The sequence below is a fragment of the Chrysemys picta genome, chromosome 7 (genome assembly GCF_011386835.1).
Source record: "Chrysemys picta bellii isolate R12L10 chromosome 7, ASM1138683v2, whole genome shotgun sequence".
Lineage (NCBI taxonomy): Eukaryota > Metazoa > Chordata > Testudines > Emydidae > Chrysemys > Chrysemys picta.
Window position 1 is genome coordinate 17,383,161 of NC_088797.1, and position 144,179 is coordinate 17,527,339.

Here is a 144,179-nt window from a genome sequence, read left to right on the forward strand (position 1 = left end):
TGAAAGTTTCAGCATTGACTTCAGTGGGAACAGAGTTAAAAATTCCACCCTACAAATACGTACAATTAAATAAACAATTCCACTTTGACCTGCCCCAGGCCCAGTGTCCTTCACCTCCTCTCCAGCTGCCAAGAACATCACACACAATGTACAGGGTGCCTGAAAATGCTATTTATTCTTATCTGATCCTTTCCATACAAGTATTATCACATCAGGCAAACTCCAGTTGGTATTTTAAAATAAAATAGATTTAATAATTTAATATAGAGAGAAATATGTTATCTGTTACTATGGGTTATATGTAGTAGCTCGGGGAAATCCTAACAAAGAAAAGAATAGAGACGAGAACACATCACTCGTAAGTGGCATAACCTTGAATGTAAAAAAAGACTTAAAAATATGTAACATTTAATGGTGAATCATTACAGCAATAAGCAAACAAAACATCCTCAGGTGGAAATACTTTTCTGAAGGCCTGATCTTTCCATTGGCTCTAATGAGGCTGAATCAGGCTTTGAGCTGCTAATAGCATTGGTGAGTATGTGAGTTGTGTTCCTTATTCTCTCTCCTGGTGAGGTTTATTTTCTTCTTTCATTGACTTCATCTAGACTGGAAATTTTAGGTCCATGCAGTTCCATGGGTAGTAGCACTAGATAAAGCTGCAGAGTAAACAGGACTCAGGAGTTATTACCATCATGTCTTCCAACTGTACCCTGAGTGGGACCAGATGACACAGTGATGAAAATACCCAAGTCCTGCCATGCTGTTTCTCCCTCTGGTGCTGACCCTGCTGGGGGTGCATCCACGGAACGTTAATATTGCCATTATAAGTGCGGCCATTGTCTGTTTCACACTGAAGAACTCTGGAAGCATTCCACTGCCATCATATGATGGTGCAGCCACAGCAGTACCTCTCTGGGTAGTCCAGTGCATACACCTTGTTTTCTAGTCCATAGACATAGTACAGGTACGTCTTCCCTGCATACAGATAATGAACTTCTGTGATGGGGATCAGCTCAATAGTCTGTCGCTGAGAAAAGAAAAAAAAGCAAGTGAAAAGCCTTAATTAAGTACGGCTGACTCCTCATGTTTTGCTACATCTGGAGAGGAAGAAAGAAACGCTTGACATCCCATAGAGAGAGATGCCTTCAGCCACCACATCAGTTGTCAAATGCTCTCCCCCTTCTTCAACAGACTATCCTGTGTGTTTGGAGCTTTCAGTCTTGTGCACACTAGAACACTGGCAGTGAGTTTATAACCACTTTGTGACAGGCTTGATTTGTTCACAAACAAGACATGGTTAATCCTGGGAGCTAACTGTGTACTTAGGCCAGGCTACCATGTCTTCCTGTAACCGTGTTATGACAGTGTTATTTTGCTGCGTAAATGTGACCCTTTCACTATGTAAACAGGTTAGCCAGCCCTGTATTGTCACAGCTCTGTGTGTGGTAACACAGCCCAGAAAGCATTGCCTCATCTATTGCTGGTACATCTCCTGTAGATGCAATTCCCCCTCTCTGCCCCCGCAAGGCATTATGGGATAGCTACATGGTACAGCAGCTTTGTATGAGTAGATGTGTAAACAGTGGACATATGGTTTTCTGGTTAAAAGCCATGAGGGTACAAGTCATCTGTGCTTGCTGTAACCAGGGCAGATAAGCATGTCAATCATGACCTTGTTACAAAAGTATTTGAGTACTTGTAGATGGATGAGTCTTTAGCTTCCAGGAAAGTTTCAGATTAAAGGAAATTAAAGACATGTTTATTGCTTCAGAAACTAGGTCTGCATCAAAGCCAGCAATCAGGGAGTTAATGTCTAAACTGGGTCCCGCACCCTGAAGGATACTGACAGAGCTAATTAGAGCTCTTCATTGGTCAATCAGGGCCCAGGTGTGAGTCCCTTATTAACCTACCAACCAGATTCATTTATAAAGAGATCCCTTGGGTCAATAATCAGGAAGGCTGAGGGGGAGGGTAACAGCAAGGCCTGTATTCTAAAAAGGTGACATCTATAGAGTTAGTTTAGTTTGGGGTGAGCAGGGCTCTCTGTTTGGATTTCTGTGAAGGGTTTACTCTATATAAAACCTTTGCTGGGTTCTTTTGGTTATCTAGGAGTTGAGGCTATATGTTTTAATAGGCCTGATGCACGAACAAATACAGAGAGTCATTTCCTGGTTTGGGCGGTGGGGGGTTGTTGATAGTGGTTGGTTTTGGTGGGGGGGAGATTAGGCTTCTGTACTCTTACCCTAATCTCCAGCACACAGTGTGAATATCCTCAGACAGTCTCTACTCAGGTCTAACAGAAAAAATGTCTGCAGAACTTCCCATGTGGGAAGAGTACTAAGACTTTTTTTTTAAAGTGAAGTATATAGATAATAAGCCGCAGCATGATCAGAGCCACAGATTACAAGCTTTTAGACAATGAGATTGCCTAGAGAAGGCATAGTTTGGTCCATTAAATTACAGTTGCAGAGTCTTTTCAGCCCCCATTCCATGTAGCCCCATCCCCCTGCTCTCAAATAAAGATTGTTAGGAGCATTTCTACCATGGCATGTGGGAAGAAAGCTGCTAAACTTTTTAAACCTTCACTTTTAATATAGCTACCCTTGTTCTTTCTATAAAATATTCTACAGTAGATAACACTAAAAAATCAGCCATTACTACACAGTTGTCCTAGATAGCGCCTAATCTGAATGGGGGAGGAGAACATTATACTATAGGATCAGCCTTTTGGCTAAGAGAAACTGGTATGTTTTACTATGTGGCATGTCTCTTATTGGAATATGTTTTCCCCTTGTAGGGCGGAGAGGCTTTTAGGGTTCAATAGGTCTTGACCCTTTCTAATGTGAACCAAACCCTGGAAAAGTTTGGACCCGTGGCTGTTTCTTCTTTCAGCAATGTACCAAATCAAGATCTCCAATCCAGGAGCCCATGAATGTTGGGGAGGTTCAGATTTAGAGCCAAAGATTGTTGCTCAGGCCTTCTCTAACCTACAGTGCTCCTACAGCATAAAGAAAATTAAATGGGTGGTTTCAAAATACACAGTAAACTTTGTGTAGAAAGAGACTATCTTGCAATCTACCTGCTTTTCAGTTATATACAGTTTATGCTATCTGGTTATAGTTCTCTTTTTGATTTAGTTTGTCTGTAATCAATTTCCAACTGAATTGTAGAATATCAGGGTTGGAAGGGACCTCATCTAGTCCAACCCCCTGCTCAAAGCAGGACCAATCACCAGACAGATTTATGTCCCAGATCCCTAAATGGCCTCCTCAAGGATTGAATTCACAACTGTGGGTTTAGTAGGCCAATGCTCAAACCACTGAGTTAGCTCTCCCCTTTGGTTCCTAGTTCATCTTTTTTCTTTTCTCAGCCAAATACCAGTACTATCTAAAGTTTTTCAGATGCTCAGGGAACTAGACACATTTTTGCAAAGTGAATAAGGATTATTCTTGTTCTTATTCTTCCGACCCAACATTTAATGGAGCTCTTAGACCTGTTTCTTCCTTGTATTATTGCTCATCCTCCATTATTTAGATTCAGTTTTACTATAGTGAACTTACACTATATACTGTTAAAGTTTATGCCTATAATGCCTGAGTAGCATATGTGTGAACACACACTTCTTTGGTAATCTTTTTCTGTAGTGACTTACTGTTTATTAATAAAACTAGTTCATTAGATGTGTTTTTATACAGGAAGCTCATAGTGATCCCTTTATAGTCAGAGCAGGGCATCCTTCTATATATTATACAATATTTATCTCACCATCCTGCCCTTAGTGGCAGATTTTCTTTTCTCATATCTTTTATAAAAGAAAGAATCAGGATGGGCCAATGGTTAGTGCATTCGCCTGGAACTCAGGAGACCTGGGTTAAATTCTGTGCTCTGCTACAGACCTTAGGCAAGCCAGAGTCTACCCGTGCCTCAGTTTCCCATCTGTACAATGGGGATAATAGCACTGTCTTACAGGGATGTTGTAAGGATAAATCCATTAAAGACTGTGAGGTGCTCAGACCCTATGGAGATGGGGCCTATATAAGTACTCAAGATAGCCACAAGATCATCCTTCTGAGTTAAGGTCCTGGGCTAAGGGACTCAGGAGATTTGGCTTCACAGCCTGGCTCTGCTACAGACTTCCTATGTGACCTACCAAGTCACGCAATCTGTGCCTCGGTTCCTTGACATGGAGATAATACTTCCTTTCTCTTGTCTGGGCTATATAGACTGTAAGTGGGAGGTGTTTGCAGGATCCTTACCCTCGTGGCTTGGAAGGAGGAAGTATGTCTTAGTAGCACTGTTCTCTCTTTCTCTTACTCAAAAGACACAAGGGCTCTGCGTGCTTCCAGATATGTGGATGGGGAGGATGCAAACAAGGGACATGCTGCACAGACGGTATCCTATTTCCCAACCCTACATACAACCCAGCATAATACTTACCAAGGTACAACCCAGCAGAGTTCTTGTGAAGTTTAATGCTGACCTTGTTAGCATTAATCCACCCACCTTTCCCTCTTTGCAACCTGATTTTTTTGGAGGGTGGATTCTTGGTGTACTGGCCCATGAGAGCCCCTTCTAGCAAGAAGAGGCACACAGAACCACAGAACTGCCATAAATTCCATGCCACTCTCTTCCCCTAATGGAAGAATTCTTAGGAAACTTGCAAAATTCTTGCACCCAGTATAAGGGCCTCAAGAATATGTTTGGGTACATTTTACTTCTGCTGGAACTCAAGAAGATTGTGAATCACAGAAACAACCATCTTCTAGGAGTTTGGTGCCTTTTATAGCATAAAGTGTCACTAATGCAGATTGGTTGTGTCCCCTTCAAATGTTGGCCTCACAAAACATTTCAGCAGTAGTTCAAAGAAATGACCGCAAATACTTGGTCTTCCTCTTGAAGGATCAGCATCTTCCTGGGGAGTTAGCATGTTAGTAAAGAAGTAGTATTGAGAAAGGCAAAGATGAGCACATTAGTTGTCTTTGGAGCATATAGAAATCTGGGTCTAGGGGTGAGTTGTCGCAAAGAGTGGAAGAGGTTTAGGAGACAGTGTGGTCCAGTGGCTAGAACAGAGAGCTGGGACTCCAGGATTCTATTCATGGCTCAGTCAGTAACTGTGTGAATGTCGGTCTTTCGGGGCGTCATGGTACCAAACCTCAGCTAAGGCAGTCCCTGGTAGGACACCAGTTGTACCACAGCTGAGATAAGCACTGTAGGTACTTCAGCTGCTAAGACTCTATCACTAGTGGGTTCCCTGTTGCATCCCAATGCCTTCAATGCCACTCTTTTCCCTGGGCCAAAGACACCCTGACTCTGCCCCACACTCTGCCCAACTGCATCTTCTGATGGCCCTATCACTCACTTCTGCTGGGGTGTGAGGGAGGGAAAGAGCAGTCACAGAATCACCATTAGCAGATTTGCCACGCTGGCCTCTGCAGACTCATCACTGCTGAGCTGATTCATCCCAACTAGCTGCATGGCCTTGGGCAGTTCACTCAACAATTCTGTGCATCAGTTCGCACATCTGTGAAATGGTGTGAGTGGGTTGGGATCACTATACCCATGTAAAACATTTTGAGGATCTGTGCTGAAAGCTGCAGATAAATCACACGTGCCAATTAGGGAGTTACCTGGGACAAAATCTTGTTGGAGACATTTTGGCGAATATGTTTCAACAGCTAGAAATAACTAATCAAGTCCAAATATTTCAATGAGGGGCCATGCCAGAAAAAAGTCTGCACAGGAAGCTAACGCTCGGGTTAAATGCCTGTTTGCTAACACCTTGAGCTAAATGCCTGTTCACTAGTCTGTAGTGTTTTGAAAGCATGCATTCAGTCAAACCATTTGACTACATAATTCTTTTTCTTTATTCCATTCAGCCTTGCAAAGGTATACATCTCCACTGGTAACATTTGTTATGAAAAGACACTGCCATCCAGTGCTGAAGCTAAGATAATGCAACTGGGATCTAGTTTAGTACAAATTAAAAAGGCAGAGGAGAAGAATGCAATAGCTGTGGTAGATTAAGTAGTAATCTCCTGCTCTCAGTAAGTAATGATCCTCAGTTGTCCACCCTGATGTGTTACACACAAAGTCAGTGTTCTAAACACAACTAAATGAAGCAAGCAAAAACTGCCAGACTGTTGTCATGCTGAGCCTACGGAATGTTTATGGGCACAATATTTATCTCCATCATATGGCCGACTTCATAAAAAGCTGGAATGCCAGCAGCCAAGCAAATATGCAGTAAAAGGTGTTTCTCCTCTTCTCTTCCAAAGGATGCTGATTATTAAGTGGTAGAACTTTAGCCAAGAGCAAGTGGAGGGTGCAAAGAATTAAGTAATGAGGAATGGGCCGGCAGGATGCAGCCCAGACCTAAGTAAACAACACATGGTCTGGGAGATTTGGCACTGAAAGAGCTTCTCAACACCTGCTTTCCCAGGCAGCTAGAGGAGGCATTTGGATGGTGTGTCCCAATCTAGTGAACAAACTGCTTTTGATAGTGAGAAGTGGAGATTATCGCCTGGAATTAATTTGGAAAGCACGAGCTTGCCAAAGAGCTGATTTTAGATTGACAGACCATATGGAAAATCAAACCATTGCCCCTTTAGCTTATTTTGGTCTCTTAATTTACTTTTCTTTTTTAAGGTGGCATTTTTCTCTTTCCAGAGGGAAAAGGCAGTATGTACCAGCTATAATTTAGCATTTGCAAACTAATGAAGGCAATAGATGTGACTTGATGGAACATAATGGTTATGCAAAATTAGCTGCTAGGATATTAATCCGGGAGAATAAAGAATTTATTTGCCATGACTTTGTTTGGAAAGGGGGAAAGAAGTTTCTCTTGTCTTTAGAACCAAGAGCTGTTATTTCCCCTGGGATTTAACTCTGATTTTTAAAGAAATCGTGCTTTACATCTGCTCAAAAATGATATTGCTCTTAAATGACTAACCTAGTAATTAACATCTACCATCCTCCCCCAACATCACTGGTTTAAATCAATTCCACGAATAAATCTAATGAAATAAACACAGTCCAAAATTATCAGGAGGTAATACCACATACCTATTTGATTTTCCCCAGCTTATACATCCACAGATCACATTTCCCCTCTTAGTTACAGCATCACACTGGGAGCTTATGTTCAATTGGTTCAATTGGTTATGTACTGTTACCCCTAAGTCCTTTTCAGCGTCTCTGCATTTCAGGATACAGACTCCAATCTTGTAAGTGTGACCTACAATATGTGTTACTGGCTAAGAACCTGATTCTTTGACTTCAACTGCTGTCAGTGCGTACTGGATCAGGCATTAAATTCCACAACCTTGGCTTGCTTGAATCAGATCCCCACACCTTTTACCCTTGGTCTTACTATCTGGCTTACCTGCTGTAGAATGCGTGATGATGTAGCAAATGCTGCATTATGCTCTGTGATGGCTCTCTGTGAAGCTAGGGAAATCTCTGGTTTAGGGAAGTCAACGATGGGATACACCTGAAATTTAAAAAGAAAAGGAATACAAACCCAACCTGCGTGGCACGAACTATCTGGTTTGCCATTCTGTCAACACACGCAAGGAGCCAGCTACAGCACAATGAAAACATATTGCATGTCCTTAAATAGTGAAATCAGGGATACAGATTTATATTCATTTTACCATAACATTACAGACCTCAGAATGTAATTGTGGCTGGAAAAGTGACTGTATAAAGATGGCATCTTCCGACTTAGAGGCTAGCCCTCTTCTCATGCAGTACCACAGCAGCTGAGAGCAGCCGATGTTCTCTAATTGATAAGCCCCAGATTCCAGTGCCAAGGTGGTAATTCCATAGAAAGGATTTCCATTATGGAACTCACTCCCGTCTTGTTCCAACAGACTCCCACCAGTCTTCTGGACTTTGAAGGCTTGTTGCAAAGCCTCATTCTCTTACCAAGGCTTTGTCTCAGTGTGTTGATGATTTATGGAAGAAGTCCTGGTTTTGTACATTGGGAAGGATCACTGACCTGGTCAATCAGCCAAATGGAAATCTGAATGGTTTTTTTTTTCTCAGAACGATTTATTCATGTCCCTTGAGCTTTGGAGAGACACATTTTAAAATCTCTCTCTCTCTGTATGTGTGTGTATATATATATATATATCATGAACATAAATGTTTCCTATATACCTGTGAGTGATGTATGCTTAGGACTGCAGAGACAATACAGCTCTGAGATAGTGACCTGGATTCTATTCTGCCTCATACACTCCTGAACTAAATTCTGATTGCAGGATCTTTACTACCGACATGACAGGGTTAGTTAAACTGTAAGCATTTAGGGACAGGGACTCTGTTCAGATAGGTGTTTGAACTGTGCCTAGCACAATGGAGCCCTGCGGCATGGCTGACGCAATACAAATAAATAATATAAAGAATTCATCTAATTCACAGTTGGTTAATGGTTTGCGGAGCTGGTAGTTATTTTAACTCAAGTCCACTATGCACTAAAGCTGACTTGTGGTAAAGTGGAAGAAAGTCCAGAAATGGGTGTGAGGTAGGAACAACCACTAATTTCCTCCAGCCCTAAGATTTACTCACCAGAACATTTTCATCTTTAAATACATTCTCTCCATTGACTTTACAGAGCAGCTCTTCTGGAAAGTTCAGCTGGTGCTCAGAAACAAATTCAAACACTTTGTTCTTCCTGGGAGAGAGAAAGCATTTTAGGTTATTTATATTGCTCTAAACTATTCTAAACACTTGAGTAAGGCTCTACTGCTTCCTGATTTGAGGACAATATTCATTCTTCACAACCTTTGTGCTCTTCTGCAACAACCTCTTTTCTTAACAACCTCAAATGCTTTTATGGCATGGATGACTCTTGCATTAAAAGATCCTGAAACTAGGGCTTCATGGTTAACAGGCTACCTTACAGTTTTCAAGATGACTTATAAACCTATTATTTTACTATTGCAGCTTCAGCCGTATATCCTCCTTCAGAAGCCATGGTTTCTATTATAATTAATTATTTTGCACTATGGCTTGGAAGATAAAGGCTTGGTTACTAACTAAGGAAGACTTCAAAAGGAAGTTATACAATGCTATTGGATATACTGTATATCAGTAGTGGGCAACCTGCGGCCGGGAACGGCAAACCGCGGCCACTGGGAGCTGCGGGCGGCTGTGCCTGCAGATGGTCAATGTAACTGTCTCGCCAGTGGATTATCCTGATGGGCCACGTGCGGCCCGTGGGCCGCAGGTTTCCCACCACTGCTGTATATGGATCTCTCTACACATGGAGCTAGGGGTGTGATTCCCAGCTTGCATGGACATACTTGTGCTAGCTCTCATCAAACTAGAACATTAAAAATAGTCGTATGGCTGGGTAGCAAGGCAACAGCGAGCAGCAGGCTAGCCGTGCTGAGTATACACCCACCTGAACCCCATGGGTACTTACATGGACACAGCTAGCCCAAGCTGCCACTCGCTGTTGCCCATGAGACCCCAGGCTACACTATTATTTTCAGCTCACTAGCTCAGCACAAGTTCGTCTACGTGAGCTGGGAATCACATCCCCAGCTCCAAGAGTAGACATATGTATATCTCATGTGTATACAATAGTACCACATGACATGCCTTACTATGTCACTCAATTGCCTGAAGGACTACATGTGTTGAGGATTTAGTGATGAGAAAATAGAGCTTCCCATCTCAGGATCACTGCCAAGAATGGTAGTGTGATCCAAATTTATTTCCATCTGTTGGCTATGTTGCATCCTGTGCCAAATAAATGTGTAGTGCCAGTCCTTTTCTTTAGTAGCCTGGTGTGCATTTCATAAAAACCATCGGCACCACTTGGTGGCAATTCCTGATTTAAAGGTTGTTCCACGGATGAATTGAAATTAATTTTTGAGAAGCAAAGTTCTTAAAACGGTGGAGCTTGGGCTTCCATTAGAAAGTATTTTGGGGTGTAGGTCAACAGGCAATGTGTGGCTTTTAACCAAAGCTCACAACCTGAGATGCTGTTAGACCCTTCTGTTACCTCTGGCTCCAAAGCTCCCAAATTAGAAGTGTGAATACTGGAGCCACAACAGAGGGAACCAGCTTTTTTCTGTAGCATAAACCCTGGTACGTGGGGTTCAGCTGCTAGACTCAGATGTCACTACTGGCACTGAACCACTCAGATAACAAGTGTTAATAGCAAAGTGCTAATGTCATCCATTCTGCTCTGGCTGCTAACCTAACATTAACTTAGACTCGATAATTCATTTCACTCTACACAGAAGAGATGCTTCCAACTGTGAGATGCCTCTGATTACAGGAAGGAAAGCTGATCTTTTGGTTCAAGTGCTGGACAGGAACTCCAGAGTTCCTCGGTTCCATTTCTGATTCTGCCACAGACTTCCTTTGAGACCTTGGGTAAGTCATTTATCTCTCTGGACCCAATCCATCTCCCACAAAAATCAATGGAAAGAAGACTCCCACTAACTTTAATGAGAGTTGGAGCTGGGCCTGTGCACCTCAGTTCCCTATCTATAAAATGGTAATAAATACTTTTTTTATCTGTGTCTAACTCTTATTACCTATCGTACAAAATGGGGCACCAATCTTGGTTGGAAAGTCAAGGTGTTGCTGTACTACATATAATAACTACAACATTCTACCCACTCTACTTACCAGGTTATTATCAGCTGTATGAAATGTAAGAGCTTTTTCTCTCCCTGGCATGTCATACAGGTTTTGTTGCCCCGCCCAGAACAGGTGCTGCACCTTTTAGAGGCAAAAATAAAGGTTTGTTTCAAGAGCAGTTAAATGGTTCAAGTTTAACGTTTGAGGGATCTGGAGGCTCAGCCCCTACAATGTTTTCAATGTTCTTTGGTTTGTTTCTTTTTTGAGCCCATCTCTGTAAGACAGTAAAGAGGTTAACAAAATTATATGCAGTGGGTGTACTTCTTTCATTACTCTGTGATGCAAGGGATTTGTATTTATTGTATAAACTGAATGACTAATACCACCACAAAGACTGTTTGTAAATGTGGAATTAGTCAAAGAAATTATTTGTGCATCTAATTAAGGATAATAACAGTTTCCCTACACAACTGTAGAAGGCTGAGTGTCCCTTTCCAGACACTGATATCTCTGCCTCTAACAGATGCAGGAGGCATATGCTTATGCATGGAACATTTTGATTGCTTCAACACAGCTCGGATTAGCAGCAGTTAATAATTGATTTATTGAAGCTCTTTAAGCCTTCATTAGCCTCAGTGGATTCATGCTTTATAATTATTGCCATGATTATCCACAATACCATCTCTGTTATTTTAAACCTAAGAACGAACTAGGGGCCATGCTCCTCTTGATCTGCTCCTCACAAACAGGGAAGAATTGGTAGGGGAAGTAGAAGTGGGTGGCAACCTGGGCAGCAGTGACCATGAGATGGTCGAGTTCATTAGATGGTCCACTTGCTCCAGGAAGTTATCCCCAACACTCTCCAAAAACATCCTGGATTATCCGTGCACTGCTGTATTGCTCCCACAGCAGATATCAGGGTGATTGAAGTCCCCATGAGAACCAGGGCCTGTGATCTGGAAAATTTTGTTAGTTGTCCGAAGAAAGCCTTGTCTACCTCCTTCTCCAGGTCTTGTGGTCTATAGCAGACGCCCACCATGACACCTTGTTGCTCTCACCTCTAAACTTGGGGGGAGGGATAGCTCAGTGGTTTGAGCATTGGCCTACTAAACCCAGGGTTGTGAGTTCAATCCTTGAGGGGGCCACTTGGGGATCTGGGGCAAAATCAGTACTTGGTCCTGCTAGTGAAGGCAGGGGGCTGGACTCAATGACCTTTCAAGGTCCCTTCCAGTTCTAGGAGATGGGATATCTCCATTAATTTATTTATTTAACCCAAAGACTCTTTACAGGCTTTTCTCCAGTTTCATACCGGAGCTCTGAGCAATCATACTACTCTCTTACATACAGTACAACTCATCCACATAGAGGATCTGCTTCTCTGTGCACAAATGAGGATTTGATTTTTTTTCTTAATAAATCAAATTATTCTAGAAAATAATCCAAATGGAGCCATGGTGGCAAAATGCCCATGAGCCCACCTTACCTTTTACGTCCAGTACCTGAACGCATCTTGCACCGCTTCTGCTGCTTTTTCCTGTGTCTGGCCCCACTGCACGTAACACATCTCATCTAAAAGTGCACCAGAGAAATAAAATAGGCCCTCCCTATACTAGAAACAACCATGTTTCAGATTTGTAAAAGCCAGATTTGTCTTGCACACTATCGTTATGCTTTCTAACCACAACCCTGCTCAGTCAGGTGTCAGCAAAAAAGAAGTTGTTAGGTATGTGCTTTGCACAATTGTGATAAATCAGAGGGGGGATAGCTCCCTTTTGTGGACACCTAGCCAGCCAGTTGGCTATGGAATCCCTCTTGATGGTAGTTCCCTACTTGCTTTACCTGTAAAGGATTAACAAGCCCACAGGTAAAAGGAAAGGAGCAGGCACCTGACCAAAAGAGCCAATGGGAGGGTTAGAACTTTTTAAAATTGGGAAAAAACTTCCCTGTGTCTGTGTGTTTTTGTTCTCCAGGAAAGAGGGGAACAGGGAGCAGTTATGCTCTGAGAAGCTTTAAGCCAGGTATGAAAAACCATATTTATAAGTACAGTAGCACTGCATTATGTGCTAGATAAGATATCTGTGAAATGAAGCACCTAAATGAAAAGTAGGGAATTGGGGACTGTCTTGAAGAAGTCATAACTGCTACTTACCCTGCCTGCACCATGGCAAGCGCTGCATTTGTGTCGGCCACGACCCTGGCATTTGTGGCATGCCTGAAATCAAAATATTGCTCATGTATAAAGCTACCAAGATATTTCAGAAACATTAACATAGGATTACACAATCATTTTACATCGAAAATACTTCAGTGATGGTATTTTACTCCCAATCGAAGAGCATCAAATAGAGTAAAACCTGTTTTAAAAGACTACTAAAGGAACCATCAATAGTATATTATTTAACGGAGGAGAATTTCTAATTAGACCTACCAGAGAAATGGAAAATATTTTCTGTGCATACTTTTGCTGAAATTTCTTTTTTTTAATCAAAATTTTACTTAAAAAAAATAATTAAACTACCCATGGAGGAGATCAAAAGAGGAGGGAGATGTCATGAAAAAATATTGGAAAAGCTTCTGCCAATTTTTGTCATTATTTAAAAAAAAAAGAGGAAAAAAATCACCTTGCACCACTTCTTATAATGCTTAGAGCAAAATTTGTACCCAAACAGCTAAACAAAAAAGAGTAGTAAAAAATAAATTATACCTATTTGCCCATATATTTATAGTGTGTTTGTGTGCGCACACATACAGACCCTATTTTCATATGAAGATTCATAAGATAAAATTACAAAACTAACACTAAAATGTATTGAGAACTCTGCCCTCCACAACCATAAATAACCCATTTGAGCTTTGGAAGGCTTATCTAAATGAATGTGTCCTAATTAATAACACACTTTGCCCTTGATTTTAATTGATCCATAGACTGAATTACCTTGACTAATGAAGAGTGAGGTACTCGGAACTTCTTTGTATCATCCTGAAACATTGGCGGCGCCTGGACCTTAATATCCCATGGCCGAGGAGAAGCGCCATTTTGTGGTCCATCTACGAAATTATCTGCATCAGGAAGAAAACCTTATATAAATCTTGGTCGAACTTTGCCCTGCTGTATATGTTATTGGAAATGAGTCTGGGGTTCTCCAGCCACTTCCCAATGGAACACCAACAAGCCCCACAAATGGCAGTGCACTACAGGGTGCTCTTGTTGGCATTCTCAGCAAAGGATGAAGACTGAATTGCCTACTCTTTCTCTGGTGTAGACTTTCTTACTGACTCCTTCAACTGCCTCTCACGGATCCCCAAGGCCCATCCTAGTCAGGGTTCAGGCACATTGTTCAAGGAGTGTAAGGGACTGTTATCTCTGCTGTTCCTAAAGCTGTACCTTTCTTCTGGATAAATAAAAGAACTTCACTCTCTAGGGCTGTCAATCTGAAATCTTTCACAAGCAACGCGGTATATCACACTTTGCAGGAAGTTATTATTATAGAGGCAATCTGCTTTTTCTAATGGAAATAATGTCATCGGCTTCCAAGACCCTTAACAAAAACCTCACAAAATGGGAATAAAATGAACCTAAGTCTATAAAGGAAAGTCTTGCATCCACAATGCTCTCTTCAAAGTCCCTCAGCTGCTTCATATAATAGGTCATGCCAATCACTTCAGCCAGAGTGTATTACTTCTCTTAGAAACCCATCACACCTCACCTTTGCAAGACAGACCTCATTGTGTCCTTGACTTCTCACAACCGGATCTCTTTTTAGTCATTGAGTAAATCTTAGGGCTGGAGGAAATTAGTGATTGTTCCTACCTCACACCCATTTTTTATTTATTTATTTTTATCACTCATACTGTAATCTGACAAAAAGTAGTCAGGTAAAGCTTATTTTCTTGGTTTAAAGTCCCAAGTCATTAAGTACCGTAGACAGTTGATCAAGAGAACCCGTGCAAAAAAAAAATGAATTAAATCTGACTTTAAATTGAAATAAAATTGTTTTAAATGTTAAAATTAAGTTAATGATTTAAGCACTGAATAGCAGAGCTGAGACAGCTTCTTATCCACCTGCTACAATATTCAGGCATTACATGGGGTCTCTGAACAGAGTATGATTTTTCAATGTGTACAATATGTACCCTATTATAGATGGGTGCAAAACAAAATCCCAGGTCTGACTATCCTTCCCCTAAGCTTGGAGAGAGATCTGATCCATTTCCTCATCCAAACTTTTCATCTTAGGTCCATATCTTACAGGTACTAGCAGAGGTACTGTGTGAGATGGTTTAGTGTAAGAGGAAGAATGTTCTAGTCATGTGGACACCATAGACTTCATCTGTGACCTTGACTAAATCACATATTCTCTCTTAGACCACATGGGTACTTATTCGGGGCGGCTAGCACGTCAGCTCTCTCTGCTGCCCATGCCACCTTGGCTACGCTATTACTTTCAGTGCGGAGGTCAATGAGAGCTAACATGAGTATGAGCTGGGAATCACACCCCTAGCTCCAAGTATACACACAGCCTCAGTTATTCAAGCATGTCCTGTTTGTGTCATTTCAAATTGGTTATGTGGCAGTTACTCACTAGTAAAAGGTTGAAAAGTCCATTCACTTAGCCTTGATTCATGATAGGTCTCCAGTCGATACTAGAAAAGAGAAATAATCATGGAATCAATTACCGTTAAGAGAAATTGTATTAAGCCACAATAGTATCATAGAATATTAGGGTTGGACGAAATCTCCGGAGGTCATCTAGTCCAATCTCCTGGTCAAAGCAGGACCAACACCAACTAAATCATACTGGAGAACTTTTCCATTTCAAGTTTTCACAATAAGTTGCTGGGAAAAGTCAGCAAGGACATTCACTGAATCATTTGATTCAAAGATAGAGCTCCATCAACTTTTTATTTATTTATTTAAAGAATTGGACTAGCAAATACAAACGGAAAGTCTTTTATTCATGGGATTCTGTTGCTTGTTTACTCAGGAATGTTCAGATAACAGCTAGAAAGTTTGTGAATCCCAAAAGTTGAACAACCTAGTATAAATGGTTATTTGTCTGGAATTTCCTACAAAAGGTGCAGTATTTATGATTTCCTATTCATCAGTTGTCATTTATAGTCTAGTCTGAAAGGCTTCAGAAAACCCACTGGGGAACAGAAACAATACCATGTGACTTGGATGAACTATCACTCAACACAAATGATGTTGTGTTCACAAATGAAGAACTAACAGGCCATAGGCTAGAAACTCTTGATTCTGAATATTTAGTGAATACTTCCAAATTACTAATGACCTCGCACCTCATAAGTCTTGTGTGAACAGAAAAAAGGGCTAGACTGGCAATAAATATTATTTTAGTGAGTTGTTCAATGAACTCCATTGAGAACACAAAGAGTTTTGTCTATTGTGATATTTGGTGTCTTGTATTTCTCTTTTTAAAAGCTTTGAAAAGAGAAGTGCTCAATTATATATTAGAACTTGCTACAGCATAACATTTTTTTTTCTATTTAACAGCGATGCTCATCCCATTGTATATGTATTAGAAAGTTGAGTGATTCATTGTGTATAATAATAGGGGGCGTCTGCATTCTGAAACTCATTAATGCTCAGTTCAATGGCAAACTGGCATTTTTGGAACAGCACAAAATATTTTAAAAAAACCTAAAAGAACATACACAAAAGAACTTTGCTACAGAATGGAGAAAGGAGAGAAAGCAAGAGGGAGAGCTCCTCTTGAGCTCACTTTAATAAATTTGTGAAGGGGATGACATAAAGAACCTAGATCAGTCAATTTTCAGCTGAATTATATATTACAGTGAATAACTGTGGTAGAGTACATTTAGGATTACAATTTGTTCCCTGTGTTTGTGTAAGTAAACCAAGTGCAGGTTAGCATATACCTCCAGTTTTGCCCGGGGAAAGGCAGCAATTTTAGGGGTCTGATGCCGCAGACAAATTCCATAGATCAGAAGGGAGGAGAAAATCTTTCAGAAATTTTGTAGCGTTTAGGTATTGCAGATGCTCATACTATAGAGAAAGATGGACTTTTTCACTCGTAGAAGACTGCAAATAATTGTAAGGTGTTTTCTCCTTGGAAAATATTTATTTGAGCAATAGAATTCCATTTCAAGACAAATTAATTAAAGCCATTTTATTTAATAAATAGATGATTCTTCATGGACCAGTATCACTTGACAACTGGAAAATTATCCAAGCAACTTGGCCAAACATGGCCCAAGCACCATTTTTTCAGTTTCAGATCTGAATATACTCACTCTGTATACAGTCATCTGTCTCAAATTCTGAATGACCAGTTCTCCAGCAGCTTTATTGCCATAGCAGCATTTGGAATTGACAAAGCTGAGGAAGGCAATCCTGGCCATGTCTTCTGTCATTGTGGGAATCCTAAGGATTAACATTAAAATGATAAACTCTCAATTTTTAACCTTTTAAAGAAACAGCCATGTCTATTTAGCATGTTTAACTCACTACAGGGGAGAGAAGCCCATTTGAGAGAAGCCCAGTCTTTGACACTAATCACTGCTGGCCTCAGCATCTTTTTAATTACAAACAAATAAAAGACAAATGTATTTTTAAATTACCTGCAAAACGAAAAAGATCTCACTTTGCTCATTAGTAGAAAAATGGGTCTAATGCAAAAGTTTGAACCCCCACCTTAAACTCTGCTGGTTGGGATAAGAAAGATGCCAGATCTAAAACACCATGGGTGGCTTTTGCAAAATCAAAACCCAACCTGTGATTTCGCCAGATCCACACCAAAATACAAACATCTTTCCTGTCCGATCTCTATACACACTTAGAAACTATATATAATTTTATACATGAAGAGCAACCATATCTTGAGTCTGGATTTTTTTTTATTTCAGGTTAATCGAAACGGCAACAACAAAAAGACTAATGTGCACATGAAGAGAGCATAATATGTGTCCTCTGTAACATGCTGCAATAGCTCTGCTCTGAGTGGCAACTGCCTCTGCAGACAGCAGCCTCCTAGAACTGTAGTGATGCAATACACAATATAACTCGCCTACCTACATATACAGCTGAAATCAAATATGAATGACATGCTAGCAGTCGCAATGGTAATAACTGATTTTAAAGCCCTGCTCCTACTGCCTTTGGTAGTCAATGGTAATACTCTCACTGACTGCGAAGGTGGAGGACTGGGACCTCCATGCCCCCATTGTAATACTGTATGTTCTCCTTTTATATATTTGTTACATTTCTCTAATGTAAAAATGCTCTTGCAAAGATGTATTGAAATACTGTAGAGTGGATGCTAACAGAGGGGATCATCTCAGCGTTTGCTGTTTGGGGAATGCTTAAGTAAGCAATTCTTTTCTTAGGAGGCGATGATGACTGAATCCTCCCAGGTAAAGTAAGTTTTGCTAAGGATTTGTTATGACCCTAGACAATATCCTTTAAGAATCTTTGCTGTCAGGATTGTGGCAACTTATATTAAGAAGCCCCTTTTCAATAAAAAGGAAGATCTAATATCACAAATCCTACAAATAATATGATGCTACAGGCAGTTATCAGAGAGCGCAAACGACCATTTTATAGGCTATTAGCCAGATCATTCTTGACAGGATAAATCACCCCTGCAGGCCTTCCGATCAATAACATGGATGTCTGAAACATCCATGACACTCTGATTAGAGACTGGGGGCTAATCAATCATCCTTGTGTTCAGGCTATCCAAAGGAAATTTAAAACACATCTGCTCTTAGCAAATATTCCTGAGCCTCTAGATCCCTTTTTATTTGGCTCAGATGTTTGATTTAATGAGTGTTTAGCAGATAACTATCAACTCACAGCTCCTATGTTTCTTTATTACTTTTCTGTCATTTCCAGGTTGTATTTAAAAAGACATTCAGGCAGGTCCTAATGCCCATCCCTCTCATAAAGACTGAGAAACTTAATCCCACTGTACACCTAGTCTAAATCTTTTTTGAGGCTCCCTCCAATCATTACACTAAACCACAGTTCATTACAATGGCGCTTTATCATTTGTGCTTTGCTTTTCTACTTTACTGGCAAATGGAAGATTGTTTTAAAAGGGTGAGGGCAGAGGCAAAGATGGAAGGTGCTAAGTTCAATACCTGGGGCTGCACGTTAAAGGTGAAATTCACCCCTGAGCAGAGGGCTAGCCCAAAGTGCCACTTAAGTCGCACAAAAAAATGTTGACAGGTTTCAGTGGTAGCCGTGTGAGTCTGTATCAGCAAAAAAAAATGAGGAGTCCTTGTGGCACCTTAGATACAAACAAATTTATTTGGGCATAAGCTTTCATGGGCTAGAACCCACTTCATCAGATGTATGAAGTAAAAGATACAAGAGCAGGTATAAATACATGAAAGGATGGGGGTTGCTTTACCAAGTGTTAGATCAGTCTAACAAGACAAATCAATTAACAGCAGGATACCAAGGGAGGAGAAATAACTTTTGAAGTGGTAAGAGAGTGGCACATTACAGACAGTTGACAAAAAGGTGTGTGTGAATAACAGTAGGGAGACATTAGTATTGGGGAAATTTAAGTTTAGGTTTTGTAATGACCCAACCACTCCCAGTCTTTATTCAGGCCTAATCTGATGGTATCTAGTTTGCAAATTAATTCCAGTTCTGCAGCTTCACGTTGGAGTCTGGTTTTGAAGTTTTTTTTTGTTGAAGAATTGCCACTTTGAGGTCTGTTACTGAGTGACCAGAGAGATTGAAGTGTTCTCCTACTGGTTTTTGAATGTTATGATTCCCGATGTCAGATTTGTGTCCATTTATTCTTTTGCATAGAGACTGTCCGGTTTGGCCAATGTACATGGCAGAGGGGCATTGCTGGCACATGATGGCATATATTGTACATCCCCCACTCACATGAGTTGATCCATTCACATGTGAGTAGTCCCAATGAAGTTAATAGATCTGCTAGAGAGGAGGAATGGCCTTGTGACTAAGGCATCAGTGGGGACTCAGGTCAGTGCCTGGCTCTGCTTCCTGTCTGGCCTTAGGCAAATCATTTCATTTTTCTGTAAAGCGAGGAGAAGAATGCTTTCCCCTTGTCCGACTTGTCTATAGAGATTGGAAGGTCATGGACTCTCTTTCACTGTGTCTTTGCTCAGCACCTAGCACAATGGGGCCTTGATCTTGGTTGTGATCTAGGTGCCATTGTAATATTAATAATCATCAAAATAATACTCCTGGGGCAGCAGGCTAGGGCCCTAGGTCATGTTAAGCAAATACAGCAGGAAAGGCAAGGATCTCACCTGTGTTCTAGAAATATGGGCCTGTTTCTCTCTTCACTGAGCTTTCTCAGTAAGTCTGCAGGTGGTGGCAGGTTTTTTCCTCCTAAGGGAAACAATCAAAATATGGAATTAGTCTAAAATTTGACAGTAAAATCTTTTACTTTACAGAGGTTGTCTGTTGCTATGAATTAGTAATGGTGGAACCTCCAAAAAGACAGGAATTTAGATAAGGTCTCAAGAGTCTGGAGACTTATCCAAAGTCTGCAAAGTCGGGTGGCTGGACTATATCCTCAGATGGTGTCAATCATCAAATCTCCAGTGGAATGACACTAACTTATGCCAGCTGAGGATCTGGCCCAGAATCTCCTGAATAGACTTTCTCATGAGGTTTCTAATCCTTTCTATTTTCCGGCAGACCGGAGTTTGGGCATTTTCTTTTGGAGCTTTGACAATTCTGGCTTTGGATCTGGCCAAAACCCAGCAGGGCAGAGGAATCAAAAATGAAAATAATTGAGGAGAAGGATGAATGTTGATCACTTTAAAAAAAAAAAGTTTCAGTTTGAGTTTTGTCAAAGGCTTTTTCTCTTTGGTTTTTGAGAGTTGATGTAGCGATTGAACTGTATCCACGCCAGCAAACTCCATTCATTCCAGTAGAGTTCCCTTAGCCTAATAATCCAGAAATATTGGATACATTGTAATAGATTTACTAGTTCATTACTAGGCACTGTTAACCCCTAGCTCAACATCCAGCAGAGGGCTCCATAACCTACCAAGCCAGAGAAAGAGAGTACAACCGGAGGTGAAATGGCCTAGGCTCAGGAGGGAGATGAAGGCAGTCGTCAGTAGGAGCAGCAGCAGGCCAAACACAGTAGCCTGGGAGCTGGCAGTGGATGGAGGTAGCCTGGGAGGTGGAACTAGATGGCCTGAGAGCTGGACAGAGATGCAGAGGACCAGCAGGAGGATACAGGGCCGTAGCTTGCAGGGAAGACAGTGTGCAGGGTTTTCGTGGGGTCCTTATTACCTTTTATTCAGCTGTGCTGCGTTTATCTTTTTGTTGTTGTTGTAATACTGAAAGCAATTGTGTCTAGGGTGTTTGCACATCTTTCTGCTGACAGGCCTAGTAAAGAAATATTCAGGGCATGCAAACGTTTTGAGGAACCCACTGAGCTTAAAGAACCTAATCCTTGAAGCCTTGGAGACACCCAGCATGCTACCAAGTGTTTATGGGACTGGTGCACCCCAGCACTCACAGCAACATCTTGTAGTGGGACCCGGTACAGTATTTAACCACAATCCAGAAATATTTAACACTGTGGCATAGATAGGTATCAGAGTGTGTTCTTGCACCTTTCTCTAGGGATTTCCAACCCAACCCTGATTAGGTCCTAAGTGAACATTAGTGCACTGATCTCATCCAAGCCCCACTCACATACTTGACAAAGCTGCCTCACATGTTGGCATGAATAGCTGCCTCTGTTCAAGAGTGGCGTGGGACCACAATAGCAAAAGTTTTCACACCATAACAGAGACTTATGGGAAAGAGTCATGAGGAAGCTTGCATGGCTCTTGCTTGGGTAAAGCAGGGGCAATTAACCCCTCACTTTCACAGAACCAAATTCATTTACAGATTGTAATAAAAGAGAAACTCAGTGTTGCACATATACCCCCATCTCGCAGAGTCCATTCATATCCGTCCAGTTGTTCCAGAAGATCTGCAGGGGGTGCTAGTGGACTTTCAGGCTCCGATTCCAGATCCAGGATAGCTAGTGTAGAAATAAGTAACACGGAGTGATCAATTCAATGGAATAATCACTTACTATGCTATAATTTTACTGGGCAGGGAGATAGGGCAAAGGGAGATGATAAAGGTAAAAATGGAGAGATCACAGCAAACCTTGCCTCCTGGGAGCTCAACCTCCAGGCTGGGGATGGTGCAACTCTCAGTACATTTACAGAAATGTAATTGATGTAGCCTAATTGTTAGATCTGGGGTTGGAATCCTTGGTTCTATTCCAATGAATCTTTGACTTTGGGCAAGTGGTTTAATTGTGCCTTAATTCCCGCACTTGTAAATGGGGTACAATCATGCCTGCCTTCTCAGCATTGATATCAATATAAATACTTTCAGATCCTCAGATGACAGATATTGAATACAAACAAAATCATTTCTACTCATAAAGTATTTGTCCTGTTGGTTATAATGAAAAAGATGAACATACTACTGATGTGATTTAAGAATAATATTTTGTCGTAATTTAAACATTTCCCAAACTAAAGGATCATATTAATTTTCAGCAGTACTTTTTTAGGGAAATGTCTGCTGACTTAGCTTTTTAAGCAAAAAAAAAAAAAAAAAAAAAAAAAAACTTGTACCTGATATCAGATATTAGAATTTAGGTTCTGATTCTGCAGATACTTATGCACATGCTTAGCTTTATACACACATTACTTTAATGGGACTATTCATACTTGTGATGTTAAACATGAGCATGCAGAATTAGGGCCTTACGGAAGTATTACTGTAAATAACGTTTTTCCAGAGATTGGACTTCTCTATTTAATAACTGGATAAGAAAACATGAATGAGAATTTCAAATTGCCTAAGGGATTTAGGCCCATTAAAGCTAATGAAAGCTGGGTGTCCAAACCTCCTAGCTATCTTAGAAATCTCACCCTTTTTTTTTAGTAATAGTAACGCTGGTAACTAGCAGTTGCTTCTATAAAATTTTGCCACACTTTTAACTATTTTAATCCTAATCTTGGGACACCAGTTGTTTGTTTCTTTATGTGCTGCTCTAAAAATACTCCCCTTACAGAGCTATAACAATTGGTACTCCTGATTCTTCATCCAGAAACAATCTCTCTTGTTAACTAGCCCTCCATCCAGTGACCTTTCCCATCGTATTAGAGTGGTTTGCATCATGAAGCAAATTCAGTTAATAAAAAAAAACAAAGAAACACGTGGAAGAGCCAGGAAACGTCATCTGCTAACAATGTACAATTCAAACGACACAAAGAATGGCTCAGTGCAGTCATCCATCAATTTGATTTACTTGACTTTTCTTCTGAGACCATTCTCAATTCTTCAGAGAGCCTAAATTAACCTCTTCATTATTTTACCTATGAAAATAAGAAACTATATGCTTCAGTAGAAATGTCACCTTTCCTGTGCAGGAGAAGACAAGGTTGTCCTTGTACTGAAGGAGTGAAGATATCAGCCTAATGTTGAGTGATAAACACTACAGGACACTTTCTTTTTAAAAAATAATCCATATGTTGCTTTCAGTATAATTATTTTGCTCATGTCCAGAGCAAATTCAAAGTGATTTTATTTAAGGCAATGAGCAAAGCATCTCTAGAGTAGACTAGTAGATTAGATCACAGATTACGGTATATTAGTCTATTATGCATTTCTAAAATCTCTTGAGTCAGAGTTTGGTTTTGCAAATTTAAAATCAAGGGATAGTTCGGTAGTTCTGATCTAGGTCCCATTTTATCTGCACTTCCAATGTCCAGGGATAGGGAAAGGTGTTGGATAAATACTTCCAGTTTTGCCCCATCTCTGTGTTCAAAAGAAATTATCTGCTGAAAAAAGAGATCTGGAGAACCTACACCTATCTATGACTCACGACCTGGAGGGTTCACTTCTGGATGATATGAGAATTATTAAAGTTACAGTAGTGACTAGAGACCCAATGGATTTTGAAGGCTCATTGTGCTAGATTCCACACAAATAGATACTTACAGACAATACTTGCCCCAAAGAGCTTTCCAGCTACAAGACAGACAAAGGATGAGTATGGAAACAGAGGCTCTGAGAGGCTGAAATGACTTTCCAGAGGCAACACAGTAGGTCGGTGACGGAGCCAGGAATTAGGGCCCATATTAGTTGATGCCTACTCACTCACAGCCTCTCTAGAAGTTCCATTTCCATGATATTTCTGCTGAGATTCCCACTAACGAGCTGAACAGCCATTCACTATGGACTAAACTATGACAACCAACCCAATTCACCAACTCCTATGACGTAGCAATGGAACTCACTTAGGTCATGATGCCCACAAGAAATCAGTCAATTTTATAAATTTGTCTCATTCAGAGAACTAAAAATCTTTTATAAATATTAATTAAGACTGACCTCACCCTTGTGTGGTGGGTGTGCATTATGTATATTTTATAGAAGCGTAAACTGAGAATCAGTGGTTTACCCATGGGCACTGTCAGTGCAGACACAAGAACATAAGTGTCCTTACTCCCAGAACCATTACTCTCTGTTAACCATTACACCACAATCTCTGCCAACATTTTTGATTTCTAAATCACATTGTACTTATAAAAAAATCTAGCTCTGCATGTTCCCAAGAGTACCCAAACATTTATTTTTAATGGACTAAAGTTAAAAATAACCCAGCATTTTTAAGTAACTTATTTACAACAAAAATTGAGCTGAGAATGTGTTCCAAATTCCAGCCCCATGCAAATGTTTTAAATGGCTGAGTTATAAATATCCTGAATTTGGAGCATATAAATCACCATCAGACTTGTTCCTGTTGCTGGATATCACAATAATCTATAAACGCATGTATTGCTGTACTTTAGAATAACAATGAGACTGAGAAGCACTTTGACCAAAGCCAGGAAATTGAGAGTGTAGGTTGTTACTCATCAGTTGTGCCTTAGGTATTTCAGTTTGCAGCATGTTCTTGTATTGTACGTTAGAGAACTAATCCTGCACCCATTGAAGTCAGTGGCAAAATTCCCATTGACTTCAGCAATGCATGGAAGCACCTGGTGACACCAATTTGGAAGTGCCCATGCCCCAGAATTCCATCCACAGACTGTATGTGTGCATGGATAGACTTCCAGAATGTAGAGCTCCTCTTTGGGTAGGTGCTTTCCAATGTGGCCACCCCAAATTCAAAAGCAGGTTTGTCTGAGCTGTCATCAAAATAGAATGATTTCTCAATGGAAACACCATAATTTTATGATGAAACTAAGGTTACAGGAGTGTGATTTCCCCCCACCCCACCCCCACCCCCACAAACTCCAACAGGGCAGGTCCAGTTTGGGTTTGTGGTTCTGGCTAATCAAAACTATTGTATGCCCTATTCTATACTGTTGAATTCTTATACTTTCTGTGATATCTCGGTCATTTGGTTTTCAGACTTTGGGGGTCTATAACAAGACTGCAAAACCAATGCCCCTTCCCTTCCATTGAGCAATATGGAAGCTCAGAGTGATTGAGACTGCCTGGTTAAGAATCCACAATGTAGATATGAGTGGATGAGTGATGGGCACATATAAACTGAATTGCCAAATACATTTTTCCCTTATCATAAAATAAACTGAACTTTGTCATCTCTTATTTCCCCACCTTTCTCTTATGCCATTTAGCACATGAAAAACATTTATATATTTTTACTGGAAACAGAGAAAGTGATATTTGGACCAAACTTAAAAATGGTTTGAGAGAGTTCTGGCATTACAGCTGGTTTAAATCTGTCATCCTTTCCCTACATGTAAAGGAATATTTATGGGAAAGTTTATCAATAGTTGGCAGGAATTAAGTATTGAGAAATTATTTTTTTCCTTTGGATGAAAAGGGAAGGTTTAAAGCTAGAAGTAAATGGTGTCAATGCATTTATCTGACTCTCATAATATATTGGGATGATCATTTTCTTTTTTTAAATTACAATCTGCTTATAATGATGCCCATTTGCTGGAGGTGCAATTGTTTTAATGGATACGTGTAATAGTATATGTTATTGCAGGGTCTGATCTAAAGCCCTTTGAAGTCAATGGAAAGACTCCCATTGTTTTCAATGACTTTGGATCAGCCCTTTCTGAACAACATCTAGCCAATCTCATTCATTAGAAAAATATAGCCTTCAAATAGAATTATTTCTCACAACACCCAGGAAAAGCATCACTGAAACCCAGTTCGCTCTGTATCCTTTCACCTATTTCTTAGCTCTTTGGCGGTTAGTCAGACCTGGAGTTCAGTGGTTTGCATAGAGATTAATATCTCCTTTTTATCTTGATTTAACAATACTTCGTGTAGCATCGTTATTTCTCCCTACAATAATCAAGACTTTCATCATTCACGAATTAAACATCAGAACTCAATGACATTTCAGCAGTATTAATGACGGCAATGTATCACTGGGGCCCCTTGAAATGGGTGTCTCTTCTGGGACTGTATTATAATCTCTTTAAAAAGGTGCAGACAAAGATTTAAGATAAAAGATCCTTTATCATAGATGTCTTAATTGCACAGCATTTGATTAGAAGATATAAATGTCCCTGTTCAATTCTTGCCATGTAGCTTTGTAGTAGAATTCAAAAGTCCTCTGTTTATTAAAAACAAAACTGTGATGCAAAATTACTATGGAATTCTAGTCATGGAAGATGATTTTAAGGGCCTGAGCCATTGAAGGAAATTGGAGTTTTCCACTGATTTCAGTGGACTTTGGATCGGACCCTAAGTTTGCATTGAGCACCTTCAGCTGTCCAGAGAGGTGTATTTAAGGAATGCATTGACAGCGGCCACATTTTCACAGACAATGGGAGGAAGCATGCATGTATTTACCGTGGGCCTTTTCAGTGCTGGAAACATACTGTTGTTCAGTGGGTGGCCTGAAAGAAAAGCCTATAACTATTTTTAAACATGCATTATAATGAAATAGGAAAACAAACTATTAGAGAAACGGTCCTCTCTGGGCTATATTTCCTTTAGTTTTACTTACTGTCATCTTCATTCTGTTCATGGTCCATTTTCAAGGGTCAGGAGGCAAAGAGGATTTTCTAATCCCAATTTCCACCATGGAATGCATTGTTTCCTGAGCATTCTGTGTTCATAGTCGCTAAAGCCCATCCCCTCCAGCCACTCCCACCTCACAAACAATTCAAAGGTCAGAATTAAAGTCAAAGCTGACACAAAAGTGAGTGACGAAAATAAAAGCCAAACAAACTTATGAGTTTCACGTTCCCCTCCCAAAGCAAAACCCATCAGAGGGGACAAAATGTCTAGAAAGACTAACACACAGGGTCAGATTACTCAATGAGCCCTTCAGGCCAGCTAGCCTGATATAAAGGGGCTGTAGAGTAGGTGTAAGTCCCCCTGCACATCGTATTCCCATCTGTCCCTCTTCTCCATCCAGTAATATGAGAAAGGTAGTTCTTTCACTATGGGTTTAATGTGATCATGGGCTTTATTCATTTTACTCATCACCCAAAATACAGATGTACTGTTATGGGACTTTGTCTTTTTTTCCCCCCTTTTCACCTATTTTGCTTTCACTAGAAGTCTTTGTATCTGATGTTAGGTATTATCTGCTGTCATGTATGATTATGATGGCTAAATACATGCCAGCTAGACACCAGGGCTTTTGGCCGACTTAAGCCATGATCAGAATCCTCCATTCATTGCTCTTCATTTAGCCAGACTTGTATATATGTGAATCCTGTACATTACTACAACTCAAATTAGGATTTTTGTGGTCCCTAGTGAATACTGTAGCTATACCAAATGAGCTAATAAATATTCTGTGCCAAGCTATGCTAAGATTTCCCCACTCCCTCTTGTGTACCTTACATCCCTTTTCTTCTTGTTCTCTGATTCCACAAACATACTTCCTTTTTGAACTTCAACCTTCATCCACAAAACCTAAGTTTACTGTACTATATGCAGACAGCATTTCTTTGGTAATATGTGTGCTCTTTAATGTTATCCATCATCTCTGTGAGCTGAAATATTAGGAACAGATTGATACAGTTAAGGACAATAAGCTATTGCCTGTCTGGGGAAACAGTTAACGAGATACTTTGGCCAGGTAGCTGATGATTATCATAAACAAACCTGTTCTTGAATTTTCTTATTTATATGTTATTTCCATCATTTATATATGTTTATATATGTTTTGTTTCATTATTGTTTATATTTTATAGAATAACAAAAAATGTGAAGTTTAAAAAAAATTAATGGAGGATATGTTGTTACTAGCCAATTTTTCAGTACCTTACTTATTAGTTCATGTGGCCAAAAGGTTAATATCCAATGATATTCAAATATTTGATTAATTAGGGGCCTGATTCTGTGTCATCCTCATAGACTCATAGACTTTAAGGTCAGAAAGGACCATCATGATCTTCTAGTCTGATCTCCTGCACAACACAAGCCACAGAATTTCACCCACCCACTCCTGTAACAAACTCCTGACCTATGTCTGAGCTATTAAAGTCCTCAACTTGTGGTTTAAAGACTTCAAGGTGCAGAGAATCCTCCAGCAAGTGACCCATGTCCCACGCTGCAGAGAAAGACAAAAAAAACCCAGGGCCTCTGCCAATCTGCCCTGGAGGAAAATTCCTTCCTGTCCCTAAATATGACAATCAGCTAATCCCTGAGCATGTGGGCAAGAATCACCAGCCAGACACCCAGGAAAGAATTCTCTGTAGTAACTCAAATCCCACCCTCTCTAGTATCCCATCACAGCCCACTGGACATATTTACCACTAATAGTCAAAGATCAATTAATTGCCAAAATTAGGCTATCCCATCACACATCCTTATGTAGGTATGAAGCATGTCTGAGAGAGAGAGAGGCTGTAGGAGCCTTTCTCTAGAGCTGATCAAATTTTGGATTTTTGTTTTCACTTTAATCCATCACCATGTCAACATGTCTTTGGGCAAAAAGTTCCTTCCATCCCTTTTTTCAACTGCTATAGACCTGGTCAAAATTTTCTAAATGGCAACATTTCACTGAACATTTTTGACAGAAAAAAAAAGGACATGAATTTTTCATGAAAATATCCTTTTGCATGGACTGCATAATGGACACGCAAAATTGCAGGCATGATGCTTATACTTAGATTGGGTGATCTCTGGGGTAAGGTTTGTCTTTTTGTTTTGTGTTTGTACAGTGCCCAGCACAATGCGGCCCTGATCCACGATTGCGGCTCCTAGGTGCTGCTGCAAAACAAATACATCAGCAGCAGCAATGGGGAATCAGTAAGGACCTTATAAACCAGGGGTTCTCAAACTGGGGGTTGGGACCCCTCAGGGGGTCACAAGGTTATTACTTGAGGGTTCGCAAACTGTCAGCCTCCACCCCAAACCCCGCTTTGCCTCCAGCATTTATAATGGTGTTAAATATGAAAAAAAAGTGTTTTTAATTTATAAGGGACGGGGGGGGGGGGGGGAAGTCGCACACAGAGGCTTGCTATGTGAAAGGGGTCACCAGTACAAAAGTTTGAGAACCACTGTTCTAAACTGTGAGAAGTGGAGAATACCTGTAGTGTAGTGTTCCCTGGCCACACCACTGGCATGCCCTGATCTATGCCTTATGTCTGGACTGGGTGCACAGCTGGTGTATAACTTTTACTCCAGTACTTCACCAGCCAGAAAGGCTCCCTACATAAGAGATATTTGGGGGAGCTGCCTACACATACTTTAAGGCCGGTTTATGCTGTCAGAGTTGTATAAACTGACCTGAATGTAACTCAGAATGAGGCCCTATTATAGCTCCAAAACCTTTATACATTTCGGTCCATCTCAGGTCATCAAGGAAGAGAGTTTACATTCTGCTGCTAGCTGCAGTCAGCAGGAGCACGTGAGCTGAATCCCCCACTTTCCAACAGCGAGGGGGTGGCTAGCAGAGTGTTCTGAAGGAGGGCACCAGGACTCTGGAACTTGCTCCCCTTCTTAGTCCAAAATAGTCTGAATTTGTTAACCAATGACATCTCTTTGATAGGGCTTTTGGAGAGGGCTGAGACTATGGGTCCCTCAACAACTGAGGGGTGGAAAGGAGTCTCTTTAAGTGTCTGGCTGGCTGAGTTCCTGTCTGAATTGATCATTTTACGCTGTTGAGATGTAATTGTGCTGTTAATGGAGTTTTTAGAGCACTTACAGCCTTGGCTAGGAATCTTTTTAGCTATTATTTAAATCAGATTTTTTTTTTAAATATCTAAAAATACTAACCAGCATGGGATAGTGCTGATAAACATTGAGCTAAATTGTGGCATAGAGCCACACCTCTGAGAGGGATAAATTAATAGCATGTATTAATAGCAATGAATAGATCCATTAGCCCCAGTGCTAAGCATTATTACTGCCAGCGACAGTTGTTGGTGTTCATTAAATGCTGTCAGTGTGCTAGGTGTAGTTGTTATTACACTCGCATTTCAACTTGAGAAGCTGTGATTCATTAAATACCATCAAGATTAAAATAAATGGCTCTTAATGATCAAGCTAGACTTCATGTTTCTGTTAACTTCTACTCTTTAACTAAAAGCTTCAAGCATCCTGAATAGACTCTAAGGCCCTAAACTTGCAATGATAGTTGCATGGGTGGACCCCCACTGAAATAACTGGGGCTCTTGGGTCTGTAATTTGCATGATTGGGACCTAAATGTGCTGCTTAAAAACCTGTTTTTTTTCTTTCCTCTGTCCCTTCCATTTTATGTGAAAAGACCTGAAGGCTGTCCTGATGTGTTGACCATAACGGTTCACTTTCCATCTAAGTCATACCCGTCTTAATAAAAGTCTAATAATAAAACTTAAGAGAACTTGATGGTCACATCTTTTCTGGGGTCTCTGATCTTTTCCACCACTGTGTCTGTGCTATATCACATTGAGGCATAGTCAGATTACAATGTTTTGCTGACAAGGTGCTGCATTTCATCATCCAACTGAAAGCCAGAGAGTCTAAGGATTTCTTTGGTGAAGTTCATCTTTTAAGACTATGAATCAGTCTGATATAAGCGGGACAAGGCATGGAGGCACCGAGTCCTCCTAAAGGTTATTATAATTTGTGAGTGAATTTACTCCCCATGAAAGTGGAGGTTTTTATAGCAATGATTATACATTGTGTAACACCCTTCGCCACATATTGCAGTGTCAGATAGAGTAGGCTGGTAGTATGGTTTGGAAATATGGTTAATACAGATAGGTCCCATCTATACTGCAAACCCAACTGTGTTGTTTAACTGGGTCGGGATCACCAGTTTGTAACTGGAGCCTCCAGCACTGTTACTTTTGTAGAGTAAATGGAGCCAAAGAGAGAGAGAAAAATTCCATCCAACTCAATGGGACATTGGTGCTGAATCCTCAAAAAAGCATTTAAATGTCCCTGTTTTACTGCTGGTCACTTTACTAGAAACTATCAAAAACTCTGGGATTGTTGGCAGAAATTAAGTTTTTGGTGGGACTTGAGTAGAATCCCATTACAATGTATTTGTTCCAGAACCCTTCGGGGACTAGAAGACCTAAGGTCTGGTGGAAAAGATAGCAAGACCAAGTGAAGAGAAACCAAAATGAATGAACTGACGTGGTTGGAGATACTCATTGAGTTTGTGCTATTTTGCTAAATTCACACCCATTACAGCTCTCACCTCCCTTTACTAGTGAGTAGGACAGGCTGAGTTTTTCAAATTTTGTAATTGAAATTTTAAAAAAAGCAAAAGCAAAAATAAAAATAAAAATAAATGCTGAATTTTTTCTACATTTTTTGACTACCCTTGGTAAAAATAGCAAGTGAGCTAGTCACAGTCTCATTTCAGGCTAACAGGCCATATGTGAAAAGTGACCTTTCCCTTACTCTTAAGATGCTTATTTTACAATTATATGTATTAGTGGTATCAGTAAAATTGTCTACACCGGTGTGAATATATTTTGTACTGGGTCTTCCGTCCCAATCTAGGAACTCTGGAACTAGCATGTTATTTCTCTTTGTTAGGGATACATGCAAAAGACACCCTTATAGCTATAGTAGCTGCATGGCATTGGCTATTTCCAGCTGCATAGCTGATATTATTTTCTGTTAGCTAGTCATATTTTTAGAGGCATTATAGGTTTTCTGGTGTTGGATTTGGGGGTGGGGAATGAATGCACTTTTATAACTGCCCTTTTTATTTTAAGACATTGTTGATTAAACTCTGGTTTGGGCCTTACGCGTTTTGTCAGTTGTCGGCTGTAGAATTAGGGCTCATAGTTTCACGGCCCATCCAAAACCTGACTACTGAGAAATGCTCACACCCTTCATTGCATGTGAATTGTATAATGTAAATAAAACAAAACAACTCCTGCCTGTTAAATTGTGATAACATTGTTATCGACTTATCAACTCTCCCTGAAAACAACGAATTACAGCGTAAATATTAGCAAGGGAAAACCCTAGCTTCCATTTAGTAGGATAATCTGGTGTAAATAAAACACAATCTATGAAATAGCAATGATTCCAGGAAGCATTAAATACAATACCTTATGAAATGTGTTTGCATCATCTCTGATTGGAACAAGTTGATGTCTCTCCCAGAACTTTTGGAGTGGAAAAGATCTTCCTGGATGTATATTTAAATAATACTTTTAAATAAATACTTCATGTGGGGATCTCATAGGCCAACACGCCAAGTACAGAAGAGTGAATTAAGGTGCAGAAAGATAAAATGACTTGTTCAAGCTCACTCAGCAAATCACTGGCAAAGCTAGGAAATCAAGAGTCCTGGCTTTAAGTCCTATGCTCTACCCAATGGACACACTTCCTCCTATTTTAGAGGTTTTGTGCAGGATTTAAGTCAGTAAAATCAATGGGAGACATATAGCTATAAAACCTCTGTGTGATGTTTTGAAAACCTACCCTCAATTGTTAACAACCCTTTGGAATTTTCTTTATAAAAAGACATACATGTTTGCTTGGCCCGTGGAAAATTTGACTAAGGCAGAAAATGAAACACACGGATGGTGGCGGAGTTCTATGCCACTCCCAGGGGGACTATAGCATTCTGTGCTGCGCTCAAAAGATAAATGTGACAGGTTTTGGATGCCTGCTATACTATGATTAAAGAAGATTGAACATACAGACGTCAGTCGGGAACAAATACATTTATCTTTGATGCTAGGAGTCATCTGTTTTTCTAGTTAAATGGGTCTATTTTAACTTCGACAGTTCTAAGCCGCGAGCAACCCATCTTTCTGGTTGCCATGGAGTAACAGGGAAACCTCAGTGTCCTAAAGCTGCTGTGTAAAGAGTTTCATAAATGCAAGTATGGCGCAGGAATGATTGAATGAGAGACTCAGATACTATGGCAAGGTTGCCAACACTTGGATTTTATTCCAAGTCTTGTCATATTTGATGTTTTACGTAAAGCCCCACTCCTGGAGACATGCATTTAGGTGCAATTCTCAGCTTTCTTCTTATTTTTTTTTATGAAAATTTCTGCCCCTGATGGTTGTAGAGAAAAGCTTGGAAACATGACCCAGGTGCCCCCGAAAGGTTCAAAAACCTGAAGGCAAATTAAAAAAAAAAAAAAGCAACATTATTTATTCAAATTTCTTTATGCGGGAGGGACTCATGAATTTTGAATGTTTGGGTTTGGCAGGAATTGTGATGGATATGGCACAAATACTTAGATAAATAATTCACGTCAGAAAGGAAAGAACCTCTGCCAGATATTTCCCACGTGTGTTTTATTCCTTACAGAGTTTGGGTGTTCAGCCATTTAAAATGTAGTGTCTACTCTTTCCGGTGCTAAGCAAATCACATAATCAGGAAGATTTTGCCATTGCTTACATTAGGGCTGTGAGGTAGAGGTGGTCTGAAATTTTTTTCCCACTGAAATTTTAGATGAAAATGAAAAAAATTCCATTTCCATCTACATTTTCCATGAAATTGTCGAGTTTTGGCTGAAAATGGGAGTTGGATTTGTAGTTTGCTCTTTGTGTCCCCATTCTCCCCGTGTACCAGGCTCTGCAGCTGGACACCGTCTCCCACAGTGCACTATTGCCAGGATTCCATGTTACCCAGGAGTCACCTTATTGGTAGGGGAGACTGTGATACATTATGGGAGATGTAGTCCTGCTGGGAACCCTAGCATGTAGAATGAGGACATGAGATGGAAACTATCACTTGCTATGAAGCACTACAGCTCCCATTTTTGGCCCAAACCTTTTGGGTTTTGACCAAAATATTTTAGCGAAAAACAAAAATTTCCATGGAAAACAGACACTCTCTGCAAAAAAAAAAAAATAGTCAAAAACCCAATCTTCTGTCAAAAACCAATTTGATAGGAAAATATTGACCAGCTTACTGGGAGGGGTATGTAGGTCTTCATGTTGCCCCCTTGAAGGGACCCCAAGTCCAAAGCCATACCCCACCCCAATGGTGTCACTAGAAGAAGATCCTGCCAAACCAGACTGGTCTGGGGTGTTAAAGTTTAATTTCCAGCCTGGGTTCAGGGGTCGCTCAGAGAGGGACCCTTGGGGGGGGGGGGAGGGATAGCTCAGTGGTTTGAGCATTGGCCTGCTAAACCTAGGGTTGTAAGTTCAATCCTTGAGGGGGGCCATTTAGGGATCTGCAGCAAAAATCTGTCAGGGATGGTACTTGGTCCTGCTGTGAAGGCAGGGGACTGGACTCAATGACCTTTCAAGGTCCCTTCCAGTTCTATGCAATAGGTATATCTCCATATTAAAGAGGTACTATGAGCTGGAGTCATTTAGATACTGCTGAGACTGTTTAGGCGCAAGACCTTAACAGAAGGGTGCTACTGTCAATGGAGGGAGACATGAGAGGCTTATGTTGACCAGTTTGGGTTAAATCTGAATCCCCTGCAATAGTACCCCAAAACAGAGAGAATAATTTGTATCCGAACCTAACCTTGCAATGTTAGGTTTGGATACAAATTATTCTTTCCATACTCGTCCTGCTACACGGGCTATAATCACTTGGCTAAATGTTTGACCCTTGTTTTGACTGTGGTATAATTGCATGTAAAGACAAGGTGGTGAAGTCATATCATTTATTGGCCCAACTGCTGTTGGTGAGAGAGACAAGCTTTCGAGTTTACATAGAGCTTTTCTTCAGATCTGGGACGAAAAGATATGACCTCACCCACCTTGTCCTATAATATCCTGAGATTAACACAGCTACAACAACACTGCATATTATAATTGCTTGTGTCAGATAGCTTGCGCTAGTAACTGTACCCAGTTACACAACAACACAGATTACAGTGGCTTTGGAGTGCTATCATGCTTACTAATCTGGTGACCTTTAGTGTTGACATTTACTTTTCCTACTCCCCGCCCCTCTTTCTCTCTCTACCCCGGACATAGTCTATGACAAAGATCTTGGGTCTGAAAAGGATGACGTTTAACTACACACGAGTTGGTTTCAAAGACAAATCATTTGTTGTGCTGCTCTAGGGCCTGAGTCTGATGTCACTTACCAGGACTGGAGTTACTCTTGCTATACTCCTTGGTCAATGACAACAATGCAGGCAATGACAACAGTAACTATATGATTTGCACCTCAGCGGGAGGTAGCCAGCAGTCTCATTGGCTGCTTGGAGGTAACATCTAATATAAAATATGAAGGCAAGGGAGAACGGTCTGATTATAACCAGTCTGTGAAGTGCTTGAAGACAGTGTTGCTATTCCACCACTCATTTAGAACAGCCCAGGTGGGGTGGGGGGAGGTTCATCAGCCTCAAGCGAGAAAGCTCAGCTCCAGTGTTTATTTTATTAATTAAGTGTCTGTCGCGTGCTTGGTGCTGTCCACGACACAGAGGAGTTCATGTTCCCTGCTGCGAGGAGCTCCCACTTTAAATAGATGGACAACAGAAACCTTCCGGGTCTCCCAGTGTAAGGGTCTGTCCTAAATCCTAATTTTTTAACAGACCACCTTAGTGAGGAGCCTCCTGCGATCTTCTGTAATTGACCCTGCTTGTGCTGACCGTGTGGTTTGAGCCCAAGTCCTACGGAGCTGAAAGCATGAGATGCTATCGGTAGAGCTAGAGGAGTAGCTACTGCAGTTCAAAGCAGTCTCGTGGCTGTTGTGTGGCTCAGTCACAATGAGGGAGACAAAGACCCACCTTCCCCTTGTGTATGTTACACATGGACATGTGCTAACATCACTACCTATCCCTCTCTGAACCAATCTCTTCCCCCACTTTCTTGTGAAGGTCCTTATCAATGGATAAGGAACACATACCTGTGGATCCTGACCCTGAGAGCTATTGCAGAGTGAGAGTGTATTTGCAAAATGACAGATCACATTCCTTCATTTCAAACTCTGTAAGAAAGCTACCTGACGCTGCTACATTTCCATCATTTAGAATATGCATTTCACACATAGGAATTTAAAGGATACATTTAGCAAGCTAAATATCTCAATGCAAAGCTATGGAGATCAAAACCAAAAGCTCTGAATTCAAATCTGTCATACAATACGCTAGCAATGTTCAGTTTTCATGATCACGATTTATTCGTCTCCATAAACATAGAGCGAATGGCGAGAGGTGCACGAGAGAGGTGTTCTGCTGTTTAATTTAAGCACGGTGTGACCTGCATAAATCGTTACTGCACCGATAAAGAGACACCCATCACCCTCTGTGATCATGCTGGGAGTGAAGATCTTTAGATCTGCTGTCCAGTGAAAGTTGGAAAGGAAGGAGTTGCTCAGTTTATTAAAGAGAATAAATAATTCCAGCTGCGCTGTGCTGCCTGATGGTGTGTTTCTTAGCAGACCTTATGACCTATCTGTGAATCACATGACTGAACAGCAGCACTTTGCTGGGTAGTCCTCTGTATACACTTTATTCTCATTTCCAAAGACATAGAAGGAATAGACTTTTCCTCTCCATTCATATTCCACCTTGGTGAGTGGAATCAGCTCAATGGTTTGTTTCTGGAAAAGACAAAGGAAATATATGATTATATCTGATAATAATCCAGAGTTTGGGAGTCAGATCCTGCTGCCCTGGCTTATGTTGAGGTGCACCTTCCTCACAAATAGCCCCTTTCACTTCCCGGGTAAAACGCTACTCAACATGAGCAAGTGGATCACAACCGGGCTCTTCTTTGGTTTAAGGAGCCTGATCCGAAGCCCGTAGAAGATCTTAGGAACCGGCGCTAGTCCAAGGATCAGTGGTTGAGAAACACTGGTGTAGCCTATCTGTGCTTAGTGTTTCACTCATCTCAGAATTCCTATGGTGACGATGAATGGTTTCAGTTCCTTTCCCAAGTATCCTTTGACCGCAACATATTTACACCTTTCTTGCACACCAGGATATTTAGAAGTAGTGGACTTCATTGTACAGGTTTACACCACTTAAATTATTCCATCCCCAAGTGGCTGTAAAACAAGCTTCTTCAAACTTACTGTCCCCCATCTAACTCTCCTTTTATAAAAAAATCTTGGGGACTGACTATGTCATTTACATTGATTTTACATGATGGATCTTCATTTGATTTTGATAGATTTACTCCCAGTGAAAGTCAGGTTAAAATTGTGCAACAGAGATCTGGTAAACACGTGACAAGATGCAACCTCCCGGGCAGATGGTAAATTAGTAGCAACTTGCGCTCGCATAGGTGCTGCAGGGAGGTGCAGTAAAACAGCTCCAGGAACAGGAAGGGAAAGCCTGGCTGGCTGAAGGCTGATCTCTGAATGTGGGGCTGTAGATCTAAGTTAAGATTCCTCGAACCGGGAGAATATTTTGCATATTGATGTTTTTGGAGTGTTTTTTATTTCCTGTGATTACAGTGCACAGTTCTCCTTGAGTAAAGGGAACTGACTGGCTGACCTTGTGTGATTTTGCTGTGTTGTTTCACCAGTTTACAACTGTAAGTTACATATTCTGGAGATTAGCAGTAGAAGGATAATATTCTCCCCCAGTTGCCTCCCATTTATTAGGGCAATGAGTTCACATTTGTTTGGTGCATCTTACCTACCTGTCTCAATATATGACTATTGGAGGCAAACTGCATTTGGTGTTGTGCAATGCATGATTCTGAACCCCTATCAATGGTTGGCTCGGGGAAATTCACTATAGGATACACCTGTGAAAATAAAGACAGAGTTATGAAGGACATATTTATACAACTTCCAAAATGCAGTTTTATCATGTTAAGGATAATTAGTAAAGAACTGTAGTCCCTTGGGTATATTTTAATTTTATCCCATTGTACAGACCGCACGTACAATGCCGACGCCCTCCTAAGCATGAATTTAACTGGCAGCTGGCAAAATGTCAGTGCTTCAAGGGATATATCAGTTTTAATCTAATTTTAAATACAGATCCTGGACTATCCTTCAGCACCTCACATCCCCAGCACAAAGCAGACCTGCAGTTGGCTAAATCAGCACAGGAGGATGACTGCAGGATAGTGAGATTCTCAGATGGCACAATAACCACTCTGGAGAACTCCTTTCCCTGTCTTGTGCTGTGACAAAAAAGGGCCCGAGATGCAAAGTCCCTCTATGGATGCAAACTTTCTCCAAATTCCTAGTAGTTCAGATCCAGGGTTCTGATTCAGGCCTGTCTCTCTTATTGCTCATCCACAAGTATTGATAGCTATCACCAGTGTTTAACTGGACTGTAGCATGTTGCCCGTGTTGTAACATGATGATATAGCAATGGCTGCTACTGTGTTGTTCTGTCATTGGAAAATTGCTGTTGCATTTTTTACTAATATGCAGTGAAATCTTCCTATAGAAATTATACATTTATCATAAAATGTATGGCTATTAATTTTACTTCTTTGTCCCTTTAAAATTACTTGGTACTGAGAGAGCTAGTTCATAAACATGGCAGTGTGCTCTGCAGTTTCAGTGGATTCCAGATACAAGAATTTTAACACAATAGCGTCATTATTTACCACTTGATTTTCATCACTAAATATTTCCTTCCCAGTGACTTCCTGCAGGTGATAAATAGGAAACCCCAAATTCTTGTCAACAACATATTCAGCCACGCTGTTCTTCCTGTTGGGAAAATGGGGGGAGCATGTTGGTTTCTATTTCTCTTCTTTAAAAGTTAGGATTGCTATGATTAGCTCTATACAACAAAACCCCATAGTGTTCAACGTGTTTTACAAGCCCTGGGACAAAATCATGCCTTGGGAAGCACACAGGATTATGGCGGAAAAGCCACAGCTGGGAGGGGAACCATCAGGGGTAACTTTTGTGCCCTGCTCTTATCTCCCACAAAATCTGTCAAGTTCAAGCCTTTGTAGCTAGAGGGCATTTTGGGCTGGGCTTTGGTTATGTGCTTCACATGTTTTAGCTTCTATGTCTCAGATCCTACCACCCCCTGCAGATTACTTCTTTCCTTGGCCTGAATAAACTATGTGAGAAGAGATTTCCAGGGCCACAGCCAGTCCCAGGTCTACCTTAATTCTGCCCTTGCATTGATTAATGTGTGCCACAGTGCAAGCTACAAACAATGAGGGTTTCCATTTGGCCTAAGATATGTACAGATGGTTTCTTCCATGACTGAAATTCAACCACTTGTGGGGTATGAGACACACCCTTCAAGCAAGGCACAGCAACATTAAACAGATCAGAATTTAAAGGGAAGATGATGGGTCTGTCTGACTCTCATTTACACAAAAATTCCTTTATACCTTAGGGGCAGTGCTAGAGCAAGGTAAAGGGATCAGAACGTAAACAAGAATTAGGCCCACTACAAGCAAATGTTAGTGAGGTGAAATGTAGTTTACTCAGAATTCTATCTGGGCATTGAGCTAAGGTGCTCTAGCTAACCATACCGAGGGCGTTTTAATAGGCACTAATGCTCGGGACCTTGGTTTTCTATTTGATCCACAAGTTCTAGTAATCTAGTTGAACACTCCAGGTCTTTGAATATTTGTGTGTCAGATGCATTCAGCATGGACTGTGATAATGTCATTTCTCATACTGCTTAACTAAAATTAGATAATCAAGTGACTTCTGAAACTTACAAAATTATACGTCCAAGAGGTGAAAGCTGGATTTCAATGCCACTCTTTCTTTCAAATCTACATGTAAAATATCAATTTCTAAGGATTTTAACACTTCTCTTAAATGACATCACTATCACCAGGAGCACTGATCTCATGTTTGAGCCATATACTTTAAAATGTTGGGCCACATAACTGGCAGATGTAAATCAGCCTGGTTCCATTGAAGTCAGTACTCCAAACCATGGCACAGCATTTAACAGGAATGACCTCAGCGGATCTACCCTCATTTACAACAGTTGAGGATCTGTCTCAGTAACATCAGCATGCTTGAGAATGGCCAACAACTGTATATACCCTCCTGTCTAACAACAAACCCCTGTGTTTGTTTGATTTCAACTTACCAAGTGATTGTAAGTTCAGAATGATATAGCAAGAGGCCTTTTCCAGAGCAACGGATGCATTTCTGCCAACCGCCACCATGACAGTCTGAGCAACTATGGAAGAAATACAACATTTATGCACTCGCTTTACACACACAAGCCTCCTTTATAGCACTCTCATTTTCATCCAGAAAAGTGGATCGGTTCAGTAGGCCGTCTGATGTCAATGGGTTCATTAAATCGGACATCACCAGTCTGCATGTGTGTGTTCTAATGTGACACCAAGGAGTGGGAAAACCCGTCATCTGACTTGACTTTTTAAATTATAAGGTTTTCAGCACAGGGATCTTCTCTTACGATGTGTTTCTACAGTGTGAGTGAGGCACAATGGGTCTCCAGAGCTCGGTGGGGTCCCCTGGGTGCTAAAACGATATAATACATGAATAACAACCTGAAGAAAGTGGGTATAGAATCCATTTTAAGAACATAAGAACATAAGAAAGGCCGTACCGGGTCAGACCAAAGGTCCATTTAGCCCAGTATCCTGTCTACCGACAGTGGCCAATGCCAGGTGCCCCAGAGGGAGTGAACCTAACAGGCAATGATCAAGTGATCTCTCTCCTGCCATCCATCTCCATCCTCTGACAGACAGAGGCTAGGGACACCATTCCTTACCCATCCTGGCTAATAGCCATTAATGGACTTAACCACCATGAATTTATCCAGTTCTACACCCACTTTGTATTCATTTTCCACTAGTTTAAATGATGCACGGTAGTGAAGGACGAGGCCCACTGCCTCTCTGTGTCTTAGTCTCTCCAGCATAAAATGGGGTTAATAACACCTACAGCACCTTCCAGGAGGCTTAGTAAATGTTTGCAAATTGCTTTGCAAGCTTTGAATGTAAGGTGCAAATGTTTGTTATTATAAATGGAAAGATTCCCATTGACTCCAGTGGGCACTGAATTGGATCTGTAGTTTGGTTAAGTTCTTATTCAGCTGGCACCATTTCACCCATTCCCATATTCAAAGAGCGCGGAGGAAATGATATCCTAATAAAGAGCCATCTGGTCAACGAAAGCTGTGAAAGAAATACAAATTGCCATCTGGTATTTTAGCATTTTCTTACCGTCTCTTTCCTGAACCTGAGCAAAATAAACAACTCTGATTGGATGTGTCTTGCCAGCCAGTCCCATTACAAGCCGTACATCTTCTCTACATTTAAAAGGGCGAAAAGAAAAAGATATTTTTTTTCTGACTAGAATTTGATCTTCTCACTTTTCATTTTGTGAGGTCCACATTCTCAACCACAAAAGTACATACACGTATCTGGAGCTCAGAACGGGGTAACCTAAGTGGACCTATTTCATCCCATGCACCATGCGGCAAAGGCACCTACGATGAAATTCATCCCTGTGCAAAGAACCCACACAAGGTCCATGCGCCACGCTAGTCCCACTCAAATCCTAGTTTTGAGGATTTAAATGGAAGGAAAGTAATGCATAGGCCTCATGCTGGATTTCTATACAGGGATGAATTTATCCCTTAATGCAGAATATTCCAGTAAGGATTCCATATCCAGCAGAGAATTTAATTGCAGACAACTTAATACTGCTGCCTATGTAAGTGACGTCACTCCATTTATATTACTGTTAAAATGAGGTAGGCACATCCTTGGATCCATTCTATAGTCTGTACGAGCTGATATTTTAGCAAGAAACTTTTCATAACACATTTTCCGTGTCTGAAGATGGCAGTAGAGTCTGTTCAGTTTCAAATTTTGCAATGCTCACCTGAACATTATTGAGTAGCACCTGCAGATTCCAGAATTAGGACTACAAATTAAAGGCAAGAGATTTCAGCAATACCTGTTCTTCCTTCCTTGTTATCGATAAAGGTTTGTTAGTCTCTAAGGTGCCACAAGGACTCCTCGTTTTTTGGGTTTTTTTTTTAGTGCTCATGCAGTTATCTAGTCTCGCTGATACTCATAAAAGTAGCCCTTACCACCTGCAGGACCTGTTTTTCTCCTATAATTTGCATCCTCTGGAGATTCAAGTCCTTTGTCTACAGGTACTGCATGCTTAGAAGTACTGCCATATTACTCACATTGACTGACCTATGAGAGTCAGCAGTTACCGAGTCGCCATTCTTAAAAGCAGTCCTTTAGCCTCTTTGATGAAACTGCCAGGCAGGATGAGAGTTGGTGCTAGATCAGATGTGAACAGCCATCGTATCACAATGAATTCTGATTACTAATGAACCGGGCCAGAACAAACTGATGAAAAGCTCAGCATCCTATTACCTGTTCCCTGAGTCATCCAACCAGTTCCTCCGATAAAAACCCTGCATGTTTCTGACAGTGACAATGGTTTAGCTATTGGAGAAGGGTAATTCTCTGCCAACAACTGCTGTGACAGCTATATACCACAGAACGGAAGTTCTATTAAATTTTTTTACCAATTTCTCATCCTAAATTTGTATAGGAGAGCCTGGAAAAACTTTTGAGGGGACTTGTGCTAAACGATTAATATTGACATCTATAGTGGCTACAGAGGGGCAGTCCTTCTTTTTGTGGTTGGTTAAATACTGAGATGATATTTACAAAGGAAGCACCTCAGTTGAGGATCTCTTTATTAACTGCTACCAAAATCTCAGCATCATTAATGATCTGGATGATGGGATAGATTGCATCCTCAGCAAGTTCACAGATGACACTAAGCTGCGGGGAGAGGTAGATACGCTGGAGAGTAGAGAGAGAGTCCAAAGTGATCTAGACAAATTAGAGGATTGGGCCAAAAAAAACCTGATGAGGTTCAACAAGGACAAGTGCAGAGTCCTGCACTTAGGACGGAAGAATCCCATGCACTGCTACAGACTAGGGACCGAATGGCTAGGTAGCAGTTCTGCTGAAAAGGACCTCGGGGTCACAGTGGACGAGAAGCTGGATATGAGTCAACAGTGTGCTCTTGTTGCCAAGAAGGCTAACGGCATTTTGGGCTGTATAAGTAGGGGCATTGCCAGCAGATCGAGGAACGTGATCGTTCCCCTTTATTCGACATTGGTGAGGCCTCATCTGGAATACTGTGTCCAGTTTTGGGCCCCACACTACAAGAAGGATGTGGAAAAATTGGAAAGAGTCCAGCGGAGGGCAACAAAAATGATTAGGGGTCTGGAGCACATGACTTATGAGGAGAGGCTGAGGGAACTGGGATTGTTTAGTCTCCAGAAGAGAAGAATGAGGGGGGATTTGATAGCAGCCTTCAACTACCTGAAGGGGGGTTCCAAAGAGGATGGAGCTCGGCTGTTCTCAGTGGTGGCAGATGACAGAACAAGGAGCAATGGTCTCAAGTTGCAGTGGGGGAGGTCCAGGTTGGATATCAGGAAAAACTATTTCACTAGGAGGGTGGTGAAACACTGGAATGCATTACCTAGGGAGGTGGTGGAGTCTCCTTCCTTGGAGGTTTTAAGGCCCGGCTTGACAAAGCCCTGGCTGGGATGATTTAGCTGGGAATTGGTCCTGCTTGAGCAGGGGGTTGGACTAGATGACCTCTTGAGGTCCCTTCCAACTCTGATATTCTATGATTCTATGATTCTATGATTCTACACTGCTACCGGCTGAGGATTGACTAAGTGGCAGTTTTGCAGAAAAGGACCTGAGGATTACAGTGGGCGAGAAGATGAATATGAAACAACAGTGTGCCCTTGTTGCCAAGAAGGCTAACGGCATATTGGGCTGCATTGATAGGAACATTGCCAGCAGATCGAGGGAAGTGATTATTCCCCTTTATTCAGCACTGGTGATGGCACATCTGGAGCATTGCGTCCAGTTTTGGGCCCCCCACTACAGAAAGGATGTGGACAAATTGTAGAGAATCCAGCGGAAGACAAAATGATTAGGGGGCTGGGGCACACGACTTATGAGGAGAGGCTGAGACTAGGGCTTATTTAGTCTGCAGAAGAGAAGAGTGAGGGGGGATTTGATAGCTGCCTTCAACTAACTGAAGGGGGGTTCCAAAGAGGATGGAGCTAGGCTGTTCTCAGAGGTGGCAGGTGACAGAACAAGGAGCAATGGTCTCAAGTTGCAGTAGGGGAGGTCTAGGTTGGATATTTGGAAAATCTATTTCACTAGGAGGGTGGCGAAGCACTGGAATGGGTTGCCTAGAGAGGTGGTGGAATCTCCATCCTTAGAGGTTTTAAGGCCTGGCTTGACAAAGCCCTGGCTGGGATGATTTAGTTGGGGTTGGTCCTGCTTAGAGCAGGGGGTTGGACTAGACCTCCTGAGGTCTCTTCCAACCCTACTCTTCTATGATTCTGTGATTCTATCATAGTAGTGTACAGGCATAAGGATGCCTTCTAATGTCATCTTATTCTTTACTCTAGTCACTCACCAACTGTGATATTTGCATTTCTGTTTCCCCCTTTCATTATATTTGGCCAGACAAAACACAGTGAAACTAGCATAAGAAGCCACTCTTAGCAGTTAACCTTCTGTCTTGAAACTTCCTTAAATATTCTGGGTACAAATCTGCTCCAACTTGATTAGGATGTCATTTCTGTTAAGCCTCCCAATTTCTGTCATTCCCTTCACTCTTCACCTAAAACAGGTTAGATTAAATCACTCCTTTATTAAGGGAGAGCCTTTGATTCAAAGAGAGGTCAGACTCGTTTGTCAATATAAATTGGGATCAAGTTTTTCTCAAATAACAAAAGGCCATGGTCAACTCCCACTAATAGAAAGATTCCCACTAAACATCAATGATCTTTGGATCAGGCCCGTAACCTTCCATTCTTTAGCTGTCACACAACCATTTACATCTCCTTCCTGACTTTGTCATTTCTCTTTGAGAGATTTGTCAAAGACTGGGAACAGCTGCCCCTTTTTTGAAAGCTGAAGACATATGTTCCCTCAGTATTTATTAAAGACCTAACTTTATCTATTCCATCTATTTGGAAGAAAGAATGTGAATTGAATGTCCAACAGACACATAGGTGGGACCAGTTCCTACTAGTGACTGTTGTTCTCAGATGACTTGATGTAATTTGCTTGTCAAAAGCTCAGAAAGAGAAAAGTTTGGGCCAAGTGGTTTTTATATACTTTTCCAAGTATTTTTGAAGGGAAATTTAAGTGTTTTCTTCCTTCCCTGTAGAATTGTACTGCACAGGAAATGGTGACACATGAAAGAGAACTTGCCATAGTTGCATTATAACATACCTTTCCAGATCCACTACACAAGTGGCACTGATTCTTACCACGTCCTTGGCAATTAGGACAATCCTGAAAGCAAAGCAAAAAAGGTATAACAGAGCAGTGGGTTGAAAGAGAAATACAGCAGCGTGAGGCTTCTGGCATTAGATCCCAAGGGCAATTACTTTTAACCCCAAGGAGTCATCATTCTCACTTAAACCTCATCCTCTCTCTCTATTATACCTGTAGATAAGGGGAGCCTTGCTTGAAACCCATTGGCAAAGAAACCTAAAATTACTAGTGCAGACAGGGATTCCATTGTGAAATTAAATGATCATATCACGGGGAGCAGAAAGTATAAAAAGACTGTCATCCCTACATTGAAATACATGCTCAAAGGTCTTCTGTCCCCTTCCTAGTGGAAACATCAGGAAGCAGGATATATATTTTCTTACCTAGGTTACTGAGTTCATACATAAAACCAGTTGGGTTGGCTTTTCTGTCTGGTTTTGTTTGTTTTACTCCAGAAATAGCCTTGCTTTGTTTTGTTGGGTGGATACAAATCCTTTTTCATGGCAGCCTGCCCACGTGAAATGCACACTTCAGACTATCTGGAGCAGTAAAATCAACTCCTTGCCAAAAACAAGGACTAATCCTTTATCTAAAGCTATTAAAAAGAATATCTCATTATTTAAAGCAACAAAAAGAATGCTACCCTGCCAGAAACCTGAGTTATCTTTTCTTATCCTAAATCAGGAGGGGAAGAAGCAATAAATATAATTATACCCCAGAAGAGCTATTGCAATCAGTAAAAATAATTGTGTCAAAATAGGTATATGTGCTAGATATTTAACCAAAACTATAGAACTGAAATATGATGGCACAGTGATTTTAAAATTAATATGTAATCTGCATTTCGGATAACATGATGCCTTGGGTCCAGAATCCTGCTCCACTGAAGCCAATGGGAGTTTTGCCATTGCTTTCAATGAGAGTAGGATCAAGCTCTTGAAGAAGAGCAGACTTTGAGTTACATGCTGCCGGATTTAAAATTAGAAATATTTTCGATTAGCATAGGTACTAAGGCACTGAAGTGGGACTTAAAAAACCTGGGCTCAGTCCTGGCTCTGCCACAGACTTCCTGTGGGATCTTAGGCAAAATACTTAACCTCTTTTTGTGCCTTGGTTGCCCCTCCGTACAATGGGATAATAATATTTTCCTTCTCCCACCTTTTGTCTGTCTTGTCTAGTTAGATTGTCAGCTCTTTGGGGACAGGACAGTCACTTAGCACAATAGGGACCTGATTTCAAATGGGGCACTCCTGTCACCCAATTAATGATCCTTTAAAAGTCGGAATGTTTGTGGGGGTTTTACCTGTACTGAATATGTGTGCGGCACTGGAATGTGCATTTCACAATCCGTAAACAGAGGAGGTGCATCCACTACTATTGCCCACGGGGCAGGTGCTGGTGCAACATCAGAAGAGTCCACAAATCCACCTAGAGCAAAGGACTACAGATCAGTCAGAAAAGACAGTGGTATATTAGGGAGGCTAGCATGGAATGGACAAAAACATCACCAGGCACCTCCTTTCACACGTGCGCTTCAGTGCTAGTGGAAGGTGCCAGGTTGATGGCAGTGGAGGAAATTGAGGGAGCTGCTTATTCACAAAACAAATACAATTTAGACAGTGGCAGTTCAGATCTTATCCATTACAGCCCCACCTTCCTATGGGTGAGAGGTGCCAATTAGTACTGACTGGTGTCATGGTTCCTCTGATGCCAGCCTCTGCTTACTGGGTGGAGACCAAGAAAGATTACTGAATCCATCAGCTGGGAAGGACTTTAGGTCTCTGCTAATCTGTGCTACACTCAAGTCCAAAACACACCAGAGTCACTGCACCCCAGAGTATCAGAGGGGTAGCCGTGTTAGTCTGGATCTGTAAAAAGCAGCAAAGAGTCCTGTGGCACCTTATAGACTAACAGACATATCAGAGCATAAGCTTTCGTGGGTGAATACCCACTTCATCAGATGAATGCACCCCAGAGGGAACCACAGGAGGAGTTGTGCCTTAGAAGGCATAAACCCTCCCTCAGGTCTCCAGTGCTCAGAAGGAACATGGAAGCTGTGTCCTCTTTAAACATGTTGCCACCTCTTCCCTTCTCCTCCAGTAGCTTGTTCTCTAAGGCTGGAGCGGTGCCTGGCTTCATCCCATTTGGAATCATTTTCCTACAATTGTCGCTTGCCCTTTCGCAAGGGGATGGAGGGAAGCTCCTTGAACTTACCCCTCCCAAGCCAACCCTTTACAGAGGCCAATCTGTTTTAATTAGATGAGAAAATGTACCCAAGAAAGCTTATATTTGTAACCATATAAGGTTGTATAACCTCAGCGTATTCAATTCTCTTCTCTTTCCCCTTGTACACCCATACCCCTGGTCTCTAGACAGTCCCCCTCCCCCCTTCTCTCTGAAGGCAGGAGATGTTACAATCCATTTTACTCTGAGGTCAAAGTAAACCGGCCTCACTGTGCTTGAGCTAATGTGGAAGTTAATTGTATATCAGGAACTATGACTCCAATGAGCAACTTCTGGTATGTTAACAAACCTGCATCTGTCAGTGGAAATTGAAGCAAAGGAACACGCTGTTTCCTGAACTGGACTTTTTTTTTAATTATAAAAGACAATTACAGTACACGGTGGGAAAGGTTCTAAATGAATCTATTGCCCCAGCTTAAATTTAGCTTGTGTGAATAACCCTGGGGCTTGATCCACAGCCCACTGAAGTCAATGTAAATACTCCCATTCATTTACTGGGATTTGGATCAGGCCCAGAGCAAACCAGCTTAGAAGAATGAAAAATATTAGTGGCCACATACAATGGACTGCCAGGAAAAACCGGTTACTCACCTTTGTAACTGTTGTTCTTCGAGATGTGTTGCTCATATCCATTCCAATTAGGTGTGTGCGCGCCGCGTGCACAATCGTCGGAGAAATTTTCTACCTTAGCATCACCCGGTTGGTTGGCTGTGGAGCCCCCTGGAGTGGCGCCTTCATGGCGCTGGATATATACCCCAGCCGACCCAGCACCCCCTCAGTTCCTTCTTGCCGGCTACTCCGACAGTGGGGAAGGGGGGTGGGTTTGGAATGGATATGAGCAACACATCTCGAAGAACAACAGTTACAAAGGTGAGTAACCGTTTTTTCTTCTTCGAGTGCTTGCTCATATCGATTCCAATTAGGTGACTACCAAGCCTTACCTAGGCGGTGTGGTCGGAGTGAGACATCGCTGTGTGCAAAACCGCTGAACCAAATGCAGCATCGTCTCTGGACTGCTGTAACAGCGCATAGTGAGCGGCGAAGGTGTGGAACGATGACCAAACTGCAGCTCTACAAATGTCCTGGATCGGGACTTGAGCCAGGAAGGCAGTCGAGGAGGCTTGGGCCCTCGTGGAGTGGGCGGTGAGGCGTGGCGTTGGGACACCAGCCAGGTCGTAGCAAGCACGAATGCAGGACATGATCCAAGAGGAGAGACGTTGGGAGGAGACCGGTAGGCCTTTCAGCCAGTGGGCTACTGCAACGAAGAGTTGCGTCGTCTTTCGAAATGGCTTCGTACGCTCAATATAGAAAGCAAGGGCCCTGCGCACGTCCAAGGAGTGCATACGCTGGTCTTGGCGCGTGGCGTGTGGCTTAGGATGGAAGACCGGGAGGAATATATCCTGGTTCACATGAAAAGCTGATACAACCTTGGGAAGGAAGGCAGGGTGGGGGCGAAGCTGCACCTTGTCTTTATGGAAGACTGTGTACGGAGGCTCAGATGTGAGGGCCTTGAGTTCAGAAACACGCCTTGCTGAAATGATGGCTACAAGGAAGACTGTCTTCCAAGATAGGTAAAGGAGCGAGCAGGTAGCCAATGGCTCGAATGGGGGTCCTGTGAGCTTGGAGAGAACCAGGTTAAGATCCCATGCCGGAACGGGTTGGCGTTGCTGTGGGTAAAGGCGGTCTTAGCCCTTGAGGAATCTGACAACCATCAGGTTAGAGAAGACCGAGGAAGCGTGTTCTCCTGGCTGGAACGCCGATATAGCGGCCAGGTGAACCCTGACTGAAGATATTGCCAAGCCCTGCTGTCTCAAGGACAGGAGATACTCGAGTATAAGAGGAATAGACGCCTGCAAGGGGGGCGTGGCCAGCTGGTCACACCAACAGGAGAACCGCTTCAACTTGGCTAAGTAAGTGGTCCGTGTAGAGGGCTTTCTACTTCCCATTAGAATCTGTTGCATGGGATGTGCGCATTGTAGCTCTGTCCGATTCAGCCATGGAGCATCCACGCTGTAAGGTGGAGCGATTGCAGGTCGGGGTGACACAATCGGCCGTGGTCCTGGGAGATCAAGTCTGGGCACAAGGGAAGCGTGATTGGAGTTTGAACCGATAGCTCCAGAAGCGTGGTGTACCAGTGCTGTCTTGGCCAAGCTGGAGCGACTAGAATCACACGTGCCTGGTCTCTGCGTAGTTTGAGCAGTACCCTGTGGACCAGTGGGAATGGAGGGAAAGCACAGAACAGCTGGTCTTTCCACGTTAGAAGGAAAGCGTCCGACAGGGAGCCCGGAGATCGCCCTTGTAGGGAGCAGAACACGTGGCACTTCCTGTTGGCTCGTGATGCGAACAGGTCTACCTGGGGAAATCCCCACCTCTGGAAGATGGAATAGATGATGTCCGGGCAAATCGACCACTCGTATGTCTGGAAGGATCTGCTGAGACGGTCCGCCAGAGTGTTCTGGACTTCAGGGAGGAACGATGCCATGAGATGTATCGAGTGGGCAATGCAGAACTCCCACAGGCGAATGGCCTCTTGGCATAGGGGAGACGACCGGGCTCCTCCTTGCTTGTTGATGTAGAACATGGCCGTGGTGTTGTCTGTGAAGACTAACACGCAGCGGCCATGCAGGAGACCAAAAAATGCCTGACAGGCTAGGCGCACCGCCATCAGTTCTCGAACATTGATGTGCAGAGCTAGTTGGCATGCGGTCCAGAGGCCTTGGGTATGGCGCTCCCCAAGGTGAGCGCCCCAACCTAGAGATGAGGCATCCGTGACCAGGTGCAGGGAGGGTTGTGGGGCGTGAAACGGCACTCCTGCACAAACCGCCTTGTGATCCAGCCACCAGGTGAGAGAGGTCAAGACCAAGTTCGGAATCGTGACCACCATGTTCAGGCTGTCCCGAGAAGGGCGGTACACCGAGGACACCCAGGCCTGAAGTTGACGAAGCCGAAGTCTGGCATGCCTGGTTACGTAAGTACAAGAGGCCATGTGACCCAACAGACCGAGGCACGTCCTTACAGTGGTAATCGGGAAGGCCTGGAGTCTGTGGATGATGTTCGCGATGGTGCGAAACCGAGTGCCTGGCAGAAGAGCTCGGGCGAGTGTGGAGTCTGAGACTGCCCCGATAAACTCTATTCTCTGGGTCGGCTCCAGAGTGGACTTCTCTTTGTTGAGTAGAATGCCTAAGTCGTGGAATGTTTGTAGTATTATCTGTACGTGCGCCTGAACCTGCTCTCTGGTGTGGCCGTGGACCAGCCAGTCGTCTAGATACGGGAAGACCTGTATCCTTTGTCGCCGAAGGTATGCTGCCACGACGGCCATACATTTGGTGAACACTCTCGGAGCCATGGACAGTCCGAAGGGAAGGACGGCAAATTGGTAGTGTACCTTGTTTACTACAAAACGAAGGAAGCGCCTGTGAGGGGGGTAGATCGCTATATGAAAATATGCACCCTTCATGTCGAGGGCGGCGTACCAGTCCCCAGGATCCAGGGAAGGGATGATGGTCCCCAAGGAGACCATGCGGAACTTCAACTTTACTATGAATTTGTTGAGTCTGCGTAAGTCTAAAATGGGTCGCAGACCCCCTTTTGCTTTGGGGATCAGGAAGTAGAGGGAGTAAAACCCCTTGCCCCTTAACTCTGGGGGAACCTCCTCTATGGCCCCCATAGAGAGGAGCCCAAAAACCTCCTGTATAAGGAGATGCTCGTGAGAAGGGTCCCTGAAGAGTGACGGGGAGGAGGGGTGGGAGGGGGGGAACAAAGAAAACTGGAGGGCGTATCCCCTCTCCACCGTGCGAAGGACCCAACAGTCCGAAGTTATAAGGGACCAAGCACGGTGGAAACGGGAGAGGCGATCCTGAAATAAATGAGATGGATCCTGGGTAGTGGCTGGTGCGCCGACCTCGGGCGCAGCTTCAAAAGTTTTGCCTAGGTCCTGAAGGTGGCCTAGGGGGGCCCTGGTTCTGACCGGGTTGAGGTCCAGTCGGCCTCCGTCTACCACCTCGTCCCCGCCTTCTGGGGAAGTCCTGTCTCAGACGAGGAGGAGGAGGGTAGAACCTTTGTGGCTATGGCCAAAAGGGCCTGCGTTGAGGCCCTGGGACATGCATCCCCAGGGAGCGCATGATGGTTCTCGAGTCTTTGAGGCTCTGTAAGCTAGAGTCCGTCTTGTCCGAGAACAAGCCTTGGACCTCAAACGGCAGATCCTGCAGGGTCTGCTGCAGTTCTGGTGGTAACCCCGAAACCAGGAGCCAGGAGACACGTCACATGGCTATCCCCGACGCTAGAGTCCTGGCGGCCGAGTCCGCAATGTCGAGGGAGGCCTGTAAGGAGGTTCTAGCCACCTTTTTGCCCTCCTCCACCAGGGCCCCGAACTCCTCCCTTGAGTCCTGGGGAACCAACTCTTTGAATTTACCCATGGAATCCCATGAGTTATAATTGTACCGACTTAACAGCGCCTGTTGGTTTGCGGCCCTGAGCTGCAGACCCCCCGCCGAATAAACCTTGCGTCCAAACAAATCAAAGCGCTTAGCGTCCTTTGATTTGGGCGCTGCCGCCTGCTGGCCATGGCGCTCTCTGGCGTTCACTGATGAGACTACCAGTGATCATGGTGGGGGATGCGTGTAGAGGTACTCATAGTCTTTAGAGGGCACAAAGTACTTCCTCTCTACCCCTCTGGCAGTTGGAGGGATGGAGGCCGGGGTTTGCCATAGGGCCGTAGTGTTAGCCTGAATTGTTCGGATAATGGGCAGTGCCACCCGGGTTGGGGCATCAGATGAAAGGATGCTCACCACCGGGTCCTCCACCTCCGCTATCTCCTTGGCCTGTAGGTCCATATTTCTTGCCACCCTACATAACAAGTCTTGGTGGGCACGAAGATCTATAGGAGGTGGGCCTGAGGGTGTTGTACCCGCCACTGCCTCATCTGGGGAAGATGAGGAGGACGCCTCAGGGGGTAAGGGATCTCTGTGAGCGTCCGGCTCCAAGGGACTTGGAGGTGCAGGATCCCCTGCACCAGGGTCTGGTTCCTGCATGGGCGTCGGGGCCGGAGCCTCCATACCCCCTGGGGGAGGACGGGAGATGGTGGCCTCAGGAACCCTGGGCTCAGATTCAGCCGAGCAAGAGGCCGCTAGTGGAGCCCCTTGAGCCTGGTGATACGCCCAAGGGGTCCAGAAAGACCAATGCATAGGGTCTTGTCGAAGGTTGTCTGCCCCCTCCTGCCAATGACCCAAGTCGTCTGCAGCTTGACCTTGAGCAGGGTACGTTGAACGGGGAGCCCCTTCAGAAGAGTGAGATGCCAATCTCGAGGGCCAGGGCGGTGCCGAGCGTGGGTGCAGGGAAACGTCCTGGTACGGTGCCGAGCGGTGCCGATCAATCGGCGAGCGGTCTCTGCGTGGTGCCGATGAACGGTACCAGGATCGAGAATGGTGCCAATATGCATGTCGGTACCGGGATCCGGATCTGGATCTGGATGACGAAGACCATCTGTAACCTCGGTGCCGGGAGCGGCCTCGGGAATGGGAGCGGCGCTCATACCGGTGCCGAGAGCTGCGCCTTGACTCCGACTGGTACCGATGCTCGGGTCGGTGCCGAGAAGAAGACCGGTGCCGGGAGGTAGATCTGTGCCGCGAGTGGAGATCAGTGCCGGGACTGCGAGTGGCGTCGAGACCTGCTCCGAGACCGGGAGCGGTGCTGCGAGTCCACGCCCGGAGAAGGCGGCCGTATCAAGGTAGGCTTGCCCCTGGACTGTACCGTACGAAGGGCATGCGGTGCCGCGGGTTGAGAAGGCGCCGGCTCCATAAGGGCGATGAGGTCTCTCACCGTGGCAAACGTCTCCGGTGTAGATGGGACACAGGGCTCCACCACCTGACGAGGCGGTGAGCCAGTCCGCACCGGACTCAACGGCTGTACACCCGGCGCCGGAGTCAACGGTGCTGATAATACTTGCACCCTCTGGCGTTCGGAAGCCGGGCGCGGCTCTACCACTGGTGCGGGGGGAGCCGGTGCCTGTTGGACGGCAGCGTCCTGAGTTTTACGGGGGCCTTTTATGTCCCGGAGACAGGGACCGGCGCCGAGGGGCTTGCAGCAGACGCGGTGCTGAGGGGGGACGGTGCCGTAGTGCCTTTTCCGCGTCTGCCCGCGGTGCAGTACCGGAAGGAGCCGTTGGGGCACTACGCTCCGAGGCGCTCGGTGCCGGAACCTGACACGCTGAAGGAGGAACCAGGCTAAGTGCCGCTTCCATGAGGAGCTGCTTAAGCCTGAAGTCCCGCTCCTTTTTTGTCCTTGGCCTGAAAACCTTGCAAATCTTGTACTTGTCCGTTTGGTGAGACTCCCCTAAGCACTTCAGACAAGAGTCATGGGGGTCTCCCGTTGGCATAGTCCTAGCACATGTCGCGCACGGCTTAAAGCCGGGAGCCTTGGGCATGAGCCCGGCTGTGCGCCGGGGGGGGAAAAGGGGGGAATAAAGGCCCCCTTAACCCCTGCTAACTGCGAAAAACTATTTATAACTATTAACAACAACTACTAATCTAAAAAACACAATTAATAACTATCTACAAGAAGCAACGGGTAAAGCTAGGGAGAGTGGAGAACAGCTATGCCACGCTCCACAGTTCCAACGACCGTCACGGGCGGTAAGAAGGAACTGAGGGGGCGCTGGGTCGGCTGGGGTATATATCCAGCGCCATGAAGGCGCCACTCCAGGGGGCTCCACAGCCGACCCACTGGGTGTTGCTAGGGTAGAAAATTTCTCCGATGATCGAGCACGTGGTGCGCACACACCTAATTGGAATCGATATGAGCAAGCACTCGAAGAAGAAGTTAGCTTTCACTTAGCTGGCCCCCATGATAACATTCACCTTCCACTTCCAATTTTCCTCACTTTTTCCTCCCCTCTTCACCTTCCACTCTCCTCCATCTCTCTTCTTCCACTCTTGTCTTCTCCTACCTCTGTTTCTTCCCCACTTCCTCTCCCTCTTTCTCCTATCTGTACTTTTCCTTTCCTCTCTTCCCACCCTTCACCTGGCATGTTTATCTGATCTTCCTTCCCCATCGTCTACCTCTTCGCTTCTCTCTCCCTAAAACATTACATGAACAGAAATATTTTCCAATGGTTTTTCATTTAGGGAGAACCGGATGGAGGTGGGGATTGGACTAAAATGCCAGAATGCGATGCCAAACACATCATCACTGAGTTACTGCAGGAGCACTAGTCTAAACAGACTCGCCTTGTTTCACTGTCCAAAAGCCAAAGAGAAAACAAATGTCACAAAAGGTGACAGGCAAAGAAAGTTTGAAAAATAAATTATAGTGTTTAAACCTTTTGGTCTCCACCAATTTGGGCTGGATTTAAACTTGACACCTAAACAGGTGAAAGGCTTAGTTATCAATCCGGTTCTCCATGCCTCTGAAATCAGGCCCTAGGAGACCTCAAGGTGGATTCCAAAATTGAGGCATTCAGAATCAGTAGCCATTTTTGAAAATATTGTCCCTTATGATTCTGCTAGTCTCTGTGCAGTTAAGGAGCATGTGGTCACTCGTTAAATCCATAAGTCTACTGAGATAGTCATTCCCTGCCACAGTACATTCTACAGTGTTCACTCTCTGCTAAGTAAGAGCGCTGATTTGCTTACCATTATAAGGCTCGCTGATCGGGAATGTTTCTCTGGTTTCAGTGAAGGTTTGCAGACGATACTGATAAGACCAAACAAAAGTCAACTTTAATGTAAAGCTGCTTCTTATTTTCTGCTAGGAGGTGAAGCAATTCTGGGCTTAATCCTGCTCCCATTAAAACCAATGGCACAACTTCTATTGACTTCAAGGAGAATAGACTTGGTTCCTGCGCTAGGGTAATAAGAGCTGTTCTGATTTCAAAAGTAAGAGCTAGACAGAGCAATAAAATAGTTAAATTAATAAACGATGTCATTCTCCATGCTATTACTCCACAGTGCAGTGTCTGGCTGAGACATAAGTAGTCTTGATATCACAGAGACATGCTAGCATAAGGCTGAGTGGGAGTGACCTGTGCTACAATGCTAAAAGTCATTGGTGAAACTTGGTGAAGATGCACACTGGGGGGGGTCATTGCACTAGCATAAGTCACGTCAGTGTTTGTTTTCTTTGCTGCTGCCTAACCACAATACTGAGGGCAACACTCATGTCTTCCAGTCCACAGTGGAGAAATCTATGAGATCGAGAACTTTTCTGACCAATTTTACATTTAGGGAAAAATTCTCTTCTCTGGGATGTACTTTAGATTCTCTCTCTCTCTCTCTCTCTCTCTCTCTCACACACACACACACACACACACACACACACACAGTCTCCCTAGTATAAACAGAGAAAGCACCACATTTTGGAGCAAAGAAAAATGTAATGGGCCTATCTTAGCTGAAAATGGCCAATTTTAGTGTGTGTGTGTGTCCGGAGGGGGAGATTATGAAATGGGACCACTTTCAAATTGGTAACATGACAAAAGCTGATTTTTTGAGATTTCAGATTTCATTGAAATATCTTGCCCACCTTCCTGTAACAGAGGGGGAATCGATCTAAGTTACGCAACTTCAGCTACGTGAATAACGTAGCTGAAGTCGACATACTTAGATCGACTTACCGAGGTGTCTTCACCACGGTGAGTCGACTGCTGCCGCTCCCCCGTCGACTCCGCCTGCACCTCTCGTGGCGCTGGAGTACAGGAGTCGACGGGAGAGCGTTCGGGGGTCGATTTATCGCGTCATCCCCTGAAACCGTAGATCTTTGCAGTTGGTATAGGAATAAGCCTATCAACTAAGCCTGCCATGCAATGCTAAATTTGGTCAGCTCTTTTCAATACTATATGTACTTACTCTGAATGTGTTGAGCGGAGTCAGGTTCTGGACCACCATATGTTTTGCAGGGGCAATCCGATAGCAGCACTTATCGGCTGTGTACTGTACTAAGGCTTCTCTGGCTACTTGCTCAGAAATAGACAGAATGCTGGAAAATCAACGAAAAAATGTTTTGTTAAAAACTGGACAATCCACTTTGCTTCCTGAGATTGAGGAAGAAACTTCTTTATACAGTGAGGAAAAAATGTAAAACCATCAGCCACCATTTTCTTAAGTGGCTAGCAATATGGCATGTTTCACTTTTAGGTGCCTTGCTAAAGACACATTTGGAAAGGGTCTGATTTCTGAGGGTGCTGAGCCCCTCTGAAAAATCAAGTTGCTTTAAAATATCTTGTTGAGCACGCAAAATTTGGGGTGCTCTAACTCACAAGTTACTTATGAAAATCATGCCCGTCATCCTAGATTACAGTTGTATGTAAAGTCTGGACTAATTTGACGGTAGGTTGACATTTCTGATGGCAAATAAAGGTCAGGAAAGGTCCAGATCAAATCCCTGAATCCAAAAACTCCTGAACATTGGGGCCGTAAAAAAATTCAGATCTGATCAGACTCAGAGCCAAATTCCCAAATGTTCAGAATCAGTGTTTGAATTCAATAGAGCATAGAGATCAGTTCAAGCTGTTACTCTAATGCAAGGTTTGGACCCAGGATTCTGGTTCAGTGTCACCTCTTTTCTCTATTCTCTTTCTCTGGGCTAGATGGACTTCTGGTCTGACCCAGTATGGCTGTTCTTATGTTCTAATTTTCTTTACCAAGGTAAGGTGAAAATGCATTGTTCTGTTTTAGAAGATGTTTCTCTTCATAATGCTGCTGTTTTAAAGCAATGTGCACAAGGCTGTAGGAAAAGACAGGCAAAGGACAATTCTATTAGCTGCTAGTCAAAGGTACTTAATGGGCTAAGCTCCCATTGACTTCAGTGGGATTAGAATCAGGTCCAAACTCAGATAACAGCAATCAGCATCCAAGCAATATGATAGATGGTATCCAGCATTAACTTATCTAGCTAAATACATCAATAAAACATGGAAATTCAGGCTATGAATTTTACACTGTGATTCCACCATGTTCCATAGACAATAATGTAAATGTGAGTTCAAAAAGGGTTTGCACTCCCACACTGGAAACAGCACCTAAAAGGCATCTTACCTCCACTCTGTCTGAGGTGGAATGGAATCATTGGGCTCTCCTTCGGGCACCTGATCAGCTGGGGGAGGTAAACCTTTATTTCCTACAGTGAAATAACAGCAAGAAGAGGTGCTCGCATTTAGTAACTTGCATTGGCACAGTTCAATTTTCCGCTAGTTTGGAAAGATGCAGATGATGAGTTCAGAACTCTGCTTCTTATAATATAACTTGCTGGCTTTACTGTTACCTCATCCTCCTGTGTCTTTTATTAGTCTCATTTACCTGTAGTATTGTATCATAACCTAGATTTTTGGCTGTCTTTTTATTGTGTATCTCTTCAATAAAGACAATAAAGACCAGTTCCTTGATTACTTTAACACTATCTGCAATAGGTGGTTATTTAAAAGTGACAGACATTGCCCTGGACAAACAGCCCTAATGCACATGTGGGAGACTGTACCAACCACAGTCTCCTGAATCTTCCCCTTCATCTTCAGTGGCACCGTCCATCAGCTCCAAGGGGGGCGCAGAGGGTCGTTCATGGGGTGAGGAATAAGGAGCAGGGGCATCTGCAACACATGAATTTAAGAGAAGTGAATTCTGGTAGGGATCTAAAAGTACATACAGTAGACTGAAAGTGCTTTGCAAGGAAACAGCCATTAACAATACAATAAAAACATCAAGAGGAGAGAACATATGAAGTCATTAATACCAGTTTGAAGTAATGATGGGAAACCTTCAGCAGAATGTTCCAAGACATGTGCTGTATTGATTAGACCTGGATTGGAAGTGATGTCTTCACAACAATGGTGTGATGTTTGCAGGTCAGTATACTGCACGTTCCCAATCAGTTTGTCCTACCACTATGGTACTTGTGGGTCACCAAGAACCAAGTGTTTCTGCAAAATGATTAGTCCATATCTGAATTAGTTACCATTCCAGAATTGAATCTTTGGCTTCACTAGTCCTTCTATGGTGCATTAACCTTAGATCCCATAGACTGGGATACAAATGCCACAGAAGTAGATGGCCATGGTATTGTGATGATTCAGAAGATGTGGGTTAAGGGGCAGTCTCAAAATTTCTGACTTTTAGGTTAATGGAGATCAGCTATATTGCAAAAATAACAGGATTGGTCTTTGAATTACAAGATCTCTCCTTTCTGGACCACATAAAACCATATTATTCAAGCATTCCCTTCTAGTCAGTCTATGAAGTGTTAGATCGTGGCCACAAGTAAGAATGTGCATTCTGGCACATTCTCGAGGGTGGGAATCTCAAGGCAGTGAATGGGATCAAGCAAAACGAGGCAAAAGGCAGCACTGGAGCTGTCTGTCTAGCTAATCTATCTCTCTAGTAGTCAAGGGAGGAAGGCAAAAATCTTTCATAGGAATCCACTCTGGCAGATCTGCCCAGCCAAAAGTGCTTAACAACCCAGAGAGTTTATAAAGTCAATTGCTAAACTAACCTATTTCAGTAGCAAACAAATCTGCTCATCGGATTCAGAGTAAATTGACTCAGAGAGAAAAGTCCAAAGAGAATAAAAAACAGTCACTGTTAATTTGTTTCAGAAACATCTCTGCCATGTTTCTGAGTACAAGAAGCAGACGTCAAGTTTGTTCTTCGAACTCAGGAAGATGTGGCAATGAGCAACACAGAATGCCACAGGACTCTTTCTCCTCTAATGGGAACTTTTGGGTTACTGCAGGTCAGAAACGTGAAAATATTGTTCTCAGAAATATGCAGGCAGTGTGCTGTATATTTGTACAGTTTGTACAGTATCTGCAACACATGCTTGGCATATTATTTGTTTTGTTACCCTTTACTATTGGTCAGCTTTATGCTACGTGGTTAGCCACAATGCTAGGGAAGGAAAGGCCATTTTGTCTTTAAGGAACATGACTGTGAACATCCAGATTTTATTCTTTGCAACAGGTTTGTTTTCCATGTGCCCTTGGGAAAACTCCTTAACTCTTCCATGCCTCAGTCTCCTCATCTGTAAAAATGGACAGAATTATATTTACCTGCCCACATCCACATTAGTGTAAGATCATTGCAAAATCACCATACCATTTAGCACAGTTTAACAGCCTCTGCTCAAGATAGCTTCAGGACTGGACTAGTAGGAATGCTGCAAGCTAAGGACATAGGTGCACTGGCAGAGCTGTGTGAGAGAAAGTTCCACAGCATCTGCCTTGTAACATGCCTGCCTCCGTCTGATGCTATTAGTCACTCACTTTCAGAAGCATTAAATTTACTCACAAACTTTAAGTTAACTCAGGGCCCTGTTTGCACTGGTTACAGCCCCATGAAACCTTCCTGACGTCAGTGGAGTTCTGCAGTGTGTAATTCAGTGCAGAATTTGACCCAGAATAAGTAACTAAAATAAGAGAATGGAATGCATGAATTTTTGCTTGTCTCACTTACCTGGTGCGCTGCATATGTGACAGTGGTCTCTATCTTGCATCCTCTGCTGTATGGTGAAGACTCCTAACCTATTGTGACTCCAAATGAGTCAAGTCGACCGTGCTAGATAATATAACTAGGTCTGTTGTTTCTGTTGTTAGTATAACTGGATCTGTTGTTGCTCTTGTAAAACGTATTTTCACGTCATCAAAGAATGGGTAAATATTTGAATATGACTCCACCTTCTTTGAAAGTGCAGCTCAAGCGTGGTAAAGGACTGGGGACTTTTTAGAGGGGAACAAGCATAACCATGTGGAGTTTCACAATGTGAGCTGAAATCGTGATGATCAGCATGCCTGACTGCAAAAGAAAAGCACTGACCGTCATGTGCTTTATGTGTCTCTCAAAAGAGAGCCTCAAACCTTCCTTCAGGTACACAGCATTTATCATTCAGGGGAGACTCAAAGCCCTAAGTATTTGCAACATATTAGTGTCTTCATGTACTATGAACTGTTATACGCTTGGGTTATTCTTTTTCTGACATACCAGCATGATGTCATTAAGAATGCTTCCAAAGACACACACAAAATCAAAACCTGGTCTATTTTAATTGTTACCGTTATTGCATAAGTTATTTGAAGCCCAACGTTGTTCTTATTGAAGTCAACAAGGTGGGACAATGGTCTTTTCTTTTGTTTTCCTCCTTTTTTAGACAGGACAACAAACAAAACTAAGGATTGTGGGTAGTTTAGCTCCTGGCCAATCTTGCTTGAAAACAGCCTGCTCAGTAGTTTAGATCTTATCTCAGGTAAACAGCTGCTAATTTACAAATACCATTGTCCATACCTTGTGCAACAGAGGGAGAAAGGAGACATTCACTTCCATAATTCAGACGGCTTTCATTTCTGTTTGGAAGAATGCAAACAAAGAATATAATGAAACAAGCCCTCTGCTAGGAGAAGGGGGATGCACAGCAAGGTCATGATTCATTATGACGCAGGATTAGTGGTATTTATTACCCGCTCGCCCCTGGAGGCGGCCCCAACAGGACGAAAGTTGAGACACATTGGCAGCGCAATTTAGGAGAAACTCATCCTGCTATTGCCTGTGCTGTGCTGTGCTGTTGGGTGTGTTACTTTGAGTAGTGAGAATGTGGCAAAAAAAAAAAAAGCCCTGTGAATAGTCCATCACATTTTTAAACCAATATGAATGTGTTTGCACCCCTTTTGCAAATACCTCTGGGAATCAGATCAGTGGTTGGCCGGAATGCTCATGGAAACCGAGTTGGGTTTTTACTTAATATAAAAGTAAACACAAGCCAGCTTCACCTCCTTAAAATGTTTCTTAACTGTGATTACCATAGCAAGTGCTTGCATAATATTGAATTTTTTTTCTCCTGCTAGCAATCTCACTACAAAACTGTCATTAATCATTCATCAGAAGCCAGTTCTGTTTTCAAGCCCTTAATCGCTGGATTTTTCCATACTAACTTAACTGGTTGCACACTACCCTGTACAATGAGTGGATGGATGGAACAGCACTCTCCAGCCGAGGCCTCTCCTAGTCCTGGCATGCCCCCAACGCTGTGGGGCAATGGGATAGAATGGCACAGAACTGGCTAGCCACCAACCGCACAAGCCAAAGATTCCCCCATTCCAGAGTAATCACCAGTTGCCTGATAAAGCAGTTTTACAGTCTCCCTGCCTTGGCAAAGTGGTACAGAGACTGTATTGTGGGCAATGGTCTAGTCTAATGTGAATTAAAAACCCAATCGTCAATCAGGTGGTCACCTGTGCAAGTCTTTAACCTGCTTTTTATCCCCTCTATAATTGTTTTGCTTTGTCCAGATACAAAGAGATTTCTAGCCTATTTGTGGGCCTTAAACCCCATCCCTCCTGTACGCTTTGCTGGAAGTTGTGCAGGTCTATGTGAGCTGAGAATATGCTTCCTAAATTAAAATGCTTCTCTCCGATATTTTGGTTGGTGTCCTGGTTCTCACTTGGGCTGAATCGTTTTATAGCGGCTGCGAGCAACTATTTTAAGTTTCTGCTTTGCACGGTTTTCTTGGGGAAGTTTTCTAAAACAGAGACTGAGGGCTAGGAGTGTTGTATGTGAAGGCCACGTCAGAACAAACTCATACCATCTGATGGATGAAAAATGAGCGATGGGGATCTGGATAGCAAAGGTGGTTTTTAATGATGTATGGGGCCTTTCACTAGTAATTCAAATGCAGTCTGGGCCACAAGTGACAGCCATCAGTTGACTGATGATCTGTAATTGGTAAAGATGATTTTGGTGTCTTGCTTCAGTTCCAAGAGGTCAGATGTCCACATCATATAAAAAAATCATCACAATCATCGTGGCAAGGACTGAGTGGCAATGAAGAATGAACAACTCTTACACCTAGTGGTGGTCCCTCCAGGCCGGGGCTTAGGGGCACAGTGAGGATGTTTGCAGTGCCCGTGATCCAATTGTATCGGATCGGAAGATAAATAAATGACTTTAGTGTCATCCGACTGGAACTTCTTTCAAAATGTGGCTGAGACACACTGTCCAGAGGTAGATCGTGAATTTCCCAGCATTTAAGTGTTTCATATCCAAAGTTTTGGTTTGGCTCTACTTCAGCCAAAAACCTTCAAACTGGATTGAGTTACAGTTCAAAAGGCACAATATACAGAGATGGGCAGGGTACACTAAGGAAACCTTTACAAAACACTAAGCTGTTTAGACATTTTGTTTTAATGCATGGTGCCCCTTTCTTCCTTTTGTAGACCACTCTACCACTGATGAGCTGATATTTTTTAATCTTGATTCCCAGGGTGTAGAAACCTTTATCACCAGCCACCTAAGATTTCCCCTTTACTGTTTGTACTTAACAATGCAGGTATAATATGATGTATTAAACATATACTTGAATCTGTGTTGTAAATTTTAAAGAAACTTTGCTAGATGCTTGAAGCAGAACATACAGACACTTTGTAAACCAAAGTCTATAATGTTGTCATAAGTAGCTTACCCTTGATAATTCTTCTTTATTTCTTAAGCATTTCTCTAACAATCTCCATAAAAACCTCAACAAGAACACCCAAGGAAATCACATACCATAAAAAATAGCATAACAAACTACTGATTTGAAAAAGGTCAAACCAGCGAACATGTCTGAGGTTTTTTATAGACATTGGATAATTTGCTCTTGGTACCTGTTTAGAATCATGCCAGATGTCTGATTCTAAAAAGGAAATCCAAATAAGGTTAAAAATAAAAGGGGGAAAATTCCAAAATGGGCTGTAAAGGTAATACCATTGCTATGACTAACAGTCCTGGCAGGCCAAATTTTTATCTCATCTACACCCATGTGATCTCTGAGTCACTGCCCAGAAGTCAACGGAGTTAGAGATAACCGTGTGTTGTTAAACGAATGATGTGTGAATCTTAGAATGTTTATCTGAATCTCTGAAAATGCTGTGCAGGAATTTTCCTAGCATTTCTGGTGCTTCCTGCTCCCAGCTGGACTAGAAACATTGCAAAAATAGCCTCTCATCACATCCCAGGCAGAAGCATGTAATACAGAGGGGTGCAGAGCTTAAAATAAGGGGGAAAAGAAGTTAACTGAAACCTTATTCTAGTTAGCTGGAAGAGAGCTCAGAGAGACAATTTAACCTGTTCTGAAAACAGACTCCCCCCTCAACGTACATCATTGTCAAGGGAAACACTTGCAATGTTAGCCCAGATTATCAACTGGCGTAAATCAGCATAGGTTTCAATGGAGATACTTATTTGCACCAAGTGAGGATCTGGCCCATTGTGCTTCAAAGGATAAATGTACGTCTCCTGTTATTATTAGTAATGGAAGTTGCACATTTAAGTTAACATCCCAAGCATAGCACTGTTCAATAGATGGAAGGGGAACAAGGATAGCCCTACTTTAAGAAGGGTTAAAATGTACCACATTGTCCAGTTCCAAACTGCATTTTGCAAAAATAATTGAGAGTCTTCACATCATGCTTACGCATCCTTTTGAAGGAAAAATACTGTGTTATTCTATAATAAATACTCTAAACATGGTAATAGCATTGTTACATGCAGTTTTTAGGTGTGTAACTGTACTGCAATCCTCAACTGTGAATTTCATTGTTTTGGTGAGTTTCATATAGGACTACATTTTCAAACCAGGGCAGATAGCTACAATGATAAAATGTGGGATTTTAAAGATCTATCCACTGCAACCACATCTGAAAATATGGTCATTCACCTTCATTGAATATACTGTATTGCCCCTAGTCTTAGGAAAGCGTCCATCATGCCTCACTCAGGAAGGATTTTATTGATTCTGAGCAGCAAAAACTAGGAGTTTTGATGGAAACAAACTGTAACTGACTCATATACATATCATGGGATGAAGACATCTTTACACAATATAAAAAAGGCAACGCTGAGAATACTAACTGGCATTCACTAGAACTTTCCAGAGTTAGATGAAAAACTCCCTCTGACTTAGCAACAGCATAAACTGAAAAGAAACTGTTTCATTTTATAAACATTAGTGTTAGCATTTAAAAACCAACTGAGCCATTTCTACAAATTCTCCCCAAATTTTTACTTTTATTTGAGTTAAAAAAACAAAACAGTTTCATAGCTCTCTTAATCAGCAGCCTCCCTCTCTCTGCATTACTGTATTAAAATTCCATGCAGCGACTGTACGATTCCATGATTTTTCCAACAGCAGAATGTTTGCACCTCTCCTTCACAAAAATACATTCTTATTTCTTAAGCTCACCCGATCTGCAGCTCTTGCTCCATTGTTGTCGAAAGACACTGACTGCTGTTTGCTCAAGAAATGACACTTCCTGTGCTGGTGTTTAGCTCCCAAAAGGCCTCACAGTTGGAGGAAGTTGCAGTGTCTGTACTAATCTACAAGTCCAGGATCACACAAATTCCTGTAGGGTTTCAACATGCCATCCCCCTAGTTTTAATCAGCAAGAGCCAGCTATTTAAAAAATTGCTTTCTAAGGGCTTGATCCTGTGCCCAATGTAAAGACTCCCACTGACTTCAACAGGGAAGGATAAGGGCCTAGATCTCTTGGTCACTGACTGCTTCCGCCCACTGGGCTTGTCTAGACTAGAATAAAAACATGTATTTCTAAAACTGTAGTGCAGACAAGCCCTCTTTTCCTTTTTCCTATCTGGGCCCCTGAATTTGTTACCTTGGTAACTCCTAGCTCTGGTCTGCACGGGCTATATTGGAGGGTCTGGACATTAACCCTGCTTTAGCGCAGTTGCTCTGCAACAGAAAAGAACCTCTACGGATTTATGTGGGGACGGCTTCTCTGCGAACCCCATCCACACGAGAAGGCTTAATCCACATCCCTTAGCGATGCTATTACAGCAGAACTTGCTTTCTCTGTACAGGTTAGTGATAGGGACTCTCTAACCCGAGTCCTCCAAGCATAGGGCTACCATACGTCCAGATTTCCCCGGACATGTCCGGCTTTTCGTTCTTTAAATAGCTCTCTGGGGGGAATTTCTAAAAATGTCTGGGATTTCCCCCCAGTCGGTTATTTATCGACCGAAAAGCGGCCGAGCGTCGCTCGCATTGGGGTCTTGGCAGCCACAGCCCCTTCCCGGCTCCCCCCATCCCCTGCAGGCTTAGCACGCCGCCCGGCAGCGCTGGGGGGCGGGGCTGTGTGCCTGTGAGGGAACGCGGCGGCGGGGCCGGCAGCGGCCGCCAGAGCCCCTCCCCCCGCTTCCTCCCTCCTCCACAGCCTCAGCACGCCGCTCGGCAGCACTCGGGCGGGGCGGGGCGCTCCTTGGGGCGCGGAGCCAGACACCTGCTCTAAGCCGAGCGGCATGGTAAGGGGGCCGGGGAGTTGGAGAAGGGGGGCAATCAGGGGGCAGGGAGCTGGGGGGGTTAGATGGGTCGAGGATTTGGGGGGGACTGTCGGGGGGCAGCGGTGTGGAGAGGGGTTGGGACAGTCAGGGACAGGGAGCAGGGGGGGTTAGATGGGTCAGGGGTTCTGGGGGGGCTGTCAGGGGGCAGGGGTGTGGAGAGGGGTTGGGACAGTCAGGGACAGGGAGCAGGGGGGGTTAGATGGGTCTGGGGGCGGCTGTCAGGGGGGCAGGGGTGTGGAGAGGGGTTGGGACAGTCAGGGACAAGGAGCAGGGCGAGTTAGATGGGTCGGAGGTTCTGGGGGGACTGTCAGGGGGCGGGAAGTGGGAGGGAGTGGCTAGGGGGCGAGGCTACCCCCCTCCCGAGTGTCCTCTTTTTTGAAAGTTCAGATATGGTAACTCTATCCAAGCGTCCCTTTGCAGTGCCCTGTCCCTGTTCCACTGAACATTCACAGAACTCTCTGATGGGCTGCTCCCAAAGCTTGTAAGAGTCAGCTCGGGATCACCACTCTGCATAACACGCAGCACACAGATATGGTTATAGTGAAAACAAGAATAAAGCTTATTATCAAAGGACAGAGATTCAAATAATAGGAAGTGAGAATCTTGTAAACAAATGGTTACATATCAACCAAAATCAAAATACACTTTCTAGAGCCTAAACTTAAATCACCAAACAAGCTTGTCTCTCTCACCAACAGAAGTTGGTCCAATAAAAGATATTAACTCACCCACCTTGCCTCTGTAATATCCTGGGACCGACACAGATACAACTACACTGCATAAGATATTTCCCTGTCTCATACAAGGTAGCTTAAAAAGTCCTTTTTCTCAGCATTTTCAGCCAGATTGGCTGAGATCCCGCTTTCATAAAATCAAGCCCCCTGGCAGCTTGTCCTCACAGACTGAAGGATGCCTGGGGGTTCATCTTACCTACACAGACCAGGCCAGACCTTTGATGTTCATCTGAAAATAGGATTCCAGCCTTCCTCTGTTGTTTACCTCTTCCTGTTAATCTCCTTCTGAAGCATCCACAAGCTCTTCATTAGCATTTGTCTCAGTGTGCTAATAGATTTCTATTGTGAGATTCACAGTGGTCCACCTCCCACTTTCTGTCTGGAGAAGTTTGCTGCAAGGCATGCTAACTTTGTGTGACCTGCCTTTAACTGCAAGGCCTAGATAACATAATTTTCAGCATATACACGTAACTCCTCACGTTTTCCATATGTACATTTCATAATAACTCTGAGGACCAGTGTGCCACAGGCTTTCAGCAGGGACTTTATCTTTATCTATCCCTGTACCCATATGTACCCCTAAGCCATCTGCCAGTTGGCATCCTTGGGTCACACAAATATTTGAGTCATTACATGCATTTTATTAACACTTTTGGCATAAAGTTCAGACTCTGAAATGGGAAGCTCCCTGGAGTGGGATTATTTGCTTGGCAAAATTGTTAGTAAGCAGCCTATTGCATACAACACCTGATGGAAAGATTTCAAGATTGAGTCCCAGATTCTGATCTCATTTATATAGGCAAATTCCAGGATAAGGCTCTTAGGCCTGATTCTTCTCTCACTATGACTGGTACACAAGTGCAATTCCAATGAATTTCAGTGGAGTTAGACCAGAATCTGGCCGTGCACGCCCCACCCATGGGAACCTCCACCAAAAACTCAAACTGCAACTCTCCAGGCTTGAGAAAGTTTGGCTAACTTTTGTTTTTCATTTTCTTAGGCCTCTGTACATCATGGTTCTCAAAGTGGCAAAATGTCAATATGGCCACTATTTCTACTTTACACCCACCTCCATCAGAAAACAACAAGTTCTGGTGGCAAAATTTTGTCTTGGGAAGTCCAGCCCAAATAGAGAGAACAAAGATTTATGAATAGCTAAGTCAGATAAGGTGGAGATTTGTCATCTGAGCAGCACAGACCATGGTGACAGTCTCTCACTCTCACGCACAGTCAGAGTAATTCCATTGAAGTCACACATTGAAGACACAAAATGTTACATTAAAGTCAATGTACATCGTGTTACACTTGTTTAAAATGGGTGTGAATGAGAAAAGAATAAGGCCCAATCGACCTGTTGTTAGAAAAAAGGGAAACATTTTATTGTTTGCATTGATATAATCACACACTAGATGGCACTATAGAACTAATAAATGGTACAACATTGAAACTAGCAGATAAGAAGTTACTATTGGAAGTGAGCATTATACTATTATTTATTCATAAATGTGTTATTACAATAAACTAAACACATTTTCCTCCCTTGCAGACATACCTTGAAAACTGGCTACTGGTGTTGCTCTTTGGTCTTGTGAACAATCTCTTTCCGTATATTGCAGTGTCATGCAACATTTATGGGAAAAGTAAATCTGACTTGATGAAATATCTTTCCAGTTTTAAAAAGACATGATATATAGTCTAGGAACATAATGTAGTAAAATCTCATTCTGTGTCTCTTGTTTTAAATGTTGTATTGCTTATCCATATATGCACCTAAGCTGTATTCCTCCTATGCTCTTCCCTGAAAAGATTTGGGGTAAAATTTCCAAAAGCTCGTAAGGCCCATTTTCAAAACAGATTTAGGACCCTGAGACCCACTGACTTTCAATGGGACTTAGGTTCTTAAGTGCTTAAGTCTGTTTTGGGGATTTTGGTTAAGTAAAGCTATGAAAGGGATGGATGCTCCGTTTCATAGAGGATGTCAAGATCTCAAATTTGGCTTCATTTCAAAGTGGAATGCAAACCAAATATTTTTAAATTCTCTGCAAAGGAAGATTCTGAAGAATTTCCATGTCAGGTAGGTCAAAATGTTTTAGTTTTGATTTAAAAAAAAACTTTATAATACAAAATAAAAACAATTCAAAACAAAAAGTGGTTTCAAAGTAAAACAAAAAATCAAAAAATCCAATTTTCCAATTTTCTTCCACAATTAAATTCCAGCAAAATTGACTTGATTTAGCAAAGCATTTTTATTTTGACAGCACTATATACTGTGATGGAATATGGTTTTCTTGAAGTTTCGCCAACCAGCTCTACTTCTAAATCACTGAGGCACTTTTGAAAAAATTACATTTGATCGGCTGAAAAGATCCTGGTTAAAGATTTTAAAAACAAAGACTATCCAAAGGGGAACCATTCAGATCCATATTTTTGAAATTATTCAGCCTGTTCAAATTTTTCCAGCACACATACACATTCATCTGGGAAAGATGGGATTGGGGCAAAGGAGTAGCTAATTTAGCTACATAATTCTGCTATTGAAAAATCAGACAAATTACATTAATTTCTACCTAGGGTCAGATTCTGATCTTAGTTTCATTGATGTCAATACAGAATAATTTTTCTGAAGTCAATGGTGGTCATTGAGATTTACAATCAAAATGTTCACCCCAGAAACTTGTATCAATTCTACAACAGATGTATAAGCAAAGAGTACCAAAGTCCGTTAAATTCTGATCCATTGCCCATCGGAACTTACATTCACTATCAGACAAAGAGCTGCTTTCTACACATCCCTGAATTTAAAGCTGACTGTTTATAATTGGTGAAGTGTTACAAACATACTAAGTAAGATGATTCTTGCAGTGGCATCAAAAATAACCCGATCCTGACTGCTGGTATCAGGGGTTCAATTATTCTGTTTATGGTGACTAATACTTTTGGTTTTCATTACAGAAGTCATTTGCAGCAATAAATCGATCTGAAAGTGGTTTTCGCTCAGCAAAATATTAGGTAAGATGCACTGTTACCCAAGTAAATATTAAATGTAGGGTAACATTTTCAAAAGCACCTAAGTGACTTAGGAGCCCATGTTTAATGAGACGTAGGTGCTTTTGAAAATTTTATCCATGCAGTCATTAGCACTGGTTCGTCTAGGTCAGGGGCGGGCAAACTTTTTGGCCTGAGGGCCACATCGGGTTTCTGAAATTGTATGGACAGACGGTTAGGGGAGCTGTGCCTCCCCAAACAGCCAGGCGTGGCCTGACCCCCACCCCCTATCCGACCCCCCCTGCTTCTCACCCCCTGACGGCCCCCTGACACCCCCCCGGGATTCCTGCCCCATCCAACCCTCCCCCCCACCCGTTCCCTGACGCCCCCCCCAGGACCCCTGCCCCCTCCACCCATCCCTGTCCCCTGACCGCCCTCAGAAACCCCTGCCTGCCCCCCGATCCAACCCCTCCTCTCATTCCTGACTGTCCCCCTGGAACCTCTACACCATCCAACCATCCCTTCTCCGTCTCCTGACACCCCCGGAACTCCTGCCCCTGACTACCCTCCACCACCCCATCTAACCCCCCACTTCCTGACTGCTCCCCTGGGACCCCTGCCCCTATTCTACCCCAGTTCCGCGCCCTCTGACCACCCCGCCCCCATCCACCCCCCCCCCACCCCGACCACTACCCCGAACTCCCCTGCCCTCTATACAACCCTCCCCTGCTCCCTGCCCCCTTACCGCGCTGCCTGGAGCACCGGTGGCTGGTGGCACTACAGCCGCGCTGCCCAGAGTGCCAGGACAGGCCGCAGCTCTGGAGGAGCCCCGCCACCCAGAGCATTGAACCAGTGGCGCAGCGAGCTGAGGCAGCGGGGGAGAGGCTAGGGCTAACCGCCCGGGCCAGGAGCTCAGAGGCCGGGCAGGAAGGTCCTGCGAGCGGATGTGGCTCGCGGGCCATAGTTTGCCCACCTCTGGTCTAGGTCATTTCCAAGTGAGTCACCAAAGCTGATGGCCTTTCCCTGTCTTATGCAAAATTGGTTAGTGATTTCAGTCCATTTCCTAGTGGACAAAACCAGCAAAATTGGATTGTAAACTCTTACTTAAATTGTAAGTTCTTTGGGGCAGGGGCTCACTTTTTGTTCCAGGTTTGTATGGTGCCTAGCACAGTGGGGTCCTGGTTCATGAGTGGGGCTCCCATGCAACACAACTAATAGTAATAACAATAAACTGACACCAGTTAGAACTATTGATAGTCTTAGCAGAGGACAAAGGCTGAGTGGTATGGCAGCTGGGTACCATCTTAGCCCCAGAGTTGATCCCTCCAGGTCAAGGTTAGGGCACACTGACAATGTGTTAGCAGAATAGGAGGATGCTTAAACTTCCATTGCTTACAGTGGATATGTGAACAAATAGCTTCTCCGGAGCTCTTATCACTACCACTAAATCCCACTTAACTATTTAAAAGAACAATGCAGTCCACCCTGGTTATATCTCACCTACAAAAACTGGATTTGACAAGCACGTGCAAGTAAACACTTCGGCATTAATACTATAGTGTTGTTGGCACAAATGCCCAGATAAATTTATTCTTAACAGGAATACTACCTAGTCATCTTGTATTACTATGACATTTGTACAGAAAGAGAAACTATAGATGTGTGTGTGTGTATCACAGTCACATGGCAAATGAGGTACGATCCAAACATGCTGAAAACTCAGCAGCAAGAAAGATTAGAATTTGATAGTGGGTGATTAACAATATGCATTATAGACCTGATCCACTGAAGTCATGGAAAGATTCACATTGACTTCAAGAGGCTTTTGGTCAGACCCTATATGCTTAATTAAAAAATATCCACAATTTGTCCTATTTCCTTCTCTGTTTATCTTCAGTTGGAGATTCTATTAGAAGAGTTAAAATGCCGCCTCTATGTTTGACACAGACAAGATTATTGATGGCTGAACCAGCAAGCCAAGCACTGCAGTGGAGACAGACATTCTAAAAATGTCAGATGCATCACTACCATCCATCTGCTGTTTGCTGAGCTAGTCACAAACTCTGAAGGTTCACAGCAAAACGTTTTCAACTTGTGCCCGGTACCATATTATCACTGAACTCTCAGTTGTGATAAAAATAAAAGAATCCACAAACAACAAAGGGAAATTTGTAGTCAGCATTACTGGAGTGCAGCCACGTACTAACCACCGCTCCTTTATCCACACCACTGTTAATATCTTCAGTCCAAAATGTGGTTTGATTTACACTGATACAACTTCACTGAAGTCAGTGGGTTTCCCTAGTGTAACACAGAGCAGACTGTTGGGTCACATCATTTTTACTACTAATGATAATGGAAGACAGATCTAGGACCTGTTTTCCTTGTATTTCCTTACTAATAAAAATGTAGACCTTATTAACGCCAGGAGATCCAGTGAAGTCTGAGTAAAAGTAGATTAGGCGAGGCCCACACATAGTGCAGAAACTAAATGGTACTGTAATCCAAAGTTGAGTTTGCATTCTACTAGTGGCAAGGGCGGGACAGGGAGAGCCACAGCAAACTCCCAGTGGCCCACAGGGATTGTGACATATACACAGGATCCAGTCCTGGAACTGAATAATCAACTTGATAAACCTTTTGCTCCCCCGTTTTCTTCCTGCGGCAGCCTGCCCCATACATGCAAATCAATGAACTTCTATTGACCAAAACAAAACAAAAATAGTACTAGATGAATCCTTTCCTTATATGGTTCTGGACAACAGCCATTGTCTTTGGCACTCTGAGAAGTGATCAGTCAGTCACATAATGGAGCAGCAGCACTTTTGGGGGTAGTTCTCTGCATACACCCTATTTTCATCTCCATACACATAATAGGAATACCGTTTCCCTTGCCATTCGTATTCCACTTTAGTCAGAGGAATCAGCTCAATAGTTTGCCTCTGGAAGAAAGAGAGAGACAGAAAACACAAGGATAATGAAGCTAAATCTATACAATACAGAAGGATTTGTAAGCTCTCTCTTGGGGGAATTTTCAAAAGCACTTTATATAGCACTTTGCATGTTTGAAGACCAGTGTAAACATTAAATAATTAATCCGCACCACACCCCTGGGTAAGAAAGCATGATAAGTCCCATTTTACAGGTGTGGAAACCGAGGCACATAGAGGAGAAGTGAGCATACCTACCGACAGGCAATCAATGGCAGAGTTGAGATTCTAACCCAAGGAGTTCCTGTCTCCCAGTACTATGTTCTATCTCGCTGGCAGTTCTCTTATGCTCACTTCTAATAATATTGCATTTTTCTTTATTATTACACTCGCCCCTGCCCCCTCCCCATTCTAAATCAATTTAAAGATGTTTAAAGGTCTTGGTATGCAGGCACTTAAGAAAATCCAATCCCTTTAATGTTAATAGTCATTATCCACCTAATGGAAAGTCTTTTGCTTTGGTGCTTGAAGAATTGTTTCAAATGGTCCAATAAAAAAGGGCACAGTGAGACTTGTACAAACGCTAAGCTGCTACAGTCTGACGTCCACAAACTAGTTGCTTTGCCTCCTCTTATTAGATGTGGGCTGCAGTGCACTCACCTGTCTCAGTACACGAGACGTGGATGCAAACTGAGTGTGATGTTGCACAAGAGCATTTTGGGAAGCCTGACTTATGGAAGGATCAGGAAAATTCACAACAGGATAAACCTGGAGAAATGGAAAACATTTAAGACACACAAATAGGAAGGAGATCACAATTATTTCCAAATATCAGGCCCATCTCAGTCCTGAGGTCTCTCGGGACTTGTCTCCACAGGGACAAATTAATCTAAATTAACTAAAGGTGGGAATTTCAAGTGGATAATGTTAAACTTCATTAAACCTCTGTGTGGACACCATAATTCAGAATTAAAGTGGCTGTAATTCAGTTTAGTTTAATTCACTTCCAGAGTGAATTAAGGCCACTTCAATTCTGAATTATGGTGCATTCAGATAGAGCTTTAATGCAGTTTAACTAATCCATTTAAAATTCATACCAATAGTCAATTCAGATTAATTTTCCTGAGTGTCGCAGTGGAGACAAACCCTCACTCACATGAGTAATCTTTATTCACAGCAGTGGAACAGATCAATGGAGCTATGCCAGTTTACATCAACGAGGATCTGGCCAGTGAGGTCAATGGAATTGCTTGCATAAAGAAAAGCGACTCGCGTGAGTACGGTTTTGTAGGCACCCTTACAGTTTTGTAGGACATTTTGTGCCAGTTGTAAAGAAAACAAAAGCATTCTTCCCTAGTATCTTTTTCAGCAGTCTTCACTGCTACTAGGTATCAGCTAATTGTGTTGCACTTGCTAAAAACTAAAGGCCTGTCTGTGCTAGGTCTCAAAAGGGGGTTAGTCACACTAGTGCAAGCCATGTCTTACACCATCTACACTGGTGCAAAAACTATACACAAACCCTATGGGCTAAATCTTGAAAAGCAATATGCTCTGGATTTCCAGGGTAGTCACCTAATTGCACTTGATTGTGGATTCCGTGGCAGGATCTACAAGAATCACTGCAATCAACTCCAAATATACCCTGCAGGAAATCAATATGTATCATCTATTTTGTAGCTCCTCCAAAAGTGGGTGGTTAAGAAGGACTTGGAGTGTGTTATGAAATACACACTCCAAACACGAGCCACCCCAAACACGAGTGCTGCTATTATTATTATTTGTATCCTAGAAGCCCCAGACATGGGTTCAAACACAGAACCAGTCTGAGATTAACAAACTATGATAGGTGCTATGCAGGGGTGCCTGGTCCCTGGAGAACCTCTAGAGGATTAGCCACCAGGAAAATCAGAAGACATTGCATTTATATTTGCTATTTAAAAGCTCCTGCAAATATGTAACCATGAGAGGAACAAAGCTACAAAATTTAGATCTGGATTTCCAACATCACAAAGCCGGATGCTGTTTAGGTCTGGGTTTTTTCTTTGGGACCATCTCTAATGTAAACTGCATGTAACTAAATATATTTTAAATTTATTTTTTTGCGTGTGAGCACTGGGAATTTACGTGAGCCCAGTGACCATAAGCCATACACTGCTAGCCCAACAGATATATGACTGACAGGCCAAATGCAGGGAAAGTGCAGCTTTCAATCCACAGATGTAGACATGGGACGACATTATCTGCTAGTGTTAATTAGCACAGCTTAAATGGAACTGCACCAGTTTATGCCAACAGAAGATTTGGCCCATTTTTGTGGGAAATATAATGAGATCCATGTTGCAGGGATTTACAGGACTTTGCCCTGGTCTGAATAGTAAAAGACGTTGAACATCTCTCACTCCCATTGACTTCATTTGGGATTTGCAGTGAGCAGCACCTCTGGTCATCAAGCCAAAGAGGTGAATTGATACACACACAAAATATCCCAAACCAGCAATTGGCCCTGAGTCTTTTCAATAACTTTTTTACTAAAAAAGGAAAATCCTACTGTAGATGACATTTGAGAATTAACTAATTTAGTTATATTAGTAACCAGAAAAACAGAGTGCTGTATTCTCAAACGTCTTTTTCTTCTTTTGATACTTTAAATTCTTAGTAAACTCAACCTCAGGCTATATGAGTTGTTCTGTTTCCAGACCTGTCATTTTGCTATTTCAAGAGGTGATAGAGTCTAGAGTTTCATTACCATGGACTGTTCATCAACAAACATCTTCTGCCCAGTGACCTCCTTGAAGAGATCAGCAGGAAACCCAGATCTCTGGTCCGCCACGTATTCAAAAATGTTGTTCTTCCTACAAGAACAAGAACACAAATATTGCCACCTATTGTATCTCCCCTTACTCAAATGGATTTTAGAGGGCCCCTTCTTTATGTGTTTCTTGTGCTACAAAAACATAAAACTCCACAAGGCAGAGTTGTTAAATAAGTTCTCCAATCTGTACTGAGGTTCCTGGTGGTAGAGCTTTAAACATAACACATGGTATTCTTTGTACTTTTCTAATTATAATATGGAGGCATGCTATGCTAAAATGCAAACTTTGAGACTTTGGCATTCAAATTCCAGTTGTAATGGATCCAACTGAAATGCTGAGATGGTTTATTTATATTTGTTCTTTGGAACAATCCTCTTACAAAGCCCATCAAGTGATATTAAAATAAAATGCCTTTAAAAATTACAAATATTAAAATAACAATGGCTGAACATTTTTAAGTCAGTGACTGGGCCAACAGAGGACAACAGGGGTTTAATTCAGACCAATGTAAAACAATCTGGGAATTCTAACCCAATCTGGAGCCTGAAAAGTCGAAGAAGATACTGCACTACAGTAGATTAGCAAGGGGACAGGATACAAAGCAAGAGGTAAAACTGCTGTTCTGCAAGGCACATGTCAGACCACCCCTTCTGGTACTCCATGTACTACCCTGGTCATTGAATCAGGGAAGGACATTTTTTCTCCTTCATATGAAACGCAGTGTAGAACAACAAGGATCTCATTAATTAAATAAACAGGGAATAACTCTCCTATTCTCTACTGTGGCTCCTCCCTAAATAGTCATCAATGATTAAACAGCCAGTGATGTGATACTGAGTCCAGTCCTAATCTATGTTTCTTTGTTGCTGGCACAACATCAGAGAGATGAGCTCCTGACATAGCCCATAGCTTTGATCCTATCTTAGTAAAGGGCCACAACTAAGCTTTCAACTTCACTGTTTATTGTAAATTTTCATGAAGCTTGTCTCCTCCAACATCCTTCTTAAGATGCTGCTCTCTTTTGGAGCTTTCTGGTAAATTTCAACAGACTTTTTGAAATGATAATTAGCTGGTATGGATTTGTGTACAGCCCAACTTTGTGAAGCTGGTAATGTTCTTGAAATCCTAACTGCCCCCTTCCTGGGGGAAAGCAGCACATCACAGTCCAGCCTGTCAGAACATTGCCGATTTAACCCTGTATGTACCACGGTGAGGATGAAGGAGCTTCTCTATAATTATTTAAAGTTTTATTAGACTTGCCATTTGACTTGAAGCTCAATGTAGTACAGCAACTGTCCTTTTCCTGCACACGTTATGCAGGTTTTGTGGCCTGAACCAGAACAACTGTTGCATCTGTAGACAAAAAATGATAATTACAATGGATGGTGAGAAACTATTACCACAGTGATTTCGGATACATACACTGTGTGTGTGCACGCACACATACACATCACACTTCATTTGGCATCACATTGGAGATCCAGTCCAGCTGATGCTTACTATTTGCCATCATGTCTACTACCAGGAGTTGTCTCACTGAAGAACATGACTTCAATAAATTCACTGACCCATTGACTCCTGGTAGTAAATACTTTACCTGTTAGTAAGTATTTATAGTATTGAGTCCTAATCCGGTATTTTATATGTATGGGTAAGCCACGGAGTCTACTCTCTGTTTCCAGTCACAAGTTTATTCACACGTAGCATGATTCTATGAGTGTTTCCAGCAGCAACTAGACAGCTTCACTGCAATGTCTTAGGTAGCTGATGCCACCAAAGCACTGGGAAAACATTGTTCTCCAAGCACAAGGTTCAGTTTCAAGTACACAGTGGTTCTGCCATTGAGGCCCTGCCACCCGCACAGAAAAATGAGATGGTATAATCTCAGTAAAACAGACTGACACTATTCGCAGCTGTGAATTTCGAAGAAGAGCTCTTCCAGAGCTAGGCTGCAGCTGGGTTGAACTCTCCAACTACCCTCCTGCCTTGGAAAGAATTGCTTCCCCAGTATTTCATGGCTTCCTAGGGAAGCCATCGAAGGCAGTAAATCTTCACAAACAGACAAGGGGTGTCAACACGAGACTTGCAGGCAGGAAGTAACCAGTGGAGGGAAACTCCGTGCTATGCAAAGAAATAGAGAGGAGCTTACTCATAGGTGGAAAGGAAGCTGGATGGAACTCTACAGGTCTAGTTTTGAAGAGTGCACTAAAAAACTCCGGGCCAGCCCCGGCCCCAGATTGAGTAATACATTTTGCTCATTCCAGCAGGAGTTTCAACAGCAACAGCTGGACTTCATTGATTATCCTGGGCAGTCACAACCCAGCACTGAGCGGCATTTTCACAAACCAATTAATACTTGTACAGCTACGTTGGCTAGCTGAGCCCACCTAAGAATCTGACCTTGAACTGTCCCTGAATGTAGCATTATTCCACCCCTGCTGCCAACAAGCCACAGTTTTGAGGCTGATTCTAATTAAAATATGGACTTGTCAGGTTGGCTTCTCCTTGAGTGTTGACTCACCTGCTCCGTCCAGAACCTCTGCAGTGTGTGCACCTGTCCTTACTCAGTTGATTCCCAGACCCATGACAAATCCAGCACTGTACCTGCATTAATTAGATGGAAAACTCAGAGCTATATATACTTTGCCAGAGCACTTTGCTGGTGTTGCAACCTTCATTTCCTCACATGGAAAACAGATTACAAGTTTAATAGACTCATAGATCTTTAAGTCCAGAAGGGGTCATTAGATCTTCTAAGCCAGGGGTAGGAAACCTATGGCACGCGTGCCGAAGGTGGCACGCGAGCTGATTTTCAGTGGCACTCACACTGCCCGGGTCCTGGCCACCGGTCCGGGGGGCTCTTCATTTTAATTTAATTTTAAATGAAGCTTCTTAAACATTTTAAAAACCTTATTTACTTTACATACAACAATAGTTTAGTTATATAGAGAGACTTATAGAATGAGACCTTCTAAAAACGTTAACATGTATTACTGGCACGCAAAACCTTAAATTAGAGTGAATAAATGAAGACTCGGCACACCACTTCTGAAAGGTTGCCGACTCCTGTTCTAATCTGTATAACACAGGCCATAGAATTTCACAGTTACCCCTGTATTGAGTCCTGTAATGTGTTTGACCAAAGCACTCCTAATAAACATAAATTAATCTTTAAGGGCCCTACTCCACAAACCTCCATTGCACTCAGCACCTTACTACACAAGTTAGTCCCATGAACTGCTTGAGAGATGCTTAGATCTGTGAGCTCTTTGTGACAGAAACTGTCCTTTTGTTCTGTGTTTGTACAGTGCCTAGCACCATAGGGTCCTGGTCCACGACAGAGACTCCTAGGCACTACGATAATACAAATAATAAATAACAATAAATGCTGTAAAACAGAGCACAATACAATTGTGAACTCTTCACAGCCAATCTCACTCCCCTTCTAACTGCCCAAAGCTATTTGATTTCAGCATCTTTGCCTGGTTCTTATTTCAACACCTTTCCCCAGAACGAATTCAGTCCTAAGCAAAGAATCCCCTTAGACATGGCTACTCACCTTTCCTCTTCCATGACACTTTGTGCAGCGAATTGTACCTGAACATCGACAATTGTGGCAGCCCTTAAATCAAAAGAGAAATTTTAAAAGAAGCCAGTGGTTTGACATTTCTTTAATTTAGCGCTTTATGTTACTATCTGAATGCCTCTTGGTACCTCCCCCCACCAAAAAAAAAAGACAATGGGAATTTTTTTTTCTTCTTTTGTGGAAACATTCTAGAGAAACCTCATTCTTTGCACTTTTATAAGGCCTTTCATTCAAAGTTCTTAAAGAGTTCTACAGCTACCTACAGCCAAATTACAACCATCCTTCTACAGGTGGAATTGAGAGAGAAGTCATTAAGTAACAGTGTGTCTTTTGTTTTGCAAAGTAGCTGTCCCCAAGGTCCATCCAATCACGTGAGAGAGTGATTTTGAATGACAGCCCATGTATGCACTTCTATAATTTGTTTGAAGTAAGGCTAAAACACTCAGCCCATGTTGAATTTTAGGAGGGGAAACTGTCACCAGTGATAACACTGGTTCAACTACACCCTGTGGTAGCACTAGTGAGAGCCTTAATGTAGACAAAAATTCATGCTAAACCAGCATTAGCACAGGTGGTAGAAAAGCAAGAAGGGAACAGTCTATGTGAGAGCATGAATGCTCAGTCTGTATGCTGGAGGTCTCTTCGGGCAGGGCTACATCTGTGAGTTACAAGCTATTCTTCGCTTACAAATTCTAATTTCCCTTCCAAAGAAAATACCCACACAAATAAATTAAACTAGGATACCATGTCCTGTGACTCTCTCAGTTCATTTCTTTCCCTATAAGGAGATAACTGGAATTCAAACATTCCTGACTACAATGAAGCACTTATTGATTATTGTAACAGATAGGTAAACTGAGGCACAGAGCGGAACTTGCCCAAAGTGAGACTGTGTCAGAGCTGGGACTAGCACTCAGGCGTAATGATCCCCAGTTCACTTGATTTACCCATTAGACAATAATACCTTCCATATCACAGCATATATTAGACTCCTATTCAGTTTGCTCTTGGTCTTTCGTCATGGCTGTGTATTGCCCATTTTCCCCCCTCTCACTCCTCCCCACCTTTAAGAAGTAAGGTTTAATGATGGAAGAGGTCGGATATTTAAAGTGAAATAACTCTCTCAAAATTCCTTTCTTATTACAGAAGGGAAAGAAAAACATCTATTAAATCACACCCTATTAAAATGTCCCAAAGTATCTCTTTTCCTGGACTGTAGCACTGCTTTCCCAAAAGACAGGGCTTTTTCTCACAAACTACCAGTGATTTTACAAAACACAAAAAAACGGCTCAAGGGAAGCAGAAAGTGATGCTTCCATATTTGGATAACAATTTTAAATAGAAATAAAAACGTTAAAAAACAAATAACGCTCTTGCTTCTAATTAAATAATTTGGGATTTTGATAGAACTAATTCATATTGATATAAAAAAGCTCTTAAACCTGCCACATACCTTTAACAAATGTATACAGTCCTGTAGGTTCAATCTGTCTCTCTCTGAAATAATACCTCACTCTTATATAGCACTTTCCCCTCATAGATCTAAGAACACTTTACAAAGGTGGTAAGTATCAGCTATGGTTATATTAGCTTTTACACTCCATATATACTCACATTGGGCTTGATTCATGATTGTCCTAAGAACCCTAAATGGGCCATGGGGTGTCTCCTGGTGTAGGAGTAACCTGCAGATGGTAGAATACTCACATAACTGGCTCTATGTGTCTTCCCCTCCACTCCGCACTGAAGCCCTCACTGCAGAGTGCGCATCAGGGGGATTCTTTGAGAAGTGAAAGTGGCTACAGTGTTCCCCTGCCCCAGCTATCATAATAGCCCATTAGGGAAGCAGGTTTACACAGCTCAGTTCAAATTAGGGCCGCCCTGAGGCTGAGGATGTCCCCACCTGGTCAAAGACAGGGGAGCAAAAACTCCGGCAAAAGAAGTATAAAAATATAATTCGGAAGGCCAAAAAAGAACCTGAAGAACAGCTAGACAGATACTCAAAAAGTATTAGCAAAAAAAAATTTAAATACATCAGAAGCAGGAAGCCTGCTAAACAACCAGTGGGGCCACTAGACAATCGAGATGCTAAAGGAGCACTCAGGGATGATAAGGCAGTTGCAGAGAAACTAAATGAATTCTTTGCATCGGTCTTCATGGTTGAGGATGTGAGGGAGATTCCCAAACCTGAGCCATTCTTTTTAGGTGACAAATCTGAGGAACTGTCCCAGACAGAGGTGTCATTAGAGGAGGTTTTGGAACAAATTGATAAACTAAACAGTAATAAGTCACCAGGACCAGATGGTATTCACCCAAGAATTCTGAAGGAACTCAAATGTGAAATTTCAGGACTACTAGCTGTAGTCTGTAACCTATCAGTTAAATCAGCTTCTGAACCAAATAATATATGGAGATATACCTACCTCATAGAACTGAAAGGGATCCTGAAGGGTCATTGAGTCCAGTCCCCAGCCTTTACTAGCAGGACCAAGTACTGATTTTGCCCCAGATCCCTAAGTGGCCCCTTCAAGAATTGAACTCATAACCATGGATTTAGCCGGCCAATGCTCAAACCACTGAGCTATCCCTCCCTGAAAGATAGCTAATGTGACGCCAATTATTAAAAAAGGCTCCAGAGGTGACCCAGGTACTTACAGGCCAATAAGCCTGAATTCAGTACTAGCGAAACTGGTTGAAACTATAGTAAAGAACAAAATTGTCAGATACATAGATTAACATAATTTGTTGGGGAATAGTCAACATGGTTTTTGTAAAGGGAAATCATGCCTCACCAATCTACTAGAATTCTCTGAGTGGGTCAACAGGCATGTGGACAAGGGGGATCCAGTGGATATAGTGTATTTAGATTTTCATAAAGACTTTGACAAGGTCCCTCACCAAAGGCTCTTAAGCAAAGTAAACAGTCATGGGATGAGAGGGAAGGTCCTCTCATGGATTGGTAACTGGTTAAAAGATAGGAAACAAAGGGTAGGAATAAATGGTCATGTTTCAGAAGGGAGAGAGGGGTAAATAGTGGTGTCCCCCAGGGGTCTGTATTGGGACCAGTCCTACTCAATGTATTCATAAATGATCTGGAGCTCCCGGTCTCAGCCCCTGGTTCCCATCCCTCAGCTGCAGCCCCAGCCAGGGCCGGCTCCAGGCACTAGCTTCTCAAGCAGGTGCTTGGGGCGGCCGCTCCGGAGAGGGGCGGCAGGTCCAGGTATTCGGCGGCAATTCGGCGGACGGTCCCTTACTCCGCCTGGGAGTGAAGGATCTTCCGCCAAATTGTGCTGCAGATCGCGATCGCGGCTTTTTTGTTTTGTTTTGTTTTGGCTGCTTGGGGCGGCCAAAACCCTGGAGCCGGCCCTGGCCCCAGCCTTGTCTCCTGGCTTTCGGCCCAGCCACAACTCTGGCCACAGCATCAGCCCCGGCCCCAACTGTGGCCACGCTCCCGACCCTGCTCCCAACCGTGGCTTGGAGGTGGGGACACGGCAGGGGTTAGAAAGGGCACACGGTGAAAAGTTTGGGTACCACTGCATTATAAGTTTGCTCTTGTACCACCAAAGTCAATGGCAAAATACTCCCACTGACTTGAGTGGTGCACGAATGGGACCCAAGTGCATATGTGTGTAGATTGCAGGGGGAAATGAAACATATTGGGTCTAATCTTCTATTCAAATCAGAGTCAACAGAAAGAGCGGATGCTCCATGTCTCTGCAGATAAGGTCTGTCTTTCTAGATAGTATTTAAATGTGGGCTCAGAGTAGAAAGTTTTGCAAACTGAATCTCAGCACCTAGCACACTGCAGCTTTAGCGAGCATACAGCACTTTGTGAGCACCGTTCAAATTTTACACCAGCTCATTAGGAAGACAAAATGCATATTAACTCACTTTGTTTTGCTGTTGTATCTGCTGAAGATAGATACCCACCAACAGCCAGTGTCATAAAAATACAAATGGCCCCGTATCAAATCACAAAAATGACCTCCATCATAAAACATGAATAAGTGTCCATATGTTTCCCACTACAGGGCCAAATCCCGAGTGGGGCTGTATGCCTGCAAGGAGCATTAACATCGGTGGAGACAGGATAGCAGCACCCCTCAGGATTTGGCCCACAGCTATTTAAAGCTGGGGGGGAAATATTCATTGTTTCGACATTCAGAGTATTGCCTAACAGTTTAAAGTGCCTCTTGCTAATAAAGCAGACCCTGGTTTTATAGAGCAGCTCTCCTGTCACACGCATAGTCCCCTAAATGGGGCTAACTGCTGGCCCAGTGGCTGTGCACTCAGAAACAGCTGTCATGCCTCCTTGGGTGATAGAAGCTTGATCTTGCAACTCTTACTAAGCTTTACTCATGTGAGTAATTCTTACCCATGCTAGTATTCCCACTGACGTCACTGGGCAAATGGGGATTAATCACGTGAATAAGGGTTGCAGGATCAGAGCCTAGAACCCATTTTGTTGAGCAACAGCACATAGCTTGGGATAGCTGCTTTCACGTCTCTCTCTTGGAGGATGGCGTTTTCCAAATCACTTAGCACCGGCCTCACTCTGCTCCCATTGAACGGCTCTGTTAAAAACCCCATTGGCTTCAGTGAGAATACAGCTAGGCCAACACAGTGCTTTTGTAAATCCCACCGTTTCCTTGTGAGAATATCGACAATTTAACGTCCACCTGTACAATCAGCAGCCATGAGCTGAGAGGACTTTCCCCTAACCTCTCATCCAAAGATCAGAAAATATCTCTTGGCTAGCTGCTTGTTTCTGCAGTGCATTTCTATCGATAGAAACAATGACAGAATGTGACTGAAGATGCCATGGAACAGGGGTCGGCAACCTTTGGCACGTGCCTTGCCTGGGTAAGCACCCTGGTGGGCCGGGCCAGTTTGTTTACCTGCCACGTCTGCAGGTTCGGCCGATCGCGGCTCCCACTGGCTGTGGTTCGCCGCTCCAGGCCAATGGGGTCGGCGGGAAGCAGCAGCCAGCACATCCCTCGGCCCGCAGCTTCCCGCAGCCCCGATTGACCTGGGATGGCGAACCGTGGCCAGTGGGAGCCACGATCGGCCGAACCTGCAGATGCGGCAGGTAAACAAACCAGCCCGGCCCACCAGGGTGCTTACCCTGGCGAGCCGCGTGCCAAAGGTTGCCGACCCCTGCCATAGAAAAATACCGGTCTGCAATGGGGTGTTCACCCCACACTTGCCCTGAAAGGGTTAATGAAGATTAAAAATGGGGCTAATTAACCCAACAGGCCATGGCTGAGAGAATCAGGTGGCTAAGGAATTCCTGGACTGAGTGAAGGAATACAGTTGGGGAGGAACAAGCTGGGTTGGGGCTATAAAGGCAGGAAATTGGCAGCAGAAAAGGGCTGATGGGAAAGTCTGCAGTCACTCCCCAGGAGAAGGGAGGTGTGTTTGGGCTGGCAAACCAGTGATCGGAGAAGACAGGAAGGTAGGACCGGGCTCAGGGAAAGGCAGTAAGGTCTAAGACGGAACAAAACTTGACTGCTGGATAGAGGATCCCTGAAGTAAAACCCGGAGTAGAGGGTGGGCCCGGGTTCCCCTGCCAGCCACTGAGGGAGTGGCACTACAAGGCAGTGAACAGGAAGACTGCGTAGGACTGCTGGCAAGGAAAGATTTTCCAACTGTGGAAGGGAAACCATTTTGTGACCTGGCCAAAGGGCCAGGTCATGAAGAGGCAGCAGCAGCTCGTGGAGCAAGAGAAGGGCCACAGACCCAGAGAGGGAGGCAGAGGATGGCATGCAACTGCAGGAAGGAGCGTGGGCTTCGCGAGCTATTCCCACAGTGACCAGGAGAAGGCGCCATCCTAAAAGTGAGTGGAGCACCCTGTTACACGGACTCGTTCATTTTTAAATATATGTATTTATCTACATGTAAACTCACCAAAGCGCAGGATGAGGTGATCTATTATTAGTTAAGCACTGGAATAAATTGCCTAGGGAGGATGTGGAATCTCCATCATTGGAGATTTTTAAGAGCAGGTTAGACAAACACCTGCTAGGGATGGTCTGATAATACTTAATCCTGCCTTGAGTGCAGGGGACTGGACTAGATGACCTATCGAGGTCCCTTCCAGTCCTACAATTCTATGATTCTATGATTATAATACCTTTAATGAAGACGTGTGAGGCACTTTGACTCTGGTTATGTGGTCTGTGAACATGGTAGGGACTTCCACTTGTATAGTCCATGGCAAAGGAGCTGGCCCAAGCAAAAAAGAGTCAACAAATTCACCTGAAGCAGAGACAAAACTGTATTGAGTACAAACACCAGGTATTTCCTGACACCTGCAATTAAATCATGCCACACCTGTAACTGTTATGTTGATCCCAGTTAACGTGATTAACTAAAATAAATACCACTTTTATGTCAAAGAGTTCCATTGTTTACCAACCATAATTTCTTTCCAAAAAGGAAAATGTTATAGAGTATTTTGCAAACACAAACAAATCCAGCTAAAATATTCAACCAAAATGGTGTTAATGCAGCATAGTCAAATTTCCTCTGAGAAATTAAGATTACAAAAATCGTTGTTTCCCAAATTCAGTGAAAAACACTTCTTGTGAGTTCTAATCCTGAAAACACTTTTCTGCATGCTTATCTTTACTACTATGAGTAGTCCCATTTGAAATCAAGGTTAGCAAAGTTAAGCAAATGCCTAAGTGTTTGCAGAATCAGGAACTTATTAGTTACAAAGCAATTGCGTTCAATAAATCTTGGCTTCATGTCCCCAATGAATGGAATGGGCAGTGGTTATGAAAAAGAAAAACAAATCCCGAAGCTAAGAGACAGTCAAATAAAATCCCTTTTTTGCTCTGCTTCCCTCAGGAGGAATAGAATCACTCCACACCAGTTTGACAAACCTGCAAAACAAAATCCCTCCATGATCACTAGAGTCAGTCAAAAAAAAGGTTGCAAAATATCTTGAAATTTTCAGTCACCCATTTTGCAAGTTGCAAAAAGGAATGATTATTGTTCGTTTGAAATTTTTCATAAAATCAAGAATTTTCAGGGCTTAAGTCTTTGCTCCCCCTTCCCCGGCCATTTTTTTTCTCCATCAGCCCTCACCCCTATTTTTCCCCTTTTTTTTTCCCCCTCCATTCCTTTCTTTTTTTCTTTTGCCTGTCAAAAAGAGGAGGAAAAGGGAAAAACGAAAACTGGGGAAAAAATGAAAACTGAAAATGATTCATTCCCAGTTAAATGAATAAACCAGAAATTTTATTTAAGATTTGGGGGGGGGGGGGGCAAAATTTTCCATTTTTTAAAAAAAGGCCATTTTTCAACAAAAATTTTTGCTTTGAAAAATTTCAACCAACTCTATATGACATGTTGCTTGAAGGCTACCAGAACACAAATCTCTTCTGGTCTGCCAACTCCTAATAACTCTGAAATGTTGGCTGTCACCTAGTTTCTATAACATTTGCCTTACAATGGACTGGAGTGTTCCCCCCATTTACATAAAAACTATGAATTAGGCACGAAGTCCTCAGTAAGCTCCAGTACACACCAGAACGTTCACGTTCTTATGGAGTTAGAACGTTTCCTTCAAGGATCTAGTTTATTTCAACTTTCAAACTACATAAATCACATACCATATTCATAAATCAACTGGCTTATTGTGCTTAAAAATTGTCACAGTCTTTTTATCCGGGCATGTGTTTTATTTTGTTTTTAATAACTGCAGTTCGGCAGCTGAGTGCATTTCTGACATTTTTCATTAGCTTTTGGCAGAAATGCACAACACAACAGTTAGACCTGTATCATAGAAGAGGCCGATCACACAAGATTCTTACTTGACATCAGAATCCTACTTACCCTTGTAAGGTGTTGTCTTCCAATCAGATGATCTGGATTCAGTGAAGGTCTCTAGCCGATACTAAAAAATAATTAATTAACATAAAACAAAAACCTATAACAACCCCAGAGTGGGAGTGATTGGGCATTCAATGCAGTGTATACAAAAACCCAATTGGGACTGCAATCTGGAGTGTAAGAGTAAATTCACAGTAGCCAAAATAATGACCAATCTCACTGTTGACAGGGTGAGGTGATATCTTCATAGAATGCTGTATTATGAGCCTGAGCCAAAGTCCATCAAAATCAACAGGAGACTTTCCATTGTTATCACTGGTCTTTTGATCAGGCCACATATTTGCTCTATACCAGCAGTTCCCAACCTACACCTGCTCTATTTAATTTCCCTATTTCTTTTTGTTTCAGTCATTCGCTTCTTCTTTATTTACCTTCTCATTTGGCTATTTTCCTCATATGCCCTCCCTCTCTTCTATTCCCACATACTTCTGCTCTTCACTTTAGTTTCACCTAAGCTAACGCTATCTATCTATGGGTTTTTAGAGGACAAGTCGCCATGGAATATTTGCTGTTGTTTGGAATTCAGTGATTGGTCCTATTAATTAACAATGGCTATATCCAAAAGTTGTTTCTCTCTCTGACATTGCCTATGCTGTCAGTTTTTCAGGATATCTCCCACTGTTCACTACCAATGGTGCAACTGCATTGGTTCTAGTAGTGGTGGCTACCTATGTAGACTGACTGCTGACCTTTTTACTCAGGTCCTTACCCTATTTGGATCAGGGATCAAAATGGAATATATATTTTTAAAAGACTTGACTCTGGCAAAAAGGTCCATAGCAATGGAATCAAATTATGAACCTACATTTTCCAGATTCTAAACCAAGCAATCATTGAAAAGCTACAAAGTGGAAGTAGCTCTTTGCTGTCATTCTAAAGATTACTTTCCTTTATGATTCCCCAGATGTTTAGAATGTGCAAACATAATTCCAAACTGAAGCTAGCCACACCATCCCAATGGGAATTTCTCAGTAAGGGGGCTATTGTGTGAGTAAGGGTAATTTGCAAAGCTTGGCAGCTGTTTGATCCCAGTGAAATGCCCAGCTCCCGCTGAAGTTAGTAGACAAACTCCATTGACTTCTGTGAAAGTAAGTTGGGCTGCAAAAGATGAACATACTCTGTAGGTGTTGAATGGCTGCAGAGTCCGAAACACCATTTCCTTGGCAGGGGCCGAGCTGTAGCAGCACTTACTGGCTGCGTACTGTATAAAAGCTTCTTTGGCTGCATCTTCTGAAACAGCAGGAATGCTACCAGAAAGAGATAAGAAAGCGTGGACCGGTTTGAAATTGGCTTTCAATTTTCAGAGCAATTTCGCTGTACACTGAACATCCACCCTACCCCTTTCAGAAGACATCACAGCATCACACATTCTCCCATAAAAGGTCTCTCCCTAATTTACATAGCACTCCACTGCACTGACAGAAAAATGCTGGATAAGATGACAGGTTTGGAAAAACCTAAACTCTCTTAGTGAGTCAAATCCCAGCCAGGGTAACTCAAGCCTTCATCTCTCCCAAGTAGAGAGGCAGTTTAGGATGAGAGATGTTTAGGATGCAACATTAACAAGTGAGGTCCTGTCAGAATTTCATGGAAACTGGCACCTGATTTTCAACCATCAGGTCAGCATGTACAGTATTTGAGAATGTGAAAATGCATGCCTATTGTGCACCTCAGATGTGTGCATGTAAAATCCCTGAATTTGCTCACCCGTGGCTAAGTGCATGCTTATCTACTGAGCAGCATATACTGATCATGGCTTTGTGCACACATATCTTGATGTGTAAGGTAGGCACTTACATGTGGGCTGGGAGAACTGAAAATGGGGAAGGTCTAAAGCTCCCATACTACCATTGATAAGAGCAGTGTCTGACCCCATGTCATTGGCCAAAAAATTCCCTTTGCTCTCTTGTGTGCAGTGTGCCAGTTGGCTGCCACCCTCTCATCAGCGGTGTTGATTGTGCTTAGTTTGCAAAGGATGCAAGATAACGCTTAATCATCATCATTACATTTGAAAGCACATCTTACTTCCACTCTGTTTGGGCTGGAGGGGGCCCACCTCCATGATCAGTCACCAGATCTGATGGAGGAGGTAAACCTTTTCCTCCTGCGAGAAACAAAAAGGCAGAAGTTGGTATTTTACAGGTTTAGAAAGACACATTAATTTGCTACTTGTCCTTCAATTCCTGTCTGCTTTTGAAATAAGGCCAAAATCACCAGTTTCTGTCTTGTTCTAATGAATGGCCTCTGACCAGCACAGGACACACACAAAATATCAGAGGAAAACTGATCTTTTAGAGAAAAAGAGAGAAATCAGGGGTAAATTCATTGGATGGTTCAGCAGAGATAGAGAGACAACTGTGTGGCACAGCAGGGGTAGAGGGTTGTGGCACAGGTGGGGGTAACTCGCAACTCTTGGCAGCGGCTTGATCCCAATGGAATCTCTCTCCCACCCTATCATTTGGGAAAATGCCTCAGATAATAAGATTACATTCAGGAATATAGAAAATACAGTGTCAATCAACTGGCACAAAATGCTCTACACTGACTTCCTTTCAAAGAGATAGACAGTCTCAGGAAAAAGAATAGTCTGTGGGTTTATGTACTAACCACCATCACCCAGAGCTGTGCCTTCATAGCCAGAGACATCGTCCATGGGCTCAGCAGGGGGAGCAGACGGTTCTTCTCCACTGGTAATGTCATCAGGAACAATGGCACCTACGGCATAAAGAGTTTAGCAATAGAAAGTTGTCATAACCTCCTCACTCAAACATGCAATGAACCAACTAGGGTATACAGAATGCTTTCTATTGGGCCCAATTCTCCTCCCAGTCACATCAGAGCTACACAAGCGTAAAACTGGTGAGGTGAATCAGACTGCTGGTCTTTAATCAAATAAGTGTTTGAGATATGCCAGGAAGTTTTGCCGTAAAAATGGTAGCAATGGGTGACCTCTGTCATGCACATGGAGACTACTGATGAGTAAACTTCCATAAGGTTTGAGGTGTGGCCAGGATAAACACCTATGAATCGAGATGTCTGCTTGACTCTCTTCGAAATAAGAGTCTGCAAAATAGGCCTGAAAAGCTTATAAGAAAATCCGTGATTCTGTTTGATTCTTACTGCAATGGAAGTACTACAAAAGCCTCTCCTGTGGTATTTCATTACTTTTGCTTATGGCTTAAGACAGAATGAGAAAGCACAGAGATTAAGTAAACTCAGGGGAAAATATTATCTGAGCACTTTTTCTTTTTAATCCAACCAAAACTTTCAGTAAAGTTTTGGACAGAGATTTGAATCAACGCTTACCAGTGCAGGCTGATGAAATCTGAATGTCGGGAGCTGAAATTGACATTTAAGGAGGACTCAGAGCCTGTTTGAATCCACCTATAGCAAACTATGACTCATGTTACTCAGAAGCAGCAAGACTGTTTCAGGAGTGACACTGAGGAACTCTAGAGCAGCGCTTCTCAAAGTGGTGGTCCGCGGACCGGTGCCGGTCCGCGAGCCATCGGCTGCCGGTCCGCGGTGAGTTTCCTCATAAGAGCGTCAAATAGGATAATAATATGGCACCGGTCCCTGGCACATTGGGGAAAAAATTGCCGGTCCCCCACATCAGATAGCTTGAGAAGCACTGCTCTAGAGGAAGCCATGCCTATCTTTGTTTTCTACCATAAGCAGGAACTGAAGATGAGGGAAAGAAAATAAATAGATCCTTATGACCAGAGAACTGAGCTCTTGTGAAGAAATGAAAGTCTCTTGCACTCTCTCATTCTGAATTTCAGCAGAGTGGTTCAGTTTGCAATTGTTTAATTGCAAGCATTTTAATTGCTGAACCACAAACACAACTCAGTCAGCAGGAAAGAATGTAAATGACTTTATGCTGCTTCCCATTAACTAAGTAGATGTTGGTGTTTATTCACAAAAATGGGAAGAAATTTGCATTTAAGAGGACAATGCAATTTGTGCATTAATCTCTTCATGACTCCTTCTGTGGAGTCAAAATTCCCACTGACTTCAAGTAAGGAGTGCAGGATTGGGAACACCCGGTTGAAAAGGGACCCTGGCAGCTCCAGTCAGCACCACTCACCGGGCTGTTAAAGGTCCGGTTGGTGGCACTACAGGGCTGGCAGGCTCCCTACCTGGCTCTGCACGGCTCCCAGAAGCAGCCGGCACGTCCAGCCCTGCTCCTATGCACAGGGGCGGCCGGGCAGCTCCACGCCCATGGATGCCGCCCCTGCAGCTCCCATTGGCTGCAGTTCCCGGGCCAATGGGAGCTGCTGAGCCACCGCTTGGGGTGGGGGCAGCGCACAGAGCTTCCCTGATCACTCTTGCACTTAGGGGCCGCAAGAACATGCTGGCCATTTCCGGAAGCTGTGCAGAGCCAGGTACAGAGCTTGCTTTAGCCCCGCTGTGCCGCAGACCGGGAGCTGCCTGAGGTAAGCGCCACCTGGCTTGAGCCCACACCCTACATGCCAATTCCCTGTCCCAGCCCTGAGGCCCCCCCCACATCCAAATTCCCTCCCAGAGCCCACACCACGAATCCCCTCCTGCGCCCAAACCCCTTGCCCCAGTTCAGAACCTCCTCCCACACTCCGAACCCCTCGGCCCCAGCCCAGAGCCCCCTCCTGCACCCCAAACCCCTCATCCACAGCCCCACCCCAGAGTCACAACCGAAGCCAGAGCCCTCACCCCCTCCCACACCCCAACCCCCTGCCCCACCCCAGTAAAAGTGACTGCGGGTGGGAGAAAGCAAGCGACAGAGGGAGGGGGATGGAGTGAGTGGGGGACGGGACCTTGGGGAAGGGGCGGGGCCTCTCGGGAAAGGGCGAGGTAAGGGGTGGGGCAAGGGTGTTCAGTTTTGTGCAATTAGAAAGTTGGCAACCCTAGATTGGGTCCATTCTGAGCTCCTTGTCAAAGACTGACATACAAGAACTGACTCAGCCAGCAAAGCAAACATCAATGTCATGAGAATCATTGATTGCTAGGGGTTTTCATACCAAAATATCCTTCAGCAGAGGCATGAGACATCTGATCAACAGCTCCATAACTCTGGCTGGAAACTCTGATCAAAAAAGCAAAAGAAAACAGATCATCTGAGAGTTTAGGAATAAACATGTAGAAAGATGGCAATGGGGAAGTGCACATGGAGATACGAGAGAACTGGAGCAATGCTGAAGGGCATATGTAGAGAAATCGCAAGAAGAATCTTTTTGCTCTAAAGACATTTTATGGCTTCTTTGGAATTTATGGAAACGTTGATGTGCTTTGTGCTCGGCACTTTTGAAAATCAGGCCACTTATTTAGGTAGCTAAATCAGGGTTTGAGTAACTAAGTTATGCATTGACTTTTGTAAATCTCAGCCACTGTGCCTAATTTGGACAGAGACATTTTTTCTCCTTTAAAGCACCCTGGCCATACCAGTCTAGAATATGCTTTATAATTGAGAAGGCATGAACTAATGTAGCTGTGCATTTCATATGCCAAGATATGATTTTATTTAGCAGACTACTGAACCTAGGTTGCAAAACAATATGACACACTTAGCTTGATGGATACTCCTACGCAATTCCGTTATGATGCCACTTAATATCCATTCTTTATTGGGAAATAGTTTCAAGATCACAAATGACCTCAAATTATAGACATACTGCTCAAGATGCGCCACCAAAAGCCTTCATTTGCATTTCCATGCTGACATCTGGTTTGGGGGGTGTAAAATCTGTCTGAAAAAATTGATCAGCACTGGAAATGTGTAGCAAATCAGTTTCTTATTAGCCTGTGCAATAACATTGACATTTTGTATGTCTTAATAACTTCTGTGTTATAGAATCACTATGCTTGTCCACAAAGTGAGAAAGTTTCTCACTGTTTGAAGGATCCATTTAAAAATTATTATATTAGAAACTGAACACACAAGAAAAACTGCCTTTAATATAAGCAAAATTGGGAGCCAAATAATACGTTAATGGAAGTAAGGTAATTCTATAGTTTCATGGTCAACACTTGAAAAGCAACAAGTCTCAGCTCAGTGGTTACATCTATTGAGTACTGCTGATAGCACAGAACCAGCTATTCACAGAACCGGCTATTTCTTTGCCATCCCAAGGTTAAGATCAGCACCTGGATGAAGAGTAGCTGAATGAATCTGAATCCTGGAAAGGCTGAAGTGATGACAAAGAGAGGGAAGCACACTGAAGTCACCTCTATAGAACATGATTATCCAAAGAAGGCATCTGTCCTCGGGTGGTTTCCATGTCCTTCTAGTGTAAGTCCATTTAAAGTGTAGGCTTACCCTACATCCCACTGAAATGACAGAGCTGTGTCAGCCTTCAGAGTGAAACTCAAGTATGCAAGAGACAAAGCTTCTTCTGAGACCGGGCACAGATCTGGAACTCACTCTTAGAAGATAGTCTCAGCCACTTCAGGGGAAAACTCACAGCCCAATTCTCTAACCCAGCCAACCAGCTAAAACACTAGGACAAACACACACACACACAGCGCAGTCCTTGCTCATGGGAGGGAAAGAGAAAAATCCCAGAACCTTTGCTGCTGTAAGTAGGGTGACCAGATGTCCCGATTTTATAGGGACAGTCCCGATTTTGGGGTCTTTTGCTTATATAGGTTCCTATTACCCACTACCCCCATCCCAATTTTTCACACTTGCTGTCTGGTCAACCCAGCTGTAAGTCACATATTTCAATGGAGTTACACTGATTTACACCAGCAGTGGATCTAGCCCCATATCTTTTGGGTGCATTTATCACGGGGGGGGGGGGGGGACTCAGCTAGATCACTCACTCCTGTGGCCCACTCACCTCTCCCACTTCCTAGTCAAGCTAACACCAAAGCCCGGCTACATGAGGCTGAAACATGCTCCCCGTGGGGAAAACTTTGGGCTGCTCTGTGCGCAATTGACCCTGGTGCGCGTCCACTGCTTCCCCAGGCGAGCCCTGAAGGAAGCGAATGCCTGGCTCGTTGTTACGGCCCCAGCCTAGAGGATGTGTGTCTTGATCGGAGGAGCAAAGGGGTAATGATGAGAACGTCCCATGGAGGGGGCCGCTGGGCGCTCCAGCTCTCTGGGTCCCTTGCCCCAAAGCCCCCCGTCGCTGTTGTCTCGGATCAGTGCGTTTCCAGGGTCCCTGCTCCACCCCAGAGCAGGCAAGGCCGTAGCGAACAGAAACGAAAGTGAAAGGCAGGCAGGCTGCGCTCTCCCCAAAGGGTCTCCGGACCAGTCCCAGAGAGGAGCCGAAGTTAAAAGCCCTCACCTGATCGCCTGGCCCTCCGCTGCCATAGCTGTTGGGGGGGTCCTGAACGCTGGTGCTGGGTTGCTCTGCTTTGCCTACCCACCCACACCCACTTGTTCGCCGATGCTTTTCCTTCGGGAAGCCAGCCCCCTGCTTTTGGTTACGTCCTCTGCACCCTTCATTGGCTGGTTTGGTTGGAGAAGTTACTCGCTCCTCCCTGTCTCTGCAGAGGCTGATGCCTGGAGCATTTGAAGTGTAGACTTACCCTAATTCACAATGCCTGAGGGACAATCTTCAGGCATTGATATATTGTGCTTTCCACAACCAACTGTACAACTTTTCATGAGTGACGTACCCGAATACTTGGCTGCTAATATCTAAACTTTATTCTTAAATGTATTCCCCCAAATCAGCATTATTGCTGATTGTGTACTATCTGTACCATATGAATTTTAAAAACAAACTTTGTATTTGTGGATAATCCAAGCACTATACCCAGATGTACAGACACTTTTTCTCAACCTGTGTATTATATAATTTTAATGTTAGCTTTAATAAAAATTTGTAAATATGTAGGTAGTGCGCCCTTCTCCATTACTTTAAACCAACCAGGGCACCGAACTCTGCCAGATGTTAGTCTCTTATTGAGTGTGGATGTCACAGTGCCTGGTCCCAGTTGCAGAGGTTAGTGGCTCCGATCCTGGGTGCAGCTGTTACTTCGCTGGTATATTTATTGTGGAAACTTTGTGGTTGCCGCTGCTGTTTTGAACAAGTACAACGTCAAAATGCATAGCGTCATTGGGATTGAGTGGTCTTGGCCCTTATGTGCTGAGTTCTGTTGTGCCACTCAAGATGCATACCTTTAGGGACACCACCTGGCCACTGTGAAGATTGATGGTGTTGGTCCTAAGGATGTGTGTAAAAAAAAAAAAAAGATTGTTCTGCATCAAGAACACACACACACACACACACACACACAGCTGCTAGGAAGTTATTGTCAGCTGTTGGATTTTGAATCAGTTGAGAGGTATAGAATAAATACTTTTTCTAAGGAGATCCCTAAGAATATTTACATGGGGATTCCTGGAATATTTTTTAACTCTTTCAGTGCTGCACTCCCCATCATACTCTCACAGGACCTGATTCCACTGTTATTGCATGCAAGGAACTTTCACAGGCTTCAGTACAAGTACTGCATGAAGCGTAAATTTGGAATCATGCCAGAGGTGCTGGTGCGTGATTGGATAGTGATGGAAGATCCACAGTTTATACAACATGGCTTCTGGTTTCAAACATGTCCAGTAATTTGGAGTGGCTCAAATCGAGAGTGACTACTTAAGTCAGAAAATGAGGCTCCCAAAATGAATGGTACTGAATATTTGGGTCTGTATGGCCAAGGACCCCTGTCATGGGGTTGATGAATTTTCCATAATAATAATAAATTATTTTAAATTAAAGATTTTGGATTTCAGAGGAAGGAATGCTCTGGACATAAGATTTACAGATTTACCATGGATTTACAGATTTACCATGGACTTCCTGGGTGAACTTGGTCAAGTGACTTAACCTCACCATGCATGAATTCTCTATTTCTATGGGGTTCGGAGTACTTCCTGTCCCATTCTTCGGCTTGTCTCTTCAGTCTGTAAGCTCTGTGGGGCAGGCTTGGACTCTCAGCATCTATGTGTACAGTGATAAGCACAATGGGGCCCTGCACTCTAGATGATACTGTATCATATTCAGTATCAGTATCATAACTGAGTCCTCCTAACAATCAGGTTACATGCTGCTTTGCTATTAAATTCATACTCTTTCAACCCACCACAATCTAAGAGTTCGCCTTAGGCCTCTTTTTTTACATAGCATGTGGATATTTATGGGTGCATCTTGTTAGTTGGCCTTTATAGTTTTGTTCCTCTCGTCCTGGGTACAGTCATTAGGCTGTGTTCTGTTGCAACAGTAATAATCTAAATCTACCTGTTGATTCAATATTGAGTTATATTGGCTTCTGCAGGCTTTACTCGATAACCCAGGCTGCTCCACTCCAAATTGCAAGACCCACTGGCCAGGAACGGCAATGGCTAAATTGTCTGTGGAATGCACTGGCTCATTATCTCGCAGGCAGCCTCTTCTAGTAGAATTCCTAAGGGAGGGACACGCCTCACTGAAAATATCCGCCAACTTCCTGTTTGGGTGAATCCCTGCTGACTTAGGGAAGTGCAGCGTAGGTAAAAAACTGTACAGGGTATCACTCACCAACTGTTAAAATGCAGCTACTTCCTGGGTGCTATGCAGCAGCCATTTCGTACAGCAGGAGTGCGTGCTAACTGTTGGTTTTTAAAAGAAGAAATGAAACTCCAAAAGAGATGTTCGTTGTCATTGAGCAACAAGTCCAGATTTGAGGAGGGAAATTGGATTAATTTGTATTGTTGTCTTCTCCTTTTCACTTGGTCTTTCACATGACCAACCTTCACATGGAATGCTGGCGAAGAGAGGAACTTCACTAACGCATAGCAGCACAGGGCATTCAGCAATTTTTATTCTTAAATGTGGGGGAAGTGATATTTTTTGAAAGTGACATATAAACAATAAGCTATGTCATTATTAATGCTTTATAAGATTTATAACCAACCATTTATTACCATTAAGTAACCATCCAATGATGCTCAACATGGGTGCATTTGGAGGAAAAAAGCCATAAACTGAGTGCCTCCAGTATTAGGGAAGCACATGTATCTCACTGGACCACATGCTCCAGCACACATGGCCGCTCTTAGAATAGCAAGAAAAATGCACGTAGAGGAAAAATAATAAAGAATCAAATGTAATTAGATTTCATCCTGCAATATAAATGAGGGCAGAACCATAAATAGAACAGGAAACAATTCTGGAGCCTACAATATCCAAGGATTCCGAATGGGAAGGATCTTCAATTGAAAACGGAACGTGTTGGAATGAGCACATTGGGACAATGTCCCTTTAAAGTGAAGGTTTTGGGTCACCATTTAGGATGGAACCTGCCACCTGGAGTGGTGGGGAATAAGCTAGAATTAGTCCAGCATCCACCATAACAAACTAATGGCGCCCTGACTGAGCAGGAGGAATATAGCGTGGCTGGCAATGATAACTAGAACAGATACCGCTGCAGATAGCGGGGCTTGTGGAACAGGAGCTCTGTCAGGACAACCTGTTGGGGCTGCCATTGAGTGACAGTAACACTGATTCCACAACCTCCCCGCTAGCTTTGCTTCTGCCCTAAAAGAGTGTCAAGTGATTCACTAGACGGGCAGACTTAGACTGGGCCTCGAGAGGTGGGTTCAACTCCAGGCTCTTCCACAGCTTTCCTGTGTGACCTTGGATATTATCTATTTATCGTATGATCGTAGCACCTAAGAACTCAAGTTGTGGACCAGGACCCCATCATGCTACGCGCTGTACAAACACAAAACAAAAAGACAGGCCCTGCCACAATGGCCTTACAATCTAGGTCTAAGCCAAGAGACAACAGATGGATACAGACATACCAACGGGAGAGTAAAAGGAGACAAAAAGGTTGGTGAGCATGATCGGCAGTGATCTGAGCACACCAGGTATCTACATGGGGCTAACAGTTCCCTACTTCTCAAGGTTGTTGTGAGGATAACTTCACTAATGTTTCTGAGGGTATGCCTCCACTACGAAATTAGGTCGATTTAATAGAAGTTGATTTTTTAGAAATCGATTTGATACTGTTGTTTGTGTGTGTCCCCACTAAGCGCATTAAGTCGGTACCGACCCACAGTACCGAGACGAGCGTCAACTTTCAGAGCGTTGCACTGTGGTAGCTATCCCACAGTTCCCACAGTCTCTGCCCCCCATTGGAATTCTGGGTTGCGCTCCCAATGCCAATGGGGCAAAAACATTGTTGCGGGTGGTTCTGGGTACATGTCGTCAGCCCCCCCCCCCCCCGCCTCCCTCCGTGAAAGCAACAGCAAAACATCGTTTCTTGCCTTTCTTCCTGGGTTACCTGTGCAAACAACATACCATGGCAAGCATGGAGCCTGCTCAGCTCACTGTCACCGTATGTCTCCTGGGTGTTGCTGACAAACGTGGTACTGCAGTGCTACACAGCAGCAGCTCCTTGCCTTTGCAAGTTGGCAAAGACGGTTACCCGTCATACTGTACCATCTGCTGCTGTCTCCTGGTTGCTCCTGGCCAGCCTCGGTGAGGTCGGTCGGGGGCGCCTGGGCAGACATGGGTGCTCCTGGCCGGCCTCAGTGAGGTCGGTCGGGGGCGCCTGGGCAGACATGCGTGCTCCTGGCCGGCCTCGGTGAGGTTGGTCGGGGGCGCCTGGACAAAAATGGGAGTGACTCCAGGTCATTCCCTTCTTTAAGTTTTGTCTAATGGAGATTCTGTCCTGCCTGGAATATCAGGCAAGCCTACTAAAGAACCAGAGAGGCAAACGGCCGCTCCGGGTCAGACCCCCAGAAATCCCGCAGAAATTATGAGCTGCATGCCATTCTAGGGGGTGCCCCTAGAACTACCCCACCGTTGCTTCCCTCCTTCCCCATTCCTCCCGGGCTACCTTTGCAGTTATCCCCCCATTTGTGTGACGAATTAATCGCCTCTGCCTTTATTGCCTTTATTGCCTCTGCAAGCAGAGATCACAGCGGGGAGAGGAGGGCGGTTGGCTTACAGGGAAATAGAATGAACCGCCATGCTGCACTTGCTCAGCCTGTAGTTGGACTGCTCCTTACTACTGTCCAGGCTTCATGAGCCATGGGAGCAAGGGCTAGGCTGGAGTAGGTACGACCGTGTGGTGCAGCCCACTGGGAGAGCAGCCTGAGGCAGAACCCTCTAGCTGGCATGATATTCCGGGCAGGACTGAATCTCCATTACACAAAACTTAAAGAAGAGAATGACCTGAAGTCATTCCCATTTTTGTCCAGGTGCCCCCGACCGACCTCACCGAGGCCGGCCTGGAGAACCCATGTCTGCCCAGGCACCCCTGACGACCTCACCGAGGCCAGCCAGGAGCACCCACGGGACAACGATGACGGCTACCAGTCATACTGCACCGTCTGCCGTCCGCAAGGCAAGGCAAGGGGATGCTGCTGAGTAGCACTGCAGTACCGCATCTGCCAGCAGCACCCAGGAGACATACGGTGACAGTGAAAAAAGGCGAGAAACGATTTTTTGCCATTGCTTTCACTGGGGGGCTGGAGGGGGCTGACGACATGTACCCAGAACCACTCACGACAATGTTTTTGACCCATCAGGCATTGGGAGCTCAACCCAGAATTCAAATGGTTGGCGGAGACTGCGGGAACTGTGGGATAGCTACAGTCGTCAGTTGCCCCTCCCTCACTGAGAGCAACAGCTGAGAATCGTTTCGTGCCTTTTTTCCACACAGACACCATAGCACGGCAAGCAGGGAGCCCGCTCAGATCGCCACGGCAGTTATGAGCACTGTAAACAGCACGCGCATTCTCCTGCAGTACATGCAGCACCAGGACCTGCAAAGGCAGGCAAGGAGGCGACGGCAGCGACAGCAGGGTGGTCACGAGAGTGATGAGGACATGGACACAGACTTCTCTAAAAGCACGGGCCACGGCAATTTGTCCATCCTGGTGACAATGGGGCAGGTTCATGGCGTGGAATGCCGATTCTGGGCCCGGGAAACAAGCACAGACTGGTGGGACCGCATAGTGTTGCAGGTCTGGAACGATTCACAGTGGCTGTGAAACTTTCGCATGCGTAAGGGAACTTTCATGGAACTTTGTGACTAGCTTTCCCCTGCCCTGAAACACCAGAATACCAAGATGAGAGCAGTCCTCACAGTTCACAAGCGAGTGGCGATAGCCCTGTGGAAGCTTGCAACACCAGACAGCTACCGGTCAGTCGGGAATCAATTTGGAGTGGGCAAATCTACTGTGGGGGCTGCTATGATCCAAGTAGCCAAAGCGATCTTTGACCTGCTGCTATCAAGGATAGTGACTCTGGGAAATATGCAGGTCATAGTGGATGGCTTTGCTGCAATGGGATTCCCTAACTGTGGTGGGGCAGTAGACGGAACCCATATCCCTATCTTGGGACCAGAGCACCAAGGCAGCGAAAGGGGTACTTTTCAATGGTGCTGCAAGCACTGGTGGATCACAAGGGACGTTTCACCAACATCAACGTGGGATGGCCGGGAAAAGTACATGACGCTCACATCTTTAGGAACTCTGGTCTGTGTCAACGGCTGGAGCAAGGGACTTACTTTCCAGACCAGAAAATAACCATTTGGGATGTTGAAATGCCTATAGTAATCCTTGGGGACACAGCCTAACCCTTATTGCCATGGCTCATGAAGCCATACACAGGCACCCTGGACAGTAGTCAGGAGCTGTTCAACTATAGGCTGAGCAAGTACAGAATGGTGGTAGAATGTGCCTTTGGATGCTTAAAAGCTCACTGGCGCAGTTTACTGACTCAGTTAAGACCTCAGCGAAACCAATATTCCCATCATTATTAGTGCTTGCCGTGTGCTCCACAATATCTGTGAGAGTAGGGGGGAGACATTTATGGTGAGGTTGATGCAAATTGCCTGGCCACTGATTACGCGCAGCCAGACACCAGGGCGATTAGAAGAGCACAGCAGGGCGCGCTGTGCATCAGAGAAGCTTTGAAAACCAGTTTCATGACTGGCCAGGGAGCTATGGTGTGAAAGTTCTGTTAGTTTCTCCTTAATAAAAACCCGCCCCCTTGGTTCACTCTACTCCCTGTAAGCCACCCACCCTCCCACCTTTGATCACTGCTTGCAGAGGCAATAAAGTCGTTGTTCAAAACTCATGCATTCTTTATTACTTTGTCACACAAATGAGGGGGATAACTGCCAAGGTAGCCCGGGAGGGGTGGGGGAAGAGGGAAGCAACGGGTGGGGTGGTGGAGGAGGGGAGGAGGGAAGGACAAGGCCACACTGCACTTCAAAACGTATTGAATGCCAGCTTTCTGTTGCTTGAGCAGTCCTCTGGGGTGGAGTGGTTGGGTGGCCGGAGGCCCCCCCCCCACCGCGTTCTTGGGCGTCTGGATGAGGAGGCTATGGAACTTGGGGAGGAGGGCGGTTGGTCACACAGGGGCTGCAGCGGCAGTCTGTGTTCCTCCTGCTGCCTGTCCTGTTCAACAATACGCCGGAGAATATGAGTTTGATCCTCAAGTAGCCTGACCATTGCTTCATGCCTCCTTTCATCACACTGACACCACATCTCCTCTCGCTCATCCCTCCTGTCCTCGCGTTCATTTTGTCACTCTGACATTGTCTACCTCCACGCATTCTGCTGTGCTCTTTCAGTGTGGGAGGACTGCATGAGCTCAGAACATGTCAATGCAAGTGCGTTTTTTTCGCCTTCTAATCTTCGCTAGCCTCTGGGATGGAGATGATACAGTGAGTGTTGAAACATCTGCAGCTGCAGGAGGGGAAAAAAGGGAGAGTAGTGTTTAAAAAGACAGATTTTAGAGAACAATGGGTACACTCTTCCACGTGTGCTTTCTTTACAAGGTCGCATTTTGACTCTTATATTGAGGGCCTGCTGGTTGGAATTCCATGTTGGAATGGTTTCAAACAGCAGCGCCTTCATGTCCCATACCAAGCACCCATTGGGATGGCCATTTAAAATGGGTTGGCCATTTAAAAGGAGGGGCTGCGGTTTTCGGGTTAACGTGCAGCCCAAACCCAACTAAAGCCGTCCACCCCACCCTGGGATGATCGCTTCACCCCTCCCCCCACCGCATGGCTCACAGCAGGGATGATTTCTGTTCAGCCACAGGCAAACAGCCCAGCAGGAACGGCCACCTCTGAATGTTCCATTAATAAAATTCCCCTATTTCAACCAGGTGACTATGAATGATATCACTCTCCTGAGGATAACACAGAGAGATAAAGAACGGATGTTGCTTGAATGCCAGCAAACACCGGGACCATACGCTGCCATGCTTTGTTATGCAATGATTCCAGACTACGTGCTACTGGCCTGGCATGGTAATGGAGGATGGAATAAGGCTGCCCTCCTCAGAAACCTTTTGCAAAGGCTTTGGGAGTACATCCAGGAGAGCTTCACTGAGATGTCCCTGGAGGATTTCCGCTCCATCCCCATACACGTTAACAGACTTTTCCAGTATCTGTACTGGCCACGAATGCATCCCAAGTCTTCAGGGCAAATTAATCATTAAACACGCTTGCTTTTAAACTATGTACAATATTTACAAAGATACACTCACCAGAGGTGCCTTCACTGCCTTCAAGGTCCGTGAGCCCGCCTTGGGTAGGTTGGGAGGGTACTGGGTCCAGGGTGATAAACAGTTCGTGGCTGTCGGTGAAAACGTTTTCTCCGCTTCCTTGCTGTGCGCTAACTTCAACATCCTCCTCCTCCTCTTCCTCATTCCCTAAATCCGCTCCCTGTTGCATGAGAGTCCATTGACAGAGTCAAAGCACAGGGGTGGGGTAGTTGTAGGGGCACCCCCTAGAATGGCATGCAGCTCATCATAGAAGCGGCATGTCTGGGGCTCTGCTCCGGAGCGGCTGTTTGCCTCTCTGGGTTTTTGGTAGGCTTGCCACAGCTCCTTAAGGTTCACCCGGCACTGCTGTGGTTCCCTGTTATAACCTCTGTCCTTCATGCCCTTTGAGTTTTTTTCAAATATTCCAGCATTTTGTCTTTTGGAACAGACTTTGGATAGCACGGATTTGTCTCCCCATACAGCGATCAGATCCAGTATCTCCCGTTCGGTCCATGCTGGAGCTCTTTTGCGATTCTGGGACTGCATGGTCACCTGTGCTGATCAGCTCGCGACGCTGGGCAAACAGAAAATGAAATTCAAAAGTTTGCAGGGCTTTTCCTGTCTACCTGGCCAGTGCATCGGAGTTGAGAGTGCTGTCCAGAGCGGTCACAATGGAGCTCTCTGGATAGCTCCCAGAGGCCAATACCGTCGAATTGCATCCACACTACCCCAAATTCGACCCAGCAAGGTCAATTTCAGTGCTAATCCCCTCGTCGGGTAGGAGTACCAAAATCGATTTTAAGAGCCCTTTAAGTTGGCAAAAACGGCTTCGTCGTGTGGACGGGTGCAGGGTTAAATCGATCTAACGCTGCTAAATGCGACCTAAACTCGTAGTGTTGATCAGAGCTAAGGCTCTCAAATTCTGTGATGATGGGGGCCATATCAATAATGAAATGACTTTGCTTTTAAGGAACTCTAGGGTTCCAAAACTGTATCTTAAATTATGATGGAATAATTTATTCTGTTACAATACTGGGAGAACACTAGAGGTCTTGGGTGAAATCCTGGCTCTGTTGAAGTCAATGGAAGTTTTGCCACTGATTTCAGTGAAGCTAGGATTTCATCCTTTATCTACAGAAGTCCCCAACTGCAGGACCCTCCTCAGCAAGACAACCACAGCTAAAAGCTTTTAAAAACAGAGCACACAGGCATGATGCTTTTTGAAGGATAGAGAATTAGCTACTGGATATGAGACAGTTTTGTTGGCCTTTGTATTCCTGAATGAGGTAACATGTCTTGTAACCTGTTCAAAAATGTTCTAGACCTGCTTATTCACACAGAGTGGAGCAATGCAAGTGATGTCTAGTGTGCAAAACATTTCTCTTGTTTTGACCGATGAGGCCACGTAAGCCCATCACACATATTCCCTTTTGCAAATATAAATGCAAATATCCAACTGATTTCCACATCTACCCTAACTCAAGAACTCCATGCATCAGCTAGGTAAGCAAAACAGTACAATTGCATTGCTAAAGAATCAAGTATGTCTATAAATACAGCATGACATGGGGATAATTGTTGCAATTTATTTTATGTTGGCAACAAAGTAAAAGTCGAAAAAAGGAAGGCACACCAACAAAAAATGGAATAACTCCGTGATGGAATTGGACATGTACTTGTATGCTGCATGCCGAAACAAAATGTAATTAATATATTTTATTTAAAAAAAATAGAAAGAAATAGCAAAGTGAATTGAACTGAAGCACAAATCAAAAGCCAATTTGTTCCTGTCAACCTAATTCTGTATGGAGCAGAATAAAACAAGTGGTCTTGCTGTTGTTGTTTCTTCTGTTTAACACAGTACTCTTTGTTTCTGTGTTTCAAAGACTTTAGGGATCAAGAGATCACACTAGGTTCATGGACTTAGGACACACCACCGTAGATCTGTTTGATGGGGGCAAGCAATATTTCTCTGGAGATATACAGAATTTTCTCTGGCAATATAGTCTGGCTGGGTCAGATGGTACAAACAATCTCTGGGGTAGATGAAGACCTTGGTTTCTTTTCGTGCTACTTTCTCTGTGTCTGTCTATGTCTATGGTGCTGTTTAGTGTCCATCACTGTTGTCATAACTATAAAGGGAAGGGTAACAGCTGTCCTGTGTACAGTACTATAAAATCCCTCCTGGCCAGAGACTCCAAAATCCTTTGCCCTGTAAAGGGTTAAGAAGCTCAGGTAACCTGACTGGCATCTGACCCAAAGGACCAATAAGGGGACAAGATACTTTCAAATCTTGGGGGGGGGGGGAAGGCTTTTGTTTGTGTTCTTTGTTTGGGAGTGTGTTCGCTCTCGGGACTGAGAGGGACCAGACATCAATCCAGGTTCTCCACATCTTTCTAAACAAGTCTCTCCTATTTCAAACTTGTAAGTAAATAGCCAGGCAAGGCGTGTTAGTTTTCCTTTGTTTTCTCAACTTGTAAATGTACCTTTTACTAGAGTGTTTATCTTTGTTTGCTGTACTTTGAACCTAAGACTAGAGGGGAGTCCTCTGAGCTCTTTAAGTTTGATTACCCTGTAAGGTTAATTTCCATAATGATTTTACAGAGATGATTTTTAGCTTTTTCTTTAATTAAAAGCCTTCTTTTTAAGAACCTGATTGATTTTTCCCTGTTTTAAGATCCAAGGGGTTTGGATCTTGATTCACCAGGAGTTGGTGGGAAGAAGGAGGGGAATGGTTAATTTCTCCTTGTTTTAGATCCAAGGGGGTTGGATCTGTATTCACCAGGAGTTGGTGGGAGGAAGGAGGGGGGATGGTTAATTTCTCCTTGTTTTAAGATCCAAGGGGTTTGGATCTGTATTCACCAGGGAATCGGTGAAGGTTTTTCAAGGCTTCCCAGGGAGGGAATCCATTGGAAATGGTGGCAGCGGAACCAGAGCTAAGCTGGTAGTTAAGCTTAGAAGTTTTCATGCAGGCCCCTACATTTGTACCCTAAAGTTCAAAGTGGGGATACTGTAGTAGACCAAAATCTGTGGTGCACCTCCCAGGAGTCGCACAGCACAGATATAGCTACTGTTTCATGCCACCATAATTCTAACTGCTCCAGAGGTTGGTATGGTTCCTGTCATAATTTAGAGCAACCCCAGAGTTAGTCTAATTTATACCAGGCTAACCATAACATATAGGCCAATCTGGCCATTCCCTGCTCCTTCTCTTATTGTGACCACTCCCACTCCCTATCCTGCCTGCAGTACACCCCTACACCAGGGGCTATAGAGGAGCACGGCATAAGACTGCACCTTGGCCCTACACTGCACCTGTCTTGGGGAAAATTTCTATGGGCCAGAGTGGGGCTGAATCTGGCCCAGTATCTAGCCCAGTCATTCCCTGACTGAAAGATAGGTAATTATAGTAATTCTGAATTAGAAGATAATAGATGGCAAAAATGAAACCAGGGGTTTAATTCTTGTGCACCTAAACCCCCAGTGAAGTGAAAAGGGAGCTTTTGTGGAATGCTGGGTTAAGTCCCAAGTCAACAGAAAAAACTGCATCCTGAATTAGATAACTGTGAGGTAATCTGTTCAACTGGACCACTTACACACCTCTAAAGGATGATCTTATCTACACATAGCCTCTGGGCATTCCTCACCTAAGCAATATTCAATGAAACCTTTAATATGCGTCGAGAGCAATCTTGCAGCAACATCTTCCAAACATGTATATCATTCAGTATTTATAAAGGGTAAAGTGCCTTGCAATCTCCAGCTTCAACCTTGGGCACCCTATTCAGAAACTTCATGGACTTGCTTATTCACACAGATGAGACAATGCAAACAGTGGCTGACTTTGCAAAACTGGACAACGCTGAGTTTGGGGGACAGAATTATGTTGGGACTGTGCATTCACCACTGAGCTATAGAAAATGCATTTTTCCTTGGATTTGTAAAGGGGAATGTTGCTTAACAGGTCTGAAGGAATTCCCAAGGAGGAGTAATGTCAAAGAACAAGTCAGCAGTTGGACATACAAACCAAAGAGGCAGTATCAACTAGGGCAGTGGTTTTCAACCTCTGGTCTGTGGACCCCTGAGAGTCTGCAGGCTACGTCTAAGATTTCCAAAGGGATCCACACCTCTATTCAAAATTTTGTAGGGGTCCGCTGATGAAAAGAAGGTTGAAAACCACTGGTCTAGTGCTTAGAGGAAGGGAAAGGGACAGTGAGCCAGGACTTCTGGATACTACTCCCAACTTAGTGTGTGTGACTCTGAACAAATTACATTACCTCTCTGTATTTCCATTGCCCCATTTAATAATACTGCCCTAGCTCAAAAAGGTGCTGTGAACTCAGACGTTCTTTGTAAAGATGTCTAAGGCCCTTTGTAAAGAACAGGTGCTATGTGAATGCACATGATTATAATCACTGGTGGCTTTAATATAAATTAAAATAGAGAGAAGCCCCCACCCTTCCTATTAGCTCAGCATAGAATCCTAGAATTGTAGGACTGGAAGAGGCCTCGGGAGGTCATCTAGTCTAGTCCCCTGCACTCATGGCAGGACTAAATATTATCTAAACCAGTGGTCCTCAACCTTTTTATCTCATGGCTCCAGGAGGGGGGTATGTGGATATGGGTAAGGGGGCTGAGGCCACAGCTAGGGGTGGGAGCAGACCCTTGGCCAGGGGCCGAGGCCTGCAGCCATGGCTGGGCGCGGAACCGGCAGCCAGGACCCCGGGCATGGGGCCAGCAGCCAGGGATGGGCCAGAGTCAGGAGCGGAGCTGGGTAGCACTCCCTCCCTACCCCCTGTGGGGGCTGGTTCAGGCCCCAGCCCCGCCCTGAATGTTACTTCACACCCCTCAGATTGAAGACCTCTTATCTAGACCAGCCCTGACAGGTGTTTGTCTAATCTGCTCTTAAAAATCTCCAATGATGGAGATTCCACACCCTCTCTAGATAATTTATTCCAGGGTTTAACTACCCAAACAGGAAGTTTTTCCTAATGTCCAACCTAAACTCCCTTGCTGCAATTTAAGCCCATTGCTTCTTGTCCTATCCTCAGAGGTCAATAAGAACAATTTTTCTCCCACCTCCTCGTAAAAACCTTTGAAAACTGTTATCATGTTCCCCCCTCAGTCTTCTCTTCTCCAGACTAAACAAACCCAATGTTTTCATTTTTCCCTCATAAGTCTAGACCTTTAATCATTTTTGTTGTTCTTCTCTGGACTTTTTCCAATTTGTCTACATTGCTCCTGAAATGTGGTACCCAGAACTGGACACAGTACTCCAGTTGAGGCTTAATCAGCACAGAGCAGAGCGAAAGAATTATTTCTTTTGTCTTGCTTACAATACTTCTGCTAATACATCCCAGAATGATGTTTGCTTTTCTTGCAACAGTGTTACACTGATATTTCGCTTGTGATCCACTGTGACCCCTCAGATCCCTTTCCGCAATACTCCGTCCTTGGCAGTCATTTCCCATTTTGTATGTGTGCAACTGATTGTTCCTTCCTAAGAGGAGTACTTTGCATTTGTCCTTATTGAATTTATCCCCTATTTACTTCAGACCATTTCTCCAGTTTGTCCAGATCATTTTGAATTTTAATCCTATCCTCCAAACCACTTGAAACCCCTGCCAGCTTGGTATCATCCACAAACTTTGTAAGTGTACTCTATATGCCATTATCTAAATCACTGGTGAAGATATTGAACAGAACCAGACCCAGAACTGATCCCTGCAGGACCTCACTTGATATGCCCTTCAAGCTTGACTGTGACCCACTGATAACTATTCTCTGGGAATGGTTTTCCAACCAGTTATGCACCCATCTTATAGTAGCTCCATCAAGGTTGTATTTCCCTAGTTTGTTTGAGGAAGCCGTGCAAGACAGTATCAAAAGCCTTACTAAAGTCAAGCTATCACTTCCCTCACCCACAAGGCTTGTTACGCTGTGGCTACCTGCCCCATTAATCCTTTAGCTATTCCAGCCATGCCACGCACTTGACCATTTCTCCCATATCACGTTCGTGCAATCTCCCAATACATTCCTTATGCAGCGAACAGCCTCCTCAACAAAGTTTGAAACCACAACCCTGTTCCTCTTCAGATCCCTCTATAAAATGTACTTTGACCATGATGCCTGCAGAATGCTGATAATGGGTAGGCAGGTGGAGAGCTGAAACTATCTCTAATCATCTGCTCATTTGTCTCCATTAACACAGGTGAGAGTCCCCCAGGGGGTTAGTGAAGGGGACCCCCAGTCTCAAGTGCCAACAACAAAATCGCTATGTATACACTGTGCACACAGCTAGTCTATGAAGCTACTTGTGCATGTTACAGTGAACCTGTCCTCCCTCCATATACTCCAGCCCATTAATGTGTGGGTTTACCTGTTATCTCTTATCTTAAAATAAGATTGCAAACTATTCGGGGCAGAGACTAGGGAAATGTCTTTTACCATGCCTGTACAGCTCAATAAGTCCCCAGCCTGGTAGAGGTTATTAGGACCTTCTAGGTGCTATGATAATACAAATAATAAATAATCATTTTTACTGGTATAACTTGAGAGCAAAATTTGATTTCGCCCTAGAATCTTTAAAGGAACATACCTGATTTTTTGCAATTGAAGCAAATTATGCTATAGAATGCAACTGTAATGTAACAAAAGAAATCTTTGTCTCTTGGCCCTTGTTTATCCCAGTTGTTAAGAGCTTTTTATGAAATTGTTGCCATCAGGGGGAGCTTACTGTAAAGAAGGACTTTGGAACAGCTACTTGCGTTTAACATTTCCACATTGCAGCTACTGCCAAAACCTTGCAAAGTTAAACACAGGAAAGTTTCATACCTTTGAATTGCAAAACAGGCTCTGTTCTGTAAATATAACTGATAGAATCACAGTGTTGGGCACTTTGGGATAAATGAAAGCATCATCTCTACCTCCTGGGCTGCCTGTAAGAGACAGGAGCACCTGTCTGCATACTGAGGAGATACACATTTGATTATGGTGGGGGGAAGCAAAGTGAGAGAGACAATGCGCTGAAATGCAGGTAAACAGCTGTTTAGGATCTGTTCCAGTCTGCTGCATAATGCTATGTAGTTGTGGCTGCCTGGAGCCATTGTGTAGGTAGCCCATTAGGGGGCATTAGAGGAAAAGTTTAAAAGACTAGTATAGTACACAAATAAAGATCACTCGGGCCTGGTGTACACTGGGGGACGGGGGAGAGAGGGGGGAATCGATCTAAGTTACGCAACTTCAGCTACGTGAATAACGTAGCTGAAGTCGACGTACTTAGATCGACTTACCGTGGCGTCTTCACCGCGGTGAGTCGACTGCTGCAGCTCCCCCATCAACTCCGCCTGTGCCTCTCTTTATGGAGTCGACAGGAGAGCGCCCGGGGATCAATTTATCGCGTCTAGACTAGACGCGATAAATCGACCCCCGCTGGATCGATCACTGCCCGCCGATCCAGTGGGTAGTGTAGACATACCTTCAGTTGCTCCTTCCTCTGGTGTCCTGAGTCTCTGTACATTGAACAGTCTGGCCTGTTCCAGAGCTCTGAATCCTGATCCCACCAGGGGGGGTGTCTCTGGCATGAAGCTCCAGTTGTTAAAATTAATTCTAATTAAGGGCCAAAAGACAGCACAGAAGGTGGATCACAAACAGAACTCCCCAAGTTTTCACTCTCTTGTTCCGAGTCAAAATAAAGCACCATGACTGGCCCCCAGCTGGATCAGATATATTGACACCATGTTCAACTGTAGTAAGTGTTGTTTTTTCCCTCAATCTCCCCGCACTCCCTACCCCCAAAAACTCTCATTCTGGATCATATTGAGACACTGACTATGACTCAACATTTCTTCCCACAAAGCCCCACCATGCTGTCCTACTCAATCTGTGTGATCTCCATTCCTCGAAAGCCTCCCCATCAGGGGTTAAAATAAAGGAAGGCAGGGGAGAATACAGTCCTGCTGTTAAAAGCAGGGCTCCCTTGTCTCCTTGGCTGGTGATGCTAAAAGTATAAAGAATGCTTTCCCCATTCCCTGGCTTGGATGAGCTCCCCACGGCTCCCCGTCCCCTATGGTGGTGTTATAAGAGCACCCCCTTCTCAGTCTCCTTTAACCACTGCTCCTCCCAGCTTAAAACTGACATCCAGGGCCACATTTCCAAACCAGATAGATGTACAGCTGCGTTTACACCTCAAAAGGGAAAAAATGCATTAAAATGTTCATTTTCCCCCTCTGTTCCTGTGCTGCAGGGCTTTTGTGGCTTGCTCTTTTATCAGCCTGACTCGGCTATTAAGCATAATAAAATGGCCTTCTCTTCTGTTTCTCTGATTGCAGCTTGCTATAAAATGGTACTTGTTTTAGGAGTGAATAGAGTCTTCTGCACACTGGTGATAATTTCTTTCATTGTCCTGACTCCCGGTAGAATTAGAAAAATGTAGCGCTGGCAGGGACATCAAATCCAGCCTTCTGCACTGAGGCAGGACCAAGTAAACCTAGAGCTTCCCTGACAGGTGTTTGTCCAGCCTGTTCTTAAATCCTCCAATGATGGGGATTCCACAACCTCCCCTGGAAGCCCATTCCAGTATTTAACTACCCTTCTAGTTACAAAGTTTTTTCCAAATATCTAACCTAAATCGCCCTTGCTGGAGATTAAGCAGATTGCTTCTTGGCCGATCTTTAGTGAACATGGAGAACAATTGATTACCGTGCTGCTTGTAACAGCTTTCCTGCAGCTCGTGTGTGTGTTTTTTCTTCTCTTGGAGAGAAATTATTATTAATTATTGTTTTATTATTATTAAATAAATACATTATTATTAATAATAAATTATTTATTATGTTGCTGCATTTTGGCAATAGAGCATGAATGAATAAAAACTAGCTAAACCTCCCCTCCAACCCCCAAAAAAAGATAAATAGGAGCTGATAGCAACACATTGACAATAGTTTTCTGACCAGTAGCGTACAAACTGGTTTAATCTAGTTTAATTACTATCTGATTGGTAAAGTCATCGGTGGTAAATCAACAAAAGTCTCATTCTTAATAAGGAAAAGCCAAGTGAGTCTATATTATGAAATGCGTATGTTATAAAGTGAAATTCAAGAGAGAAATATATACATAAAGGAGGGAATAAGACTGGGGTGAAGACAGATATAAATTCAAGCTAAAAGGCTCTGCTTCAAAACTTCCATCTTATGCTTTCATCGGGTAGGGTGACCAGATTACAAGGGTAAAATATCGGGACGGGGGCGGAGCCAAAAAAGGGGGCGGGGCCAAAAAAGGGGGCGGGGCCAAAAAATTAAGGGGCCTGGGGCATTAGCAGGCCCCGCGCGCTGCCCTCCCCGCGGAGCCTCCCACCCCCTGGCCCGCCACGGACATATGCGGGGCAGCGCGGAGCGGGCAGGAGCCGGGTGGGTGGCAGGGGCCGAATCCCCGCTGCTGCCAGGGAGCCCCGCGCCTCTCCCTCCCGCTCGCGGCTGTGGCTCCCTCCCGACGCGACGCGCCCCCCCCGCTGCCCCGGGAACATGCGGCGCGCGTCCCCCGCGCCTAGTCTCCCTCCCGCCGGGAAGGAGCAGCTGGATGTGCGCCGCATGTGCGCGGGGCAAGGCGGGGGGGGCGCGTCCGGCCAGGAAGGAGCCGCGGCCCTGAGCGGGACGGAGAGGCGCGGGGCTCCCCAGCAGCAGCGGGGATTCAGCCCGCGCCACCCACCCACCCCCCGCCCGCTCCGCGCTGCCCCGGCCCGGACCCACCGCGCTGCCCCGCGGGCTGCAGGGCTGGAGCAGCCTCCAGGCTGCACTCCCGGCCCCGGGTGAGGCAGCCCGCGGGAAAAGAAGCCCTCTGGCGCGGCGGGGGGGCTCACAGCTGAGCCCCCCTGTCTCCCTCCCTTGCCCGCCCCCCTTTGCCTGCCCGGTGCCCGGGTGCTGGAGCTGACTTACCAGCTCCAGGATCCAGGCACCGCCGCCGCCAGTCCCTCCCTCCAGGCTTGCACCGCCATGCTGCAAGCCTGGGAGGGAGGAGGAATGCTGGGGAAGAGGCGGGGCCAGGGCGGGGATTTGAGGAGGGAGCCAATGGGGGGAGAAGGGGGCGGAGCCGGAGCGGAAGGGAAAATTTCTTCTTTGTCCCGCGTCCCGACCAAACATCGGTCGGGACGCGGGACAAAGAAGCAAATATCGGGACAGTCCCGATAAAATCGGGACGTCTGGTCACCCTATCATCGGGCCAGAGACTTGCTGTGATATTGCAAAAAACTTGATTTATGTTAAAGTAGCCTTTTAAAATTAGTTTGGCACCACCATGTGGCCGACTTGTGCACTGCTGCTGCATGAAAAATTCTACAATCTTGATCTAACGTCGTAACAATAATGTCAGCTTTGCTAGATGACCTCTTGGTGAGCAAATAACATTCAAAGATTTGTGTGTGAATCAATACGCTTCCCATTCTGGTTTGTTAAAAATACAGCTGGGATTTTTGCCTTGTAAATGAAACAATCAGCTAATCAGCCCTGGCTTATATAATTAATATTCCAACTAAGACTAATTATTACCTTTGATTATGTTGTTTCACTTAAGTAGCTAGGAAAAGTGTGGCCTGTAACCACTGCTTGGATTATATAAACAACCAGTAGTGCTGCCATACAAAGCAATAGTACTCGGAAATAAGCATATTGGTAGAAAAGAACCAGCAACCTAGAGGGTATTAAATAAACACTTGCGCTCCCCCATGCTACTGCCTTGAATTCACATTTCACGTTCTGTTACAGGCAAGGATTCTGATTCTGGTTGACTTTTTTGTAGTTATTAATAATTTAGTCCAGCGGTATGTGGCTGAAACTGAATGTTTACGATTCTAGCACCGCAGAAGTCACACCAGAGCTGAATATGATCCATGAAATACAGGTGACCATGAAACTTTGCTGCAGGATGTCAGATGATTTCATAAAAGTTCCTGCCTTTAATCATACCCTCTTCTTTAGTGTCTAATTTTTTTATGATAAAGGGCATAGTTATTTGTTCAGGTTTTTTGGCTTTAGCAGCAACAGTAGTGAGATTTAAAAGAAAGCAGTAAATATGTGGCACTCTTACTTATAACCCTGATTAGTGTCTTGTGGGAACAGTACAAATAATAATAGGAAACACAGTTGTATTTGTCTTTGTTTTATATAGCACCCAGTTCATTGGCACCATTAAACAAATAACATTTAATGATAACAACAACTAGGGACTATACAATATTGTAGGTTTTCTTTAACCTAATATTGTCTCAGCAATAACTCTATGTACAAGCTATTCATCTGCCTAACATCTCTCATTTTTGTAGGAAAGGGCTGCCAGTTCCAGCAGCTGTTTATCAGGGTTTACCACCCCACTTCACAGTACTGTCAATCTGAACTAATACAACAGTAGATAATTAATAAAACAAAATCACACAAACCAGTATTAACTGGAGAGGTGGAACTTTTGGTAAGAGGTTTCAATTACATAGTGCTTGTCCCTGTGTAGAGTCCCATGGCACATCACAAAGATGGGTAAATACCTCATTTGAGTGCTTTAGGTTAGGGTGACCAGATGTCCCGATTTTATAGGGACAGTCCCGATATCGCTACAGACCTTGGACATTTTTCTCGACTCATTCTCTTCAGTCTCCCAACCCCTAAGAAAATACTGACTGAAAGCCAGCAAAAATCACAGGTTACCCAGAAGCGACTGAAGTGAAGGAGACCAATCCACTCCCCCACCCTATGAATCAGTCCCTCGTGGAAACCAATCCGTCCTTCCAAAGAACTACTTCCAGCTATTCATTTGAATCAAGAACGCCACCTCCCCCGGCCTGCCATTTCAGGGAGAGAAATCACTCCTCCAGAAGGCCAATCTCAGATGTCGGGTCATTTTCTCTGCTTCATTCGTCTGCTAGCCCGGCTGATTAGAATGAATAACTCTACGCTATTCTCTTTGGGAGAGAAACCTGGGCTCTTTCTTGCCTTGTTTCTGGGTATTTCTCGCTCTTTTCTTTCAGCATTCTCTGGGGTTGGGGTGTGGATGCCTGCGGGTGTGGAAATAGGAGCTAATTTCCAACTCCCACTTCTGCTGGTGATATTTATGGGTCATTTCTGAGATGCTGACACACAGAACAAACAGCAACGAGTAGGCTGCATGAGTGAAAGACACCCGAGACCCTGGAATTACCATTGCACTTTTCCCTCAGGGAAATAACACCATTTTGTCTGGGGTATAAAGACTGGGATGCTCCATGAGTTTATACCTACAATATGCTGCAGAGTGGGCTGTCTAATTAAACCATAAAGGTCAGGAGAAGAGCTGGGAGAGCTCCATTTATTCAGATTTAACTTTCCTGGTATCATAATTCAGATTATATTTGGTTCTGTTTCATGGCTTGGGGCCAGCGGTCACTGTTATGTAGATGTATGCCTTTTAGGGTAAATTGGAAGGCCTTGGATGCAATGAAACTCGTGTGTTTCTGCCAGGCAGCAAGTCTGCACCACTAACTGCCACAGGGCAGTGTTCTATGGAGGTTCCTTGCACCCTGACTGAGGGATCTTTCGAAAGCAGGGAAGGGGACAGGGTCAATGGCGCTTTAACTATGCAGATTTGTCACCATCACGGGTTGGGTACACAACAGCTACAAGGGCTACTGCAACCCCGAGGCTGGAATAGTGGCTGCGAAGCAGCTCCACTGCTACTTCTTGACCTACGAGGGAGGAACCAAGACTCCTCCTGATGGCCTTGGACCTCCCCTGCTCATGGCCTTTTTGCAGAGGGTTTGCATTAGAGAGAGGCCCGTTCTGCACCACAACAGGATAGGCCTTTACTATGAACTAAAGGTGCATGCCGCACACATTTCAAGGCACAAGTTTGCAAAGGGTTGTTAGAATAATGTTTCAACTTCATGCCCTTTGGGGGCTTATAGAAACGTATTTGACCTGGGAATGTTCTATGTGGTGCATTGAATGGTTCAGAACCACAGGCAATGTCAAAGGAATTGTCTCAAAGGAAAGTAAATAAAGTGTCCGAAAATAATGGAATTATCAAGAGTGCTCATTGGCCTCCACTGCTGGACTGACATGCACAAACCCATTCCCTACTTAATATTTCTACTCCAGAGTGGAAGCTATGAAATAATTGCCTAGTTTGGACTCTCAGAACCGAATACTGTGACCATTGGATCCTTCCCCCTGTATTGCTGGGAATACAGGCCACTAATTTTCAATGGCACCTAAGAGACTGAAATTCAATAGGAGATGGGTGCCTCAATTGTTTAGGTTCCTTGAAAATCCCTGCCCAAAAATCTATTGATAGTTAAACTCTCTACCAGTACTATCTAGCATTCATCTCACGAACTAGAACCCCTGATTACATTCCTAGTTCCAACCAGGCAGCGGGGATCCCATTTGTAAACACATCATCAGCCCCCTCAATTGTTCCAGGGGATAGGTCTATTTACAACATAAACCTGGAGGGCTCCTGTTTCCTTAGATCTAGCAAGGGAAGCATATTGCTCTAGATTAGAGAAGAAATAAACAAACAGAAATAAGCCAAACCTGCAGAAAATTGAAGCAACCAAACAGCGCAGGGCCACAGAGGGTAATAAAGAGAAAAGGAATTTGGGGAGCTAAAAACCATTGACACTGAGTCATCCTATAACAGCCTGGGATGTGTTATGAGTCGGAAAGGGAAACCAGGTAGAAAAGTGATGCTTATAAATTAGGACCTTATGTTAAAGTTACAAAACACCCAGTGTTAAGTAGGTGCAAAGGAGTTGCACCTGGGCTGAATATGCCCTGCTTTTGGAACTGCTAAATCTAAAAACTCAACCAGGAATCTGCAGACAAACCTGGATTCTGCCTTTGTCTTTCTTACCGGATTGAGAGACTGTCCCTTTGTAGTGTAGCTGATAATTTTGTTCACGCTGCATGAGGCACAATGGAGTTCAGCTAGCTCTTCCATATCATTTGTCACCCTAGCCGTAAAAGGTAGTAAAAACCTAATTATGCCATTCAAGCCAGCAAATTGGGTTTAAAGACACATGGGGAACAGATGTGCCAAGTTAGAAGTTTCCGTTGTTATGCAGCTTTCTAGCAACACATTTTAAGTATGCTTCAGGGAATTACACCTGCTTTAGAGTTACAAAGGAAATTTTAGGAATTGATCTTCCCCATTTACCTACCCAAAATATTTATTTTCTAGCTTTAGGGCCCCTGTTCTCCACCAGAGGAACCTTATCTTCAGAAATCTCATCCTGATCACAAACCTTTTCTTCTCCATCTTCAAGGTCTGTCTGGACTTTCTCTTTTCTCAGCATGACTGCATCTATTAATCTGGAAGAGAAGTCCAACCTTACTACAATGCTTTGTTAATATCTGATCACTCAGACGAGACAGCTAATGCCCACAGGACTGAGACTCTTAGCTGGCATCAAATTTTCCTGTACATCTACTGAAGGAATGTTTGCAAGAAGGTGCAGCAAGCAAAGCACTGTAGCAATGGCCTTGGAAGCCAAATTGCCCTGACTCACAATATTCTTTTATGAAAGGCCTGGGGTCATTGCAGCAGGGCCAGCTCCAGGGTTTTGGCCGCCCCAAGCAGCCAAATAAACAAAACAAACAAACAAACAAACAAACAAACAAAAAAAGCCGCGATCGCGATCGAATCTGCAGGGGCAATTCGGCGGGAGGTCCTTCGCTCCGAGCAAAAGTGAGGGACTGTCCGCCGAATTGCCGCCGAACAGCTGGACGTGCCGCCCCTCTCCGAAGTGGCCGCCCCAAGCACCTGCTTGGTAAGCTGGTGCCTGGAGCCGGCGCTGCTTTGCAGCCTCAGTTTGAATTCAAGGAGCCTTCAAGTGGTAATGAAGCTGCTCAGAGTACTAGGGCATTAACATCATTACCGTTTCAGACAGAGCTGGAAAATGTACGTTGCAAACAAAAAGCTCAAAGAGAAACTCTGTTGTATTTAATATCAATTAAAATTTTAAATTCACAGTGGAGGACGTACAAAAACATCTACTTATTATTAAAGTTAAATCTTTTCCTTAGCACTTGTGAATTTAAAGCAGTTTGGGACTTGAGAGAAAGAGGAAGCCTTTGAAAAATCAAACCCATGCCCTAGTAGCAAAACCCCCTCATCATTACGAAAGGAATAGATAATAAGACAGAAAATATCATATTGCCGCTATATAAATCCAGGGTACGCCCACAACTTGAATACTGCGTGCAGTTCTTGTCACCCTGTCTCAAAAAAAGAGATATGGGAATTGGAAAAAGTTCAGAAAAGGGCAACAAAAATGATTAGGGATATTGAACGCCTGCCGTATGAGGAGAGATTAATAAGACTGGGACTTTTCAGCTTGGAAAAGAGATGACTAAGGGGAGATATGATAGAGGTCTATAAAATCATGACTGGTGGGGAGAAAGTAAATAGGGAAATGTTATTTACTCCTTCCCATAACACAAGAACTAGGGGTCACCAAATGAAATTAATAGGCAGCAGGTTTAAAACAAACAAAAGGAAGTATTTTTTCACATAACGCACAGTCAACCTGTGGAACTCCTTGCCAGAGGATGTTGTGAAGGCCAAGACTATAACAGGGCTCAAAAAAGAACTAGATAAATTCATGGAGGATAGGTCCATCAACGGCTATTACCCGGGTTGGGCAGGGATGGTGTCCCTAGCCTCTGTTTGCCAGAAGCTGAGAATGGGCGACGGGATGGATCACTTGATGATTACCTGTTCTGTTCATTCCCTTTGGGGCACCTGGCATTGGTCTCTGTTGGAAGACAGGATACTGGGCTAGATGGACCTTTGGTCTGACCCCATCTTGCCATTCTTATGTTCTCTTTGCATTTATGGAAATGTTTATGTTAGGAGAGGAGATTAAATAAGACCCTCTTTACAGAGAAATGCCTTACAGGTGCTGATGTTCCGCTGATAGCAATTGTTTAGGGCAAAAATTATAATGTTTTTTCCAATCAGGTGAGATTTGGGGAGAGTAATGAGAGATGTATAATAGGAACCTAGAATATGTTAGAGGAAATGATAGTCTTTATTCAGATTTGAGCCCTTCAGTGCAGAATAGGAAAGAAGATTTTTTGGCTGTCAGATGAGAGTGGATAGATGAAGGCACAGCAGTTGGTACCTCATCTAAGAAAAACTCTTTCATGCCTAGTTCTGCAATGGAATCTGCTAGCATGGATGCTTGTACTACCGCAGGGTCGGACAGATTTGCTGCTTAATAGAAAAACAAAACCAGGACAATATTAATATTACAGTTGAATCCAAGCACAAGCAGGATGTGGACTAGCATGAAAGCACAGACTACTGTGGGAAGATTCAGGACTGTGCACAGGGAGCCTGTCTCAGGAAAGCCTGTCTGAATTTCAAACTCAGCTGAGGGTGCTCCGCTCCTTGACCAATCTGGCCCCAGGCCCTCAGAAATGCAGGCCACCAAAACTGCAGTCTGCTTTTGAAAATGTGGACCTAAAGTAGGCTGACCAGACAGCAAGTGTGAAAAATCGGGATGGGGTGGGGGTAATAGGAGCCTATATAAGAAAAAGCCCCAATTTGGGGGGATTTTGGGGGGGGGGATTTTTTTTGTTTAATATTTCTTTTTTTAAAAAAGAAAAATTGCCCTACAGACCTGTACTCAAAGTCCCACCTATTCTACAGATGGGCTGAGTGGGTGGGAAGAAAGTTCTAAGCCAAAACACCCCTCAGGCTGCTCTACCTTCCCCCACCAAGGAACTGTCAGAGCACAATGTGCTCAGCCCTGCCCTTGGTATGACCCCATCGTGCCCCCAACATGCCCATCATTCAGGGTGGAGAGGGATAGGACTTGGTTACACCACTTATGTACCACCAGAGGATTCCCCTCTGAGGGGGGCATCCTCCGCTGCTCCTTTCTAGCAGTTTTTCAGCTTTTTTTGTGTTGTTCTTGAAAAGGAAGCGAAGGATCAAGGTCATCGTTTTTTATAGGAAATCAGTGTTGTTCCACATGGCAGGGCAGGGGGGATTTTAATGACCCGAGACTGTAGCACACAACACAGAAAGTAGGTATGCATAACACATGTAGCAGAGCTATACACTATAAAATGCAATGCAACAGTGTAATATTTAGACGATGGTTGGCACATACCGCATAGACCCATGTGTAGCCTTCCATCTAGCATGCACAAGCCCTGTGTCCTGTGCTGTACATCAGGCCTAAGTTATATAGCAGGACCTTTAGGCTTATACAGCTGTCTATCCCCAAGCATCCCCGTCCATTATGGTCTCCCAAGCCAGGCAAGTCCAGTACACTACAGCTTCCTCCGTCTTTTATTTATTTTGCTATTAAATTCAATAGAGTATCCACCCCTCTCGCACCTCCCACCCCCAATTTTCATTGCTCAGTGTGCTGCAGATTTTTGTATGGACAATGAATAACCATTGTGGAAGTTGGCAGGCCAGGTGGGGGTGGGGGTGGTAGCTGAAGGTTTGGCCAGCTGGGAAAGCTGGGGCTTTTGGTGCTCAGGAATGTGTGGCAAGTGGATTTGGATTTTGGCAACCAGGAGGGTAGGGACAAAGGAGAAAGACATTCAGCGCTAGATTATGGTTGACCTTAAGGAAGTCTGGCAGGAGCTCTTCTAGCTCCACCTTATGTAGCATAGGAAGCACCAATATTAGCCCTTCCACCCCTAGGGCCCAGAAGTATTTATAAGGCCCCCCCCACTACATAGAATCTGAGGTGCTCATAAACACTAGCAGATTTATCCTCACCCCGCCCGGTGAGGGAAGGACATTTTATTATCCCCTTGTTAGAGATGGGGAACTGAGGCACAGAGAGAGAGTGATTTGCCCAAGGTCAAACCTGGAGTCTGTGGCGGAGACCTTCCAAGTTCCAGGCCATTGCCTTTAACACAAAACTATCTGAGTAACTTCCTCTTCCTCTGAATTCTTCGTGTCTGTGTGTGAATGGGGGGCGGTGGGGGAATTAAGTCTCCTGGGGAATAAAGACAGTGAATGACTACCACCATTAGACATCCTAGAGGGAGCAGCGTGGGGGCAGGGCACAGCCAAAGTAGGGGAGGGTGCGTGCTGCACCCTTTCAAACTATGTTACAGCCTCTGCTCTGGCATTCTCACGTCCCCATTGCTCCTAGTCCTAAAGGCATTCTGGCCCAGTCAGCTAGAATACTTTCTCGGTCTGCTAGTGGGCCAGAGTGCCTTCAGACCAGCCCTCTTCCTTCTTTCCCGTCTACCCCACCTCCTAGTGCATGTACTGCTGGTAAAAACCAGAGCAGGGCCCTTAACATTATCATTGCTCAGTGTCAAAGACAGGATTGCTAGTGGGGAAAATATCCCAGATCACTCCCTTCTCCGTCTGTCAGGAGACGGTATTGCTCGGAACAGCTGCGTTTCCTAATTTCACCGCCCGTTCTCTGGATCCCTGCCAGACAAGCATTGCTCTTCCATGAGATTTATGTTGCTCATACATTTTCAGCGATCGACTCCACTGCTAGGGCTCTGGAATGAAATGACTGATTGCACTGGGAAGTGTGTGTCCCAACCCCAGAGCAAGGCAAAAATAGCTTCCTTTGGATAAGGTATGCCTCACGATCTGCCCTGGGTAGCACGGATTTACACAATTTAAAAGCTGCTTCCTTCCCTCCCAGACGTGGGTGCATTTCAGCAACAGATTGTGTATCTAATTCATAATATCTGTTTTTGCATCCATGATTTTGTACCCTTAATGCATTGCACCCACTGTTCTGTGCCCACGCATCATTTGGACATTTTGTTGGCAGTTCATTGCAGCCAAAGAACTGCTGGGGGGTAGGAGGGAGGGGAAACACAGTTCATCACAAGAATCAAACACAAATGGACCTTGCATGTAGATCTCTAATGAATTTGCCTCAGGTTGTAGAAGGAAGCCTGTGGTAAAGACAGGAACTTATCTGAAGGATCCCAACTTTGGAGGTGTAGGGTCATCTCTCTCCTCCTTCCTATTCCTGTTGCTTTGGTCTCTGGGAGCCTCATTACTCTCCTGAGCTTTGTACATATTTGGTATGTTAACAAATGAACACTTAATACAGAACTGACAAGTCCTATCTTGGCTAGCAGTTCAAAGGAAGCAGCGGTAAGCCTGATCATTCCCCCAAGATCTGCCTGCAAAGGGAAGCCTTCCTGTATGCCTCTCCCTCTCCCGCATGGAAAGAAGGGCCAACCATCTCCACAGCGCCATCTCCCTGTTCTCAGATGGCATGGCGGGCACTCCATAGGTCTGATGATCCATCCAAGCATAGTGGGTGTGTACTGGGTGTGACATTCATCATTTTTCCACTCCCCCCAACAGAGGAAATATGGTCTGTGGCTGCATCACTTTTCTGCACTTTTCTCCCACTCAGGTGGGGATCTTGAATGCAGAGGTGGTCCTGGGGGGCTTCCAGGGAACAGAGGGTGGAGCTCCAGTAGGGTGACCAGACAGCAAATGTGAAAAATCAGGACAGGGGGTGGAGGAATAATAGGAGCCTATATAAGAAAAAGACCCAAAAATCGGGACTGTCCCTATAAAATCAGAACATCTGGTCACCCTAAGCTCCAGACAGCCGGAGCTGGTGTAGAGTTGTGGAGCCTTTCACTCTAGGATCCCTTATATCCCTGCCTAGGATACATAAGATCCCAGGACTTCTTGGAGGTTAGTACCCCTGCACAGATTGGGGGGGGTGTTGGGGGGAGAAAGATGGGGCAGGTGGTTGTGTCGTTTCCCAGAGGTACCCCCTGGGTACCTGAGGCACCTTCCTACCAACTGCCCTTAACATGAACAAGCTTTGTCTATGCCTGGCAGGTGTCAGCATCCTGACTCCACCAGCCACAGGCAGACAAGCCCTCCCCTCTCAGCCCACATGAGCTCCGCTGTCCCTCTGCAGGTTAGGGATAGGCACGTGCCAACCTTAGGGTCATCCAAGCATCTCCCTGGGATGTACACATCCAGCTCCACAGCACACTCGCAGAATCACCAGAACCGCTGTCCCCAAAGGAACAGGACACCACGACTTACTGGTTACACCTTAGACCCCAGCTCCACTTACCACACAGCACTTGGGTGTGTTCATAGAGAAAGCAAGTATACGTTTATTTAACAAAGACTGGAGAGTCAAACGCTAGCCAGCAGAAATGTTGGAAACAAAGGGTTACGTATAAAATAAAATCATAGCACACGCACCAGAGCCTAAACTTAACTAATAGGACATTACTATGTTATGAGGGCAAAAGCTCACCCAAAATCCTTCCAATGTATTACTGCCAGGCTTGGCTGTGAGCTTCTGTGCATGAAGCAAGCCCACTGTCAGCTTCATTACTAAGGCTTGGTCTACACTAAACCCCCAAATCAAACTAAGGTACGCAACTTCAGCTACGTGAATAACGTAGCTGAAGTCGACGTACCTTAGTTCGAACTTACCGCGGTCCAGACGCGGCAGGCAGGCTCCCCCGTCGACTCCGCGTACTCCTCGCGGCGAGCAGGATTACCGGAGTCGACGGGGAGCACTTCTGAGTTCAATTTATCGCGTCCAGACTAGACGCAATAAATCGAACCCAGAAGTTCGATTGCCTGCCGCCGAACCAGCGCGGTAAGTATAGACAAGCCCTTAGTGAAGGATATCAGGCATCTCCTTGCATTTTCCTGATATACCAGACTAATTATTTTAGCTTAGTCCTAAACCAGACACCCTCCTGCTAGGTGTTCCTTCCTGCAGATTTTGTGTTTCTTGTCACCTTTGCAATCTTGATCAGCTGGTGAGTCCATATGCAAATAGACTTCCACTCAAAGACACACAATACACAACTCCTTACATGTTATCTGTACACACATTTCACAATAATTATGGTGATCATCGTGACACGGGCTTTCAGTAGAGCCCTTACATGACATTCGCTGGCAAACTAGTATGTAGCTACCAGACCCAGGGGACCCTCTAATTCTTATGCACCCCTCTATCCTCTGCCAGTGGGCACCAAGAGGTTGCTGGGTCACAGTGTCAAACCCCACACTATGATGGAATAATTGGAGAGAAATCTCTGCAAGGAAAACATCACTGAGATTTACTCTTTCTGTAGCCCGAGGTGCTCACTCTTTTGGTTGGGTGTCGTTCTGGGAGACAAACATGTGATTTAAGAAAAGAGAGTGAGAAGTTAACTCTGTAGTTGCTTGAGAAAATAAAGTATCTGACTTTGCTGTACCCAACCAAAAGAGTGAGAACTGTGTTTTTCTCCAACACCCCCATACTAGCTAACCCTTAACTTACATCAAAACCCTTGAACTTCCTGAAATGTAGAGAACAAACCACAATAGGCATAGCTACGGATTAATGCTGCTTTTACTCACAGGACCCTTGTCTCGAAAAAAAAAAGGCAAATATTGTTAAAACACTCCTAATTCATATGCCTGGTCTCCAGACCATGTGAGGGCTCCATTCTGGATGTGGTCATCTCTCCTTTCTTGAAGAGCATTAGGACTAGTTTCAATGCTATTTAGCTCCATGGTGGACAGGCCTAACTTTAATGCTGCAGAAAGTAAACAAGTGAGCCCAGCATTACCTAGGAAGGACTCAAATGGAATTATACCCAGGCTGGATTTGGTGTATTAAATCAGGACCTGCTAGTACTCTTTGTTTATTGGTTGTTGCATTGCCTGTGAATAAACACAGTAGTTCTTCTTCCTGTTCATCAACAATTTTCTCTGGGCCCTGATCCAGTAAGTTACCAAGCTACATGTTTGACTTTAAGCACTTGATTAAGCACATGCCTAACTTTAAGCATGTGAGCACTGAAGACACTAGGACGACGTATTTGTATATCTTGCTGAATTTGGGCCTGAATTGGGGAGGGAACGGGGATGGGGATTATTTCCATAAAACTCACTGGCCGGTGTGGATTACAGTCTGCCTTGTGCCAATCCTGAGCTGGTTTGAGTTTGTTACAGCCCCCAGCTAGGGGATGGAGGCTCTTTAACTCACGCCATAGCAGCTCATGCGTTTAGCTCTGGATGTCCCTGGTTCAATCCCACGTGTGTTAGCCAAGATGGTGGCCATCACATAGGACCTGATGGTGATCCCCTTAAACACGTTGAAGATATCTTTTTCCTTGGGTGATTCCATTGACTTTCATATGAAAACCAGTACGGTGCACTCTAGAATTCAAGCAAGCGGAAGGTGGTTGGAATTCAGTCAGGTCCCTAACAATACCAAAGGTGCCCTAGTAGGAGAGATGATTATAAGAGGCCTGTCACATTTCAACCAATGAAAGAGAGAATGAAATCCGGTTTTAGTGCTTCGTTATATGAACTGCTTTAAAGAGGTAGTTAAGGAGAAAGGGTTTGTACAGAAAATACCTCAGCACTGATAACCTCAAACATCAAAGACTGTTGTTGATGAAAACAGCAGAGGCACTGCTCTGGGGGTGTTGAAGCTGATGGGAATGTATTTTTTTGCTATTGTGATGTTTTAGCCCCATTCCAAGTGGCTGCAGTCATTAGTGGTGTATTGCTTACATAATAAAATCTTCGCTATAAATCACCGATTCTTATTTGGTAGTTGCAATGATCTTTCCTCTAATGAGTCATATATCTTTCTTTTTTCCTACTACTTTCATTATACAGTCTCATCATAATAAGCTCTAAATCAAACTCTGGCAGATTTTTGACCTGGAAGGAACTTTTTACCAGCAAGATGCTTGTAAAGGAAAGAGTCCATAAAACCGGAACACATTGTCCAGTACTAAATCATAGGCCCAAGGGAGCTGATGTTGGAAAGCGCCCCAGCCTACATGTCTATGACCTCAGTAGAACCAGATGACTGAATTAAAGCTGTACTTTTCACTGCAGACTATTTGAATTTGATCTATTTTGATCGTTGATTTATGTCATAACACACTGTTTGCGTACAGACTGCATTTGGTTTATCTAACTCCACTGGATTATAATAGGCCAGACAGACAGCAGCTTTGTTGTGGGAATCTGCTGCTTGTGCAGTAGCTAACTATCTCTGCTCAGTGTCCTTTGTAAGAAAAGAGTCCAAGACATGAAGGTTTCAGAAAGTTATAAGGGGAAGTGACGGCAACTGTTGCATAACCTGCTACCAGCCCTTGCTCAGATCATGCTCGGGATAATCAGCTGAAATGCACAGCAGACAGAGGCTGATTTTCAGAGGTGCAAGGCACCTACTGACTTCAGCCGTAGCTATAGAATGATGTTCAGCACTTTAACTCTTGTGAGTCTGGGACCTGATTCTGCATTTCTGTAAATGGACTCAGTGGAGTCAGACCGGTGTACAATCTGAGTGAGACCAAAACCAAGTCTGTAGGTAACTAGACTAGTCATGTCCAATTATACATAGCTCAGTGGTTTGACCATTGGCCTGCTAAACCCAGGGTTGTGAGTTCAATCCTTGAGGGGGATGTGGGGTAAAAATCTGTCTGGGGCTTGGGCCTGCTTTGAGCAGGGGGTTAGACTAGATGACTTCTTGAGGTCCCTTCCAGCCCTGATATTCTATGTTAGGACAGAGACTGTAAACTCTTGCCGTTAATAGTTTCCTCCCTTCACCTACCATTCCTCACTCCTTGTGGACCTACTGAAAACACCCCCAACACATCCCAAATCTCCCTTCACACACAACATGCAGACATAAATGTCTATGTACACACACACAGAGAGAGACACAAATACCTTTGACTGAAGTATTGCCTCTTGGGAGAAGTCACAGAATGTGTGAAAACTCACATTTGCACTAGTGTTTCAGCTTTGGCATCATCTTGCAACACAGCTTGTCTCAGTTGAGGGAAGAGAATTCTTTCATTAGATAGACGCACCCATCCAACATGGCCATTGTTGCCTACCATAAAGAATAGAAGTGTGACATATTAATAGGTTCCTTTTCTGTATTTAGCTGTGATCTTAGCTTCATTTGTGTGAAAAATAAACTGAAGGGGTCCCAACTAGAAATCTATTAACCCATGTAAATGAAAACATTACCATGCTTCTGACTGAATTGTAAATTCCACAATCCGTTCACCAGTCCAGCCAATGAAACTGGCAAATGACTCCCTAATGACACAGACTGTTCAGAAGGGTTTGAAGACATCTTCAAGTGTGACTCCTTGAGTTTTGCAGGACTGTTTACACTCATTTTGCTCCCTCTTTGCTCAGTTGTAATGGTTACACATGATACAAAGCAGGGGAGAATCAAGCCCTTCCTTTATATGCTAGCCACTACTATTTGCCTTACTGTACCATCCTCTGACCGTGTGAATCATTCATTTGCTTTTCACTGTAGATTATTTGAATTTGGCCCATTTTGATCGTTGATTTCTGTCACAACACACTGTTCGTGAACAGACCGTGTTTGTCTTACCTAACTCCACTAGATTATAATAGGCCAGCCAGACAGCAGTTTGTTGTGGGACTCTGCTATTCGTGCAGTAGCTAATGTAGGTAATATTGGCAACCCCGTTAGTGAAAATCTAAAACTTAAAAATAACTCTTGTTTAGTTGTTTATTCCACAATAGCACATGATAACACAACGCGGGGGACTAGACTAGATGATCTAGTGAGGTCCTTCCAATCCCTACATGTCTATGGTGGGAGAAAATAATGATTAGTTATTGTCCAGATAGTCTGTGTCGTTTCTTCAAATTAAGATGTTTGTAAATATATTTTTTCATACTGGAATTTTTTTATACTGCATTTAGAATAAATGCATTAACTTAGTCACCAGAATCTACAAAGCACTGGAAAGAGATAGCAGATGGATATTTAAATGCAATAAGTGTTCGATGAATCCTAATTAATATAGTTGTGATGGCACTCTGCCTAACTTTCTAAGGAGCCAAATATCCCTGAGTATGTGCCCTTCTTGATTTGTGACTTTTCTGTTTGGTTGAAATGTTCTTTACATGAAAAAGCTAGAAGACTCCAAGTTCCTTCCCCGAGACTATATATTTTTGGCTGCCTTTTAAAAGGACTCTGGGGATTTGTTCGGCTGTTCCATGACAATATGGCTTCTTTGGAGATATTTATAGACCATGATCTGCCTCTCCTGAGTCACTTCTTTTACAGGCTCCAAATAACTCTATTTGCCTCAGCCTCTCATATGGTCTTGCTCTCTGGTCTATGTATTATTTTTGTTGCTTTCTTCTGTCTCCTTTGGTAATGGGGAGCTGGAAGGATGTTTAAAATACAACCCTTATTGATACTGGGATTGCACGGAGCATAGTTCATCATGGTGCTGCCCACGTGGTTCTCTTATTTGTGTTGCCTGGCTGTTAGCAGTCAGTTGATGACCTGTGTTGGGGGAAGTGCAAAGCTTCGTGGGAGCAATGGGCTGTATCATGCTGCCTCCTGGTAGCACAGGGAAACATTGTGTTCCACCATACAGAGGAGCGCATACTTGCTACACAATCCCTTAGGAGCAGATTGTATGCGTTTCTCCCTTCCCTCTCCATCACCTGGTCAGTTAGCTAGTGTGTAGGATGCAGGGCCTTCAGCCCACCTCACCTTCCTTACCCTTTTGTGGGGCGCCATGAGACCAAAGAGTTATTCTCAGGGAGCAGGCTCCACACCTACTCAAACACTAGCCACTATCTGGCCCATAATGTCTCTTGTACGTTTCTAGGTGGGCTTACCTTCTGCCATTGGGCACACCGAAGGATGAATGAGTGATGCCATGGTCCAGCTTGTGGCTGGCCTTACACAGGTGTACAGGAGGCACAAGCCTACTTCCTATCCCCTCCCTCTGCAACAGTAGACGTAACTATGGTGATCAGTCCTGACACTGCATTAGTCTAGCACAGCCACCAGCGTTAGACTGTCCACATGGGAGTAGGATAGTCCAAGTCCCCTCTGCAGTTGCCAGTGGAGCTAAACCTGAAGAGTGTGATCATACTGCACTCTGGAAATGGATGCTAAGTTCCTATTCCAGCATGCACCCCTGTAGAGCCCCTGAAGTTCTCCAGTCTATACTCTGAACGAACACCCCCCTAGAGTGCAGTCCCATTAAAGCCTCCAATAATATATTTTGCATCATTTTCTCTTTAAAATGACCCTTCTTCAATCTCTCTATGAATCATCCAGGCTAACGCCTTTGAAATGATAGCTCTATGGTGTGAAAGCATAGATGAGTCCAGTGCCCCTTTAAGGAATGCTTTCAGGCCTCAGTGTGAGCTACACTATTAATTTTAGCTTGGAGGTTTGCCACAGGCAGATTTCACAGAGGGTCTTGAAGCTATAGTGCAGCAGCTGTTCACTGGTATCCAGGGTGGGGTTTGCTAAGTAAAGAAGAGCACAAAGCTTGGGATACTGAATGCACAACTTTCTTTCGAGGTATTTTGCCAGCAGAGCAAGGGTTCTGGGACTTTTTTTAAATTGACTTGTGCCCTTCTAGCGAGAAACTATGGCAGAAGAGCAAACTGGACTTGAGGAGAGGATAATAATAAAGGACCAGCACACAAAGGAAATAGACCTGGTGAACAGAGATCCAAAGCACATTAATGAAGATGTTATAAAGGTACATTTTCTGAGCGCCTTTGATTTTTATAAGCATCTCTGCATTTTAGTGCACTAAATCTATTGGTAGTTTGCTTTTATATCAGGCTCAAATTCTACAGTATGTTTAAATCACTAAATATAGGGTGTAGCTGGACAATATGCCAGGGGAAGAGGGATTATCGAGGGCACTAGTTTGAAAATGTGCTGTCGGGGGAAATCCTGCATTGCCAGGGAGATGCATACACTGACTAGGTGATTTCATGTGGCTTTCTCATCTCTGATGAATGTGCTTGTTTGATTCCTTGAACATGCTCACTCCAACTTCCGTGGCTGTAGCTTGCCAATTGACTGACATTTTCCCATTAGTCTTGGGGAGCAGGAAGCCAAATATAAAACAGAGACTCATGCCCATGTCACTCTAAATAATTAAAGAGAACCTTTAAAAAAAAAACCTCTGCCAAAATTCATGACACTGACTGTCTCAGCAAGTTGTCCCTGTTCAGTGCAGTGCAGGAGACGATGGGGCAGCTGAATGTGTTCACAGTCTTATTTAGAATGGAATTGTTTCTCCCTCATACCGACATGCCCTGATCAACAGAGAGACTGAGCGAGGAATACTGGACTGAACCTCAAAAGGGCGTTGTCTCTAACTTTGACCATTGAAGCACGTGGGCTTGGTGCAACAATATCTTCTTAAATGGAGTTACACCAAGGGTGAATTTGGCCCCAGGAGGGTAAGCGAGAAGATTGAAAAGGCTCTGTTAAATTATTCTTTTTCCTTGACGCATCACAGGAATTCAGATGAGATAAATGAGTGTGGATTGAACCTCTTCTTAAAGTCAATAGAGGAGGTCTTGGAATGTGAGCTTTGGTTTCTGCATTTAGAAAAAGAGCCACCTTTGAAAACAGGTGATGTGAAGGCCAGGTTAGTATTCGAAGTGGGAGGCTGAATGATCGGCCACCAAGTGCAACAGCTACTGTGTGGTAGATGGACATTCAGTGAGCAGGGCAAAATGGGATTGGGACAGCTGGGTAGTGGTGTTATATCCAGCATATGTTCCCCACCAAACATGCATTCTTGTATCTCTTCTGCACATCACTATCTGTTTTGTTAGTACCTGTAAATATATTGGTCCAGATACTGCACTCAGCTATACCAATGCACATGTGGAGTAAGGCTATTTTTGATCATATAGGGGGGTAAACATAAGCCAGACTGGTATATATTTTGACTGTGTCTCCATACCTAAATGAAAAAGAAAGAGTGTAAAGGTGTAAGGTTGCTACAGATGGAACGATAGGATTTTATCAGAATTACATCAAGGACTCGCTTTGAAATTTCCAGGAGGAAAATGGTATTAGATTGAAGTGAGATTAAAAGGAGCCTTGTGGCTGAAAGATCTGTGCTTCTACAGATCTAACACAATTACTTGGATGTTACGATTCCATCTTCAGAAACTGAAGCCCTATGCCACGGCTTGCTACATGGCTCTGAAGGTAGCAAAATGCAGTTGTTTAGGTCCCAATCCCGTGGAGTGTGGGGAAGTGTGGTTCCTGCATTCTCCCTCTGGCTCCCAGACACCACTGAAGCCCAAGAGGATCTGCAGCTTCGAGGTATATACAGGAAGTGGGAGAGACTGGGGAAGAAGTCATGCTGAGTCACATGCTTCCCTCGGGTCCAGGTGGATTTCCATTTACAAATCTCCAAGGCCTTACTGTGCTGGCTGAATCGGTGTCCCTTGCTTGAGTTAAGCAGCGATGCCAGCTTGGAGGAGTTGATCACAGCTCTTTGTCAATGCCCTTAGGCTTCGTGGCTGTCACTTTCAGAAGAATAAGGGAAATGCATATTATTGGCTGCCATGCAGTTTCCTAACAAGTAGAAGAGGTCAACTGACAGCATGCCTAAGTTAGGGGACCCAAGTCCATATTAGGACACTCAAGTCAGCAGTTAGATGCTCATATAAATATGTATTCTATGCACCTAAGATCCAAACTGAATGTCAAGCAAGGTGCTAGGTGCCTTCAACTCCTGTTAGAGCCAGTTGACCTCAGGTGTGTACTGGAAGACAGCTAGAGTTCCTGTTGTAGGGCTCACTCTCCCTCCAAGTATTATTGACTATGTGTGGCACTTCTGGGTCATCAGTAATACAACGATTACCTCCTGTGGAACCTCATCTGTGCTCCCTGAGCCTGTCTGCACCAGAACAGAACAAATGGGGATTGTTAAGGGCACTCCACTCCCTGAAGAATTAGGACCAGGTGCACCCTTCTTTGAAAAAGGGGCTTCCCCACTAGGAAGTCAAAAGGACTCTTCATGTGGTTAAAGTTAGGCACATGCTGAAGTACTTTCTGGCTTCAAAAACAGGCATGCACTTAAGTATTTTGGATGCAATTCTGGCTCCACTGGTGTCCTGTTGACTTCGGAGCCAGGATATCACTCCTCCACTTCAATGGGACTACTCATGTACTTAAAGTTAGGCATGTCCTTAAACTCTTTATTGAATCAGAGCTTAGGTCAAGCATAAAACCATTCTCTAATGATCAGTCATGCCCACAGGTTCTTTAATGTGGAGAATCAGCAAGCACAATTTATAATGGTTTCATAATAAAATGACAAATGCCTTTTAACCTGTGTTTATCATCCATGATTAATATTTTTTGTCAACACTACAGTGATAAATGCAGCTGATGAATACATTACCCACGAGAAATACGTCAGCTCCTGCTTTCTCGCAGACGTTTCTTAATCTCAACTAAGCAGATCTGTAATTAAAAGAAACCCCGCCTCAAAGTTCTGCCGGGTAGCAGCAATGTCCCTGGGAGATGTGGAGAGGAAAGTGGATCTACCTCCCTCAGAGTGTGTAAAGCTGATTAATTGAGCTCTGAATATTTAAAAATAATAATAATAATAAATTAGAAGGTTTGTGGGCATTTTATGAGTGCAGTCCGCCTCTTAGCAGCAAGCCCGCCAATGCCCTTGAAGGCTCGAAAGGGTAGGAATAGGCGGTGTGTGTTATTTCAAGAGCAAACAATTTCACAGCACATTTCCTGCCCCGGGTGCTCAAGGTGGTGGACCTGCGAGCGTTGTGGTGGGGGGGACAAAGCGTCATGGGGACAAAGACCTGCATGTTTGGAACCCACCTTCCTGAGTCACCTCATGTCGCCTGGTGGCAATTCAGACTGCACGAGATACTAAAAAAACATGCCTACCATTGAACCCTTACGACCAATTGAAGAGCCTCCCCAGCTGAGGGCCCTTGTCTTCGGGATTTGTGAGGCAACCAATGCAGTAGACTAGCTTAATAAAGGCAATGATTTTCCACAAAAAACACCTCAACTCTCTGGGTCAGATTCTTGTGTGTTACAGCCCCTTTGTGCAGCTCAATGAAAAAGAGCCATTATCCAGCTGCAAATGAGAATTCCCCCTTGGCATAGATTCATAGATTCTAGGACTGGAAGGGACCTCGAGAGGTCATCGAGTCCAGTCCCCTGCCCGCATGGCAGGATCAAATACTGTCTATTTGGGGTAACTCTCTACTGGGTGTAAAAGCACTGCAGCATCTGGCCCCACCGCCACCCCGACATAGAGGGGAGGGAAGAGTGGGGCTGGGAAGGGATCATGGTGGAGTGGAGCTCCATTCCACCAATCCTCCATTGTTATAGAGTCCGTGTAGGGCCCTATATCAGGGCTGCTACTTAGAACTGCCCAGCAGTAGCTCTAAGTGGTGTTAGGGTTTGATCAGGAAGATACAACTTGCTCCCCAGTATTCACCCCTACCTCTCTCTGAGCCAGCCTCTCCGTGTGCCTCCTGGTTTTAGTTCTGATATTTCCTGGGGCAGTATTACCCATTGTCTCCATGCAGGATCAGAATCAGAAGTGCAGACCTCACTAAACAGCTGCTCTAGTGGCATTTCAGACCCACGGAGAAGCAGGATGTAGGGGAAATCTCACCACAAGTCTGTACCTGCTGAAATGAGTGGGTCCCCAATACAATATCTTAGAATATACCTGGATAAGGTTTAGCTGCATCCTTACGTTTTTTCGTTGCACAGATCAAACCACCGTGGGATGCGTTTTCATTACTCAGATATTAAATCATATATGAAAAAGAAGCATCCCAAGAGCAGTAAATGTGTTTCAGACACCAATGTTTTTGCTCTTGCATGCTCTTCATTGTATAACTGCCTTCACATTTCCTTCCTGACACCCAAATCACTCTAATTGTTGTATTTTGTAGTAGCGGTATTCAACAGTTTAAAGTGTGGGGACTACCTGCTCACCCCAATCATATGTTAGCTAATGGTAAAAAGATTGTCCTCAAAATTAAACCATGATTTAGGGGTAGCTCCTGCATCAGCGTAGGGGGTAAAAATGTTTTGTGCCCCATAACAGGCCTGCTCAGAGGCAACCCAGTTGTGGACCCTGTTACGTCTGACCATACATTTGTGCCATAGGATGTAAGAAAAAGAGATGGTGATTTGGTGAAGAACTGGCTAAGGGCTCAACATTTTGCAGCTAATTTTGTCCCCCAAACTCAAGTGTGAAGTAGACCTTTTGGCCAATGGCAGTTACTCTGGCCTAACTGCACCAGAGCCAGCTGATGAGAAGTGAATGGAGAGTAGGGCACCTTCACCTTCCACACAGGACCCATTTCCCACTGGTTCTTGGCTTGGGTCCTTTATTTTGGAAGGGGTACAGAGTCTGATATCATATACCTAATTTCCTTCACTGTACCCTCTATTTTCTCCAGTTCTTCGGAATCATCACTAGTAGAATAGGGGCATGCCTATGTATGACAGATCTCAGCTGGCCAATAAACAGACGAGTGATTGTGAGCACTGTTCTCCAGTTGGATGATAATTACCTGCCCTGCTTGAATTCTGTGTGAGTGGCACTGCCCTAACCCACCCCTCTGTCTTGTCTGCATTCCAGGTGGATTTTGAAGATGTCATTGCTGAGCCAGCAGGTACATACAGTTTTGATGGAGTATGGAAAACCAGCTACACCACCTTCACGGTCAGCAAGTACTGGTGCTACCGGCTGCTTTCGGTTGTGTTGGGAATCCCTCTGGCAGTCATCTGGGGCTTCCTCTTTGCTTTAATCTCCTTTTGTCATATCTGGGCAGTAGTGCCCTGCATCAAAAGCTACGTGATCGAAATCCAGTGTGTCAGCAGAATTTACTCCCTGTGCATCCACACCTTCTGTGACCCACTGTGCGAGGCCCTGGGGAAGATCTTTAGCAGCATCAAAGTTGCCCTACGCAAGGAAATCTAGAGCAATTGGTGGAGAAAACTAGCAGAAACAATCACTCACCCAACAATCACACTTTCAACGTTTTCCTGAAAGACTGTGCACCATATTCTTCTCTCAGTTACATTGGAGTAACTCCAATGACACCTATGCAGCTACTACACATTCAATCTAATGTAAAGGAGAGCAGAACTTCCTCTGTAATTATTACATGGACCACAACCTTAGATTAACACATGCATTTATTAAGTAACAAATAAGGGTGTGAGAAAGCTAACGTACATTTGGGTACAATGCAAAATTGTCTGTTTAGTTAGCCATTAGCTCAAAATAGTACCAGGAAGCACAGGTATGTAATAATTATTATTGCTGCAAATAGTGGTTGTTGTAAACGCTTTTGTTTTAATTCGCAATATGCCCAAAGTGTATGGCTTGATGATGTAAATGACAAAGTTTTGTTTCTGTGTGTGTTTCCATTTAAGCAAAGCTTTTAAATCCAGGTAACCTTATTGGGTACATTTTTGACGGCTCCACATGCTTTTTCGGGAGTGCAGTTTGTGTCTGTTGTTTTGTGGCTGCAAGTGCATATCATGGCATTTGGACCCCTTAACTAACTGTGGGAATAAATCAGGTAGTTAAACATGCAGCTATTACAATCTGTATCCAGGATTCAAGGGCAGGCACAAAAACTGCAGACATTTGGCCCAATTTTTTTCTCAGACCCAAATTACACTTACAAACCAGACGAATGGGCCTCCCTACCACTTCTGAATATTTACCTCAATGACCGCAAACATATTTGACTAATTCACTTAAGTTTTGGTTTATTTGTTGAGGAGGTGGGGGATTTTGTGTTATTTTCTTGTTTGATCACATGATAAACTGGGGAATTCATTTTCCTCCCTAACTGCATTTAGTCGTAGCTAATCAGTCCTGTTGCCATGTTTCTATGTTCCCTGTAGCTACAGTTGTCTTAACACTGTAGCAAGAATTAGCTAAAATTCCTAGCATTGTGGGGCCCCCCATTAACATCAGTGGCATTGCACTGGTGTAAACAAGAATAGATTTTAGCTCATTGGGCCTAATTCGCTCATACAATGTTTAACACGAGACACCCGAGTGTATTTAATGCAGTTAGTTCAGATATACCTCCGTGTAAGCAAGAGGCGAATGAGACCCTTTGTTTTCAATGGAAGTTGCACATTTCACATCAGAGGGGTTTTGGCCCATAAAAATTAGGGATTAAAAAAAGGCCATTCAGTCAAATGCAAGGGTATTTCCTACTCTGTATTCTCAGGTAATTTATCCAGCCCGTGTTTAATGAATCACACAGTGAGGAACTCATCAATTCCCTAAGAAGATTATTCTGGATGTAAAGTATGTGAGTAATTCCATTACTATCAAGCAAGGCACTTAAGCACATGCTTAACTTTAAACATGCTTAAGTGCCTTGTTGACTCAGTGCCTGAGCTAGATTACTTTTCAGACATTTTTCCTGGTAGGGTTAATGGTCCTTTCCTCAGTTCAGTGCATTGGCTTCCCACGAGTAGTAGGTCCCAGATCCTCAAAAGGTATTTAGGTGCCTAATTGCCTCCTCCAATGACTACTAAGAGCCAAATTCTCTACTGGCACTACTCCAATGACTTCAGGGATTTGTGCTCTCATTATTGCAAAATAATGGCACTAAACACGCCAATGACACTAACGTTTTGAAAGGACTAATAGAGAAAAAAAGAATGTGGTGATTGAAAAAAGAATGGCTCATCTTTGTCTAAGAGTTTGCCTTAAACAGCTGTATTGCTGGTCTAGGCAGACATGTGAGTATGCTCCAAGCTATTCACTATGGGACACATTTTTAAAGAAACTTCAGCCTCACTTCTAATTGTGCAGCCAGTGCAGGCAGAAATGATACCTATTAGGTAACCAGCTACCTGATTTTAGGGCACAGTCAGATAGGTAGCAGTCAAAATGCTATAATTTGTGCATATATTGCAGATGCAAAACATGAAAACCCAAAAGATGACAGAATTGCTTGAGAAGTTGCATTGGAATAGGACATGTCCATTGTTTCTGAGAGTGAGTTCATCCTTAAAGAAACACTCTAAATTGATTCTTTGTTCTTTGCCTCTTATGACCTGATACCCAGAGAACATCATATGGTTATGAGCAATATATTTAGTTTTTCACTGTAATAAAAGTTATAATGAAAGGTGATATGAGGGTGATTTTGTTCTATTGACTATACACTCAACTCAAAAAGCTACACACATAACTCTTCCCAGCTGTAGTCTTGGGCTATTAGTACGTGTGCAGCCTTTACGGCATTGTATCTGAGCTCATGTGCCTTTTGAAATGTTTTAATGCAATGCATTTATTCATTTTTCTCTTGTGTCAGGTGTCTTGTTTCATCTTTTCAATGTTCTAAAGTTAGCCATTTCAGAGCAGGGGGTCTGGATGATAAAGGGCAGTTCTCCTGAGCTGCCAACCCATTCATCTGCATCTTAGGTTATAACTGCTTTGGGTCAGGGATTCTGCCGTGCAGTGTTCTAGTGAAATCCTTCCAATGGTCTTACTAGCACCTCGCAGTCTAATCAATATTGAGTAGTTGCATCATCCCAGAAGCTTCCCTGCTTCCCTCTTGCTCGGTGGAGGAAGTAAGTGGCATCAGACCTTTTCCTGGTACAGTTCACACACCCGTCCATGCTAGTACAGCTGTGCTGCCTGGTACTTGGTGGGGAGGGAGTGCCAGAGCCTTGGCTCCACCCACTTCACATCTCTGCCCACCCATCACCACTCACCATGCCCTGGAGAAGGAGTGGCTCAGTGGTGGCTGCTCTTCCCCTGCATCCACACACAATACCAATAGCCTAGACAGTGCAGCAAAGTGGCTGACTATGCCGTAGGATTGTCTCCAGGATCATGACCTGTCCTAAATAATAAAGGTTAAAAAATAAGTAGATTGCGGGGGGGAGCCTTTATTTTTTATTATTGTGATTTGTTGTTCCCTAGGTTTAAATTATAATCAGCGATCATTTCTCAAAAACAATTTACTGAGCTTTCTGGTCGTAAACCATTTCTGCAAAGAAGCTCATCATTCACTTCCCTTAATATACAGAATGCTGATGCAGATGCAGGACGAACCGATTAAACTACCTTACCTAGATGGTGGTAAGAAGAAAGTGCAGGATTGGGCTTTAATAAGAGCACGATCAAGCTCAGTGGACAAAATCCTAAGTCCTTATTCAGGCAAAACTGAAGTTCATTGACGTCAATGGGAGTTTTGCCCAAGTAAGGGTTGAGTAAGAAGGTTACGTGCTGGCCCTCTATTTCCAGCACACTGTGAAATATAATGCAGTGCACAGTAATCAGTTCCAGAAAGATCTGGAATGTACAATGGCTGGTAGGAATAACACAAGGAAACTGCAATGGCCCAGGATTCTCCACTGGCTGGCACATTATGGAGTCACTTACGCCTGTGCAAAGTGGCACTAAAACTTTGTCAGAGCAAAACAATAGCGTTTAACACCCACTTTCATCATCAATCATCCTATCCAATCCTAAAGGGCCATACCCTCCTGGAGCACCACCTGGCTCAGTCTCTAGGTTGGGCCTCAATTTATGGCCATCATTGGCTATCGTAGTAACACCCAATTTGCCCAGATGCAAATGAGGCCCAGAGGAGAATCCGCTCTACTATGTTTTATACAAAAAGGCAGAGTCATGGGCAATTTGTAGAGACATGTCCAAGCCACAAAGTTAAATCTAAATAATCCTGAGATATGAGGGCATGTGTGGGTGGGATTTAGGATTTTGGTTGGGCCTATTATATAAATAAGATTCTGAATTTTCCAAACATTGGGAAAGATTAGATTTCGGGTTTTGTTTTGTCCTTTCTCTAGTTTGAATAGGAAATAAGTGCTTTGAAATCTTGCAATTAACTAAATCAGAATCCCACTCCATCAGGCAGTGCATGCTTCAACTCAGTGGGAGTTGTGCGGGATAGAACAATGCAAGATTGGACATCGTCCAACTGGAGTTTTGTGCGTGCTAAGATTGCAGGACTAGCCTGGGGCTCGGCTGTGGGACTGAGTCACAGCTCTGCTGGGGTGAAAGTAACATTAAGCACTTACTGGTACTGGGGCCTGGCTCCAGGTCCCAAGAAGGGGTAGGGTCTCGGGCGGAAGGGTCAGGGCTGTGGGTCAGCCTCCCCCAGCCAGCCCATCTGCACTGCCTGGCCTCTGCCATCCAGGGCTTCAGCGGCGATTTAAAAGGCCCAGGGCTCCATCCACCGCTGCGGTAGCAGCAGCAGCAGTCAGGGACCCCAGGCCCTTTTAAATCACTGGCCCTGTGGCAGGGCCACTGGTGGGGGGGGGGGAGAGGGAGCAAAAGGGGCATCGACGTTAAAGCGCTGTCGCAGTAGCTATGATACTTCCGCTTTACACCACCGGAACTCCACTCAGGGCTGATGGAGGGGAAGAGGGACAATTGTACCAGTGCCCCAAGCTCATGGGGGGGCCCTAAAGCATCTATAACTGAGGTGAAATGGGAGCGGGGCAGCACACATGATGTACCGGGGACCCAAGTTACTCTCAACAGGCCTGACTCTACTGAAATCAGTGGAGTGGACCAGCATAAAACAAGAGTAAACAGTGATGAATGAGATCCTGTATTTCTAGCTGTAGCTTTTTGCCATGATCACAATAAAATCATTAAAATAAAAGTACATCCTTTCCTTGGGGAGTGCAGAAAGGGGGCAATCTACACCTTTCTCATTTTCCTTGAGTTTAAATGGATAGAGGATGGAGAAAGTGCAGAACTCCACTGTTCCACTGCTTTAGTGCATGAGAACAAGCTGGGATTTAAGCTTCAAGTTGAACTAATGAGTGGCACGGTGCTTTAAAGTCAGTCCCGAGCTACTATTTTTAAAAAGTGCCTGGAGACCAAAACAAAATCTATAGAACTAAAAGCTGAAAATGGATCAGTTAATGATAATGAAACAGCAAAATTGATAAATATGCAGTATTTATATCCCTTGCAAAAATACAGTCAAATCCCTCCTTCATCTGCAGTCCTAACTCATGCATGATGTCCCATTGATTTTGGAACTACTTGTGTGAGAAAGGACGATGAACGTGAGCAAAGAGTTGCCCACTCAGCCTGGCATGGCTTATCTTGCTGCCATTGAATTCAGCGGGGAAATTCACACTGACTTCACCGGGAACAGGATCATGCCATAACTTTTCCAAAGGGGTACCACAGTGGTGCTAGCTTTATGTTTACGTAATACAATGCTGTACAGGTCATAAATGTTTGGTGCGTTAGTCTAGAAACAAAAGCATTCCATACAATCTAGATATACTTGTATTTTGTGCATGAAGCATTTTTTCCTCCCAGGTTTCCTTCACATGCTTTTTTTTTTTTCTCACTGCTCCCCGCTTTTCTTCAAGTTGAATTTATAAAATTTAATTTACAAAAAAACCCATCTTTTAACAAATACTCCATGCCATAACCAAGATCGCGTGAATTACATGGCAAGAAAATTGTACTGGTGTAATACTTCACGGCCTATGGTAAACCAAAGAATGAAAGTCTGGCCCCACTGAAGTTTTATCATGGACTTTAATGGAGCCAGAAATTCACCCCACGTATTTGCCTTAATTAAAGCTTTTGAACACAATCAGCATACATGTTACTGTACCGGCACCCTGATCTCATAGGCATTTATGCACATCCTTAAACTGAAACATGTGCATGGTCCCTCTGAAGCCAATGGGACTTATTCACATGCTTCAAGCTAATCATGTGCATACATAGTTTCAGGATCAGGGCCAAAATCCTTACTCAGTCAAAACTCGCTTGATGCCAATGGAGCATTATTGCTGAATAAGGACATATTAGAAGGCCTTCAATAAACCTTGAGCCAAACAGAAATCAATGGAACTGCTTCCATGAGTAATACTTTCTTACTTGAGTAAGGACAGCCCAGGTAGCTTTTACTCAGTGCCATCCCTGTGGTGCAACTCCTTAAAGTCAGTGGAGCTGTACCCACTTACACCAGGTTAGAATTTGGCTCATCAGCTTCAGTAAGTCTACTCAGCTTTCATGACAAGCCCCATAGTTATTATTCAGTCGTTATGCAAAACCTCCATTGACTTGAACGAGTGAAGGACTCAGGATCTGAGCCGTTGAATTGAACTCCATTAAGCGATCCATTCCAAACTGTGCTTTTGACTACAGCAGTTCTTTTCTTATTCCTGCCTCAGTTAAATAAAGAATTCAACACACACACACACATATATATACATATATAAATCCCGCCCCACCATATTCTGAATCACAGCTTTTTTACAAATATGTATTAAAGATGGTCAGAGTGAAGTAGTAATGGAGTCCGTGGAGCGCTGGGACAGTTCTCAGGCTGTGGAAGGCTGAGTGAAGCTCTTCTGACTTGAACTCCTGCAACTCAGGACAAATGTGGAGGAGTTGCTTTTTTTGCTGACGCTCAGGTCACATCCTTGCCTCGATTTTAAATAGCGTGTGGAGCAGCAGAGGAACCGGTGTATAAGGTCGTGGAAGAGATGGCCTGTGAAAAGCATGTAGATCCACGGGTTGCAACAGCTGTTTAAACTTGCTAGGAGCATGGCGATGATAAATGGGGATGCTGCAAGGTAGAAAGCATAGCAGGAAAACAACGTGAAAGTGCCATTCAGTGATCTTTAGGCATTGGCAAGAAAACCTGGACATGTCCAGTGAGAAGATATTGTGGCTTTTCATAGAATCATAGAATATTAGGGTTGGAAGAGACCTCAAGAGGTCATCTAGTCCAACCCCCTGCTCAAAGCAGGACTAACACCAACTAAATCATCCCAAGGCTTTGTCAAGCCTGACCTTAAAAACCTCTAAGGATGGAGATTCCACCACCTCCTTAGGTTAACCCATTCCAGTGCTTCACCACCCTCCTAGTGAAATAGTGGCTTTTGGAGATCCTGATCTCAGAATCCACCTACATCCTGGCCTGACTCCCATGTCCCCAGTTGATCAACACACACATTTGTGGGCCCAACTCTCGCTGATTTAATGCTACCATGACAAACCAATGGAATTTCCCCCCAAACCCTTCCATAGTCCAGTACAGAACAAATTACGTCTCTTTAAGCAAAAATAGCTCAATTTCTGCAAGTGGTAAAAAGAAATTGTGAAAAAATATGGGGAAAATAAATCAATTTATGTTTAAGACACATTGTTTTTAAGTCTTCCCCAGGATAGAAGCCATTTTTCCCCATCTCAGTGAATTTCTTGCTCCTTATTTTGTGTTATGCTGGAAAGCTGAGATACCCCACTACTCAGCAGCCTGATGCCCACTTGCCATTGTCTGATTAGGTCATCATTCTAAAGAAGTTGTCATATCAAAGAGATAGCCGCTTCCTTGCTTTTCCATCCGTCTACCTAACTTTTTCCCTACTAGCCAATTTAGAAATGACCAGTCATTGTGTGTGTTCAGGCTGTAGCGTGAAAAGGCCTACATTGCATTTCTAGATCATCAAGGCCATCCGTAGACAGCATTTGCTCACATTCAAGCCACCTAATTAGAGCGAGACTCTTTTAGAATGGGAAGAATCTGTCATTTTGCTTTGACATTTAATTGAACATTTTCATATTCAAAGCTTTGCCATTGGAAATTATGGTTATTTCAAATTTATGTAACAACGTCTAATTGCATAACCATGATTCTTCAATGAACAGTTAAATCAGGGCGGGGGGAGGAGGGGAAGTGGATGCAGGTGGCATTGTACCAGGCCTATATGCATCTGATTGATTGTCAGTATTGCAAGCACACAGAATACATGGCTTTCCATCCCGCAGGTGAGGTTTGTACATTGAAAACACAAGATGCGTGAAGTCTGCCAGTTCAAGAGTGCAGTTTTGGGGCCGGGCAGGGCAGGGCAGGTGGGGGGAGAGAACCCTTTGACAATTATTTTTAAATGGGGTTCACGCATAGGCATGTTGCTATAAGTAACTTATAATGGCTTGCATAATTCGTTGGTCTTCCATCCTAATAATATGCCCATACCAAGAAAGCTGCTGAAACTGAATCAGTGCCAATGGAGGCAGTCAGTGGGTTCGGCTATGAATAGTCTCATTGTTGATCTTGCCCTGCCACTTAATATGGAGCAGCTGACAATGATGATGAGAGTAAAAATGTCAATACACCACTCTTCAGTCTTCCTCAGCATGAATTACAAAGCATGTTTACCAAGATTTGCTGCTACATGGTCAGGGATCAATAAAATCACCAGTCATGGACAGGGGCGCCAGAACAGGGTGGGTCAGCAGGCCATGGCCCCACCACTTTTTACCTGCCTTAAAGGTGAGCGACTGGGGGGAGGGATCATAGAACGAGTGGGGGCTGGGGCCTTGGGGAAGAGGCTGGAGGAGGATGTGGCCTTGGGGGGAGGAGAGCAGTGGGGGTGGGGCCATGGTTCGGGCGCAGTGGCCCCTCCACTTCTAGGGAGCTTCTGGTGTTCCTGGTCACTGAATATCCAGCCAGACAGTCTTCAGGACGTAGCTATAGATTGATCTGGGAGACACTGGATCTGCAAGGAGGCTATATCCCTGTGGGATTTACCTTGAGAAAGATGAGACCCTACTGTGGCTGAAAGTCATTTAACCCTCATGGGGCTTCATCCAACGCCCAGTGAAGTCAATGGAAGTCCTTAGATAAGGACAACAAAGCCCAAGTAGATGATGCGCATGTGCATGAGGGATGAAATCTACCGCCCAGCCCAGGGCCTGAATATGGGACTGCACGGTAATTCAGTCTCCTTGCTCATTCACCCCCTGGCTTCTGTCCTAGATTGACAACAAGGTCGGGGGCAGGCTCCACTTTTTGTAAAGGAAACACCAAACAGAAACAGAGATTTAAAAAAAAAAAAAAAACTAGCTAAAGAGTCACTCTCTGGCAGGTGTTTTTTACTCTGCTTAATAACATTCCACTACCACTGTCTTCACTTTTGAACGGGATTGAACCTAAGTCCAATCAGTTCAACCTTTGATCAGACCTACTGAGCACCCATAGCAACTGCATGCCAAAATCATCAAGCAACAGCTAACTGGCATCTAGCCACACACCTCCCCGCCATCGGGTTGCATCCCAGCTTTAATGTATTCCCTCGGCATGGTACATGGCTCTTTTTGGCTAGATAAAAATGCAACTGTGGGAGGCCTGATCCTTTGAGGAACTGAGCACCATCCACTCCCAATAGTAGAGCTGGTCAAAAGTTTTGGGGAGACGTGTTCTCAAAAAGCTGTTGAAAACCGAGGAGGTTTGGTTTCATTCCAAAGTTTTCACAACTTTTTTTCCATTTCTCCATGGAAAATATTTTAAATGAAAAATTTCATATTGAATTTTTGGTTCCTTTACCCCCTTTTCTCACTTTTTTATTCCCCCCTCCCCCCTTCTTTGTGGAAAAAAGTAAGACAAAGGGAGAAGTGGAGGGGAAACTTTTTTTTCCCCTGTTGGTTACGGGAAGTGGGGGGTGAAATGGGAAATTTTCTCACCATTCTGAACGAAAGAAAATTTGGCGGGGAAAATGTTTAAAATATTTTGTTTCAAATTTTAATCCAAAAATGAAAAGGTTTGTCAGCCATGACATTTTGGCAAGAAATTTCATCATCATAGCAACCCTGTTTTTTAACAAAGAAAAATGTATTGTAAAAAAAAATGTTGACCAGCTCTGCACAGTAGGTATTGAGAGTGCACGGCGCCCTGTGAATATCTTATAAATGAATGAATATACTAAGTGGTAAAAAGGTCCTCTGGCAAATGAATATCCGGAGACCTGAGCTACAAATGCACTTTAGGAAAGGATAGCAGGGCCTTGGTCACAAAACAACAAGGCTGCTTCAGCACATGGAAATCAGTAGCACCGCCTCTGGAAAAACCTTTGGCCAAAAGGCAGTGCCATTTATAGCCACACATGCAAAACTCAAAGGGAAATGAGCTCTCTCCGAGAAAGGCACATGTTGATCAGCAGTAGAGTTCCATTACCTTGGCTAGGCTCTGAGGAAGCTTTGTCAATGAACATGGATTAAAAAAAAAACCCACACATTTCACAACTATCAACATGAGCTGCCACGTAACTTCACCGGATATCTGTTTATAACTGAGATCCTTCTTCTATTTCTTTCTGCCTCAGTAAAAATCAGCCGAAGTTTTTCAGCTTA

At 43.9% G+C, this 144,179-nt stretch overlaps 5 protein-coding genes across 10 annotated transcripts in view; 1 reads left to right on the forward strand and 4 right to left on the reverse strand.

Moving 5' to 3' along the window:
- Positions 1-391: 391 nt before the first annotated feature.
- Positions 392-26,725, reverse strand: SSUH2 (ssu-2 homolog). Its single transcript, XM_065550837.1, has 12 exons — positions 26,607-26,725; positions 21,525-21,623; positions 19,882-19,963; positions 16,882-17,011; positions 15,189-15,249; positions 13,541-13,665; positions 12,755-12,817; positions 12,089-12,174; positions 10,654-10,746; positions 8,575-8,680; positions 7,385-7,492; positions 392-1,030 (listed from the first exon to the last, which is right to left on the reverse strand). Exons 1-12 carry the CDS (start codon positions 26,632-26,634, stop codon positions 884-886), a joined length of 1,128 nt encoding a protein of 375 aa, XP_065406909.1. The 5' UTR covers positions 26,635-26,725; the 3' UTR covers positions 392-883.
- Positions 26,726-35,911: 9,186 nt separating this feature from the next.
- LOC101941737 (protein SSUH2 homolog) lies at positions 35,912-64,997 on the reverse strand. Of its 4 annotated transcripts, XM_005288503.4 has the most exons (13): positions 64,649-64,822; positions 60,718-60,776; positions 57,930-58,034; positions 57,487-57,568; positions 56,299-56,428; positions 55,087-55,147; positions 46,518-46,642; positions 45,170-45,232; positions 41,087-41,172; positions 39,979-40,071; positions 38,513-38,618; positions 37,586-37,693; positions 35,912-36,539 (listed from the first exon to the last, which is right to left on the reverse strand). In XM_005288503.4, the coding sequence occupies exons 1-13, from the start codon at positions 64,669-64,671 to the stop codon at positions 36,399-36,401; spliced, it is 1,182 nt and encodes a 393-aa protein (XP_005288560.2). In that variant the 5' UTR covers positions 64,672-64,822; the 3' UTR covers positions 35,912-36,398. The 4 variants fall into 4 exon arrangements, with proteins under 4 accessions (XP_005288560.2, XP_005288561.2, XP_042705825.2 ...); XM_005288504.4 differs by lacking the exon at positions 60,718-60,776 and having other exon boundaries at positions 64,649-64,997; XM_042849891.2 differs by lacking the exons at positions 60,718-60,776; positions 64,649-64,822 and adding an exon at positions 59,893-60,081.
- Positions 64,998-71,038: 6,041 nt separating this feature from the next.
- On the reverse strand, positions 71,039-94,128 carry LOC101941084 (protein SSUH2 homolog). 2 transcript variants are annotated; one of them, XM_005288500.5, is made up of 13 exons: positions 93,970-94,128; positions 91,702-91,766; positions 89,312-89,419; positions 88,730-88,808; positions 87,822-87,951; positions 86,648-86,708; positions 84,942-85,066; positions 78,782-78,844; positions 77,744-77,826; positions 76,483-76,575; positions 75,156-75,261; positions 73,070-73,177; positions 71,039-72,421 (listed from the first exon to the last, which is right to left on the reverse strand). In XM_005288500.5, exons 1-13 carry the CDS (start codon positions 93,993-93,995, stop codon positions 72,281-72,283), a joined length of 1,188 nt encoding a protein of 395 aa, XP_005288557.2. In that variant the 5' UTR covers positions 93,996-94,128; the 3' UTR covers positions 71,039-72,280. The 2 variants fall into 2 exon arrangements, with proteins under 2 accessions (XP_005288557.2, XP_065406910.1); XM_065550838.1 differs by lacking the exon at positions 93,970-94,128 and adding an exon at positions 93,520-93,598.
- Positions 94,129-128,458: 34,330 nt separating this feature from the next.
- Positions 128,459-136,169, forward strand: CAV3 (caveolin 3). The gene is made up of 2 exons (XM_005288499.4): positions 128,459-128,723; positions 133,638-136,169. The coding sequence occupies exons 1-2, from the start codon at positions 128,610-128,612 to the stop codon at positions 133,977-133,979; spliced, it is 456 nt and encodes a 151-aa protein (XP_005288556.1). The 5' UTR covers positions 128,459-128,609; the 3' UTR covers positions 133,980-136,169.
- A 2,791-nt stretch (positions 136,170-138,960) lies between these two features.
- The window catches only part of OXTR (oxytocin receptor), a 14,415-nt gene continuing 9,196 nt past the window's right edge, over positions 138,961-144,179 (reverse strand). For both annotated transcript variants that reach the window (XM_005288498.4, XM_005288497.4), the window contains exon 3: positions 138,961-140,616. In XM_005288498.4, the coding sequence (XP_005288555.1) occupies positions 140,369-140,616 (248 nt within the window). In that variant the 3' untranslated portion in view covers positions 138,961-140,368. The remainder of the gene's footprint in view (positions 140,617-144,179) is intronic.

Excerpts from the sequence above, each read along its gene's own strand:
- SSUH2 (XM_065550837.1), bottom strand. The coding sequence starts at position 26,634 with ATGGACCATGAACAGAATGAAGATGACA. Across the intron at positions 17,012-19,881 it reads CCCATATTTCTAGAACACAG|GATTCCCACAATGACAGAAG; the intron begins GTGAGATCCTTG and ends GTTAATCCTTAG. Across the intron at positions 15,250-16,881 it reads GACAGATGACTGTATACAGA|TATCGACTGGAGACCTATCA; the intron begins GTGAGTATATTC and ends TCTCTTTTCTAG.
- LOC101941737 (XM_042849890.2), bottom strand. The coding sequence starts at position 58,161 with ATGTTCTCTCCTCTTGATGTTTTTATTGTATTGTTAATGGCTGTTTCC. Across the intron at positions 46,643-55,086 it reads GATCAGCGAGCCTTATAATG|GTGGATTTGTGGACTCTTCT; the intron begins GTAAGCAAATCA and ends CCTTTGCTCTAG. Across the intron at positions 36,540-37,585 it reads ATAGTCATATATTGAGACAG|AAACAAACCATTGAGCTGAT; the intron begins GTAGGTAAGATG and ends TGTCTTTTCCAG.
- LOC101941084 (XM_005288500.5), bottom strand. The coding sequence starts at position 93,995 with ATGGCAGCGGAGGGCCAGGCGATCAG. Across the intron at positions 85,067-86,647 it reads GAAGACAACACCTTACAAGG|GTGAATTTGTTGACTCTTTT; the intron begins GTAAGTAGGATT and ends TCTCTGCTTCAG. Across the intron at positions 72,422-73,069 it reads CGTCTCGTGTACTGAGACAG|AGGCAAACTATTGAGCTGAT; the intron begins GTGAGTGCACTG and ends TCTTTCTTCCAG.
- CAV3 (XM_005288499.4), top strand. The coding sequence starts at position 128,610 with ATGGCAGAAGAGCAAACTGGACTTGAGGAGAGGATAATAATAAAGGAC. Across the intron at positions 128,724-133,637 it reads TTAATGAAGATGTTATAAAG|GTGGATTTTGAAGATGTCAT; the intron begins GTACATTTTCTG and ends TCTGCATTCCAG.